This window comes from Pollachius pollachius, assembly GCF_949987615.1.
Source record: "Pollachius pollachius genome assembly, chromosome: 3".
NCBI classification, from domain to species: Eukaryota; Metazoa; Chordata; class Actinopteri; order Gadiformes; family Gadidae; genus Pollachius; species Pollachius pollachius.
Window position 1 is genome coordinate 21,507,096 of NC_136936.1, and position 144,179 is coordinate 21,651,274.

Consider the following 144,179-nt stretch of genomic DNA (forward strand, 5'->3'; position numbering starts at 1 on the left):
TCTATGGTACATTTATATTATAATGAATTAACAAAAACACAAGTGCCTGGACTGAATTCATTCCCATCTAGACACACTTTTGTTGAACAACGTTGACATTCAGTCCCCTTTAAGTTCAAAAAGTAAAGGAAAAACAAACTTTGTTCCAGCATGAATTACTTGCCTTGTACTACAAAAAATATACGTTAAAAGGAGAATTTCCAGCTGTGGGGCAGTAGGCTTTTGAAAAGTTGCATGAACACATTTTATTCAAACAATTAATACTTTCTCTCCATAGAATTTCCTCACTAAATAAAACTCCAAACATTCCTCATCCAAAGTTTTACTTTGAAGCTGGATCAACAATTTGACTAGTGACTCTAGGTTACTCATGAAAGGGGATTTGAAAAGTGTGAATCGTTTTGCACTTTTCATTTTGGAGTGTGTCAGAGTATTGGATAGACACGCACCAGATATCTGAGCTAATGGAATTTCATTTTTCAATTACCAGAAAATTGGCTTTAATTAAAATGGTTATAACATGAGTAACACCGTTTCAATTTTATCACACGGTTGATTTTTGAAACAACAGTGATGTTGGTTGGACCTGGCTGGGACTCCGTAATACCCTATTTATTTTCAATTTGCTTTGCTATTGGGTACAAAATGACCATTTCAGGGAGGACCTTGAAGGCAGACTTTAATTGTGGTTATCTATAATCCTCGTCAGAGTTCCAAAAAGACTCTGAGTGTGAAATAAGGAAAATGTTTTGGCCAGCCCCGGTTCAAAAAAGATAATTACAAACTTTGAAGGTGTATTCCTTTGCTAACATGCTATTCATATACAAATATGGATTGCATGTTTCAGTTAATGTTCAACTGGAAGTGTGTAATGTTATTCTCATTCCTTCCTAAATATAAAAATACCTTTTAAAAAAGAAAGTAATCCAATAAGCAGCACACAGCTCCAAACTACTCACTTCCCATACCAGCCTTCCTTTTCACCAATGGAAAGCTATGACATGCCATGTTTTACAGTGAACTACAGATAAAGCTGAGCATCAATCTATTTGCTGCCTTTATTCATGCCAGAAAATAAAGTATAGTAAAAGTATAGGAAAAAATAATAATAACCATATCTATTTTTTAAGCGAGATAAGGGAAATCTGACCAAATATGTAGTACGAGCAAGAAAAATCTTCTAGCAGGATGATTTTAGAGGTTTTAATTAATTTTGATGAAATGCTGTGATTCCTTAATCCGAAAACAACTACAATCTCTACAGGAGTATCCCTTCATGCATCAGACCTTAAATGGTCTGATGCAAGATTCAATGAAACTACTAATGATTTAGAAATACAAGAAATGATTTGATATATTCATCTTTAATTATTTATAGACTACTATACTACACTATACTGTTCTATGCTACACTACTCTACACACTACACTATCATACAATGCTATACTAAACTACACTACACTATACTACACTATTCACTACTTTTTACTACAGGTAAATTCATGGTTAACGCAATATTTTAAGTCAGAACCAATTATCAAACAGATATTGGTTCGAGGTTGGTGAAAATACATTATTTGATGCAAATCATGACCACATGAAATGTGTGAGTAAAACGGGTGCAAAAATGCCAGAGCACTAATTTACATAGTGGTGTGAGTTTGACTATGGTTTGCTCCAAACTCTCCCTTAGGTGCCATGTTAATTACAGGCGCCTGTGACTCATGTGACCAACATGAGGAGACCAGTGAGGGCCCAGGAACTGGAGATTAGTGTTATAGTGAAGGGGGCGATGTGGAGTTCACAGACAGTTCATACATCATTTATGGGTATGTGTGCATATAGGCTCATAATAATTTGTGTGCGCGTATATTATACATAACATACGCAAATTGTAAATAAAACCATAATAATATATTTATAATTCAGTATTAGCAATAATATGTTATACATTAGTTATAGTAGTATAATAGATAATAATAGATGTCATTAACTTGGAAAAGGTGAGGTTTGTGAATATAATAAATAGTAAAATAAAACATAGGATAAAATGATAAAATAATACTTTGAGGAACATGTAGACAGATAAAAATACAACACAATTCAATTACGTCTATAAACAGCATTTGGTCCTCTGCGGAAAAAAAAGGTTTTAGTTACTTTTTTTTTTTAAAGTTTCAAAAGATGTTTCAGAGTTCACAAGCCTGACTTACTCAGACAATGCATCCCAAGCCTTGGGGCCCAGAGGAAAAGCAGAGTTGCCACGGTATAAACTCAGCTGTCTACTCTGCAATCAGTGGATTAGGCTACGCCTCAGAAAACTACCACAATCAGGTTTGCAGAATCTCAATGTTCAGCGATTGACCCAATAACAATCTAGGCAAGGCAAGGCAATTTTATTTATATAGCACTTTTCATACACAAGGCAGACTCAAAGTGCCTCACATATAAAAATTGTCATACAATAAAATAAAATAATAGATAAGTAAAAGAAAACATATGCAAAGTAATGAGTAAAATAGAAAGTGCAATGTATTTAAGATCAGATCAACAGTCTCTCTGGTACCCACGTCGGGACTCCAACCCGACCTAAAGGAATTTGGTACCCACGTCGGGACTCCAGCCTGACCTAAAGGAACTTGGTTCTTTCTCTGGGACTCCAACCCGGATTCTATTATTTTTTTATTCTAGGACTCTAATTCTATTCAAGGACTCTAACCCAGATTCTAGGACTCTAACCCAGACACACGTCGGGACTCTAACCCAGACAGAACTCAGGCCTTTTCTCTGGGACTCCAACCCGACCTAAAGGAACTTGGTCCTTTCTCTGGGACTCCAACCCAGATTCTACGACTCTAACCCAGACATAACGTGGGTCTCAAACCGACTCATACCGGCTAAGACACGCCCCTTCCGGTAGAGCCCATGGGACCTATGAGATCGAAAAATATGAATGGGTTTCAATGGAGAGAAAGTAATTATTTTCTGGTCCCAGTCTTTATATGCCCCGGATTACACATATGTTGTTTGTGGATTTAAATGATAATTTTTCATGTCAAGAGTTTGACCGTTTATTGTGCAATTTTACAGTTAAAGGCTGTAGCAAAAACACAATGAGAAAGACTATGTCTCGTACGTGCCGTCACGCTCCCTGCGACTGGCGTGGACAAGACCGACAATCTCCCCATCGGCATTACTGAAACTCTCCACATGCCCCAACTTATAATGGTTTTCACCTCTTTCGATGCTTTTATCCTTCCCTTGGAAAAAACCTAACATTATCAAACTTCTTCACAAAAATGTTTAGTTTTCTTTGCATGAAAAAACATCATTTAAATCCACAAACAACATATGTGTAATCCGGGGCATATAAAGATTGGGACCAGAAAATAATTACTTTCTCTCAATTGAAACCTATTCATATTTTTCAATCTCATAGGTCCCATGGGCTCTACCGGAAAGGGCGTGACTTCGCCACTATTGAGTAGGTCCAGACTCCAGACTCTGCAAATGAAATGAAGTACCAGTCTGGTAGGACCAGGCTAGGGTCTCATGGTATATAAAAAAATAAATAAGCTGTAGGCAATTTAAATTGTAAAGTGAGACAACCCAAGCAACAAAGGAATTAAGATACATAAACATAATAGTTCTAGAATTATTTCTAAGGATGAGATGGTGCTTCCATTTATTCATCAAAGGCAGAAAGGAGAGCATCATATGTTTGCCCTCTTGCTACTCAACTCATTTAAATGGCTGAAACAAAACCCCATTGGATTTTTGATTAGTGTGCTTTTATCCAGAATGGCAATTTATATTCAAAAAACGTTTCAGATATTTCTATATTTCAATAAATAATATACTATTTATATGGATATAATTCATCATACAAAAATAAATCCACAATCGATGTTCATGTTTGCTTGGTCAAAAACATGCAAATTATCTCTTCTGGCGTCGTCTCCCGTGATTCGAGATTGGCAGACCCAAGCCCCGCCCTCTACTCTGTGACGTGTCGCACGTTCTCCTTCGGATCAGGAAGAGGTTTATCCTACTGTATAATCTGCAAATATAAACATCGTGTGACAGGACGACCACGCCAAAAAAATCTCAAACAAATAAATGAACCCTTTTTTTCAAAGGGGCCACTTAAAGAATAGACCTCCGGGACCAGCCTCTACTGTAGCCTGCTGGGTCTTTGGAGAGCCATCTCTGGAGGACTGAGTTCCCTGAACCGAATGACAACAGTGAGGTAAGGCTCTGGACTTGTCAGGAAGTTTCATTCATTAAATAGGATATTTGAATGCCCACGTTTCAGCTATTAAATGAGTGAACTGTTTTTTTTCCAACGGGTCCTTTTTAAGAGGGTTTGGTTCTGTCTAGCTAGGACTAGGATTGAAAAGGACACTACCCCTTACCTTAGCTTCCCATCATTGTCTTGCTAAATGAATACCACGTTGGACCTTTGAGTCGAATAATCAATGGCTGTTATATGTCTATATATCTATAAATATGAATCCTTCGATCCCGAGGTCCACAGCGTCGCGGTTCGCTGAGCACATTGGTTGGGGACGAGGGTCTCATCACTGAGCTCCGGGTCTGGTGGTCTGGTGGTCTGGTGGTCCCCTGACAAATGCCTGGCGCAGGATGGGGAAAACGCAGCAACTAGGTAACACGTTTACAACTTTTACAGCTTCTAGGGCGGCTATACCTCACTAGAAGCAAACATGTGTGTATCAGATTGACTAGATCGTGCAATAGATCATGGATGGGTGGTAGTTTATATGTGTGTTTTGTGTGGGTTGAATGTATTGACCATTGCCTACTGACTAATATTACCTGGACTGCATCTACAGTTTCTATAACAGTCTGGTCAACATTCTGATGCATAGTTGCCTTGCCTGTGAAAAGTGTATTGTTTGGATCAATATTGGTCAATATTGATATTTGGCCTCATCGAAATTGTCAATTGTTAACTGCTATTCACACTATTGACTATTAACAATTTCTCTAACTATTAACAGTAGTCAAAGTAAATTGTGACCTTGAGAGTCGCAGTTTGAGAGTCATTGTTGAAGTGATTGGGTTGGACTTGCATGAAAAAGTGGCCCAGAAACTTTCTGGTCCAGATACTTTTGGGGGAAAAAGCTAAAGTAGAAAAGTGTCATAGCAGGTTTGATGTGTTTCCTTATGTTATTTACGACACGCTCCTCTCCTTGGCTTCAGACTCATATATTGAGTGTCACATTTATTAAAGCGCCATCAGAGAGTTTAAGTCTGTTGTACTTTAAATAACTGTGTTGATGCTTTAACATTTTGAGTTCAGCAGATGTTTATTTGTTCTGTACTGTTGCGGCAGTTCACCGGGCTCTCACAGCCCAACATTTAATATACCGTGGAGCTCAATATTGCTATAATGTGAAACCCACTTTTTGATTGATTTCAACAACTGTTGTTCCATTTTTCTCAAGTGAATATGTGCTTGTGTGTAAAGTGTTATTTTTACTTTGTCCTGACCCCCCCTGTGGCACGGCAGACATGGAGGTGATGACACCACTTATCGAGAGCCCTGCCCAGGGCTCGGAGGAGAACTCGGATGAGGACCACGAACTGCTCCCTCCTCCACAGCATGAGCAGGACAACGGCCGGGGCCTCACGTAAGGGCCTCTGCATGGGCATGGTCTGATCACTTGTGGACATGGACTTTAACATGGTTACACTGTTGCCCCCTCCCGGCCGCGCCTCTGCGTGGTATTTCACGTGGAATCACTATTCATCCCTGGAGTGCATTCTGTTACCTGTTATAAGTCATCTGAGGTTTACCTCAGTTAAAGACCTGGTTTTATTGAAACCACATGATTTAAAGATGGAAAAATGAGCCTGTGCTTTCTCTTTCACAATACCAGCGTTCATTATGAATGCATACGTGGATGCAGGTCATTGCACCAGTACTCTGCCTTATTGGCCTATGCCCCTGTATCAGACCAATAAAGGTCAACACACACAGATATGAAAAGAGGTAATGCTTCCAATGAGGCACTTCCCCAGCATGCACATACATTTACAGACTCATGTTTCACTTAACCTGTATCTCTTTTGAGATGTTTTGATATCTACGCATGCTGCACGTTCCGCACTGTGTTTATGGTTGGATTGATCGTGTTATCAGTTGACTGTTTTGAAATACGGGTGACTTGTTATATAACTGGGATAGTGTGCATAGTAGCCATTTGCCAACAGAATGGATTTAGTTCAGCAGTTATGTAATTTGACCCACAAGGCCAGGATAGTGTAGGTCGTTACTGGGTGGTTTGATCCCCAATGCCCACACCTGACCCCATGAAAACGTCTTTCAATGATTGTAAACCTATAATCTTAGAGTAACCGTTTCGAATCCATTCGATCCATTCCGAATTTTTTATTATAACCGCTTCACATTATTTCATTTGCATAAATGATTGTGTGTGTATGGAAGGTTTATGTGAGATATTTAAACTCCCTTCGTTTAAAGGTAACGACTAGTGTTAATGCATGATCAGTGTGCTTACTGACTGGAAAACTCCGTCATGTTCCCCAGATTGGTTTTTCAGAGAGTTGCTAATGAGCAAAAAGTCTGAGCCAAAGGAATGTTCATGTAAAACCTAGAGATACAATTCTTCACGTGAATCAATAGAGAAGAGATAAGTTATATGATCATGAACATATGGACTACTGTTCATTCTTGGTCATTAAAACCAGGGCCCATCCACACCCAATGCTTGTGGTGCTCCGGGCACACTGGCTATCTGTGAGTTCTGGATGATTGCAGAATAGCCGGTGTTCAACCATGTCCGCAAACCTCGCCCATCCGCGGAAGGTTTAATTGAATGGATGAATGAAGTCATTCATATTCAATTCATATTGAATTGCAATTATTACAGCCAGTCTGACTCACACAGGGAAGCTTTTTTTGTCCAAGTCTGTCCCCGTTAATGCAATTGTATTTAATAATACGATTTCCAAATTTAAAAAAAGAAGGCAGTTGGAAAGACGCACACACACACACACACACACACACACACACACACACACACACACACACACACACGTCCTTTTTTATCTTTCCCTGATGAATGTTTCTTTTGTATGAACATCAGCCCAGTGCATATACTGACATACAGTAGTTGATTCATGTGGTCTTCTTGTGTTGCTCTAGGTTCAGCCAAGCACTCATCCACCTGCTGAAGGGGAACCTGGGCACGGGCCTCCTAGGCCTGCCTCTGGCCGTTCACAATGCGGGCATAATTGTAAGTGTCCATTCACAACTCCATCACACACTTATGGCTGGCGTTCTCAGAAGGAACATCTGGTGGGCAAAATTATGATTCCGCTTAATCGTTAATTACTGTTATAAATCTGCTGTACTTTCTACTCTGAATACCAAATTTCCTGTTTCGGATTAATAAAGTACATAACTGAACGAGCATGAGAATCATTGACACATGCACGCACAAACTTCCACATAGCCATCGGGATTGACAAAGGCAGCATTATTCATACTTTGGAAATCCTAATAAGACAAAACCAATGTGTAGTGTTTGGCTTTTTTGTGGAAGCATGAAAGTCTAGCATTTCATTTTCATTAGTGACTGAAATAAGTTGTTCTGTTAGTATGAACATGACACTAAAGATGACCCAACAACTATTTTTAACCTATTAAGGGAATGCATATTGTGCAATGTATCGATGACTTGCTACATTTTTCATGAACAGCCAATGTTCTCGATGAAAACTTAATTACAAATATCTGCAATGACGAAGAGCAGCAAACCATCTGCCTGAAGGTTTTGGTATTGAAAGCATCTGCAGAATTTGATAAATAAAGCATTGTAGCTACCAGCTGGTTAGTTATAGTAGTTTGCCATTGCTGCGATTCAATTGTATTGAATATTAACAATGAAACAATGACAAAGCTGTCCGTACTACTGTCTGCGATACAAAAACAGTGACCGTTAAACCAGAAGTGCAGTCCTTTTGTAAAACAAAGGCATGGACATAACTCATTGGTCACAATGTTTTCTTTGTCAATGGAATTGGTCTAATCCTGTCAAAACATTCTGATCATGTCTCAGGAGATGGATTTGATACATTTGGCACCACGCATTGCGGTTAAAAGGCACTTCCCTTACATTAGACATGTCACCATCTTGAGCAACCAGTGTGTTTGTGAGTTACAAGTCATGATGGAGAGTTTCACTGCATCATGATTTGGCATTTATCAAATGGATTAGAGAAGCTTGAAAATAACATCAATAAGAGAGATTCAATATTGAAAGTGACAAGAAGCTAGCAAGATAGACATCCTTTGCATCTGGGACCCCCTTCATATGGAGGACCAAAATAAACATAATACAAATACACAAATTTATAAGAAAAACTGAATGAATACATGTGTTCAACATTTTAATATAGCCAAATAAATATAATATATTTTCAGTTATCTCTTATATATGAAACAGCCGTTGTTATAATGCATACATGGAAGGAACAAGTAGTCAGACGCAGGACTAGCTTCTTAACTCAGGTAGCCGTCTTAATCAGGTGATCAGGTGTAACAGCCAGTACAATTAATCTATGCACTCATTTTAATAAATCAAAGGGAGCTAGTGGACTGCATCACGTAATTAGACTGAACCTTCTGCCTCATTTGCATACTTTAGACTTTTGCAAACCTCATTATTGACATTCATCATTGTAAGCATTTGCCATTAATGGCTTTCACAATTCCCTTTGGGCGAAGACAAGCAACAAGAAAATGAACTATGATTATATTAGATGTATTATAAGTAAATAATACATAATAATGGTACTGAAATAGATCAGATTCAGATTCAGATTTTATTTGTCACATACACAATACATTGCAGTGAAATGTTTACAGTCGCCCCCATGCTAAATAGACAAATAACAAACATAACAAAACAGTAAATACATTCAAGATGTCAGGGGGTTATTGCACATAGGAATAAAGGGGGTTACTTCAATAAATAAATAAGTGCAGTTGCTCAAAAGGGCTTAATCAGTGCCATTAAGATACCTAACAGCTTGGGGATAGAAACTCTTCCTGAGTCTCTCAGTCTTTGCCGCCAGTAAGCGGTATCTGTTCGCTGAGCGGAGCAGAGAGAATAGTCCGTAGCCTGGATGGCTTGGGTCTTTCAGTATGCCGGTGGTCCTGCCCTTGCACCGCTTGATATAATGTATTTCCCTAGATTAGGGAAATACATCAAGAGGACAATAACTCATTCAATTACCAGTTAAATCCGAAATTAAAAAATATATATTTTATTTACTTGTGACATGTACTCCATTATGCAGGCCTGATAGAGTTCAGGCGTGGTGCCTGAATTCAGGCTTGAGCTCGGCCATGTATGTTGTCAAGAAAAGTGAAAATAGGTGAGCGGTGCTTTTTAAAATGTCTAGTCAACACGTCAACCTACCTGACCTTTTGATTGACATGTCTGCCACCAACTAGGCGTAGTCTATATAAGGAAGTCTTACCTTTGTATGTTTGCACTGAGGATGGTCTGAATGAGACTGAAAACGTTTTGCACACCACTTTAAGTAGCACTTTTATGCAATAAAAACTTATTGTTGCATGGGCTACATGGTGTGTGAGTTCCGCTCCTTTTTTTGTTCTCAAGAAAGGCAATTCTCTATGGTCTCTTCGAATGTATGATAATTTCAGGCACAGATAAATTTCACTTCCTATCAGCCCTGCGTTATGTGACTATTACACATTTTAAACATTTATTCATTCATTTCTTTCTTTTTTTTTAAGTCCCCTTTGTTCCTCTGTAGCCTCAGACAATACTATTTGACTATCATTTTCAAACACATTCTTGACGTGATGTTTTATGCTGCCATTCGCGTTCGTAACAGCTATTAGTATACCTTGCAGTATTCATTTGAAGACTTTAGTCCCGGAAAGTCGTCCTCCACATAGTGTTACTTCTTACTTTTGCTTTGTTTCAGAGATGATTAATCATATTATCCATGCAATGCCATAATGATAAAGAAAGTCGACATTTGGTAGACGATGACTTGGATGTGGCTTGGTCAAAACGCTGGCTTGCTTGCAATCAATTGGAATGATTGTACATCAACTTCTTTCCAAACTGTATGGTGGCATTGTAAGCCGCTTATTATGTGAAACATAAAATGTCCTTATATTTTGTATGGCCCCAAGAACTTAATTAAGTCGATGTTAATATAATTATCTTTTTATTCACCAGCATTCTCAGCATTCTCATGGGGAAATCCAGTTTTTCAGTTTTTCGTGGTGAAGGCTAAAATGGAGTGCTCAGATTGTTTGGTCTAGCTCAACATGTCCAGGGGAAAAGATATGCATCTGTCATTCTTACCAGGGCCTCCCCTGTTATCTATTATGAATAGGGAATTCAGAAATCAAAGGGAGTGGAAAGATGTAACTGCCCAGCCCCTGGGGTCCAAAGAGAGACACCATTCCAATAGTTTGGGACTTGAGATTGTAGTTTCAGACTTGCAATAGTGGTTTATTTTGAAAAAACTACTGAACAAGTCGACATGAAGCTGATGCAGACGACATTGAGATGTTGGTAATTTTCCAGATTCTTTCCCCGGTAGAGAAAGGCAGATTGTGGTTGTTATGAATTATCCGACCAGATATAATCTGTTGTTAGGTCCCACTTATCTTTTGGACACAAATGTACCTCTTGTCAGTAAGTATTAACAAATGAACATTGAAGAGAGATGAGTCTGACAATTTTTACTTCATACTTACTGTTTCATGTATGGTCAAAGACTACAGAGGCTCCAAGCATCAAAAACAAATGTACACCTCTGTAGTGCAAACAATCATAATTGTAATTTATAAAAAGGAGATGAGAACACTTTGCTAGACCTTAAAAACAGGAAAAAACTGATAATAACGCTGCAAACAATATCTTTAAAAGTTGCATAAAAAACATCAGTGTGATGCAAGGCACGTTATTGTTATCCATTATCTAATTTTCCGCCTCATTTTCCACACGTAACTCCTACAGTTTTCATGATGTCTACACCAAATCAAAGCAAACACGTCTAGCCCTGTGCCATGCAGTGTGGTAACATTTAAAACCGTTGCAGAGTAATTAAATAATCACAATTTTTGTTGGATTTTGTCAAAGCAAACTGCATTAAAAATAGTTTGGTAGATGGGTTGGTTGGGGTTCAGTATGAGGAGAACATTGGATTAAAGGTCAGCTGACCTCTGACATGGTAACATGTTTCATTGTCAGAGCAATTGTTGGCTGTGCTGAGCTTAACTATTAGCTTTCTATTAGTGCAGAGTAGCCTCGCAACCATCTACCGATGAGCCTAGAAATTAACACTCTAGTTTTGTTACCATACTACACATGTTTCTTTTGCGTGTTTGTGTACATAGTGATTACCATATGTGGAAAAAAGAAGCACATGACGGAATGATAACTGAGCTACCTATCAATGCATTTGATTCACCATCCGGCCCAGATAACACTTACAGAATAACAATGAATATGGAATCGTGCTTGAATATTCAGCAGTATCATTTTTTCAAACTCTGAAGGATTTTCATTCATTATACTGTTTGGCAACACTGTTACAATATTCAAGGCAGTTCTGCGCTATGAGTTTGACTAATTGTCTAGGTTGCCAGTTCTTATTGAATATTTGTAATAAGCTGGTAAAATGAAAATTGACCTTGATGAATTATTCATGGAGCATTTTAGTCCATTGGCAGAATTATAAAGTATTCAGTGTGGGTAAATATAATTTATACTCAACAAGGTAAATGCTCTAATTTTGAAACACTCAAGTGCAGAAGGAATGCCACCGTAAACACATACACCTGCAATTAGGCATGCTGCTCACACACACCCCTCTAGCTATAGCTTTAGCTCTATAAAACTGACCACGCAGGACTGATAATGCATGCCTAAGCCAGCTCGTTCTCGGTGGCGTGCATGTGGCGTGCACAGGCATATTGACCCGGTTGAGCCCCATGAAGCGGAGCTCATGTCAACACATTGTTCGAAATTTCAAAAACCTACCTGAAGTTTGTCGTCTCATAGTTATTGTTGTCAATAGGCAAGTCTTGCAGAGTACGACATGAAAGGCACCTGTAACACATATTTTGTGACACATATTTTGCGTCATAGTTCGTGATCAAGCTGTCGGGCTTGAACAAGAAAGAGAACACAAGTTTATGCCTCTGAATGTCTTTGAATCGTGTTGTGAACTCTGACTCAATGTATTCATATTTCAGAAGTGCCAGAGGCTTGCTGTGAGCACGGCTCTCTCAAGTGTCTGAAGTAGCAGAAAGTGGTGGCAGCGACTTGAAATGATCCCTTGAAAAGATTAATAGCTTGCCGTAAAAAGCTCCCGATGTGTCGAACATGTCAGACTGTCCAGAGTTCTGGGTAGTCTTGGCATTTTTCAGCCAGGAAGGCATTTATGGAATCAAAGAAGTCGACAAACTGCTCCAAAACTTTCCTGCAGCCTAGCCACCTAACTGCTGTGTGGAGAGAGATTTCTCTGTGTGTTGAGTCTCTGTACGCTCCTGTCCCTAGCAGGGACAGAAGCTGGCGGTGGGTCTAGGCAGTTCGCTTTACTATGAAGTTAATAGCTTTTACCACCGTGGCCATAACCTCATTAAGACTAGTGCTTGGCCAATATGGCCGATATTTGGTATCACAATATTTTTTTGCCTAATGTCGATATTCGATATGACTCAATATTTATTGTATTAAAGTTTAGAAATTATCTTCCAATATAAAACTGAACCAGAGCAAATTATTTATATTATAAACCAGAAAGTTTAATAAAGCAATTATAATCGTCACAAAGAAATAAAGACCTTTTGCCTGCAGGTATTTAAAAATATAGCTATCTTTAAATATAAATAATTATATTTGATATTAATATAATCATTTATATTGTGTGTGTGTGTGTGTGTGTGTGTGTGTGTGTGTGTGTGTGTGTGTGTGTTTGAGTGAGAGTTCTCTTACCAATGGCAAGACACATCCTGCGCCCAAAACATTTTCTTTTTGCCATCTGATTTGGTTAGCTGCCTCGACAACATTGCTGCCGTTATCTGTAGCAAAGCAGATCTGATGCCCCTCGTCCAGCTTCCACAAACTTAAGGCATCATTAAGGCTTTCACAATCGTCTCTACTGTATGACCTTTGGGTGCATAGCTTGTCTGCAAGCACGTACTTTTCAGCTCCCAGTCTTCGAGGTAGCGAAGGGCCACTCGTATCTGGGATCTAAAGTTTCCATTAGCTTTCTGAATCCATAATTTTCAATGTATATAGGAATCATGTCCTTGTCCTAAAGAACGAGATAGCTCAATGGATCTCTCTCTATTTGGTGCTCATCCTCTCATAACGGGAATAGCTGAACATAGATTATATTGGTGACGTTTGTTTGGTTGAGGTTACTGGAGCAGCTAAGGGAGTCTTGCTAGCAACATTGCTAAAAACATTGCCAGCTCTCTTCTGCTTGATGCATTCATTGTACTCGATAACATGCTTTATCTTCAGGTGATTGAACAGATTTATAGTGTTGCCTGGCTTCGTCGCAACATCTTTCCGACAAGTCTTACAAACTACGGTAGTTTGTTCAGTTAATTTTGCCTGTAACTAACCATTTTTGTATGACAGACTTTACCTGTCCTTATTTGGTACTAGTTCTAGTAGTAGGTACTAGTAGTTGGCACTAACCCGCTCCTATCTTTCGCTTTCTCCGCACTGGTGGACTCTCCGCCGAAAGACTGAAGCAGGATCGCTGCAGCGGAAAATAAATGCAAGAGCAGCAACATCTCTTGTGAAAACTTTGAAGGAGTTTAGAAAATAAAATGGTTCCCCTTTCAATATTGAGCATTAATCAAATATAGATTGTTTCAAGCTTCATGATTTATGATTCGCCCAGCACTAATTAAGACCTGAATTAGACATCTTTGAACAGAGGTTTTCTTGGTGTATTACACAGTGGACTTTCATGAGGGTTTCAGTTAATCTGACTGCTCCCCTGTGTTTCCTGACAATGCAGGGGCGCCATTGCAAAGATCTTCATGATGTCAGTCCCTTGCTCCTCAAAATGTTCCACAAACACCTTGGTGATGTTCTCCCCTTTTGTTGTGTCAGAAATTGGCTTTAAACAGCAGAACTCCTCTCTCTTTAACTGCTCAGCGTTGCACTTGAAGAGTCGTCCATGTCCACGCACTTTTATCACCACCGATTCTTTTAACGCAGTTGTTTGGTGCGCCTTGATATTTTCTACCACTTCTTCGATGCATCGCTCAACAATTAGCAGCAGACATGGGAATATCTTTTATCCTTGATTTGATTGTCTTTTTGTTTAGTAGTCCTTCAAACAGAACCTCTGAGCTACAGAGAAAAGCCTCCTTAATATATTTGCCATCAGTGAATGGCTTTCCATTTCTCCCAATGAAATGAGCAATGCGATGGCTGGCTTCGGCAGCATGTTTTTTAGCAGTGGCAAATACTTTGAAAGTGTTTGAAAGCTTGATTCCTATACCCGGACATGGCACGTTTGATAGTCTGCCTGATCTTTGAAAAGTTTTTTCGTGCTCTGTGTCAAAATGCAAGAACCGTTCTGTTTACGAGGGCTGGAATAACCGAACGTCTACTCTAGATTTCATAGCTAGGGCCATCACCTAATGCAGCTGAACTTCTGAACTGCAATTAATTTGGGAATGTGAGCGGGAGGCGGCACCATCAGCAATTGACAGTTGAAGAACAGAGAGACCAACTTTTTTGCGTTCATCGCCAGTGTGTCAATGATTATGCGGCCGTATACCAATGATGGCACGACCCCTGGTCCAGACTGTCAAGAAAGTTTAATTTTCTGAAATCAGGTAACCAAATGTCTGAAAGGATACCATCTAAATTGTTCCCTGAATATTGATGTGATTGATTGTCATCGTGCGACACAAATGACTCTGTGGGTCTTGTAGGCTCAGGGCTATCTGCAGGTGCCGCAGATATTAAAATGAGAGCGTGATCGAATCCAGCTCGTGACTTTTAGTTTTTTGTGCAAGAAAAGAAAAGAATATATAATCACAGATGTTACACATTTCAAGGCAATGAGTTCGATATACCTTCCCTCCACAGCAGTCCCCAAGCTGGTAGCCAGTTCTAAAGGGGTGATGCCCCCTTCTCTGTCTCCGTCCAGTTGTTTGACAGGAGGACACACCACCACAACACACACACACACACACACACACACACACACACACACACACACACACACACACTTCAGGAATGGGATTATTGAGTTGAAGGGGCACCCTTCTGGGTGTTAATATATACAAAGATGTTGCACCTACATTCGACTGGTTATTACCTCGCACAGTGAAGAGGAAAGGAGTGCTATGAACAGTCCGAGTGTTCTGCGAAAAGGTATGCTTTGAAAACACGAGGCCATCATGAAACCGCTTGAGTCACTGACTTGAGCGGGAAATCCTATGTTTCATCCCCAGCTATCTCAGCTAAGCGTTGTTGCATCAAGAGAATTGCACATAAGTGGCAACAGATCCCAACTCTGAACAACAAAACTGTTTGCATGTTTTCTGTGAACAGAGGCTAACCCTTTTAGGTTTCTTTGTGTTCATAGCGGATGCTGAAAGACCTTGCTTGTGTTCATGTCTCGGTGTCTTTCAGGCGGGACCCATCTGTCTTGTGCTGATGGGGGTCGTGTGCGTGCACTGTATGCATATCCTGGTCCACTGCAGTCATCACTTATGCGAGAGGTAACACACACACACACACACACACACACACACACACACACACACACACACACACACACACACACACACACACTAACACACTAACACACACACACACACACACCAGTGTTCCATTTGGCTCTCTCTCTTTCTCTCTCATATGTGTTTGTTACTTTTACTGCGAGGTCATCTCTGTCTGTATTCAATGATGGATCCCTCCCGTCTTTTGGGGGCAAACTGCTAAGAGTGTCGCCAAGTACTGCTCCTTTAAAAACAAAGGGTCAGGACTGGGGAGGCTTTCCAGACATTCTTATAACTCATCTGGCTGAAACAAAAAAACTTTCCATGCACACGCTCACCTAAGGATTTGGAGCCCCACGTTTGTCGGCTAACCACTCTCCTCTTTCAACCTTTCTCTCTCCCTCTTTATCTCTCTTGCTCTCTGTCTCACAATTGTTATTTTGGCTTGACCCATTTCCACTGTGTATTTATCACCTTCCATCCTAAACGGAATAGCCTGGTGGTGGGCCTTCCATTGGGCTATGATAGGGAGATAAATGGAGAGGATACATCCCCCCCGTTCCTCCCTCTCCCTTCCCACACCATGTTTGTTTTCAAATCTATCGCAGGCCTGCCCACAGTGTCGGCTCCGGAGGAATATAACGAGACACGCTTCTCTGTATCACATTTGCATCCTATTGATGATGTTAAACGCTTTCTATCACAGGCAACCATGTTACTATGTAACTGTGTGCGTGTGTGTGAGCGTGTGTTTAAATCATCCCCCTGGTTTTTGATGTATGCATCCTCGCTCCATGTTGTATGTGCATTTGGTTTTTGCGACCTGTCTATTATGAATGAGCTCGGTAAATAGTTACTTTTTCCTCACGCACTGACAAACACACACACACACACACACACACACACACACACACACACACACACACACACACACACACACACACACACACACACACACACAGACACAGACACATACACATAGAGACACATACACACCCATATCACAACACACACACGAGCACAGAGGAATACATGTAGGATCAACTAATGTTAATAATATTAAAATAGAAAATGCATTTCCTTCAGAAACTGCGGTGAGGGCTGTAGGGCAAAGTGAGGTTGCAAATATGTTTTAATAAAGACACATAGTTTAAGGCGTACAGAAATGTTAAATGACAAGTGAATGGATCAAATGAAGGGATTTGAACTTCAATTTGAATTTGAGTCTAAATGGAGTAAACAATGTAAACATGCACACCATTTAAAAATGTTAAAATGGTTAAAATATAAAATGTATAAGATGTATAAGAAGTTAAACAAAAAGATTGAATAGCTGAACTAAATGTGAGATAATAAATATGTACTTGCCTAATGCTAATTTTTCCAGCCTAATGTTATTTAAAGTAGTCCAATTGGGCGGGGAAATTGCCCAATCTGGCAACGCTGCCTGAGCGTCGTAAGAAATAGTCCAATTGGGCAGGAAAATCGCCCTATCTGGCATCATTGCCTGCACGTCCTTACAAGCTTAGCCTCAGCGTAAATCTATGAGACCAACTGGAAACAAGCCGACATGGAACTTAAACTGTGATTTTGAAAAAAGTATAAAGGTAATCGAAATTCTGTTTTCAGATGATTGAAGATACAAGTGTGTTGATTTGTTAAAGGTCCCATGACATGCCACCAGGTGTGGTCTGATGTGCTGTTACAAGCCGTATTGGAAATCTGCCCCTTATGACATCACAGGTGTGCCTGTCCACCTAGATGTGTGACGGATAGATGAGCAACGTTTGCTACAGTCCACTGGGTAGGCTGGTAGACTGATCTATCCAGCACACATCTAGGTGGACACGCCTACCTGTGATGTCATAAGGGGCAGATTTCCAAAATGTCATGGCACCTTTAAACCTTTGAACGAGGGTTAACGATAAAATATTGACCAAGTTATGAAGTCTGAATAAGTAAGTGTCAGAGAATGGGCGGACGGATCCGCCGTCCTCCCATTGACTTCCATTGTAAAAAATAGTATTTTAAAAGTAGAATATCTTAAAAAATATAAAATATTTAAAAAATCTGAAAAGAAGTGCGCGATTCCCAGCTAACAGTGTTGGGAAAGTTCACTTTCTGCTCGAACTAGTTCAAAGTTCAGTTCACAAATTTTTAAATGAACTGTTCAGTTAAACGTTCGTAATTCAAAATTTTGAACTAAGTTCACAGTTCCAAAAATAAACTAATTCATAGTTATTTTTTTCAATATGTTGCTGTGAGCTATTATTTTTTTCCGGTATTTTGTAGCGAAACAAAGTTTCTATTGTGTTTTATTGCACATTTAGCGCATTTTGTACATCCCATTGATTTCTATTGGAAGACTCATTGCTCACTGGCCGGAAACTGAAAGGGGGGGTGTTCACGTTTGGTTGTAGTCTTTTCGCTCGGTTCTAGCCCTACTGTTGAAACGGAGAACCGAGCGAAAAGACTACAACCAAACGTAAACAACCCCCCTTCCCCTTTCCGGCCACAAGCAATGATTCTAGGAGGTATTCTAGTCCGCTGATCGAGCCAGAGAGCTAACATGGATTGTACATATTTATAATTCGAAATTCGTCCCAGCCTGTATACCACAGATACTCTAGGCTCTATTTCATATAACCGCTTTGTCTGATTACAGTTTAATTCATTTTTCACAATTTACCAGCTCTCGTTTTGAAGAATAATCACTGTGCCATTCGTTTCAATGGGAATCGTGACGGTCTATATTTTCAACATAAAGTGTCCATATTTATAATTTGAAATTCGTCCCAGCCTTTGTACCACAGATACTATAGGGTCTATAGCATATAACCACATTTTCTGAATACAGTTTAATGTAACAGTAAGCGGACAACACCGCAACTGCAAATTAACCACACGGAGATAACCATGGCCACCGGTCAAACAAATTTTCTTTTTGCAATCATTCTGCACGCGCATCTGCCGTGTTGATAAATGAATAATCCCCCTATTGAACGAAGTTAAACCGAGTGAGCGTGCCGTTCACAGACACCAGAATGAACGAGTTCACAGTAACGTTCATCAGGCAGTAATACAGTACGTTCAGTTCACGTTCGCCCAAAATATGAACGAGTTCATGAACTATCGTTCAATGAACACTTTCAGGTACAACACTGCCAGCTAGTATGAACATTTAAAGGGGTCCTATTATGCTTTTCCGTTTTTTCCTTCTCCTATTGCGCTTTACATATGTTTTTGGGTATATAAATGGTTGGCAAAGTTACAATACCACAAAATTCCCACAAGGGGGAGTAAATGACTACCCCAAATCACTATTACCGAGCTGCCTAGAAACGGCTCGTTGGGATTCTCTCCGTGGCTTTCTTTTACTTCCGGTACGAGCTGACGTAAGCATGTACTTTTGCTGGGAGTCAATGGGAGAGAGTCATCAATCACCCATTGCTGCGTTCCTGGACACTCTTGGGTCGGGGGCAATGGATCAGATTGCAAAACAGAGTTTGAGTAGAGAAGTAGATGGACAGAAAGACATATACTATTTATATATTATATATATAAATTCTATATATATTATATAAAATAAAAATAGTTGGCTTCGTTGAGAGGTGGGGGTGCACGGTAAGGCCCCGTAGCTCGTGGCCTAATAGTTTTATTCTGTTTTTCTTTTAATGGTAAATTGATTCAAATCACATAATAATATTAATAGTATATTATTGCTTTGGTTTTGTTTAGTAGGAGCTTACAGCCAAAATTACTTAATCTTCATCTGTTGTGTGCCTCACAGGTCCATAATCATACTTTAAAAATATCTACAAATATTGTATATTTTGTAGACTGTATGTGTTTAGACACACAGGCCCTAGGCCTTGATGTTGTGTCATGCAGGTTATTGATTCTGGCACTTGGCTCATTCGTCTTAGTACCTAATAAATATAATAAGACAAAATAACTACTGTGTAAAGTGACCTTGACATCACAGAGTAAAACATGACTGCATAGGACAATACAGATTCAGGAAGCAACATCTGTTTTCCAGTCATACTTTTATTGAACATTTTTTTAAATCACTGATTAGATCTACATAACAATGATTGTTATACAGTAAATAGATGGCTGAGACAACAGTGAACAGGTGAGATTTCTCGTAACTGGTATTGCTGAAGCAACATCTATTCGAGTAGGATTGTTATTTACAAAAAATGGTATCACTAATGACTTCACATAACAAACATGGTATAGTTGGCTGGTACTACACCAAACAGGTGAGGAGAATGGGGAGATTACTCGTTTTCCATTACAAGTGGACTGGTGTTACTGTTGCTATATGGTAGAGATGATCTAAACATGCAACATAGTTTACTAGAGGTTACTTATAAGGTTTTGTGGTGATAGTGGTAGGCTACTCATCGTCTGAGGATGTATTCTGAATGTATTCTGATTCTGAAGAAAGTATAAATGATATCGAAATTCCGTTTGGATATTATTGAAGATACAAGTGTGTAGATTTGTTAAATGGTTTGAACAAAGGTAAACAGTTGAAATATAATTTGAGTTACGATGTCTTAAAAAGTAGATGAGCTGTTGAAAATTGATTTGGTTACGTCTTAAACAGTTGAAGTACCAGAGGACGACTCCACCATCCCCCCATTGACTCCAATGTTAAAAAAAAATAGAATATCTTAAAGAGTATAAAATATTTAAAAAATTTGAAAAGAATTGCGCGATTCCAAGCTATTCCGACCATTTTAAAATTGGAATGGAGTCTCTAGGTGAAAAATTGAGGAAGTAGATAGGTCCCAAATTTTGTAGAGAATAATAAAGAAAAAAGAATAAAACTTAAGAAGAACAATAGTTGAGCGCTGCATGCAGCACTCACCTAATACAACTTAAAGGAGACATATTATACCACCAGGTGTGAGTGTGATTAGCCTTACATGCCGTTTCGAAAATCTGCCCCATATGACATCACTAGTGGGTGTGTCCACCTAGATCTGTGCTGGATAGATCAGTCTACCAGCCTACCCAGTGGACTGAAGTAAACGTTGCTCATCTATCCAGCACAGATCTAAGTTGACACGCCCACTAGTGATGTCATATGGGGCAGATTTTCGAAACGGCTTGTAAGGCTAATCACACTGACACCTGGTGGTATAATATGTCTCCTTTAAGATGAACAATAGTTGAGCGCTCAATGCAGCACTCACCTAACAATAGGTGAGCGCTGGAGGCAGCACTCACCTAATACAACTTAGGAAGAACAATAGTTGAGCGCTGCATGCAGCACTCACCTAACTACTTAAATATACCGACACCAAACATTATAAGAGCAGTTTATGACAATGTTAAAAATACATTTCAAATACCACATTCGCTGAAACTTCAAATCAATATTGAAAGTAATGTATCCCTCCTCCAAAATAATGGGCAACAAAACTCCATGTTTTCAATAAAGCCTACAAATCCATATTATTGTAAACAAAAACAAAAGAAGCCTCAGAATCAGTGGCGTTTTGCCAAGCAGTTTTGTTGATATTTCTGCAAGAACAAGAGATGATAGATCCGTCAATGGAGTTCAACTTTAAATTCTGGACACTAGGTCTACGATCCGATCTGGCCTCTACAATCAACACACTATCAATCAGGATGACAAGTGTAACTTGGGCCGTGGACACTCTCTCTCTTTATCTGGGCCTACACTCCCCCTATCTACCTTGTAAGTCTTTTCATTTAGCATTTTCCCTCCACTCTCTGGAAGCTGGGGAAGGGTTTTTACTGGCCTGTCACTGCGTCTCCTCCTCTCTGTTTGCTCACCTGACCTCACCTCATGTATGTGTGATTTATCACCACGTGGGGCCTTGTTGTTCAGGAAGGCTTCAAAATTGTTGCCTGGGAACCAGACAAATCTCCAAAGCTCGTGTTACATTAGCTCTTCAGATAATGTCTGACTCCCCTCCCATACAAAAAGATTTCTGTCCGGTAAGAGATAGGCCGACCAATCACAACGTTTATCTAATATAAGGCGGGATATATACGATTACGGTTCAGAAGAGCATCAACAACAACAAAGATGGCTGCCGCTGATGTAGAACGGTCTCTTTATTTTGCTATCGAGACAGCATTAAACAAAATGAATGGTATATTTTCACTTAAAGAACAAACTACACTTTGTTGAGAATATGTTTTGTCGTTGCTCAGTGCTTTGACACCCTTTTGTTGCTATGATTGGTTGTAGGCCTACCCTACAACCAATCACATCCAGAGTCCATTTGGTCTGCGCCTATTGGTGACGCCCCTTAGAAATCGAAAATTACCAGAGAGGTTCCCGACTAATTGCACTTTGCGACTCCTAAAAACACTAACAAAACCATAACCAGAAGCTACAAGTAATTTCTTGTTATATATTATATAAGTATACTACTTCTAATAATAATACTTTTCATTGTTGTCCGCTATCTCTTTGCACCCCTAATTATTGTACTTTATTTGCTCTAATGCAGGTTGAAGAGACGTTCCATGAGCTACAGCGACACCGTGGCCTTTGCTATGGAGCACAGCTCCTACCAGTGCTTCAAAAAGACCGCCGGCCTTGGCAGGTCAGTCTGTTCTCTTTTATTACCCAATACCATGCCAGCGGAGATAATTTTCTTTGTAAAAATTACACACTTGCTTATTTTTAGGAGCCTTATATATCAACAGGATATGGATCAAGATCTGGTTGGTCACATTCAACAATATGACAAGGGTACTGAATTGACATTCTGCCAATACTGTTTCCCTAATGCAGTAAGGAGCTTATGTTCAAGGCCATAGTGTGACGTTATAAGGCGCATCTTCTGTATCCATCTTTGATTTAATTATGTTGCAAATTTCTCCCTCTCTGTATTCATTGTCATTACTAAAGCACCAAATCGAATCACATAATATATTGTTTTGATTCTTCAAAGGGTAATAGTTTTCGCGCACATGTTACGCACGCTCAACCTCTAGTTGTAATTAACAGGGGTAATTTTTCAATGGAAAGTGTGGTATACTATGCATGCAAATCAATTATTAAATAGCTTTTACTGTTATTCAGGGCTGATAGGTGCATTGACATTTTAAAATGCAAGGCAACTACTATTGGTGAGTTGAAAATAACAATCATCATTGAGATTAAACATCTCTTCCAGTGTCCTGGCCAAGAAAGGCAGTAGTAGCCTAGTCACACATTGCATACACACAAAACATAAGAAAACTAAAGAAACTAAAACAGTCGGCAGGGGGGAGGGGGGATATCATTATCGCAAGACATTTCGGGAGGCTCAAGGAGGAGAGTGTAGTCTTGTTAATGTGTAGTCTTGTGGTGGACTCTATAGACATAATACACCATAGCCTACTGTGTTATTGACATGTTTTTGTTGTGTTATAGGGACAGTGTCTCTTTAAGATCACGTCACGTGTTTGTTGATATGCCGCTCGGCGCAATGTTTGAATGTAACGTTTTTTATATGCCAAAATGAACGACCTGCCGTTGCTTGTTGAGGTGAGAAATTGTCTCTTCCCTTATTTTATTCCAATTTAAATAGTCTATAGACAGAGCGTCTTACCTGGGAGAGTTTGTTGACGGCGGAGCCGTTATGTTTAAAAACATAACGGCTTATCTGGGCGAGTGTCGCTGCGGTGTGTGCGTGTGCGTGTGCATTCTTACCTGCGCGTGTGCCAATGGCGGAGCCGTTAAACGTCTTACCTGTGTGTGTGTGTGTGTGTGCGTGTGTGTGCGCGCGTGTGTGTGCGCTTCTGTGTATGTGTCACTGCCTTTGTTTCGAGGTGCGGTGTATGCACGTGCTTGTGTGTGTGTGTGTGTGTGCGCATGTGTGTGCTTTTCCGTGTATGTACGTTCGCATGTGGGTGCTTGCGGTCTATATATGCGTTCATGCTTGGCACATGCGCACTTGATTAACTTGAGTATGCGGTGCGACAGGCCTGCTATTTTAGTAGTACGATTATTTCCCTTTCATGTCACTCAGGGATTCACACAATCCCATGTTTGTCTTTCTTTCTGCAAGATAAATTGGCCATCGTATGTTTCAGTTTTCACAGTACATTTGGGAACTCTCAACATGCAGTTTGCACAACCTAAAGTCATGATGATTCAGCCGTAATAGTATAGAGATTATTTAGAGTATAATCTAGGACTTGAATTTGCTATTTACGCATAAATAACGAGCAGATCCAAGATGGACCTGGAGGGATGCATGTACAATCAGGTCTGCTTGACCAGGAACTGTTGTTTGTAAGATGTTTTTGCTGTACCACAACAGCTTCACTAATGATAACTAGCAAACAGTTCCCTCGCATTGCTATGGCAAACAATTATTTTGTTTCTTCCGGCCTTATTTCTGCTTGTTTCTGAACTGTGCGTGTGTTTGTGTGTTTTTTCGTGTGTGTCTCCAGGCATGTAGTCAACTTCTTCCTGGTGCTGACACAGCTGGGCTTCTGCAGCACATACATCGTTTTCCTGGCGGAGAACATCAAGCAGGTGGGGGATTATACATTCTGAGCACGGGCATGCTTTCAATGGGCTGGGGAAAACATTTTGAACCAGAGAGTAGCAACAGTTAATGGGGTGAAGGTTTTGCACTTCAATCACATTTTTCTAAAGCTAAATTGATCATTAATAATACATAGGATATTCAGCACAACCAGCACTTCGAGAGGAGGCACACTTTCTGCGCAATTCTAGAAAACATGATGACAAACAATAGGCACACACACTTGATGGCCACCAATTATGAATAAATTACCAACGTTCCCCATTCACTGTTCTTATAGTATGGTCTCCCCGTCCCGCTAATGTTAGAAATGGCCTAGAACAGAAGATGTTAAAGAAAAAAGTGAGCAGCTTCCATATCCACTGGTTCACTGTAGATGCATACAAGGTTGTCTTTGAATGTAGTTGCTCTTTCTACTCCGCATGCTGGGGTTAATGTCGGCTTCAACACAAGCTCCACTGGCACGATGATTCCTCCAAATGTTTGCTTTCAGAGAGCTTTTTGCATGCCTCAGAGAAAAAACTTCTGGATGGTATAAACAGGATGGTATTGAAAAAAGGCAGATGGAAAAGATAAAAAATCGATCTGTAGGGTGAGGTGGAAAAAGTAAAGAATGAAAAAGTGGTATTGTAAAGAGCAACCCATTATGAAGTATTTAATCAAACATAATAGACCAAATCTGTGAGCTTTGATTATTTATTGTTATATTGTTTTAGCCAAGAGTTTAGGGCACATGAAAGCACTGCTCCAACAGTCTGAACTGAGCAAGGAATGAGTGAAGTTGTGCTATTGATAGGCCTTTGGCTTAGAGTGCAGCTGCAACTCTCGGCCCCTAGAAGGCAGTAGAGTCATGTCAACGCAAGACTTTGGCCCAAGCCAGTAACAAAGCACTCTACTTCCACTACCTCTCTCGCTCTCTCTTGCTTATATATATATTTATATATATATATATATATATATAAACACACTGAATACATATAAAATACAAATGCTAATTTCTAATGAGAATTTTCAGTCACCCCCTCCCGAATCTTTTGAAATATTTCCCTATCTGCATCCGATTGCATCTCTTCCTTATCCTGTTTCATAGATAAGGCTCCCCCTATTTACATATTCCATATGGGCACAAATGGATGGAGCTATCTTGAATATATCAGAATGCAAACCCTAAAAGGGACCTCAAAGCCTAATTAATCAGAAGATTTGAAAAGTTATGAATTACATAATGATAATGTTCTCTTTCCCTCCAGTCGGATGCTTTTCTGGATGGATCTTCTGCTTGCCATCTTTCATCCTATGGGCGCTGTTAAAACAACATTTTGTGAACAGTGCGGCTGTTCATCTAGTGCAATCGATAATTATTTTTTGGGAAATGTAGTTCAGTTAGTTTGAAATAGTAATAAAAACAAAACATGCCAAAACATAAAGCAGTTCATCATGGACTTGTAGCTGTGTGGTAAAAAGTAATGTGGTTTTCCAAACGTATGCACACACAGGAATCAACACTCTTCATTCAACATGCCTATCTATAGACTTATGATAATGTGATTTATTTTATAATTGTTTATGCTCATAGTTCAGAAGGGTTTATTTGTGAAAAGTTGAGCAAAGCCTCTTATCGCCACATTGCAAAATATACAGTGGTCTGGCTGCTAAGTAGTGATATCTGACGGCTTGCCCCCTTGTTCATCAGGACTTTGACCTGTACACAATACAGACAGAAAACAAAGCAAAGCAACACAAATGTCAACATTGTATATGCTTTCCAACTGCCTTAATTCCGATTAAATTCCCCAGAGAAAAATATCTATAGACCGGTGTACAGGAGTCTGCCTAAAACGGATTGTCTAACAATCAAACAATCATCTTTCTTTTATGACCGTGTTCCTATACATCGCACCTCAGTCAGACAGAGAATGCTTTGAAGGTTGAGGGATCGAGAGCACACCTCCTCTACTTTGGCGTCCAGCAGAAGCAGAGACTTGGTCTCTCTCTGTAAACCTGGAGGTGACCTTGTGCATCTCCGGTATCTCCTCCTCTCACCTCTGAACACTTCATAATTCAGGTGGAAACGTGCCATTAATATCTTTCATTCTAATGGCTCATTCCCACACAGGTGTCACAGCGGTCATCCCGGTCACTGCAGGGGTTTGCTTATGTCTGTTCCAGCCTGTTTATTACCAGTATTTAATGCGTAATCCTCCTTAGGGGATTATATGTTTATATAGATCAGTGTTCATTATTTAATATAACTAGTCCTAAGGTGACTCAAGGAGAGCATTGGGGCTGTTTTGATGAAGTCCACCTGACATTTTGTGTGTGTTTTTTGTCTGGCCTTATTGCCAACACAAGTCCCTCCTCCCTCAACCTATTTGTTATGGTTTGACGACAGAGAGAGACTGAGCGAGAGAGTTCCTATTGGGTTTGAAAAGGCCACCAGAGCTCCCAAGCATAACACCCACCTGGGTATTACCTCTCGTTATTGCCACAATGTTTCTTTGGATAGGCAGTATGAAACATGTGAATGTGAGAAAGGATGGATGTTAGTCAGTCGACCACTTTATAATCTGCTCCCCATTGAGGCTGCTTAGCTTTGCACTGATTTTCTCATTAGTCCTCATTTTAGTGAGTCAGGAAGCTAACGGATCACTTACTAGATGATCGCATTGACCTGTAAAGAAACCCCAGAAAAGAACCAAACTCAAATTCAAATCCCTCCTCCTCCGCTGCAGTGACATTGATATAAAGTTTTTCTGATCATTATTTCTCCTTGACGCTTATCTCTTCTCGCTCATGGCAGAGGGCTATGCTTATCAACTTGCAATAGTCCAATTCACTCCCAGCTGCGTGTTAATGATAAGCCACCCACCACACTTCTCAAAGTTGTCGTTCTTCACTGTGTGCAGATTTTGGATCTGCGATGGCAGTCGGTTTAGTGCGCTCTGTACTCACAGCATTTGATGCAGTTTGCTGATATACCCTGGTTAAATGAAAACTGTTTTAAAGACTTATTTGCTGTGCAAGATAATGCACTGTCCCCATTATGATAATAGCAGAAAGAGATTTCAGGGTTCGAGGATGTGAGAACAGTATTCAACTGGTGAATAGCAAAAATAAACAATAACAGCGGGCCAGCATACACAGCACATTTCATTTCAGTTCTTTAGTTAGTGATCCGATTCTTTAAATATATTCTCTCTTGTTTATGTCACGCTTTGCTTCGACTGCCGGTTGTCGTTGCACGAATCCTGATGTGTCATTGATCCAGTGACGCATCGGTCCTCTACTCCGGTGTGCGACTGCATTTTGTTGTGATGTAGCCTTCCGTCGTATGTACCACTGACCCTCTCTGGCCAGCACCTCCATCAGCCCAATCGGTGTGTGTCTGCCTTCTCTCCAGGTGGTGGAGGGATACCAGGAGAACAGCACGCTGGCCAGCACCTTTCCCCTGGCCCTGACCAACGTCACGGCCACGCCGGTGCCCAGCGCCCAGTTGGTGGCTGACCCGACGGGGGCTGCTCCCGCGGGGGGCTGGGACCTGGACCTGCGCCTCTACATGCTCTTCTCCCTGCCCTTCCTCATCGTTCTGGTCTTCCTGAAGGAGCTGCGCAACATGGCCGTGCTGTGCTTCTTAGCCAACGTGTGCATGGCCGTCAGCGTGGTGATCATCTTCCTCTACATCCTGAGCGTGAGTGTGTAATAATACAACAGAATGTTTGCATTAATGAGTAAAAGGTCAGTGTCAAATAAAATGCTGACGCTTTTATCTCTTTGCATCACAACCCAATGAGTAAAAGGCCAGTGTCAAACTAAAAGCTCTTGCATCACAACGCATTTGTCATGCATGCATCGATCAGACTCGTCTGTAACACCAATGTGTTGAACCCCAGCTCTTAATCTGTCTTTAACCACTCTTTTAACGAATGCATAGATCAAACAGACTAAAAAACGGATTAAACAGTAATCAGTAAATCTTCTCTGAAATCGATCAGGACAATACCCACGTCCAGATGTCCAACAGGAAATAAGCAAATAAATAAAACAAACAAACTCAAGAGATAGACCCTACTATTTCTTTCCCAAAGCCATCTACCCTCAAAACAAAACTATGTGCCCATGGTGTCTTCCGGTTCTCTTTCTGCTTATAAAGGACAGGCAGAAAGTTATCTGTGTTACCGTAGACTCACTCAGTCACTTATTCCTTCCCTCTGATGACCTGGGAGAATATTTTTCTATATTTGCGAATACAATCCCACACATTCACCCCCTCACTCTTCATTCACCCACTGACTGCATTCACCCCCTCACTCTACAAAGTTTCGAAAGTTGTCCTCATTAGCAAATAATAATTGTATTAATTTACATGTACTTACACATTCCATGTGTTTTTTGGAATTGAAATTGATGATTGGTCAGACAGCTGTCATATTTATAAATAACGGGAGATTAGAGAATTAGATCATTTTTACCAACATTTTAGTGCACTTCAATAATGGTTAAACACCACAGATCACAGCAATGCCATTTATAGATGGAGAAACAAAAATAACAATTACAAAAACATTTCAAGAAGTCATTTTAAGAATAATGTTAAAAGAATTTGTAAAAACAACTTCTTTCATGTTATCGTCCAATGCGATATATAATGTACTATCACCCACAAAAGTGCAAGATCTTAATAAAAGTAAACAGTGATGTACTTTATTTTACTACTACTACAACTTTAATACATTGCATCACATATCTATGTAAATTAATATATTTAACTGGAATCGGCGTGCAAACAAAAACAACCTACCGACAGATAGGCATTAATTGAACTTTTGCTGAACTCCTGTTGTCACGAGAACCAGCCAATGTCAGGCATCAAACCCGTAAGCTCACAGGAGAGCGTAGCTGAAACAAAGTGATAAAGAAATATATATTCCACTGACTTTTCTTCTTTGGATGACTGTCAGTCATCGTCTCACTGTTTTTAGCCCCCTGCTGCATTATCTATGTCACTAGGCTGCGGCAGATCAAACCACCTTTTACCATGCATTAATGCTGACAACTGCCAAACTAATTGTTTCCCCTTTTTACTGATTGATTTAAAAGGCAACACAATTATGACAAAACTTTGTAACCTAGTTATGCTGCTGTTGAAAGTAGGCGTAATTGGACATTTCTCCCCCCAGCATATCAACATGCTCACTAGAAATTGTGTCACCTCTGATGTGAAGAGATGATAGTAACAGAACCACACACCTTTCATTGCAGGTTCTTGCAACAGACCTTCTACTTAATATTGGGCCTCTCTCAATTCCAAGTATGCCACATTTGAACTTGTGTACTCTGTAGTTTGTACTTGGCGAGGTCTACTCAGGAGGAAGCAGCACCGTCGTTCTGTCATTTGAACAGCTGCATTATGGATGACGTCACCATCTGAGCTTTTCTCATTCGCCGTTGAGTCTGGTTTCGCAACGGAATATGCATTCTGGGATACTTTGCTGTCCCAAGTCCACACAAGTCACCTCTCATCTTTAATAAAATGGGTGGAGCATGAACCGATCCGGGCATTGGGAGTGTGATTGGCTAGAAGCAGAGAATGGAACAGTACTTGGGCTGCGACTGATGATGTTTCACTACTCCACAAGAACAGTACAGACGCTGATTGAGGAAGGGCCACGGTTCCATGAATGTCTTTGCATCGTTATTTTCTCCTTGTTATCGACATGTGGAATGTCACAGGGATGTCGCTACAGATGTTAGGCGTCACAGTCCTTTCGATCAGCAGTCAAACTGCCCTAGCATCATCTACTTATACAACATTGAAAATACAACATTGCTCAAGGGTTTGGTATAGGAGGCATTTAAGAATTCTGCAGCGCTATAGAACCACCTAAATTATCCTTACTTGCCTTTTAAATCTGCGTCTGGATCCTTGATAATGATATTGGTTGTCTTGAACCTATGAGTCCATCCTGGAGTCTGTCTCTGCCCTCACCACATGTTTGAACAATGAAAACGATGGTGTCTTAGCCATTGTTGGCAGAACAAATGACACAGGATTCACAGAAAGTATCCCTGAACAACCTTGCCGTCTCCACTTTTAGAATACCCCTAGGATTGATGTGTGTTATCATGAATATTGATAGATACCACTTTCATCTACATCCATCTCTACTAGCCAGCAAGTTCTGTATTGAGCTTATCACTGTTCTGTGTTAGTGTGTGTGTGTGTGTGTGTGTGTGTGTGTGTGTGTGTGTGTGTGCGCGTGTATGTGTGTGTATGTACGTGTATAGATATGTGCAAGTTCAAGCTTGTTTCCTTTGTTATTCTGAAAGCAATTGTATAGTACTATTTATCTACCGTGAGTGCAAACAATTGCATCGCATTGCTTACTCACGATCAACATGAAAGATGATGCTGTTACAATGGTAGCAAAGTGAGAAGTATGCAAAAAAAAAGCAATTCAACAAGACAATAAAATATGATGTTTTCATCTCACCCTGTGATAAAAGGATAATCGCTTTAAAGAATGTCACAACTCCCTTGGTTCTTTTCTTGAATGTGGCAGAGCAAGCATGACTTCAAACTCCATTGAATATCTGCCAAGGTCTTCCTAAGAGTAAAGACAATTACCAACGTAGATCTGTAAGAAAAATGATCATGGAAGATCTAGAATGAGAATGACCAGCATCGATCTAGAATGACAATGACTTGAATCACTATTACAATGCATATCTAAAGCTAAATTACTAATGCTCATCAAATATCCCAGCCATCATTATCGTTACACAGCATCTTGCTGTGTAGCTCTTTGTTGTTGAGAATTCCTTGTTCTTTGTTTTTGTGTCGTGTCAGGTTTGAAGGAGTCAGAGGTTGAGAGGTTAGTAGTTCTAGTTGTGCATTTCAGTTGGTAGATTTAGCTCAGGGAGTTTCAAAGTTGTTTCCATATTGTACAGTTCTAGGGCCCAGGGTACATCCACAGCTCCGCAAAGATATGGTCTCGGAAAGGGGACAATTCCTGTTCTACTTTGCACAAACTTTGGTTTTATCTGAATAATTTGCGTACATGGTGTGTCTGGATATGGCTGTGATAAATGTGATAAATGATAAATGTGTCTATGCCAGCAAAGTGCTTCAACACATTTTGGTCCAACTTTTTGTGTTTGGGTAAGCACAGGCGAGAACGAGGTTGGCCATGTTTAGAATACAAGTTAAGTTGGGCATGGCTACTGTGGACCGGGGTAGGGGTGGGGTGGCCTGATACCTTATACGGTCACCGTCAAACTCTCTAATTGATTAATTGATTCATATTTGTCTGTGTGTGTCTCTGTTCTCTCTCTTTCTCTCTGTCTGTGTCTAGGTCTCTCCCTCTCACTTCTTTCTTATCTTGCCCTAGATTTGTTCATATCCTCCTTAGTGTCCTAAACTTCTCCAAATTAGTACCCATGGCTTCTCCACATTCATCATCATCGACATTCTCTTAAACTTCCCCTTTACCTGTTGCTTTGAAGAGGAGGGGATTGAGCGGTGGGGATATTGGGTTATGCAGGTGACTGATGTGTTTCTCCTCTCCTTCTCCTGTCCCACCCTGTTCTGTCTATCCCCGGTTGGCTTTTTTTTCGCTCTGTGATTATTTCAAGTTTTCTTTGTCTTTTGGTCTATAGGATTTCGGAGACGCCCGGCACATCCCCCTGACGGCGCCTGTGGGCAGATTCCCTTTTTTCTTTGGAACGGCCATTTTCGCCTTTGAAGGGATTGGAGTGGTGAGTCCCGTCTCCAGAGTCAGCCTCATGATGTTTAACCAGTTGTTGTATCATACTTTCTGAAGTCTGGCTCGTTCCGCATTGCAGAACCCAACCAGACATGTCGCCGTGCGTTTGGTTGCACAAGCTCACTCGTCGCATGCGCAATATTCCGTGAGCATGCTAGCTTGCTAATGCTAGCAAGGCTATTGAGGGAGCACACAAGTGTCAAGTCCGTGGGCTGCTTTGAAGCGGACTAATGATTGATTGAATAATGAGGCCGATTGTTTTTCTTTCATTGCGAGTTATTGCGCCCCTTGTCGTCAAAGGAGTACTTTACATTTTTGAGACCTGCTTAGGCCATTTTCTATACTTGACAACTCAGAGTTGCTCACCTACGAAATGGTGGAACATTTTTTTTCCCCATTGACTTCCATTATAAAAATAGTTGGGTGACCACCTGCACCAATGGAGTTTGAAATAACCAGACCATAACTCGGCCATATGTCATCCACTTACGGTCTCGCATGATTAAGGACCATGTATACCAAATATTTGGTCATTTTGGTTTACAGGTCAGTTTTCCAGATCTGCGGGTCAGTCCTAAACTTTTAAGGTACAGCAAAATCTATCAAGACGGAACTTAATGGTCTTTCAGAAAAAACGATTCAGCATGTCAAATAAGGCTTGAATACCAAGTTTCAGAAATGTTGGCAAACAGGGCGGGGGGTGTGACCATGAGTAATAGCGCCCCCCTGTGGTCAGAGCGCTGCAAACGACTCTGGAGACCTTACTTTCGGTTTATATATATGTATTTCATTTGACAACTCTCAGGCGTTCACGATTAGAGTGGTCGATTTTAGAGTTTATGCCCCACTCAATTCCCATGTTAGATAAAAATATTAGAAAGATTTATTGTAAAAGAAGTATACACAATATTTTAAGTGAATGAATAGGGAACTGCAGTGCTATATGCACAATTATTTGGCTTTGATTTGGTGATGATACCTCCAAAACTGTAGGAGGAGATAATTAGTGCAAATCAGGCGGAGGAATAATAATAAGGGATATTCTAACAATAGTGTGGCTTGCTTTGCAACCACACTACTAACCAATGTGTGTGTGCAAGTTGCAGCTCCTATGATCCCACAGATCTCCAAAACGTCTAGTTACACTGAAGGATGAAACACAGCTCAGATTTTAAAAAGTGATTCAGATCTAAGATGCTATGATAAGCTCCGTGGGTACTAGGGAGGAGAGTATGTTTGTGTGTATGCGTGTCCTCAATGAAAACAAGATATGAGAGAGAGGGAGAGAGAGGGAGAGAGGGAGATGGCCGTGGGCAGGATGATGTATGGCTTGTTCCCTTGCATATTGACTGAGGGGCACAGGAGTTCTCACTCACCGCCCCTACACAATTAATCAAGCCTCAGATGGCCATCACTGTGCTGACCCATCTAGACGTGACCCAAGCAAAGCCTACCCTGGTCCTGGATCGCACCATCTCTCTGTCAGGAGAGAGATAGAGAGGGAGAGGGAGAGAGAGAGAGAGAGGGCGAGGAGGACAGAGGGAGAGAAAGGGAAGGACAGAGAGGAGGGGGAGAAGATGAATATAAAAAGAGGTTAGCCAAGTTAAGATAAGTTGAGATAACTTTCTTCTTACAAGTTGTGGCTGTGCTGCATCACTGAGGCCCATACCACCACCCCACACCCACCCACATCATCCCTTCTCCTGCTTACCACCCCCCCCCCCATCCAAACCAGGGGAATGATCCACGACCCCATGCGACTCCTCGCTCACGCTGACAGAATCATTATCCAGCAGGCGTTTGCGTGGCCATCAGCACACCAATCCCCGGGCGGATAAGCCACGAGGAGCATGCCGTGTAGAGGTACATATCACCCTAGCCCCCCCCCCCCACAACCTCATCTGACGGAGGGGATTTCTCTCCCGGGGTTGGCGAGACGCTCCCGCGAGTCGCAGTGGGTTCATATCTCACAAGGAACCTGAGGCGATAAAGACGTCCTCCGATCCTCCCATGCTCGCATTCAGCATTCACAAAATATGAGATGAGGTCACACATCATTGATCCATGTTGGGAAAAATGGGGTCAATTTCCCATGAATGGCTCCTTTCTTATTGGGACACTCCATCAGGAATATAAACATGGTGATAAAAGCCGCCCCAAGTAAAAGTAGAGAATGGAATCAGGAGGAACAACTTTGTGTCCTCTTGTTGATGGTTCAACAATGGTAACAAGGAATCTTTCGCACCACAACCGACACAAGCTGTCAACTAACAGTATTCAGAACTCCCATTAGGGGCATCTTGTTAGCAGGCTGCAGTGCATGACATGCCACGCCAGGCCCCGTTTCACCTTCAGGATCTCCCCTCTTCTTGCGTTAATTGCCACAGTCTGGCCTGCAAGTTGTTCGTTTGGCACCGGAGGCCAGTTGTCGAAGTCTGTGGGCTTGTTGTAATGCGTTTGTCTCAACCTTTTTAATTCCCGTGTTTTCCCTCTGTCCATCGGCTCTCACGAGGGTAGAGAAATGTGTCGTTGCGCTCAGATAATGCAGAGTCTTTGCTGGCAAACCTCACCCCTCTTCCCAGCTCTTCCATGATACTTTAGTTCTGCTGTGAATCTTTCTCAAAACCTGTGTCTCTGCATTAACGTCAAAAGCTTTGTTTGCTTGAGGCAGCAGATGTAACAGACTCTTAGAACTAGTTTTGCTATATCTAATGCTGGGTGTGTGTGTGTGTGTGTGGGGGGTGGCTTAGGCAAGGTGAACTACAGAAAACGAGTGTTAAAAGCAAAGAAGATGATTAGGGAAGAACTTTGGGAATGCTAATTTTTTTTTAAACAGAGACCCATTTCGCCCTTTTCAGAAGGTTATTTGTATATTTAATACTTGGGCTCCTTTTGTGTTGGGGTGGGGCGGGGGGGATCAGAGTGAAAATTTGCATGACTTTAATATTCTCCCCTCTCAGAAGTCTTTGCCTGGCAGCTTGAAAAGGAAGGCGGCCCCGTTCATTTTGGACAGTCACTTTAACCAAACATCAAGAGTGGAAGATGAGTTGGCAGAGGGCTGATCTCTAGCTCCTTCTTTTCTCAGAGGAAGGGTCTTTTTTCAACCTCAACAAAAAAATGCATTTTGATTCCGTCTTTGACACAATTTATTTAAACCTTGTGATTTGTCCAGGTTTGAAGGCAATAGGTCCTTAATAGTTCACTTATTCTGACTTGTGTTTGTGTATTATAAATGTGGGTATTTATGAATGTGTGTGACACATTCGCATAGGTACACATAACATAGGACTCAAAACTCACCTGTTCAGAGTTCATCTCGACTCTGCATAGAAACCAATGCACAGCCACCATTGAATGTTGTACGTCCTGGCACTTGTACATTGCACTTATTCAAGGTACTTAACTGTGTAGCATCTACAGTAGCTGCTATCGCTGCTTTACACGGGGAATGAGTTAGCCTAGCGATTGTAATACTTGCACTTGGTTCTAAGAACGTCTTTACTGTACCGACAGCGATATATTGTTTCACTTCTTATGACAAATGTACTTATTGTAACAAATGCACTTATTGTAAGTCGCTTTGGATAAAAGCGTCTGCTAAATGCCCTAAATGTAAATGTAATTAGGTATATATATTCCACATGTGATCCACTGGAATTTGAGGTTTTCAGAGGTTGAGTGCCTTTTAATATTCAGTTTGGTGAGTTGCAGATTTGGCTTCGTTAGCCTTTCTAGCCATCCCCTCTCTCTGAACAGCTGTGCTGACCTGGGGTGAATTGGGATGCGTGGGGTGTTGTGTGGAGGCGGGTGTGCGCTGGTGCGATTTCTTTTTCACCCTGGTCTCGTGTTTTGATCAGATTTTCAAAGCTGCACGTGCATATCGATTCCGGCATGTTGTCATTTTCTCCTAGTTCAACACCTTGACCAACGTGTCCATGTTCACTCACCCCTCCTGCAGCGAGAGAGAGAAAGACAAACAAGGAAAAACTTAATCCAACAACCTGCAGGCAGACTTTCATGACGATTTCATAGTTATAAAATGCAAATGGGTGAGCCGTTGTTGCCATATTGCCCTATCTGAAGTCATGATGATACACATCTGGGAGAAAGCCTGCAATAGCAGTATCAACCAGGTCTATTATTGTTAGTAGTAGTACACCTGTGTATGTACATACACGGGTCTGCAGAACCAGTGGAACCAAGGGGAATGGGGTTAAGGGATGGGCTCTAGTACCAGATGGGATATCAAATGGGTTCTGACTCAAATGGGTCAGGACCTCTCAACCTTTACGTGTGGAACCAGCCGTAATGATTTTTCTGTCTGAATGACGAATCACATTCGTTGTGGTGTGGGATATTTCTTATGATAAGCCTCACAAATTGGAAATCATCTTAATTAGGTCATTATCATTTGTGTAAAGGTCTTTGGACATTTTGACCCACCTTTCAGTAGCAGGCCATTGACGAGGGACATGCAACATCTCAGTTGTGAGCTGGGTCATCGATATACCCAGGAAACATGAAGAGATGATACAAAACTATGAGTAAAGTAGTAGAACGAACATTTCTGCTGCAGCCCATTGCAAATAAACAAATAAATGAAATAGTTGAGTCTATGAAATAGACTTGACATTGCTATTGTCCTACTGGCAATAGCGGGAAGCCTTCTTTAATAAGATAGAGACACTATTTGAGGGTTTGGCTTTTCTTAAGAGAAAGCCCTGTTGCCTTGTTTATTTATTTATAACTCTATAAGTGCTCCAGAGAAAAGGATTAAGGGATGAGGTTTTGCACCATACCCGCCTTGGCTTGCATTCCTAATCTTCATATTGTCCCACATAGTGTCACTCTAAATTCACAAATCCAAGTCTTTGGAATTCTAACATTGGCAACATCTTGCTTATATTCATCTTTCACCTTTGCCTTGGCAATATCCAGTGCAGTGTTTTGCCTCTGTGACTAGGGAAGCAAGATGTGAAACTTGGAGTTAATAGAACCTTTAACTTTGTTTTTCTCATCAACTTGTAATGGAGAGTTAATTAATTGGAAGCGAGTCCCAGAGTAGTGCAGTAATGAGTGTAGTCTCTTATTCAATGCATTGGATGCTTTCATGCTCTCCATTCCAATGGTGATTGCTGTGTTGGTCCTGTTGAGGTTCTTTACAGATTAATACTTTACGATGATTGAGTCTTCTGCACCTCGTATCACATATGTGCATCTTTCCAAAGCAATACCATTAAACAATTGTGACAGTATTTCTCACTATTGAGAGCAGCCTTGCACGCTCACTGATTTACTTCCACCTTGTTTCAAAGTGCTTGCTCTTTTCGTTCAATCTTTTAAGATGTTGTCTTTTTCTCACTACATTTATCTCACATATCTTACGTTCCCCATCTCCACTTTCCTCTACCTGTGTTTGCTTTGCTCTGGCCCTGCGCAGTGCATGGAAGTCTTACAAACAGGAAATTAGTTTGTCTGCATGCCTGTATATATTCCCATGACAGGGGTTCTGTGATCAACCACGTATGCAATACGTCATCATAATCTTTCCATTTCATGAAATTTGCAAGACAGTATGCCCAATGGAAAAATCTAATTTTACTTTAATTATATTTACTAATATTGTATAGAATAAGGAAAGAAAGGAAAGGGAAGCATGTTAGGAAAAGCACTTATTTATTTGTTTGTGCTCAACATGGTCATACGTGTTTATTGCAAGGCATTACACATGCCGAGGGCCATTTCATAAACGTGAGGAGCATGTGTTGTGTTGTCATCGGTACGCAGTTGGGCCTTGTAAGAAGGACTTGCTGCGGAGCACACTATCTTGCAGTCCTGTCTCCTGTGTGTGTGCGCCAGGACCACTCGTTCACCAATCAATGTCTGTCTATGGCGGCGCCTGGCGGCACCTGGGGCCGCATGTCAGCTCGTTAACTCTGCCACCTGTTGAGTGCCAGCCTCACACACACACACACACACACACACACACACACACACACACACACACACACACACACACACACACACACACACACACACACACACACACACACACAGGCACTCCACGCACAGCTCTTAGTCCCTCCCCTTCTCCCTCCCTCTCTCTTTCCCTCTCGCATTATGGTGAAAATTACTTTGAAATGTAAAACGAAAATCCACAAGACTTAAACAATATACTAATAAATAAATAATAAAACCTAAGTACACTACAATAATTTAACTGTAACCCATAATAATTCTAATAAATAATAGCAAAAAAATAAAGTGCAAACTTCTATATGCTAAATGATAAAAATATAAGTAAAGATATATGGTATAACACTAGCAGTGCTTTCTTAATTTATGGTAGTATAAAAGCTAGGAATACATAATGTTGAATGAATACGTAACTGGAATACGAGACTGAATTCACATGTATTTAAAACGAGTCATGAACGAAGGAACGTACCATGTCAATAACAATGCTATACACTATATGAAACATTAAACATACACACACACAGAATATATGACACAACTTGTATTAACAATATAAACATTATAAAAATTATAAAGGTTATAAGATGCAAGAAACGCGTTAAACTATTGGGTTGGAACCATTGCGAAAAGTTTGCAGTGCTTTATGGGATGAGTAGTTCCTTCCATCTTCACAAAAAAGAATGTACACAGTCTTGTACCTTTTGCCTTTTCTTCCATTTCCAAATATTTTTTAGCCCTGAATCAAACGTTGTGGTCACGACTACCTTGACAAAATATTGGCTTGGTTCCAGGCTTGAAACTCTTAATATAACAATTTTACGAAAAGTCAATGGAGAAAATGAATGGGAAATTTACTTATGGGACTAGAGCTATTAAAAAGGGAGCGGTCACTGCTGCACTTTATTGACCAGTGCCGAGTTACCAAAAGTTAGAAGGCTTATCGCACAGAGAAACAAGCGGCGGGAGTCACAGAGAGGGAACTGAGATCTCAAAAAACACGTTCCTAGCGATCATTGAGAGAAGGAGCGGACCACCAGAACATAAATATTTCAATCGGCAGCCCGGGCATGGCACCGGAAAGTGCATTGAAAGTTGGTCCGGTAGGTCGCTAAAGAACCGGTGCCATAATGGTACCACGATTGGGTACCAAACCCAATGCAGCACAGGACAATTACTTTGAAATGAATATTGAAACTGGGAGCCTTAAATAAATTACACTAATGTGGAGATCATTTTATGTTGCTCCAGTCAGAATCAATCTAAACCCTCCATGCTCTTTAATATTCTAAATCAAAGCACTCAAAGCAACTCCAGTTTTTCGACCGAAAAGCACATCACGTCTCTGCAGGCAGGAAATGTTTTTTAATTAAAAATCATAGATCTTTCACTTATACATTCATTCGCTGTAATCCCATTCAAATGCAAGACTCGTATCTACTCAGAAGGTTTTAAGGTTAATGAAAATTGAAAAAATGTTAATAAAAACTTGATTACAATCTGTAATGTGACAGCTCGTTCCTTGAGAATTATGCCAGCATTATCACTATGCTATAGAGTTGTTCTTTGTTTAAATTATTTCTTTAGGTTCTTGTAAATTGTTAAGTCACATCGTTAGTTATAACTTTGGTAGCAATAGGGTTTTTTGGAAGGATTCGTCATTGTGGGGAGACATTTTTGAGTTTGAAACTGCCACAGCGTTTTTCATGCAAGACGTCTCCCTCACCCACAAACCCAACACTCCTGATACATAATATGCTTCAACCAATCCAGGTTTCTATTTTAAAACCTATTAAAGTTTGAACCGATAGGATTTTCTGGTGGAATTAACCTTGACCATTCAGAGGTACAGAAAAAATAGGACTATTTTACCCCCTTTCAGTATTGTTATGTATTCTCTTTCAGCTACTTGTCCCGGTACAATGCTCCATCTTTTGTGGAGTTTAACTGAATCTGGGAGTATTTGCTAGGGATTTAATTAGTTGTCATGGAATAATATTATATTATCAGTCCGTTTTACAATGAGGAAATGTGACATGAATTCAAACATTGTAAACTATGATCAATAAGCACATTAACACTCAAATTAAAAAACACAAATCCCCCCCCCCCACACACCCACACCCACGCACACACACACACACACACACACACGTACGCACGCACACTTATATTATACCGAGCTGTTGTATTAAGGCGATGTTGGGTGACGTCACTTCTGACTTTGACAAACTATTGGCTTGGTACAAAGTTTGAAACTCTTAATATAACAATTTTAAAAAAGTCAATGGAGAAAATGAATGGGAAATTTACACACACGCACACGCACACTATTCTATCGAGGTGTTGTATTAAAGCGATGTTGGGTGTCACTTCTGTTGGTATTTGAAGCGAGATCCCAAACAAACAGAGCCAGCTCGCCCATTCTTTCCTTGTTTCGTGCATCCAGTAAGAACGAGCGCAAAACCCCAGAACAACCAACCCTTGTTGTTGATTGGTTGAAATACTATTTATTTTGGTTTTGAGTGGTTTATTTTGCCAGATTGGTATTTCGGTAAATCTAATTGAGCTATTTTAATAGAAAACTACGAAAGACCGGAACTTGTTGACTGTGACAGGGATGTGTCAGTGTTGCTAGCTGTTTTTTAACAGCTAACTAATATCTTACTCGTATGATCATCAACATAGAATCTATGCCGTTTTTGCCAAATTCCCCAAAACACAACGTGAACGTTCCACTCTGTTGCGAATGCAGGTGGCTTCTCTTTGTGCCGAGGCACGCAGACATCCCGACCAAGGGGCACCGGTGGTGTCGTGTGTGTGGACATGTCTGGGCAGCGGTCGGCTCGAGAAAGTTTAGCCTTTCGCCCACTTGTAGTATAACGTCAGATTGTGTGTGGATTGTGAAGCTCTGTCTGAGCAGCAGAGTTTATTTGCCCTGCACATTGGAGTGGGGGTTAGGCTTCCCGGACACCTATAGTATAACGTTACTTATGTGGCGCATTTCCTATACTAATTTTGGTCGTTGTTCTAGTCGTAACTATGGGGATAACATTCCGCCCCCTTTCCTAAAACTCTCAAGCCAGAAAGCATTTTCTTAAATGTCATTTCAAATTCCAGGTAAAACAGTTGGTTCACTGGCTCGTTAAACTATTTCTGCTTATCCAATTTTCATAGTTAATATACTCTCTGCCTTCCACCGTTTGTCTCTGCTTCCTGGCTGGCTACCTCTTATTAACAACTCAGTTTGTCGTGGTCCAGTGCCGCCTCTGGTAATAATCTTCCCATTGTTTAAAAGCAGGGTAGCGGAAGCGTCCCGTTGGTTAGTGTGACAAAGTTGTCCTTGTGTAGCTGATGCCTGTATTGCTCACGGTTTACCCTTCAGAAGAGGTGAATTAATTCAAACTGCTGGTGGCTCCGGATTCACATGCCTGCATACTTCAAAGTAGCATGAGGGCCGTCCGCTCTGCACCAATCTGCCGTTGAATGTCGAATCAAAAGTAAATGAGAGGAGCAGAAGCGTGGATAAGGCTTAACTCTGTGTTACATGAAAGCACAGCAGTTGTTGTGAAGGAGGTGATGTTGATGGTGTAGGACCTAACCTTCAAAAGACAGCTGTTCATAATGACCGTTTTTTTTTTACATAAATCAAAGTCAAATCACAGGGAAAACAGTAAACATATATATTTTTACCCGAGATGGTACTGTTCCTACTCTTTCTTTTGCATGTCAGGACTGGCCTGCAGCATGGTCTGGAAAGATGTGGGCATCTCCTCAACTCACAGGGATAAATGGGGTTCTTTAGCCTCTGCCGGCCGGTTAGAGAGGTGTCCCTTGAGATCCATTAGAGTGAAACAGCACAGATTTACCTCAACTAAGCCTGGCTGTTGGCCAGTAACAGGGATGTACTCTCTCGCCTTACTCTGAATCCCAAAGCCGTAGAGGAAGACGTAAGGCCTTTAAACCCCCTCAAGCGCATCTCCTCAAGAAGTTCTCCACTCCATCACGACGATGTCCAGCCTGGGTCATGATGGCTCTGCAGGAATAGCCTGTCAAGATAAATTCCTTGTGGAAAATAGTTGATCAAAATGAGTCACAAGTGAAAGCAGCTATCTGTCAATGGGGAGTTTTTTATTTATAAAAAACATAATAGAAAACCAGGTGGGGAAGTCCATGTTGATATGCTGCTCAACATGTTTGACCTTATTATATACAACTGAACTTAATCGTTACTTAAGCTTGATATTGGGGGTTGAAATGAGTGCCTGTTTGACTAGTAGCTTAGCTGTTGATAGCTACCCCTGACACTTGCATTCTTGCATTGTTTCACTTTTGTGAGTACATAAATAGTATTTAGCTGCAGCCCTGATTAACATATTAACTATTATTCAGCTTTGAATGATGTACAGCCAAATCAAGAAAACGATGACGGATGACGAAATCTAGCAAAATATCGGGCAGATTCTTTGCCCCAATTGTGTGACCCAACATGGTCCCTTGGAGGTGTTTTCTGCATTGTTTGACCATAGATTAAGCTTGGAAATGAGACAATAGGCAAGATGAAGAGGCTGAAATATGTTCGGGAACCAATAATGGTATAGGCCTCCAAATGCCCATTCCCCTACCAGTCTGCTTCTTGAGAGCAACTGTTCGAGACAGATGACAAAAATATCATCAAACATCTTCTTTTTCCCTTTTACAAAAGGCCTATACAGCAGGAATTCTACATCTTTCCGAATGAACAATTATATCATTATTATTAATATATATTCTGCGACCCGACCTCGGATAAGCGGTTGAAGATGACTGACTAATTATATGATACTATTAGACTAGTGCTGACTTTGCAACTGTAGAGACTTTTTCAAATCTGTGGGGAAGTTGGATGTTTAAGGACTCTTTTGATCACAATATCATAGAGCGACCGTGAATTTCTGCTGTCAGATATGCAGCAACCCATGTTGCGTTTTTCTGTGTTATTTTGCGTTTGACCCCAGCCTCCTCGGAGTGAGGCTTTTGATGCCGGAGAACTATCACCAGGTGCACCAAATTAACGAGTACTTTATATATTTAGTATGTTCAGCGGCCTATGTCAACAGTGCCTGTATGTCAACTTAAATCTACCTACATTAGTGACAGCAGCTACTTCCTATGCTTAGACCACATTGTTCAACATTAAAGTATTTTATAAACACAGAATAGAAGCAAAAGAGAAGAATATAGGCATAGAAGAAGAAAGAAAAATGGCTAAACTAAAACCATAAACAAGAAAATTAAACAAAACACTATCACATTGTGTAGTTTAAACTACATCCAATATAGTTTCAAATGCATCACTGTTAAAACCAAGTGTTAAATGAAACTTCACTGCAAGGTCTGGTAGGTTCTTCACAGACTTCCTTCAAACAATTGCAATGGTCATGGCTCGAGGTTTGGATGTGGGTGTTTGCTGATGCTAAAAGCGCGTCACTATGCAGCAGTTTGTAAAACTAGAATAAAGAGTCAAACACTCACACAGCAAGAAGCCAATCAGCACAGTCTCCAATAAGAACACAAGTATGTATTTTCTGTTTTTGGTAACATTGACTATTTTTTATTTATTTTTAATTTACCAATGAAAATGACCAAATTACATACATCTTTTACACATTCTTAGACTACAGCTAAAATAAAACAACACATAAAGCAAAGTTGCTCCATGTTGGGGTTTTATGTTTGATTGTATGACTGTGCCGTTGTTGAAGTAAGCTGATACTAAAGAAGTCTAGGAATTGGTTTGTCAGTCCTCTAACAGATCTTCTACAAAGGTAAAACAATACCCCTATTGCATTACTGGATTAGCAGTGTCCTCATCTCCATGTCATTCTAAAATGAACTGTGCTACATTTTTTAACAGGCATGAGTTCCTTAGAAACGCCCCTAAACCTCTGGGCTCCGGGGCTGTTTAAGGTGTGAATGTGAATAGCTCGAGAGTACACTGGACCTTAAGAGGGCTCTGGAACTGGGATGCAATGAGACAGTGGGGACACTGCCATCAGAGCCCCTTTCACACTCCCAATTACATCTCCCCCCTGCCCTTGAGCACAAGTTTCATGAGCTATTGTCATGACTTTTACATGAGAAGAACAATTAAAAGGAGGCAGTGGCCGGCAGTGGCCGGCAGTGGCGACGGCTTTCTCTGTAGCCGTTGGTCCCAGGCTTGCTGATCCCCATCCCCCCAGGGACAGACCTTCACTGTGGGTTAGCTGTGGGATGAATAATGCTGCTGGTCCACTCTCCAGAGGTCTGTACATGAGATATACTTGCAGCCACGTTCCTGTTATCGTTCTTGCGGGGGAGCCACAGCACCAATGCAATTATAAATTACTCGTCGTAAATTCTGTACGTTGCACTTTCCTGTGAAACTTACTGATGAAATATTTAAGAAATGTCATTATTCTACGGACTCTGTTCTATAGTACTAACCTTCCTTTTGGTACCCAATTTTCCCTCCACTGGACTATCCAGGCAATCCAATATGTCTCTAGTAATGTTTATTTATGGACTTGTTAATGCACATATCAATACTGTCCGAAGTGCACTAACTCAACACATGCTGTATATCTGTCCAGGTGCTGCCCTTGGAGAACCAGATGAGGGATCCCAAGCGCTTCCCCATGGCCCTGAACATCGGCATGGGCATCGTGACCGTCCTCTACGTGACCTTGGGGACACTGGGCTACCTCCACTTTGGCGACAGCATTAAAGGCAGCATCACTCTCAACCTGCCCCACGATGCCTGGTAAGCGTCCCAGCGCACACCGCCCCCCCCCCCCCCCCCACCCACCGGTAGCTTATCCAAGGAACTTTTCGATGAGCTCCACTTCACCATCTGCCGTTTTAATCTTACGCGATTGATTGTACCACGTTGTGATTGATTGCGGTTGTCATTTATCCACACATACGTCTTTCTGATTAAATTTGAGCTCGGTGTCTGACTTTCCACGTAAACGGTGGCATGATCCGGAAGAGGCACTGACTTAAACCAATCAGAAAACGTGATTGTAAAACCTATATTTAGTGTTGGAGCTGTAGTTGGACACAAGTGTTGGGTTGATTCTCAACCGGGTGAAAGCGTCTGACATTTCATTGTTGGAATAACTGCATCTATAATATCTCTGTCATGCCACATTTGGACACCAATCCTTAAACAGCCGGGTACACTTCACAGCAGCTTGACCAGCAATCCCAATTCACACTCATTTTCATTCCACATCACACAGATCATTCACTCTAGTCTATATGGATCCTACAGCCTTTTTTGAAGAGTTGCCTTTTTCCTTCGATCTGTGGTGTATATCATTTTGTGGCATCTAGAGGAAAGGTTACAAATTGCAAACTGAATCCTGTGTTTCTGTCAGTCTTTGCCTACCAGTTTGTGAACATTCAACTTCACTGTTTGTGCAAGGTATGTGTGGATCTGTGGAGCTTCGTCTTTGCAGCTTTTATGTTTCCTGGTCACTGAGCACGAAAAAGCAGAGGGTGGGTTAAGTTTCCCAGGCACTTAAAGAGCAAGCGAACCCACACACCTTTTTTCTGCTCTGACGTTTGTGAAGTGCCTTTTTCCGAGGCACTAGGAAGTCACGATCGAGGGACACTGGCGGTGAGGTGTGTGTTGATGTTTAGAGCTCTGTCTAGGCAGTAGTTGACTGCGGCGTCCAAAAGAAATAGAGAGAGAGGGTTAGGCCTCCTGGAAGTCTTTAGTGTAACGTTGCATTTTATATTCAAATCACTCATTACATCGCTCATATATAACAAAGGAACTAAAAAGGTATTACAATAAACGTCACCATAGTGATAACCTTTCCTCCTAGAACTCTCCCAACACATTTGTTTTTTAATCTCATACTGTTTGAATTCCAGCTGAAAAAGTGGAATTCAGTGGAACACTCACACAATTAGGTATAGCGTTACTGTGTGTGTGTGTGTGTGTGTGTGTGTGTGTGTGTGTGTGTGTGTGTGTGTGTGTGTGTGTGTGTGTGTGCAGCTCGTCTGGGAAGTATTTTATTTTGATATCTTCATCCAAAAGAGGGCATTATTTTAAATCTCATAGTGTTAAAGCTGATAGCGGGGGTGGCATTACACTTTTATTGAAAGTTGATTGAATTAAAAAGCATTCTCTCCAGAGCCGTTTATCCGCTCTGGGCTTCTGTTGCAACATGGCGGGCTATGTGGAAGATGACCCATTCCAATGTACATAAAAAGGGATTATTCTACGGTAAAGGGAAAATAATAATCCTAATTTTCATCGTATTATACAGTAATTAAAACATTCTTCTGAATATTATATTCCATTTCCGTTCTGCAAGATAACACTTAATTCCATACACTGCACGTCTCCCAGGTAGCACAGAAACAACTAACTGCTTCAGTTCACTGTTTAATTGTGGTATGTGTAAGAGTTTAATCTTCCAATTCTCCTATTTGCAGAGAGAATGGGAGGTTTGCCATTCAATAAAACATCCTGAGAGAGAGAGAGAGAGAGAGAGAGATGCGAGCAAAGTGTGTGTGGGGAGTCTTTGGTGTCTTGATTTCCCCATTCAAATATATCATATATTAAAAAGGTCTGTAAAGCCCAGCATCATGGATTCTAGGAATAGTTGAGTCCTACTTGCTGCACCAAAAATAACATACAAAAACAATGTTGACAGGCTCCCATATTGGCTCCCACTGCGCCACGAAAAACATTGGTTGGCGCAGCTGACGGATGGAGTGTGTGCACTCCTCAGGGGTGGAGGAATGTGATAATGAAAGCTAATCCGTTTCCATAATGCCAGCAGACATGTAGTGTGTATGTCAGCGTGCACCAGAGCAGGGTTAAAGAAACATTCTTCCCGTTTCAAATGATATTAGAGACGAAGCCAAATAAATCCAGCGTTCCTTGTCAGCACACAAAGTGCTTGCTCAAGATGGTTTGTTGCAGTCGTGTTTTGTTTAACATCTGAGTATTGTTATTTTTTTATTGAAACGAGGCGTTACGCTCTCATGTAGGGCTGGGTGCTAATGCTATTAACCCCTTTTAGGTTTTCAAGATTACACTGAAACGACTTCAGTTTGAGACACATTTTGTATCAAACTTAAAACAATACAAAATGGAGGTAACAATTTACAATAATTGTACAATAATGAACCATTAATTAACATCAGTTAATCAAGTAATTAGCATTACAATCAACTCAAAGTTAATTAAAAGGTAACTTATGTTCTAGAAATCATTTGTTTTTCATGTTAACTAAGGCATTTATGTGTACAGAAATGAATACAGTTAGGATAAGGGTTAACCCTCGACCTAAACTACTAACCCTAACTCGCACACTAACCCTGATGCTAATTTTATGTAATAATATTTATCAATGCATTAACTAATGTCAATGAATGGTTAATTAATTGAACCTTATTGTAAGGTATAAAAAAAAATATTACATTTATTAAATTGGAAAAGTTGTAATCTGATCTGTTATATATAATATAATATATATCCTGTGTTTCTAAACTCTTGATCTCTCATCTCTCTTCTTTATCGAAGAAATGCCCACATTCACCATGCAAAGTCACATTAGGCTGTATTCAATTATGCATCCATGTTGATGATGGAGGATTAAATACCACCCTAATGGCTAAAGGTTGTTTGTGCTTATTGGGTAAATCACCTGGCACGAATCCAATTAGGCAGAGAAGAGACATCTCTAGAGAATTTCCCACCGTAATGGATGACCCTGCAGATGTCATTAGCTCCCGATCCACAGTAAAAGCTTGGGCTTGCCACCAAATACAAAAACATGCGTAATGCAATAATGCACGTGCGGGTGGCGACAAGACCGGTTGCATTTACTGTACGGATCTGCAGTCTCTTTCAAGGCCAACACCAAAACGGTCATTAAAGCGCATATCTGCATTACTGTATCTTTATTCAGAGCTGAAGGACCACCCAGCTTCCTGGCTGGGTGCCCAGCTGTGGAGCCAGTGGGCAGGGAGAATGTTTTGTTTTGTTGGGTGCGAGGGTAGGACCCTGTTGTCCTAACCCAGCTCCTGCCTCCTCCTTGCTCTACTTTAACACAAAGTGCACTATAAATCAACCCCTAGGACTGCCACTAGCTGCCAGAGGGCCGCCCCAGCCCGTAGCATGTATTAATGTAGTGCATGGATCATACTGCCAGTCCCCATAGATAACCAACTTCAAGTCTCCACTCCTGCTGAAACGAGGCATCTTATAAGTGACTGCCGAGGTTTTATGGTTTCCTACGGACGGCGTGGCATGCGTACGGCAGTGTTCATGTGAGTAGGAGCCCCCTAAAACACTATCACCAGAGAGTAATGATGGCCCCAGGGGCCCTGGAAGACGGTCAATAACGTCATTCAAGACCATCTCTCAAAGGGAAGCGGCAGACAGCCGTGCTACCGTGTGGTTACCGTGTACACACGCTGCACACATCACGTCGGCTCGCTCGACTCCTCGCCGTCTTCTCTTCTGCTTTCTTTTGCATAATCAGTCTAGCATTCATGGATTACACAATGCTACTGTATATTATTTTCCATAAGCAGCCATACACCCATAGAGAGCTTTAGTTATTACCTTTTTGCATAACTCTATTTGTTTCTTGATTGGCTATTAAATCGTTCTTTCAGGCTTCTCTCTCGCTCTCCTGCGCTCGCTCTCGCTCTCCTGCTCTCGCTCTCTGGCTCTCTCTCTGGCTCTCTCTCTCGCTCTCTCGCTCTCTGGCTCTCTCTCTGGCTCTCTCTCGGCCATTGCTTATTAGCAGCCCATCCTCCTGTGCCTGCCATTGGGCAGCATGGGGAGGTTCAAGGAGTCATTGCAGTGGAACGGCCCTCCTGGTCATAACAGCCGTGTGAACTCTCGTTCATCTCTCTGCATTGGTCCTTGGTGCTCTGTGGTTGCCAGGCTGCGGTTTATAGAGTAGGCCGACACTTGCATGTCTCAATAGATAAACTGGCCGACTAAGCGTAGGTCCTGTTTGGTATGGTGCATAGCGTCAGCTTGATGAAGAATCAATACTATGATGGAATGGCCCAATAACAAGATGGGGATCTTCTTATGGGAAGCCAATAATGATTTGTTTAATGTGACAGCGAGACTGTACATTGATTGTGTGGATGGGTAGTAGTTCGGGCACCCCTTCTGATTTAATGGGATGTGATGTGTCCACTTTAACAAAAGACAAAACATCGCCAAGAACAGTAGGATTTCTCCTCCCAGTCAACATGTATATTTGTCATCGAGCATGTATACAAGAATGCAGTCACTTTGAACCACTTAACGTCGTGCTATTAGCTGTGGGGTGATGCAGGGTGATCTATGCCAGGGTGAGATATAACACAACCAACTAAATCCCATTGTATTCTAGATAAGCCTCTACCACGCCGGTAAGATCAGCTGCCGGTTTAATTTTTTGCTTCCCAAATATTTCCATTGGAAGTTAAATTCAATGCTTACATTTGAGGGTATTTAACAGGCTTTCATCCAGTACAGTACATTTGTCAAAAGAAAGAGAAAAACAATATAGCGCTTTCGGTACAGTAAGGATTCTGCCAAGCACTTACAATTGCTGGGTTTATAAGTGTATTCCACACATTCAACGAAGATACGTATGATAAGATACTAAACAATGGCAAGTACTATTTTTAAGTGCCAGGACATACAAACATACAATATGCTCTCCTTGACAACCAACACTACATCACTGGCCAAGAAGTCCCAGCGGCGCCTCTACTTCCTAGGCAAGCTGAAGAGGACAAGAGCCCCCCCATCCATCAGGTGCTCCTTCTACAGAGGCACCATTGAGAACATCACTGTCTGGTATGGGAGCTGCACTGCATCCAACTGCAAGAACCTTCAGCGCGCAGTGAAGGCTGCTGGTTGGATCATCGGTGTCCCACTCCCCTTCCTCCTGTGCATCTATGGAACCCGTCTCACCCGCAAAGCAACCAGCATTTTGGGTGACCCCAGCCATCCCTCACACAGACTCTTCAGCCTCCTGCCATCTGGGAGATGGTACCACAGCCTCTGTGCCGGCTCCACCAGACGTGAAAACAACTTTTTCCACCAGGCTGTCAGGAAGCTCAACTCTCTCCCCTCTCTCCCTTCCCTCCCCTCTGCTCCCAAAAACTCTGAACTCTGAAACCCCTCCCATTTGCACCCAAGAATCCTGGACCCTTTTCTTATTTTACTTTATTGTATATACTATATACCGCTTTGTTTTAACGATTTGTTTTGGCTACATTTGCATTATTCAGAATTATTTTGCACTATTAAGAATTGATTTGTACCTAATCTTATCCTTTTCTACTTATTGAGCCATGGTTCAGAGACAAATGCAAGACTATTCGTCTATTTGTCTTGCACTTATTTTGGAATTGACAATAAATCTAACAAAAAAGAAAAAGCTCAGCACTAGAATAATACAATTTTGGTAAGCCAGGTTCTTCTCCGAGTAACTCTCCGATAAGGAAAGGTAAACTAAAGCAGTGGTTTGCTTTTTTTAACACAGTCTTGCATCTTCTTCCAACTGCTCCTTTAATGGATGCAACCTATAATAACTGCTTTCTTAACATGGCTATTTGACCTAGACCCTTTAAGTTCTGGTAACCGTTCCAGAAACCACATTCGGATGATCTTCAGCACGTATTTTACAACATAATGAAAAGTAAACTCATTATGAAACCTTGATCCAGATTGAGATCATGGTCGGTGGTGCTTGTTCTTAGTTAACTCTACCCCGGCGTGTCCAGAGTCATGTTCTTCTTCAAACCACTTCTCAAGAAGCGGTGCCCGGGGTGTTGCTGCCGAGCCCGGCCGCCTCGTTTTGTCTGCTGGCTGTGCTTTCAGAAGCCCTGTGCTGCCTCTCCACCTTCATAGGAGCAGCTGTACCAGCAGAAGCGTACAAAAAGAATATACATCAGTCACACCAAACCACATGCATTTCAAAGATATAAAAAAAAGAACACAGACACCTCAAAAGTTCTACTTCTTTAAATGTTCTCCCCCAGTACAGTAGAGTGTGGGTGAGAACAAGGCGCCTTCCCTTCACCCTGTAGCCGTCCTGCAGGGTCTGCCCTCTTACTGTCAGCCGCGCAGAACGTCAGGGTTAATAGACTCGGCCGAGATGGCAGCCTTCTGAACTAAGAACTGCCGTTTGGTGGGAGGAGCAACTACAAAAATCAACAAGAAGGAACCCAATGTCCGTATGGGAAAACACTGCTCTATATTTACAAGCAAAATTCAAAGAAGTGCCTAAAATGTTATGCAATCTGAAAGACATTGTCAAGGGTTCTTTACATAAGTTAGCAATACACTTATTTGATGGGTAACATTTGCAATGTGCTAAAAATAGAAAGACTGGCCTATATGCATTGGTGTGCCGGTGAAGCTTTACAATGCCTGGGGATTGCTGCTCCTTAAGATGGATTTGCCTCCTGCAGGCCTTCACCTTGCATCACAACATCCTCTGGTCAAATTAGACTGGGGTGCTGTGGTAGATTGGTGTTTTCAAATGATCTCATCCCTAATCACTCGTTCGCCTCTGCCTCCCTCCCCAGGACCAATCAGCTGGTGAAGATCCTGTACTCGTTTGGCGTGTTCGTCAGCTTCGCCATCCAGTTCTTCGTGCCGGCGGAGATCCTGCTGCCCCCGCTGTGCGCCCGCCTGCCAGAGTCCTGGAGGGGCGTCTGTGAGATGCTGCTCCGAGGCCTGCTCGTCTGCCTGACATGTGCGTACACCTTCCCCATTTCTTAGTTTAACTCTGTCCTCACTCACAGCTTTAATATTCTCTTTAAAGGGGTTTTATTCCTCTTCGTCTTTTTCTTTTTTCTCCTTTTTTTTTAAACCACTGACACTTTCATCTAAAGTGTCCGAAATGCATCGACGAGGTCTTTTTGAGGAGCGAACCCATGCCCTAGCCTCTAGGTGGTTCTCTCCTCCTCTTTCTCGCGCTTCTTTCCCACTCTCTCGCTCTCTTGTTTCTTTTTTAATGAAGCTGAGGAGGTATGGTGAATACAAATCTCTGTGTGACGTCCGACTCAGGCCTATCTGCTCAAACAGTCTTCTGCTGTTCCTGTCAATCTGAGGGCACGGGGCTGGGGGGATATGGATCCGTGGTTCTCCCCCGCAGAGTCCCAACACCACCGAGCTGATAGCTTTGCTAATGAGCACACATCAATGTCTGTGTTTTTTAAAATCTTCATGAAAGTATTTAGATTCGTGAATTATTTTGTAGGTTGTGGTTTTCACCGTTTCATCAACATTTCATCATGTTTCCTGAAAAATGAATTCATTATGTAACTCGTACATATTAGCTGTGCAGTGGCACATTGTGCCATGGAGAACAGGGTTTGAGGCACAATATCAGGCCAAAGATGTTTTTCAAATAGCTACTCCCCTAAAACACTATAAACAATAGTATTGAATTATCGCTAAACCATGCAAGGCAGTCATCCGTCTTGTGGCTATGTCACACAGAGATAGGCAATATTTTTGCAGGCAGACCCCATTGGTAATGTTGAGTAAGCTGTCCACGATTGCCACAAAGTCACTTAACATATAGGACTCTGGAAAACCAGCTTGTGGTTTGCCTGTAGCCCTTTTTACAAAATCCAACCGTTTTTGAGGAAGGTAGGGGGTGTGCTGTCGCCTGCAAGATGGAAGCAAGGAAGCAAGCAAACAAGGAAGGAGGGCTGGAGGTTGTGGAAGTTTGTCACTCTACTGTTAATCATTTCACTATTTGAAGCTCCCAATATTTCGAAGGCGCTAGCTGGGACCAAGCTTTTCCTGCTTGAAGCCCATGCTCCTGTTTATTTGTTTACACATACGTTTCCTTTCTCTTCTGTTCTTGTTGTTCTTTCTTTACCTTGCGTCACTTTTTTTCCCTTCCTTATGCTTCTCCAGTGATGGGAAATGTTTTAATTGGATAATGGTGCAGTAGGCTAATGGAAATGAAGCTCATGAATTGCATGACTGAGTAAAAAGGGCACAGCACATTAGCACTCCATGCATCTCCCTCGCTCTCCCTGTCTCTCTCTCTTGCTCACTTCGGGGTGCCCAAGACGATGTGGAAGAGCCCCCCGGAGAGGTCTGTGTGTTAGGCAGACACGGCTGTGGCATACCAAATGTGGGTGGGCAGCGAGGGCTTCGGTGCTATAGTGCAGCTAGCAGGTTCTCTAGCTGCACCCACCAACAGCCCTGTGTAGTTTGAGTCTCAGACAGGTGAGGACCTATAGTGAAAGAAACATTTTTTTATTGCTTTCTATTCGATGCAGGCCAACTGATTCTCTCCCCCTTCCCAAACTACTCCATACTCCATCAAATCATTCTCAAATCAGTGAAAAAATGTAATCAGTTGATCAATACCCCCCAACAGTAGAGGGGTTGAGATGATGAACAATAGTAATTGGATTCCTTGGAACCATCTTGTGCGTCCCGAGACGTTCCAAAGCTTTAGCAATGATGGATGGATTTACATTGTGGGAGCAAAACAGTGCCAGATCTGAGGTGATGGGATTTGTTTTGTCCTTAAAACCCATCTTTTGGATGAATTGAATTGGTCGCTGAACCATACCACCCACAAGGCGATATGAAAATAAATATTAGTCTACCTGACTTTAATCGTGCGTTGCCTTATTAATGAGGTTCTTAAGCAGAGCGAGCCTCCGAGGGACTGTAATGTTGGAAAATATCCCCCACCAACCGCATGCTTATAAACTGTCTACCAACTTGTCCTCTGAATCCCTCAGTCATCCTTGGCTTTCATTCCTCTACTTTCTAATGAAAGGCATCTGTCTGTGCTCAGACAAACCACACGAGGAAGTGACTCTAAGCGAAGCTAAGTCTGGGGGAATTGTCATAATGGAGTTTGTGCTGATGAATGCATTTCCTGGATAGCACGACCCCTTCCTGCCCGTGCCTGGTTTCAACACCTGTGTATCATCTCCCTCTCTTGCAAACAGTGAGGCCGTTATCTATTATATACCTTTATATTTATAATCAATCACCCAACTTTTAATCAATCAACTTTTATTTCTAGACTCATGGTCCAATACAAACACATACCAATACAAACAACAGCACATACCCAAACAACAACAAGACAATTAAAAAAGGTAATGATACCAGTGTTTCCACTGTTTCTCAACAGTGCATGGAATGTGTAATAATGTAATAATAATGTAATAATGAAATAATGCTATCTTATTCATAGCCTGTTTTGGTGAATTGGTCTCTTTTCCTTTCGTAAGCAGTGAGGTGATTTCTATAATGGAAGTTGAATTATCACTGCAGTATTCATGCCATTACGTAGTGTAATTTAATACCTGTGCAGTGCGCTTTCAAAGCCTGCTTGTTGTGAACGGGCTGATTGCTTTGGCCTCCGTTATTGCTGCTTACAGCTTCGAAAGCGCTCATCGAAACAACCTCCAACTTGGGTCCTCAGCAATATGCACGCAATATAGAAGTGTGAAGTCGGTATTGATAGTGACAATAATGAAAGGACAGACGTACTTACAGACAGACAAACAGAGATTCCTCTAATTAAAGTGGATAGTGAGAAAAAGCTATTTGTTTGTGCTGTGTTTCAAAGTCGTTCCGTATCTGGGTCTCAGGGCGATTCTTATGTTGCGTTTGGCTCCCCGGTCGGCAGGCCGAGCGGACGAGTCCCTTCGAAAGAGTGTTAATGCACATTCTGCGGCCCCCTCTGTGCTGAATGTGCTTCACAAACGCCTTTGTGCAAGGGTGGCATTCAATTATTGGCCCATAGTTGTGTATGTATGTAATTTAATGACATCTGGAAGTGTGTGCATACAATTTTGGAGTTGTGTTTGACTCAACCGCACATACACACACGCACGCACACGCGCAGCTGCACACGTGCAACCACACACACACACACACACACACACACACACACACACACACACACACACACACACACACACACACACACACACACACACACACACACACACACACACACACAACCTGCTGTCTCCCCTTACTTTATTTTCATGGAGGAAAGTAATCACAGTAACGGCGTCCCACTGGTGAAATGAGGCTTCCCAGTGCTCATTAACCGCTTTTTTAAACAAGGTTCCTGAAAAACAACCTGAGGATGAGGGATGTTGTTTACACTCCCCACCGCTCCCAACCAAGCTGCAATATGGCCAGAGCTTGTCCCCCATTAACCCCGGCCCTCTCCCTGCAACACATCTGAAAGGTGTGTGTTTCTAGTCAAACGGGCTAAGCGGCCGCAGGACGCCTGGTCAGGGATTAAGTGCTCCATTTGAATACTGAACTCCCTCACACTTTCATTCTTTGTCTTTTTGTCGTTCCCCATCCTTTCCCATTATGTCCATAAACACTGATGTAACCATACTGAGGTTAAACCAATGGGGTGGTTGTGATACTAATTTACTTTACGTACTATAATAATTATGGTGTGGCACTGTTGGCTACTTGCCTGGATATTATTTTCTCTGTTGTCAATAGCATTGACCTAATTTGTAGTTTAGAATTTTATTTGAATTTGAGAGATACCATAAGGTCATTGATTTTTTTGCCATTGTTTTCAGTTTTAACTTATTAAACACTACCATTCAAAAGTTTGGGGTCACTTAAAAATGTCCTTATTAACATTAAATGAATCAGAAATAGTCTAGGCATTGTTAATGTGGTAGATGACTATTCTACCTGGAAACGGCTGATTTTGAATGGAATATCTATATAGGTGTACAGAGGCCCATTTCCAGCAACCATCGCTCCTTGCAATTATATGAAAACTCTTAATTAAAGTGTGTGTTTTCATGTAAAACATGAAATTGTGGGTGAATGGACTGAAAGATAATTTCTGATATATTGCATGATAAAGCCCAGATAAAATCTCAGGAACAGATATCTAAACCCTCTGGCCTTCCTTCTGTGCCCATTCATGAATGATAGGAGCTGCATCTTTATTTTATGCATGGTCAATTAGCACCCAGCAAGAAATCCATGTCTGCCGCTTGGTCTTTATGGTGGCTCATCAAGGAAATACACCCCCGGGTAGCTCAGCTACCTGGGGTTTACGTGCAGTTCAACATCCTCATGATGGTGGAATGGAGGACTGCTGTGCGAATTTGGAGATGCACAAGTCAGTAGAAGGAATTTGGCCTTAAGGAATACAAATAAATGCACATTTTACAGTCTAACCGGCAATGTAGAAATGGACCTTGGTTAAAATGGGCTTGGGGTCTGTATGGTGTATTAAGTGATTCTCACTGGCGATGTTTCTGTACCTCTTTTACATCTGTAGACCAATATCCTAAAGAGACCATTTAATTTCAGCTAAAGAGTTTGGATTGACGGCAACGTGGCCCCTGGCTGTGAGGCCCATTTGATTGCTTGAGTGTGTGGGGCCCTTTTCTTCACTCACAAAATCGACTTTGTTCTCTTAGTGCACCTGCTCTCTTCCTGCTGTCATCTGTCTGTTGCCAGTTCATCATGACACCACTTGACCCGGCCTACCGTGTTAGTGTTCAAACAGCAGAGAAAGGGTCCATTTGTGTGTTTAAGCGGCCGGTTTGTGTGGTTTCTTGGCTGCATGCTATGGCCAGCAGCATCTTTAGGGTACGTTTACCTGTTCAACATGCTTTTCTAATAGTTCAACTGGTACATGGTTACAACCTCACCTCCTTCTACGGCTGAATGTCAGGTTTAAAATTTTAACCAATTATAGCAGAGCATGTTTCCACTCTTCATCACACGGCGCACAGCCAGCGAGCGGCTTGTTATGTCACTTTTTTTCTTTTTTTTCCTTACCTATCCAATCTTTGAGATTCATCCTACATGTCTTCCCAGCGCTTGATATCCGTTTTTCCTTGCCATATTACCACTTTAGGAGACACTCTGCACGCAATTTCACGCTGTCTCCTGCAACTCCCAGCCCATGTTGGATGATTAAATACTGCTGGCTCTTAAGCACAGTTGGCTACAGTTGTATCTTGCTTTGCATGTCAGTGTTTGTGTGTGTGTTGTGTCAGCAGCAGGCCTACAGTATTTAGAACTCCACAACATTGCACACAAAAAAGCATTCATACAATATGCATATTTTAGATTTTCTTGACCCCTTGACAAACCTAGCAGTTGAATGTCATTGTTTTTGCCTTCCCTGCAGCTCCTCAATTGCTGGGAACACGCCGAGGGTCCTTCCCCTTGATTTCATGAAGTCTAATCCTGTTTATTGAAATTAACCGTTGGTGTCGCTGTAGTAAAATGGTGGTTGCGGTTGTGCAGCTCGGAGACCACAGGAAATTAGAGCTTAAAGTTTCTGAGTTTACTGTTTGAGCAGAGGTTCAGTGTCAGAAGTAGATGTTATTATGTCACAATATTCATATTCATTCATCATTTTGACAATATAGATATTTTACAATATTTTTCAGCTGTCATAAAACATTTATTTTGACGTACAAAGTCACTATGGAAAGGGTTAGATATTGATATAAATAGACAGCATAATAATATCTCTGGCCAGATGAGCCACTGGCTTCAGCACAGATATATGTATATCATGGGAATATAAAGTTCCCATGGCAACAGGGGTTAATGGCTGCTCTTGTGTGAAGTAAACGCAACATTTTCAACTTTCTGCTAAGATATATGCGCCTTTTTTGCAACGAAAATGCGGGGATTATGAAATCATGCAAGCCCTGCTTACTTTGCGTGGAAATCTGCAATTTATGCGGTGAAAGTGCGGCATATTTGAAAAAATGCGGCCCCGCATGAATATGCGGACTTTGGCTGATTATGCGTTGAATTAAGCGATCGCATAGTCGCGTTTTTATGTAGGGACTGATCAATAGGACATATTACCTCGTCTAATACCATTGCGGACCATTGTGCAGAGTAGACGTCCTTTTGCATCAGAAACGTATCAAATAAACGTCACGAAAATGACAAACAAAATCGTCAACTATTTACATCAGCTACTACATGAGTATGCGGCCTCCTCCGATAATAATTGCACCATTTAAAAAGAACCGTGGAATCAGACCGCATCCTTACATAGCCAGTGAAGCTGAACTCCGTCCTTTTAACAACATATCCAAGTATTTGGAGGATTCAATTATAATGGAGTTTCACTTTTAAATCCAAAAGTATAATCGTGTAGCGAATGGCAATTTGCAGATCAACGGGATTATGATAAGTGGGTGTTCATGTGGAGCGTATAAGACATTCATGTTTTAGAGACCTTTGGTTTTTAGGTTGTTCCCCTGTTCGATCACTTAAAGTGTCGCAGTACAAGTAAAATTGTCTTGTAACACCGATTGCTATTGAGATGAATCATTGATACATGAAACAGATATGGATATCAGTCTATAAATGAGGTTTAGCACCATTGATGCATTAAGAGGAATGTGTTGAGAAATGTAAATAGGCTATTGCCTCCGCCATGGCCTTAAACTGATTTGTTCACAGGCTAGAGCCGTCAAAAATCGACCTTGGTGCAAACGTGTTTTTTTTCACAAAACGCTGATTGGTTCCTATGTTTACAGGCCCATTAAGCTCCATGATTAGTATTTAATAACTATAATCACACACCCTGATCGAGGCGTATGCCATATTGCCCACCCCTAGTCAGAGGTCTCTTCTGCTGGCTCCTCAGTCACTGGCTGGTCGCTGTCCATGGTGCTGGAGCGGGCAGCTGGCTGACAGTGAGCAGGCTCATTGGCACGACCTGCTCATCCACACAGAGTCGCACCAACAGACACAGTGCTGTGTCTGTGTGTGCTTAAAAGGGGTGACCGAGGGTTTGTTTGTGTGTTTAAAAGTCAGTGTCGCAGGTTCGAGGTGACTTTCTTGTCATCGCTGTGTTTTTTGTTTAACAGACTGTGTAAGGTGTTATGGGTCCTTTCTTGCACGTGTGTGTGTGTGTGTGTGTGTGTGTGTGTGTGTGTGTGTGTGTGTGTGTGTGTGTGTGTGTGTGTCTGTGCCATTTAGGAGGCTGGAGTAAAGTTTACGGCTGACCGTATTTAGTCAATGTGTGTGTGTTGGTGCACGATAGGCACAATATCATCGGCGTGTACAAGAGCATTTCCAGCAACATTTCTCTAGTCTGTGGCAGTTTACCTGTCAGCTGAAGGTATATATATATATATATGTATATATATATATATATATATATATATATATATATATATATATATATATATATATATATATATGTATATATCTTCATTCAGGATGAAGTCCTCTCATTGTCAGTGTTTCCAGGAGAGTGTAATTACTGCTCATTGTGCTAAAGAGGAGAGTGATTGCAGAGCTTAGTTGACGCCAGGCCACAGGACCAAGCGCTCTCAATCCTAAACACCATGGACATTACTGTGGCTTTATCTTATTCCATCTCTCCGTCTTGTTTCCCTTTGCCCTGCTGTTTGGAGGGAGGCTACCAGTCCAAACTAGTTCCCCCTTCCCACCTACTCTCCTCCATTCATGGAAAAAACGTAACATAATATAATCTTAGCATACCACACAACACAGGATAATGGGCCCAAAAACATTAGAACCATTATAAAATTGGTGCGTTGCTGACCAGAGTCAGAAGGCCATAAAATTGGGCTAATCATCCTGTCAAACACAATTCCTTGTTTGGTGCAAAAACTAATCTTCATTGGATGTTGGCTATATTTTCCACATTGTACTTTCATCTGTATTGATTTTGACTAAGATAACAGTGTGGTGGGTCTTAGGAGTATTAAAAGCTGGAAAATGTCACGTTATCTAATCTGGTCTTCATCTTGTTATTGCTGGTTCGGAGCCTTCAGTGAGATACTGACTTTTTTTTTTTTTTAACCAGAGCTGGAACACAAAAAGCACATTCTTCAGAGTACATGCTAGGCAGAAATGTAACAGATTACTTTAATTGATATAAAGAATCCATACTACATCTTCAATTCCGACGGAGCATGACCTCTATGATTGGCCCCCTGCTTAAAATATCAGTATTTTATACTATTGTTAAATGAGATGTGTCCATTCATGTGAAAAATGTATTGCATTGCGATAAGGCATGAAACCCTGTACATACATAACCATTAACATATAAATGATTTAACCTAGAATATGAACAGGAAAACATAATACTTTTATTGTAGTTTTGGTCTTTAAATTGTCTGTGTAAGCCACTTTCTTAGAGGCGCTGATCAGATAGATAACTTATGCTTTCATCTGAGGAATAGTTCTTTCTACTGTACACACCATGCCCATGTCTAATTATTGGGTACATCTTGATTTGGAACTGGTGTGTGTGTGTCAGGTTGGCACACGGAGCAGTGTAGGGTTGGGGATGGGGGTTAATCAAAAGTACATCGCTGCTGTAGGACATTACTGTGTTACGCAAATAATTATTCTATTAGTGTATGCTGCGCTGTCTAATCAGCTTGTTGTGATCTTGCTTGTTAGGCCCATTAGGTGCTTGCATATCCACAACATGCGTAAACCTTTGGAGCCCCAGGAAGCCCTGGGGTGCTTATATTGTAGGAATAAAGACAAGAACCTCAGAAGATGAAGCTGAGATGCTGTCCTCTTCCCAGGCTACAGCACTAGTGTGTTCAGGAAAAGGTCATGGATCATAAATTCTTGTGAGGTAGGGGGGCTACTTCTAGTCCAAGATCAGAGGTGTTGGATCGCATGGGTCTTAGGACCAACCAACATATGACCATTCAGCACTTTCTGTCCCATAAATCATGGGATCATGCATTGATCGACCCTGAGATATGCACACTATGTCCTTTCAGCACCCAATACCCCAACCCACCAACCTAAGGGCCAAAAGGTCAGGTCTATCTGCTATATCAAATGAAACCTCGCTGACCTTTTCCTCACACTTTCACGGTACCTGGTGTCATTTAGCAGAATCAATGGGGAGGCAGAGAATCGAGACCCCTGAAAAGTCTTCACCGAGCTCTTTCTGCTTTATAATCCTCCAACAATGTCTTGTAAGTTTGACTCAAGAGACAAACTTTAAGTGTACACTGTCAGTATGGAGAGATAGTTAATTTGAAGTATCATGTAAATGTAAAAGTCAGCCTCCTCAGTGTTTCGATTGCGATGCTAACGCCCACTCTGAGAGCATGTCCAAAAGTGACGTTACTCCCATAATTAAAACTACTGCTTGACAACTTTGACCCTACAGCCATGTAATTTGTGCTGGTCCCAGATCCCCCCCCCCCCCCCCCCCCGCTGATTGACTGTGCTATACCACACGACCCCAGCAGGCTTTATTACTTAATTTAATGCTCCTATTCCTTTAAATGAAAAGGGATTAAGGAAAGGATTAAGGAAAGAATAAAGGAATGCTTTTCGGATGGAGATAATTAAGGTGGTGGATTCTTGACTTGTTATTCAGACCATTGGACGTTTTCAGTTGGAGTTTGTCTCTTTGTTTTGCTAACTAGGGGTGGACGATATGGGAAGAATGAAATACTGATATTTGTTGTCATTTTGGCGATGCCGATATGTGACAATATTTTTCAGCTTTCGTTAAAAATATGTTTTTGGGCATACAAAGTGACTTGGATCAGTTAACCTAAATACAATTAACTTTTCTTTTATAAAATAAAGCAGAAACAGACATATTATGCTCACAAATATTAAATATATATTTTTTATGAAAAATAAACAGCTTTACACCTTACAATCAATTAAATGTTAAACACTAACAATTAACAAGATAGAAGATTAAAAATAACAAAATCCACCAATTCTCCAATTCTTTTTCAAAAACTGGAACAGCAATGGGGTAAGCAACATTGAGGCCCTTCTTGGACGATAAACTACCTCTCTGGATTCAGAGCCCCTCTCCCCCTCAAATCTGAAGGCGTATGGCTCAACCCAGTCATCTGGGCTGTTGTCTGTTTTTGTTCATCATTCACAGAAGGCACGCACTTTACGTAAGAAGCTATGTGTGTATGGATGTGGGTGAGATATAGGGGGAGGGACTCCCTAAAGAGCCTTAGGGAGTCGTATAAAGTTCCAATAAGGTTTCTCCGGTGTCTCTTGTCTGTTGCATCATTACGCTATGGGGAAACATCATGTTACGTAGTAGAAGTGCTGATTCCCTTCACAGACGATGCCAGAGGTTGTGAAGAAACACGTTGCTGGAAAGCAAAAACTGACGTTTGGGAATAGTAAATGTCTTTTTCCATCAGGCACATAACCAATAACAACACGCAATAGCGAGAAAAGCTGAAATAATTCAGGCAAACAAAATCACGTTGTTTTTCAGTTACTGTGCCTCCATATGCACATTTTCAATCGAGCTTGATTGAGGCTTGATTCTACCTTCAACCTCATACAGCCTACTGAGGACGAGCTTATGCTCCGCCCGTTCTCTGAAGTATCCTAAAGGATTCAGTTATAATTAAGTTACATTTTCTATCAAAGTGTAAAATAGTGTAGCAAGTGGCATTTTGCGGATGAGGGGTATTACGTGGGTGTTTATTCTTTATTACATCCATGATGGAAGACGTTGATTTTTTAGGTCATCTCCTTTTGACATCTATGGTTGGCTTACTCTTTCTGAGAAGTTGGTTTTCAAAACCAAACTGCACATTGTAATGTCATTAAAAGTAACCTATATTCACGTATCGTAGTGCAAGTAAACATTGGCTTGTAGCGCCGACTGCTAAGATAGTTCATTACTATGGAAGCAAATAACTGGACTTTGCGTTGAGAAGGCTGTTTAGTAATTAATTTCCTCATATCACATTTCCTACAACATTTGCAGTGACCATGGTGACGGCAACCTTAAAAATTGACCATGGTGCGATTTAAAATGAGTGGCGCTTTTTCACAATAAACAGAAATAACGTTGTTTGTGTACAGTCCAATCCATTACCATGATCTCTTCACAACGTTCAATTAATTAAAGTGCCAAGTAAATACAAATCTACGGGTAAAAACTTCCTTTTAATCCCTTGGCATATCAAGGCATACTCCATAATGTAAATTAACATTTCTTGGGCACGTTAATATCGATAGCATTTGATGATGTATCGCCCGTCCCTATTGCTAACATGTCATGTCCATGTCTGGTCATGTTTCAAAGAAAGGTCCAACATCCGTTCACTTCTCAGTGTCTTCCCCACCACCGAGATTACAGACAGGGCTTCGGACAAAGTAGAACAACGAAAGGCCTAAAACAGCAAGCAAAAGCACAAATACGGATGTTTAACATGAACATTCTGCAACTTTCAATATTTGTAAAGTCAACGTTGTTTTCTCTGTAATGGCTTGGATGCGATACAAATCGAAATGACAAAGAAAATATCCCGAGAAACATAGTGGGGGTTGGGGCAGCATTGAGACCAAAGGCCTACAACAACAATTTTTCCCTTAAATTGGATTTCATTGGGAGACGCCCTAAAGCTCTACCAACCCCCTATATCCAGCCCATGTGCGAGAAGGCCTGGGTCTGGATCACAAAGAGAGAGAGAGAAAGCGAGAAATTTATGATGAGATTGAAAAGCCTCCCGGGCATCCTGCAAATACATTTGCCAGTTGTGGTAACAGTTCAAACTAATTACAGATAGAAATATTACAGCCAATTGAGCCATGTCCTTCAACTGCACAGTATGTCAGTTGTCAGGGCTTTCATTACCCAGGCCTCCCATCCCAGTAGTAGCCTGCAATGAATGGTTGCAGAAGTACAAAACAAGCCCTCTGGCCATTTGCGCTGCCCTTAGATGTACAGCATATAAACAACATGCATGTTTTTGTAATGCTGCTTGCTGTTCAAAGATTCAGTGTAACCTAGCATGGCATCACAAACCAAACCAAATAAACACTGTACCTATATGCAAAAACAAATAGAAAAACAAACTGTGTGTTTATCTTCTGACATTGAAACTGACTTCAAACTGAGACATTTGAATCATACGGGCTTGTTGTAGTCGACGTGCGAGTATCGTTGTTGGTGGACAATCACATTTCAATTGGGGCAGACCCTCTTTTGTTTTGGATGTTCTTTTGTGTACCTCTGGTCAAATGAGCCTATTGGTACATGAAAAAACACAATGCCCTTTTATCTGCTGGCTGAGTCTGCAACGGAATGGTGACCCTTTGTGATTAGGGTGGATGGTAAAACAGGGCCCAGTACACAAGCAGTAAAACAATATGTACACCATCGCATTGGATCCAAGGCATTCCAACACGGGGAGAAAGACGAATGTTCTGCCATTTGAAACGGGAAATAAGCCCAATAGTTTTTGGCTCAATTAAACCATGTGTATGGACACACAACTGCCCAGCAGACTTATAATGTGTTATGCATATAAGGGCGTGTTGCACGGCCTGTTTCTTTGCGTTCGCCGCTGATGTGCAGTTTCTCTGAACAAAAATCTTCACTCAGCTCTGCTGTGTTCTCCAGGTAATGGGGTCCATTAAACTGCGGAAAACAGCAATTACTTGATCCTACACCAGCTTGGCAGAAATACGATAAGGCTGATACTGTACATACGGTACAGTCATGAGGTTTAATCTACACACTGCAACTTTTGTTTGTCTGTTTGTGTGTACGTGTGTGTGTGTGTGTGTGTGTGTGTGTGTGTGTGTTCTAAAAGTTGTATCCCCTGTCTGCTGGGCTATGTGAGTTGATTCTTGCAATAATGCGTTCTGGTTTCCTTCAGGCCGTTTTTTATTTTGTTGTCCTTGCTCAGCGCTTTTCAGCTGCGTCCTCACAGTCTTTTCTAGTTGTTTCAAGGGCTCATTTCCATCTCTTTCCTTCTTCTCTTCTGCCTTTGTTATCATGGCATTCCTCTGTCGTCATTCCAGCCTGCCTTTCATCTCTTAAAATAAACCAATCCTTGCTACGGCTTTATGTCTCCTGATTGTATGGAGCTGTTTAACACTTTATATTTCAATAATACATATTTAAATAGACAAACAAACACATCAAATAAATACATTCCCTCCCTCTAGATATTTTTCCCCTTGTTTGTTTCGCTGGGGCATGATGAATTAGACATGGCCGAAGAGCACAGGAGGAGGGCTGGAAACCACAGCCTGAATCTCCCAGTAATCCATTTAAGACCCTGGGATGCCTCAGTGGACTCACAAGCCTGAGAGTTATTGCATGCCACCTTGGATCTGACAAGCACGGCACAGCCCAACGAGGGCAGGTGCCCTGGCTACTACGCTTCCTTATTTTGAGTTGCACGTATAAATCCATAGCTGTACCAAAGGTTTATAGTGTCGATATTGATTTATAAAAATTGTATACTGATTGGGATGAGTATATTAGGGGGAGCAAGGATAAATGGTGAAGACGGTTTGATCACCCAAAGCTATATTGCCCTTAGAATATATGGTACCCAGGCACAGGCCTCTGCTTTGTTGCAACAAACCCCTTTCTTCCTCTACCCAACTTTACTTTACTTTCCTATTTCAAGCCCCAACATATGCATTGGGCTGATATTTAATGCAGACTTCAATGGTCTTTCTTAAAAGTCAGCACACAATGAAATATGTGGTATTTGAAGGTAAAAAACAGTAATCGGTAAGCCTTTCGCTATTGAAAAACAAGGATCCACATATTTTTTATTTTAGGGAGGAAGTGGCACAAAAGGACTAAAACGACAAAGGCAATAAATTCACAAACAAATGAGTTTTTCCTGTTTTTTACCCAAAAGTATAGCAACAACAACAACCTTGCAACAGCTTACTCGATAGTGCTCTTTTGTTTATGTATTTGAAACGCAGCACCTTGTAAAATAATTAAATACTGTTAAGAGCCTGGCATACATCTATCTTTCCAATCAATACACAGACGTTGACTTCCCCTTCATTTGTTAATGTTTGATGGTTCGATGAGACCCGCACATCTAAAACATTTATTCAGAAAAACTATACAATTTCCCTTAAATATTACTGAAGCCTTTTGGATCTCCATAAAAGGTTTAATTTGTGGTGCATCAACGCTATTTCCTTCCATCTCCACAACATCCTTTTAGTTTTTTTTAAGCAGGTGTTTGTCTCTGCATGTTCATGTGCTTTTGCAGAGCATGATAATGCCATGAGAGGATGACCGCCACAAAGCCTTGGTTCCACTTTCACGCTCATGTGACTTTTCCTGTGAACTTTGGGAGCAAGGCCCGTTATTTGTCTCTATTCTCTCGAATTATTCATTGGCATTACCCCGCACCCATGATTATATGTTGTCTACACCTGCGGCTTTTTGTACTACAACACAAAGACGAAGGGTGAATCTGAATGAGGGAATACTGTATCTTTGTGTGTGTGTCTGTGAGTATACTGTGTGTGTACGTGCAAACATGTGGTTTGTGTGTGTGTGTGTGTGTGTGTGTGTGTGTGTGTGTGTGTGTGTGTGTGCGTCCGGCACATGTGTGCCGTGCATGCAGGTATGTGTGGTGGCGTGTCAGAAAGCTGGGTTGATGTCATTATGTTCCCTGGATCTCCCCTGACAGGGAGTGATTAGGCCTGGCAGGGCAGCTCTATTGCATTCCCCGGGCTGGATGCCAGCCGTCGTCATGTGTCACAGCAGACACAAGCTTTCTACCCCTCCCCCCCGCACAACCAATCACTCTCATGGGACCGATTCTGTGGTCCCAACTCCCATGTTTCCAGCATCAGTTCCAGATGAGGAATCATATTTGGGGTTCATGGGAGTGTATTCGTCAGCCCAGCAGGGCACAGAGAGGAAAACTAAAATAATTCATATGATTCATTGGTTTCCTGGGCTTGTGTTTAGTCTTGCCTCGTCTAGTCCACGTTGCTAAATTTTTACTACTCAATGATCTAATGATTCTGTTCCTTAACTAAACACTAAATACATCAAATCATATTTCAACTCTAACTTGTTATTGCTCTTGCGGTGCTGGCCATCCAATAATCCAAACCACTGATTTGGGGATCTGTAGAACATGAAACGACAGGAATTTATTACAAAATAGGAATTTACAACCGGCTGAAAAGGCTTTATAACCCCAAGTCAGTGACACCAGTATTATATGTGTGTGGAGGGGGTGTAAACAGACAGACAGAGCTGTGTGTTTATGCATTTGTGTGTATATTTACATGAGACAGAAGGATGGAGTTGGGGGGGGGGGGGCAGGGCGGGCTACGGGAGCTTAATGAGCTGTGCACATAGGACAAGTTTCACACTAAGTGAAATTCTCCCTGTAGGTGCTGGATACAGCCAGCCTTGCCAAGAAGTCTCTGGGCTCTGACATGAAGCAACAGGCATTAAGAGGGTCACTAAAAAAATTGTAAAAACACTAAACACACAGTGAATGGTAATCCTCAATTTGAAAAGATTCGTAAGAACGTAAGTGAAAGCCAAAAGTCGTTCTTTAAAATAACTTTGATATTTCCAACCTAACGTGCCAGATGGTTTGTTACACAGAACCATCTGGGAAGTCGTCCTTGGAAACAGTTCAGAAAAAAGGGCAGGCTATTTAAAAAAAAATACTTGGCAGGTGATTGGATGAACAATCTGTCTATCACATAGATCCGGTAGTTCTTCATAGGATGCTGATTTGTCCAAACCTCTTGAGGTTAGGCCAGAAGCGCACTACTTGTGTAGCCTGGCAAGTTGGATCCATATGGGGTGCAATGCTATAGGGCTGTTCTCTGTGGGACATTTTAATCCACTTAGTGAACTTTCTCGACCTCTGCGGTTTTTGGTCTTTGGCGGTCTGATGGACAACTAGAGGTACAGGCATGTGACCCCCACACCCCGTCTCCAAACTCCATCCACAGCCTATTCAAATTTGGTAATCCTCCCTCCCATTCAAGTGACAAGGAAGCTAATCCCACAGTCTGACAAGAAGTCATTCATACATCGACGTAAAGCATCTTATCACTCCCCAAGTTTGAAAGATAGTCCCTCACCCCGAAAGAAAGCGAGAGTGAGGAGGAAGATATTGTGCAAGATAAAGTCGCAGACTCCAGAACCAAATGTAAATTGTGGAGCATGGGTAGCAGGAGTTGATGCTAATAGTACGGGGATAGTCACTCGCAGCCTTTTTTTATTGCCTAGCTTTTCCGCTCAGTTTATGCTGTTTAGGGGATGAGGGGGACATTAAATAGGATGAGAGCAAACAAGCCTAATTGTTCAATTGCTTCTTCAACAAACACTGATACGAATTGACACTCAGACATAATTGTGTTAATATGGAGTGACATCTCAGCGCTGCACATTGAGCTGTTCACAGAAGATCTGCTTGAAAAATGGTGGAGCGATCGAGCAGTAGACCAGGAGGTGCTCAATTATTTAATCAGGCATGGCTCTTCAAGGGGTAGGGCTTCTATGTTTCATAACCAGCCTCCCACTCTCTCCCACTGGCAATCCAACTCCTGGCGATGAGTCACGTCGAGCAATTCCCCTGGAGACTATTTTCTGCTTGATCACAGAGGAAAGCCCCCATCTGGCCCACGCAAAGCACAGAGTTACGGTCTTCTGCAGCCTCCCGGGGTTCAAGGTCAAGCTAGCAACGCTCTGTCAGGTAGTGAGGTAATCATGCAGAGGTCTCCAGGGACACAGCATAAATATATACAATGTATACTACTATTTACATGTACTGCAACTACTATATATTTACAGTGCATATACTGCATACTAAAATATGAGTGACATCAATGACTGGGATCCTTGTTGACTTTGAGGTTGTTGTGCACTTTGCTGGCCGCCTCGTTAATACTAGGTAATCCAAGAAATGAATGTCATTCAGTACATTTATTTCATCGTTTGATCATTGTTCTTGAAACCTAACATAAAAGGCATTCAAATTAGTTAAAATCTGTAATTTTATTTAACTGATTGTGCTTGATGATTTTAAGGATTTATTTTGTGAGAATGGATGCCAGAAGTTTTTAATCACTCAAATGTGTCAACATCCACAATGAAGGCTATTCCCTTAAGGAATGCCCTTATCAACAGCCCTGGTCTGGCTGGATAGATCCTGTAGGAATTCTTTCTTGGGTTGAAAGGGGGTGTGGTTGCTCTATGGTATGGATGTATCGTGGGTGTGCGAGGGCGAGGTAAAGCAAATATAATGGAGCTAAACCATGGGAACAGCTTTACTGGAGCTCCTGCCCGAGGATGAAAGGGCTCGGAGCGACAGCTGGGCCTCCCACTTTCTCTTACCATGCCATTATTGCCATGCTCACTTCAAAGCGGGCTTCCTTCAACCCCAATTCAAATTAGCCCCATTTCTGATGTTCCAACTCCTCCTACCCTTTTAAGAAGTGGCGAAAAAAGAGAAAATAAATGGGTTTGACCATGTTTGTTTAAAAGTGGAAATACAAGAGACAAATAATAAATCAACGTTTAACAACCACAGGGTGAATAATAGGGGTGAAGATGAATTCTACGTCATTCATGAACTGCAGCAGGGTCTACACGTCAATGTCTGTGGTGTATTGTCCTCTCCCTGAACATGGCTGTCTTCAGTGCTTCCTATTTAACCACCTTTGGCTGGCGTTCAGGGGTTGGTTCACGCATGACTTATGCAGTGTTGCCGTCTCAGTAGCGCTGGTAAGAGATGCACCGATACTGATCCCCGTCGTCTGTTTCTGTCTGATATTTTTCTCATGTACCAGTGAAACCTCTCCCTAAACAAGTGCAATTGATACCAGTGAAAGACAACATGGCGCTGGCCTCTGGTCAGATTAGCTGGTAGACGGAGGAAGAGCATATAGCTGGGGTGAGAATGCACCATTTTACTATACAGACACACGCAGTAAAATCTGTTTAGCCATTTAATCTATAAACACACACACAACACAGTAATGACATGGAGCTGTTACTAATTATACATTGTCAAGAGCTTAGTTACCACAGCGACTGCCGCACAGTTGAAAGACCAGAGCACAGCGTAGCGGCCCTTATCTCTCCTGTGCATATGGATACGTTGGATACGTTGGGAGTGTATCACAGTGGATTCTATGTGATTATATGTTGGGTTGAATCATTGTTAGGTGTGTATTATCCATACAGGCAATGGCATTATCCGTTTCTCCGTTCCTTAGTGCGCGAGTGAGGGTGTTTTGGCCACACTCATTTGAATAAACAGTAATCCCGCTGATTCCTTCTCCTTTGTTTAAGTGATGTTTCAATTATTCCACGGTCCTTTAGATTCTTCTTTTACGTATTAACGTGTCGACAGGGTCAGAAATATGTTTGGCTCCACTCTTAACTAGTCCAAACTAGACTGCGTGTTTATATGCCCTGCGTCTTTTCTGAAAGGCAAACTTAAAAGCATTTCCGTCAGCTCAACAAAACAACAATGACTCTCATATAGAGCAGCGCTTGTACAGTGAAAACCCTTATATAATCAGCACAAATTGATTATCATCAGATACGTAACATTGATGGGAACACACGTCAGCAACGGAATCATGTTGTATGTTTCATTTGTTACATTCAGAATGTGAAGAACATCTGATGATGATAAAACGTTTTCCAAGCGATGCTCGCTTTTGTCCCAAATCTAATGACTTGCACTTCACTGAAAACAAGTGGTATTGCTGCATCCCTAGGGCTGATGCCTTATTGAGAAGTTGCCCATTGTTAGCCCATCATAAGGGCAACTTCATGCATTTTCATCATTTGTGTTATTTTGCTATTGCCGAACATCCTTTTCTTCTGTAAAAAGCAAAGTAAGCTTGTTTGTTTATTGGAATTGGAACTTTCTGCTTTGTCAATTACATTTTTGTTATCATAGTGATAAATTATCTTGCCACAGTGTGACTAAGTGTTGACTCTTGAAATTAAATTTGGTCAGACACAAGGTTCAACCAACTGTCCGACCAATTTCATTTCAAGAGTTAAACAAGCTTTCATTTTAAGAGTTAAACAAGCTAATAACCCAACCAAGTGGGTTATTAGCTTTTCATTTTAGGGATAATTTTGATTAAATGAGCCAGAATAGCTCTCTGAATATTTTTGACAGGCATCTGATTGGTTTGCTTTATTGCTGTAAAATTGCTCTTGACTTTGTCTCTTATTGCAATGTCTTACAGTTCAATGTGTGCTAAACTACATGGGGTCATGCAGTTGGTTTTTCTCTCTGTATGTCCATTTATATATCATATTCAACTTTTGAAGCAGCCCAAAACCTGTACAATTGCATTACCACTTTTGCTAATGGTAGTATCCATTCAACCTAATTTTGTTCAACTCGTGGAAGGCGAGTGGTCCTATTGGTGGAGGTCAAAAGCGCCATTTACTTGTCCAAAGGATTAAACACCCTGTCAGAAAAGGGAGGGTGAAACTATCCTAATTGGGCGGCCCCACAATACCAAGCTGTCAGGTGAGTATACAGGAGGTGTGGGAAGGGGAGGTCTGTCCACCTGCGGTCAGGTACTATTCCCTCTTTAATAAAGCGAGGGCTGTCAGTGGCGAGCAGGGAGCCAGACTATATGTTCCCGGACTGGTTTTAAAGTGAGGCAAAGCGAGTGGAGGGGAACCTGTCTGCCAGCCGTTAAAGAACCGTCACAACACATCTGAGGGCCTGTCCATCTAACCCGCACCAATCAAAGTCAGGACACGCTGGAGTCAGCTCACACCTGAGTCCTATCAGTCTCTCTCCCCCCCCTGCACACAGCAGTGGCCTCAATCTCAGGGGCCTCTTTTGATTCTTGCCCATTAAAGATCAAATGGTGCTGTGATCATGGTACAGACAGGCAGACAGACAGACACATAGACACATGCTTATGGTAGTTCGTCGTGACTGATGATTACTTCTACTGCTTCTACTTCTGAGTCCTTTGGTGACAATCCAATACGTGGATCACTTGAAAAACACATTACAGATTGATGCACTTTTTCAGTGTTATTCGTTTGTTTTGAAATGTGCATGAAATTGGAATTCAGCTTTTCGTAATAATCAATAAGATAAAAGAGTTTTTATGCTTGCATCACCGACTTGTTATCCCACATTTCTCAGATCTCAGACAGACCATATTTATTCTACAATAAAGCCACCACCTCCATGAGGTATTTAGCCCAGGAAGACGTGAAGCAGGACCTGTAGCACTTTGGCCCTCTCCTCTCCGCTGGCAGTTTTAGTAATAGAAGCTATTTGCTACTAGAAGCTACTTATTATGTCATTCAAACTGTTTCTCCCTCTGTTTTAAGGGGCAGTAGAAGGGCTGTAAAATATCTCATAATTCTTCGGAACCTCCCGTTAACCTATAAGAGCCTTTTGTACAACTTTGCCTTATGAATAAGATTAAAGCACCTTGGTGGTTTCAAAGTTCACCTATTGAAGTCAAATTTGCTATGTAAGGTATGAATTTGATTCATGTAACAATATTTAATAGGCATCGGACATAGGCGCATGCTTATTCTTTCAATTTAAAGGTTTTCTTGTGAAATGAAGTAAAAAACTCTACGCCTGTCCTGTTTCCAAGCTGATTTCCAATGGGCCGAATGCACTTGGTCCCTGTTTTATCCATTGTACTTCAACACATTTAGGACTGAGTGCATCACTTTTAACACAGATTTCTCTGTCAATGCCACCATAACAGCTTGCAGTCCAGCAGAATCTCATCTTGAAAGACTGATGCCACTTATTGATTGTCATTGCATCCATTTAACCACAGAGAGGGCTAAGTGAGTGGTTTGTTGGGTCTTTTATTGAGTTGAAGAGGCTTGTTGTGAGAAAGTATGCAGCATAAAGGCAATACATTCTGAAAACCTTCTTGTTTGTTTGCTTTTTTCCAAAGAAATAGAAAAGTATAAAACAAATCTAGTTCGGCACACAGACATGGCCAAACCTGCACAAAACCTCGTTCCAACATGATCCCAAAAGAGCCCTCGTTTCCATCCCCTGTCCTTGGACACCCCTTTTTGGCATGCTAATGATGTGGATTTAATACGCCTTTATTTTGAATTCCAGATGCCTCAAAAGCATTCAAGGATAGCCATAAACGTAGTGGAAATCGTCTAGGTCCATGTAAAGCAGTGCAATGCCATGGACAGCAGGCTGGATGGATGACCATAGTGATCTCAATAAACACAAATGTTGTTGTGGTCCATTCAGCATAATGTGAGGCAGATTACCCTCACCATAAACAGGAATTAACTGAGCCTAGCTCATCTTTTTTCTTGACCATTTTTTCACTCTGTCTCTCTACAAACCTTTATCATGTTGTCTTTATGGAGTATGTAATGATGGTGATGTGATGGCATATGGTGGAACATATGGCATGTAAACAGCTGCCTGCTTGTGTGTGTGTGTGTGTGTGTGTGTGTTGTGTGTGTGTGTGTGTGTGTGTGTGTGTGTGTGTGTGTGTGTGTGTGTGTGTGTGTGTGTTGGTGCTCGCGTGCATATATGCAGTACGTGTGATTGAGACAGCACATGTTATTTTCCTGCTCCATGTTCTGTCGAGAACATTGTGATCCCTTGGGCTAAGGAGTCCTCTACATCTTTGTGTCTTTGTCACATTCACACCTGTATACATGTGCACACATGCACACTCCCTCACTGCCTTGGTCTGACGGCAGGTAGCGTTGAGTAATTGGGTGAGCGCTAAATCAGTAAATCGTGTTGCAAAGGGCTCTTCAAAGCCGGGCTTTGCCTCATGCTCAGCTGATATAAATTCTTGGAAAGGTAAATTACTGAAATCTTCACCCTGATTGCTTTAATGGGAATTCCATCAAGAAGAGGAGAGAGAGACATGTTGCGACCGAACCCGTGATGGGTTTGGTCAGTAATTCTGTAATGAATTACTGTTCTGCCCAGTTGAAGCATCTTTCACTTTCAGTTTTTTTTTTAAGTGCTAAAAATAGCTCTGCGGCTCAGGACCAGCATCCATTCTTTGATGGTTTTAAAATAACCTTTTGTCATCCAGGGTACCATTTGAATCAACTCAATTTAAAATTGAAGCATATGAACTAGTGGGTGTGTAAAGCAAATGTTCTTTGAAGTGGGTGATGGTATTTTCAGTATTCTATTGCCAATTCCCATTTTAGGAAAGATTCCCTTCATAAGGCAGCCTGCTGCAGAGTGCCCCGGTGCACAGGCCTGTCCCAACATATTACAGATCAACTGGCTCTGAGTGCCACCTCCTCACTGACTGCTGCTGATTTGATTGACAGATAAAGAATCCATGACTCAACTGGTGCACGTTTTTCCCCCCGGCTTTTATTTACATATACTAACATGGGGAAGGCCAAAAGGGTCACCACAACGTCTCATTGTAGACACATCAAATTCTGTATTTAAGCTTTAATAACGCCGCATTTCACGCCGCCTTTCCTCGACTCTACAACGGCGTAAAATACAACGTTTTTGTCAGCTATTTAGCGTCGTTAAATGGCGGGTTTTGATAGTCAAATTAGCTCTTCCTCTAGATTCTCACAGCCCGTAATTATGAACCTTACTCACCCAATCACTGACGGCTATTTGACACACTGTTTGACGCATTTCATAGCACATTAAATTCAACATTTTGGTAGGAGTCAAATAAGCTCCTCCTCTTGACTTTTGTAGCCGGTTATTATACACTCCTTCACCCAATCAACGACCACAGAGGTCAGGCCACACCAGTCCCTGCTGACCTTTTTGTCATTCGCCGCGGTGCAATTACCTACATTATATGAGCCGAGGCTACATATCAGCTGTTTAGTCCATGTTAAATTCAGTCATTCATTGTAAGCTAAACATTGTTTTCACTTAGTTCACCAGAACAGGTAGAAAGAGACTGCATTTATGTGAACAAATCATTCTTTAACAATTATAGGCCCTGATCATATTAGGTCAATGAAAATTGCCCTTTGGTAAACAACCACACTGAACATCAAGGAGAATAAATGTAGAAGTATAATAACACTTATCAATTCACTTTGAATCCAGTCATAGATGGCGGACATATGGATCCATACACTACTTCTTAGAGATGAAGGCAGACGAAACGTTGCGATGTAAGTGAAAATAGTGTTGAGTCTACAGTCGATTACTGAATTGAACCCGATACCCTAGGGCCTACAAAGTGTAGTGAGGTGCACAGGGGCAGTTAATTGAAAGATCAGCAATGGACTGCTGTGGTCTGACTTTGGTTATCGTTGAATGGTCAAAGACGGTTCATATTACTGGCTGCAAAAATCAAGAGGAGCTAATTTGATTTGATAAACTGTATTTACCTAGTTAATTAGCTGTCCAAATTGCAGTCTTTAACACCGTGTAGAGTTGAGGCAAAACCGCGTAAAAGACTTGTTTTACGTTGATTTAAATTAATACAATCCTACATGCCTTAGTTGTTACATAGTCTTACACACACACACACACACACATACACACACACACACACACACACACACACACACACACGGCATCCATATTTGGCTTCATTCATTCATTCATCAGGCACAAGGGCAAACACACAAACCCTGCAGAGGGTGTCATATCATGGTGATGTCACCTTCGTGTGTTTATCTTCTCCCATGTTGACCGTCTGCCCCTCACACAGAGTAATCCCTCGCTCACTTTGGATGAATGTGGCTCGGAGAATGCAATCTGAACCTGTCTGTGGTTGATTCTCCTTTTCCTAAGGTTAGTGCTTACTGAATCATGCTATTGCTCTGTTGAGTGATGGACAGCCACCCGTCATTTGACCTAGGGCTGTACGGTATGGACTAAAATGTATATCACTGTATGATTTGAGGCATTGACGGTAACGGTATTATATCAGGGTATGTTAATATTATCATCTAATTTCGATATAAATGCTTCTGAAGGGGTAAAATACTGGTTAGGCAGCAAAACTGCATAAATATAATGCAAAATATTTTCTCAACTTACATCCTTCTCTGAAAAACATTAATGTTTAATAGTATGGATTTCTTTCTCCACTTGCTCGCGTACCTTGCTGTATAGTTTTGGCATTGCAATTTGGCTGAAGTGTGTGCGGGCAGGTAAAGCGTACCTAGGATCGAGTGTTTTGACCATCTCTTTAAAGCCCTTTCTATCGACATTTTGAAAGGGAACCATGTCCTTACACAGGTAAAGAGTGACAGCGTTTGTTATCTCTTGTTATTTGGATAACCGTTCTGCTGTTGATGTTATGGGGCATAACGCGTCGGGTTCTCTGACGTCTCTGGTATTTCCACAACAAGACTCGTAGTGGGGGTTATCTCAGCCATGGTTGAGAAGGAGTTAGGGGAAAGGAACTTTGGCTTTGACTCCCTGAAGTACATAATCCGCGAAATGGAGGAGAAAGGGATTGTTGCCCGCGATTGTCTCCCGCCGGAGCCCCGCTGCCGAGGGACCACCGCCTCAGGGCACCACCGCCGCGGGGCACCACCGCCATGGGCAGAGGGGCTCCGGCGGGAGACAATCGCAGGCAACAATCCCTTTCTCCTCCATGTCGCGGTTTAGTCTACTTCAGATTGATGTGGAAGTGGAAGAACCATAGACATCGGAGAACCCGATGCAGTCGTTTGAGATTCATTCCTGGAACAACCATTACCCTCCCCTAAGGTTCTTATGCAACGGATCGTTGTTCACTACTCCAGTAATTAGGACGGACCTTAGCTACGACTTGGCAACGGGAGGTATTCTAGTCAGTCGGCTTCAACTGCGTTCCCGTTGCTATGGTTACTCATTTTTGAGACTGATACGATACGCCAGCTGATCATTAATTGGCAGGTGTCTGTATATCAGGAGTTAATGCACACCCTTCAGCCAATCAGAATCGAGTATTCCCCCAGACCGTGGTATAATATATGATATAGATATCCATGTATAATATTATATTATTTAGATATAGAGCTCCAGGACTCCCACCAGAGCACCTGGAGTGTTCTAGAATATTTACAGAACACAGCCAAAAGCTGTGTACGCCTCGCCATTGCGATACATCCACTGTAAACACAAGCGCATGGTACCGTGGCCGCAAGCTGCTCAGGGCCACACCCCCACCCTCCACCTTGACCCGCCTCAATAAAACATTGCGTTTGTGGAAAGCTCATTGTGGGACTGGCTCGTAGTGGCTGTAGTTCTGCACCAAGGCTGAATTTCTTGAACGTCTTCAAGTAGGCTACTGTATTAGGGGCCCACTAACAGCTATATAAAAGCATTCATAAAGTAGCATTCCACGGAATCTTTAACACCTGCACCTGGTTTATTGAAAAAATCTCATTCAAGTGAGCTACTACTTTTTTGTTCAGAGCAGAGAGAATATGGAAATAAATGCATCAAACTCTCAGGAAAACAAAGCAATAGAGCAGCAGGGGATGATACTCGCTACAATACATTGCAACTGATGTTTTGGAAATCCCTTTTAATCCCGCTCCGGTTCCACGATCGCACGCCTGTTTGGGAAGGTTAACGCTGAGCCCATCCAAAAGCAGGACAAAAAAGGAAGGCATGATGGCACACTCAGAGATTGCTGCTTCGCATACACAAACACAATCCGCGGCAGACCGACAAATGAAATCCTTTCAATGTCATTAGATGGCGCCTCCACAGGCAAGACAATGTTTTTTGGAAGGCTTCAAATGTTTTCGGGGTTGTGTCCTTGTTCGTGTTTAGTTACAAATGCGCCAGAAAATCAGAACCCAGAAGCTGGCATTAGGATTCCAGAGAGAAGGTACTCTGTGTGCGCTTCAGGGAGCCCCGCTCATGGATTTGGAAGCAATCAAACGCAAAAAAAAGCATCTCATTATCTGGTTGGTATTCCCCTAGTTTGGAGAGACTTCCACTTTGTAATTGCAGTGATTTATTGAGCCAGACGTGTGTTGTCAACTTTGGAGCATAAGTGGGGCCTGTTTGTCTTAGAATTCAGATATTTCTAATATGGATGTTGAAGGCATAAGCACACTCAACCTAGCTGGCTACAGCCTGCAACCACTTAGATCAGCCTCCATACGTAACGCACAGGTTGTCTTGGATATCAGCAATGTCACAGTTATAAATAGCTGTGCACTTAGTAAAATGAACATAGACTGACAGATGATGATGATGATGATGATGACCATTTACATGCAATATAATTGCAGCAAACATCAAAGTAATATATATCAACACTTGACACCTAACATAATTCCTAGCTGTAGATCATTATTTTTTGGATATTTCTGGTGCAGATAAGCAGACATTTTCTGTCTGCGTGTTTGCTTTCGCATTCATGCTTGCATGCCTATGTAAATGCAAGATGAAGCTATGGTCTCTGATTGCAAACAACTGTGGGTGGGTGGACGTGTCTGCGGGAGTGCGTGCGTGCGTGCGTGCTTACGTGCGTACGTGTGCATGCCTATCTGGGTTGGCTTGTGAATTTCACAAATGAAGGTGTTGTTACGCCATCAGCCATTAAGTCTCGGTGGATCTTACTCAGGCGCACGCACGCACGCACTCACACACACGCACTCACACACACGCACGCACACAGCTGCAGCAACTCCATAGCCATGGGTGAGCACAATGGGGAGAGCCAACAGTAATAATGTTTTACCTCATCTTTACCCCAGGTGTCTGCCTGTGTTTGAGAGTGGCTCGGCAAGAGGAGCCGTTATGTTATGCTAGATGGAATCAGATAAAGCTACAAGCTCACATAACCACTACAGAAGAATTGGATCAGTGGATGTGCTGCATTGTTTCTCGCCTTGAGTTGGATGAAAAAAATACTTTATGTTCAAGCAATAGACCGCCGATTGGGATCTGATTCCGATGATTGTTTCTGTATCCAAGCCATTAGCTATACTACATTGCCATTTATTGGAAAATTATGTATCTCTAACCACTGAAAATAGGGCAGTGCAATAATTCAATACTATCTTTTACGTCTCTGAATGGTATTGCATTGTCATGAAATGAAGATAAGGACTTATTTGATGCCCAGTTGTCTATTCTTAATGAATTACAGTGAGAAGATACACCCTTAAAATTATCAAATAAATGAGGTTTGAAATGTCAGTATAAAGTGAAAATATGTTTTCTCCAATAGCATACTTTAAACTTCTATATACTTCTGTGTAATGACCCGCAGCTAGAATGATCGGAATGGTATTTTAAATTCAAGAGAATATCTTTATAAATGTATACATATTGTGTAAAGTTCCCCATATTGTGAAAAAACTTTTTTCCATATTGCCCACAACCTACCCTGAAGGCCACTCCTTTGTATCACTACTTCAAGTGGTTCAACTATAGTTTGGCTGTAGCAAGCACACACACACACACACACACACACACACACACAGACACACACACACACACACACACACACACACACACACACACACAAACACACAAACACACGCCTCTGTGACAGACACCCATAATCCCGAAACATCTGTCAAAACTCATTTGCAAGGCACTACACATAGACAAACACTCAAGCATGCATGCAACGGAGACAGACGGCGATCAGAGGGGTAAACTTGAGTCAACCCCGCCTGATTTGGTGGCCTTTTCTCTTTTCCCGCCGCCACCTTTCCCATATGTATACATCCTTAAATACCATCTGTGTTCTTGTGCGATGACACGCCATTAGGAAGCTAAACAGATTAGGCAGAATTGTATGTATGTCTGTTGCCTGTCCTTTTAAGGGCCTGTTTTTATTTTGTACAAACGCAGGAGAGAATGAAAACAAACATAAAAACGTTTTTCTGTATGGTTTTCCTCTCCTTTTGTATGCATCGTTTGTTGTGCCTGACCCCAAAAAATTACGGCGATCAATAGCATGAGAGTACCCAGGTACGGGATGATCCACCTCCCCCCTGGGGCGAGTCTCTCTATCTAACACTTGCATATGCACCGCACAGGGTTTTCATGCCTCACTTCCTCCTCCCAATTTCTTGTTAGCCTAGAGCCATGGCATTGTCAGATAACCCAGTAGAATCTGATGACAAACGAACACTCTCATTGTTTCACCCTTCATCGCTTCCCCCTGGCCACCTCGACTCTGCCCTCATTTGTCCCTCTTCCTCCCCACCACTCCCTCCCTCCCTCCCTGCTGCTGTCCCGTCCGGTTCCATACAGTGGGAACGAGCAACGGCGGCGGGGCCCCCAAAAGGCCCCGGAAAACTCTCTTCCTTCATGTCAACCTCCTTAACCGTCACGTCTCCATGGGGAAGTGCCTGTCCATTCAATGTTTCCCCCCCCCCTCTTGTATATCTGCGTGTGACTATCCCCATCTCACCACGGCTGTCTGTACAAGTGTCTATACACATCCTTTCCTTTATGTGTCCCGCAGCCTGGCGCTGACAGGCCACTCTCTACCTCCCTGCCATCATCTTCTGCCCACCAGTTTGAGACTTGGGGCGGGGGGCGAAAGGGAGAGTGAGAAAGACATAACCGAAAGGGACAGCTGTGTGAAAGGAAAGGCCTCTGTGCGTGTTTGTGTGCGTGTCCGAAAACGTGAGTTAAATGTGATAGGTTGTGTGCGCTAGGGAGGTATGAGTTTAACCAGAGGCGCAGTGGGATGTTTAATTAAAATGGGGTGGCCTTCGACACAGGTGCAGACGCTGAAGGTTACAGAGAGAGCGCTTGTTCTCTGCCTTCTCCAGAAAACACAATCCTTGATTGCTGTGTGTGTGTGTGTGTGTGTGTGTGTCCTGGAGTGAAGTCTTTACAGCCCCTCAGTAGGTTAGGATCTTCTGCTTGGTTGTTTGATGTTGTTCTTTCACCACTAGGGGCCTCAGGGGCATGGAAAAGTAGAGAGTGACAAAAAGGACACGCAAGGTTGTTTAATAGGAGCCTGTCTGGAAGGTAAGCCTGGCTGTACAAGTCAGTAAAAAAAGCCTCCCACCAAAATGTCTCCCAGGGACCTTTTGAGAGCCTTCTGGAGACCCGACTTCATGAACACAGGACAAGGTTCCTGTAAAAACAGACAATGGGAACAGCTTGCTCCACGGTCTGATGATAAACCACAGTGCATCGTATCGGATGGATGACCTCATGTCCTCATGTCCCATGAGGTATTTTTCCTGTGGAGAAATGGCATTATACACCAAGTATCATATCACAGAACAGGAAAGGACACATCAACCTCAAACTTGAAGATGAAGATGTTTGAATGTTTTTAAGTAAATAGCCTTTCTTTTAATTTGTTAGTTTTTTACTTAAATCCACACAAAGTTTTGAGGAGAAAATATGTGTTACACATTTGTAAGTTAAGATTTTTGAACAGAAAGTCTGTGAATAACTTTCAACAAATGTATTGTCTTGTTTTACTGTGAAAACTTTGGTGTGAATTGGGGATCTACTTTCGCATTTTTATCATTCTCATCTCGTGGATACAAGCTGCTGTGGTGACGCAAATCTTTTTGCGATCAATGTTTATTAATAAATGAATTTAAATATATATATTAAAGTGTAGGGTGTATAACAAATGTCACCAGAATGATTCATTTAATTCAATTTATTTGCAATGGATTTCCTAATACAATGCACCTAACATCATCATGCTGCTGGTACTGTTGCTAGTTTCTTAATGGCTCTGGCTGATTGGATATAAGTTCTGATTGGCTATTAGAAACCTGACTTCTGATTGGTCGATACATTTATGAACTTTTTTCTCTTTAGTAGTGCCAAAATATTATTTCAGGCTTTGAGTTTGGTTTTAGTTTTGTTGTTGAGAAAGTCAGCTTTCGATTTTTCATTGAACCTAATGGATGAATGGGATTTCCTACTTGGCTGTCTTTTTCTAAAGTCCACGTTTTATAACGTTCCATGGAATGGCTTGGTAGCTATCTCTTTTCCTACACAGGGGACACTTTGCCCATTGAGAGACTGTGCTCTGTGCAGATTCTATGTTTTTCATTGGGAGCGTTAGTTCTCAGATGTGGCGGATTAAGCTATTCCGTTGGACTAGCGTAATGTCAGGGTGGGAGGTCGCCTTCTCAGTTTGCTGTGTAAATGAATGTGCCTGTGCCAATAGTATTTATTATTTATTTATTTATTTATATGCAAAACATTATATAAAGTTATGCAGTGAAAGAAACTGCATCGTTCAATACAAAACCAGGGCTTTGAGTGCTTTTGCACATCCTTGGGGAGAGAAATCAGGCTGTAATTCTTATTCTATATAGGTACACAATATGATTTTGTATGCGTGTATGCCAACTATGCCATTCATTGATGCAATGTTATTCCAGGTCTTCATGAGGAGATTGAGTAGTTCTGGGTTTTACTTATTGAAAAAATGTAGCATGCCATTGCAGTCACAGAGCAAAAGACAAGATCATCCCTGGTTAAAAGAAATACACCAAGTGGAACGGCACAAGCAAGGTCGCATCTAGTTGTAACATCACCACGCCCTCAAAGCCAGAGCAGAAGGGAGACATAAATCACACCGATACACTTTGATCTTATCAGGTCCAAGACAGCATCTGATAGGCACTCTGCTACCTGCATTTTGCCTTCCAACTTCTTTGAATTGAGTTGTTTTGTGAAGGAGCCTTGATGACAGTGTGACTATCGTACATTTCGTGCCCCGAATTATATCCCTGATGTTTTCACTCAACCTGGCCAGTCAGAGCCTCTTGTGCTTTGGGTCCTTTCAGAAACTCTTAAAGGGCACGGCTCAATAAAAACTCTGGTTGTAAAACTACATTCCCCATAACATCTCTGCAAGAACACTTATGTGTGTATGTGTATGTGTCTGCTCGGAGGAGAGAGAACTAGAGGGTATTCAACATAGACTTCAGAGATATGAGAGGATAAATGATAACAGGTTGTCACAGAGACAAAGAGCAAATTAGGCTGTGTTACAGATGAGGAGAAAGAAATTTGAGAAGCATAGCACAATAGACTAAATCAACGGCTTAGCTACCTGAGATGCATTTCCAGAGTCAGCGATAATCAAGCACATGTAAGAGATCATCAAATTTGCAAATGCCTGGCAGATACAAGGAGAAGTAGATGAGACGCTGGAGCATGGACACTGACAGGAGAAAACATAGCATGCTGATTTTACTTCCATCCTTTTTCTCCTTGTTGGCGCCCATGCCTCTGTGTAGGCTTAACTTGAAAAAGAGAAAAGAACATAAAAGTCTCTCCGTACTCCTTTAAACTTCTGTCCCTCAAGATGTGACTTAAATAGAGACACAAAAACTAGTAGTAGAGTAGCAGACATACCGCATCAACTTTGTCATGGGCCTACTGGCTGATGATTTTGATCTTGAAGAAGCATGTGCCACATTACCCTAAAAGGGGCCTCAGTGTGAACCTCAAGAGGAGATTGAAGAACAAAAAGAGAAGAAACAGAAGGCTGGCAAAGCTGGCAAGTTCCAGTGTTTAAAATGGTGGGGGCCACTAGCTTTGAGGTTTCAGATTGCAGCCAACTGAATTCCTCCCCTCACCCAACTCTTTCCCACCAGTACAATGGCCTGTGTTGGCCTGTATTGTGTACGTTTCCAGTAAAAACTTTTGAAATGATGATGCATGATGAGGGTCTCTGATAGATTTATGAATTGCATTTGGTTTTTTAGTCTCTAAAGGTCCTTGGACATTGAACACGATTGTTGCGATTTTTTTGAAAATCTTTTTGTTTGCGAAAAAGGGACTTTAATTTTAATTTCACCGCGGTCGATTACTTACAGGTTTTACAGTTGAAAAAAATCACACTTGGTATCTTTGCCCTAGTCACCATGGACACTGTACATGTTAGGGTGACAATTGTATATATAATGCCACGTGTGTGTGAAGATGAGTGGAGCTCCTTGCCAGCAGTTGATTTTTAAGATAACTAAAGTAACGAAAACACAATGATTCTTATTTTTATGGGATTATACACTAATAAGGTCATTCTATTGTATTACCTCCACTGCTTTGAGGAATGAACTAGACTTGTTTTAAGGAAGGACAAACTATCTGCTCTACTTTAACCACACCTTGAACACCCTTTTTTGGCTTTGACTGAACTGAATCTGCACACACATGATTCTGCATTCAGGTCTACTATTATTTGTAACCCTAGACCTAGTCCTTTTTTTAAAGTCCTTTCAAAGGGGTTCACAGGCCGAGATTTGACCCCCTATCCTTTAGACATCAAAGAAAGAACTCCCGAAACCCAGTAGGGAAAATAAAGAAACCTTGAGACGGATCACATTGGAGCGATCCCGCCTTCCAGGAATGAGGTGATGTGCACTAGACTTCATTTACCTAGTAGCCTTGTTGGTTGTCATGCTCATAGGTGTACTTAAGGTAGAAGTAATCGTTTTTCTACCGGCTTAACATTTATGTATAATACAGATCCATTTTGCCGCTGCCAAAAAGGCTATAAAACAAATATTAAATAATATAAAGTTACTTATAATAAGGAGGTTTATTGGTAAATGTTAGCCATGGTTTAGACAGGAGAATACTTGAAGAACAGGTCCATATTAGACATAAGAATCTGGGGGGTGGATTGGTGAGCTGGAAGGATTTATGGGAAAGATGAAACATCTAAAAGTGCATGTAAATGTCATTTTCTCCCAGTTTGTGAATTTGTTTTTTTGGATGGTCCGCCATCCGCCAGGATCCAACCAAGTCAGTATTCAAAAGTTCTTGTATAAGCCATAGACCAGCCATATTTACTTCATCAAATATAGATGGATGAATTTTTGCAAACTCAAGGATTGAGTGACAAGGATTATTAAAACTATATATATATATATATATATATATATATATATATATATCTTGGACTAAACACAACAGGGTGGTGTGAAGCGGCAAGAGGGCTCTGTTCTCCGAGCCAAGAGTCCCAGATGACGTGTTTTAGGGGTTGACCACGGCTCAACTATTGTTAATTTCCTCCGTTGCTCAAGTCCTCCTGAGGAACAGGAGCGGCGGGGCCCTATGAGCGAGAGTTCCCTTGTCCTCCTGCACATCCATTACCCGTCTGACATACGAGTTCACCAGGCAGATTGATGGGCTGAGCAGAAAGAGTTCTGGGGAGAACTCAGGCCACAGCAGGCAGGAAGACACATTGAGGAACCGATGGACTGTAAATGGACCAAACATGAATATATGAATAAATACATTAGTATTCATTCATCCTTTTTAAATATCAATATTTAAAACGTGCATAGATGTACACTTGAATTGTCTCCTGCAGCCATTTCTACATTGTTTATTGAGTGTGATTCATCATATGTAACAGGCTTACTTTGAGCATTACAAAGCTAATGCAGTCAGGGATCAGCTGTAGACAGATATGCAAACACAAACAGCCCTCAATTACTTCAGGGGGATTGCCCTTGTTGGAATGGTGTCAGACACACAAACAGCCAAACAAATCACTCCTGTCATATATATTTTTATATAGTTATATAATACAATAAATAGTTCCCTTGTACTTGTCTCTGACTTAGAGGTGAGCTGCACAAGTGAACAATCATTTTCTTGTTCAAGGTATGTTTTTTAGATTAACAACAGTCAGGAATAAATTCAATGAAGCCTAATTTATTAATTTCACAGCTTTGAAGGACTGTCCTCCCACATAAAACTGTCAAAACATTTTATTTTATTTGCTAAAAATAAAATAAAACCTAAAATGGTAAGATGGAGGTAGTTCGATGAAAGCCTCTTTACGGCTCACCTTCCATCCAATGGAAAGGTTCCATGGTCACTAAGCTTGAATGTATGCTGTCAATCAGAGATCATATGCAAGGGTTTTACTGAGGCCTTTGTATGTGAAGTAGGCTCATTCAATAATTTGGATCATATTTGAGAAAGGCTCCCTAAGGTCTGCGTATTCCGCCATCTTTCTCAGTCCGTAATGAGTGTTCAGGTCACCTATGAGCACCGCTCCATCATAACCTGTTACATTACTAGACCTGACCGTCTTTATCCATGCTACACCCGAAGGAGACGCAGGTGAGCCGTCAGTCTTTTCAACCCAAGTAAAGCAATGTCACTCAAGCCCCTACACACAATAGGATTGTCCAATTAATTAAAATATAAGAATATGACCTAGGAGTCCTACTGCCTTCTCATTGACCTCTAGTGTAATTACATTTAGTTGGCAATATATCAAACAAAGTATCAACAAAGTTAAGTATAATATTTTTTTCAGAAGAAACACACTTTGTCAATTATAGTGTGAAAGATAGTTTTAATAACACTGGCATTACATATCTGGTTAATGGACTTTAAATGTAGCCGGGGAACCAGACAAATCTACCAGCTCATGTGTTATTTGCTCTGCTATATCTGTCTTACCCTTATCCCATTCAGACAGATTCCAGCAGACCCCGCCCGGGTCGGCCTATCATAACGGATTATCTAATATGGGGTGGGATTGCTATGATGACAGTGCAGAGCCATATGGGAGAGCCATTGAGGCATTTTCATAATCAACCAAGATGGCTGCCACAGATGTGTCACATGTTGTGTTGCTCTGATTGGTTGTAGGTCTTTCAAATTGCTTCCAGAGGTATTTGGGTCCACGCCCTTTCATACATCTCCTTGGAAATCGAAAATATACTGTTTACGTTAAATTATGAAAATCCTAGTTGCATCCGTATGTAAAACTCGTTAATGTGCAATTTTGCTTGCACCCAAGCTGATGTATTATAATTCATATAATTCACAATATCTTTTTTTGAACAAAAAATACCTTCTTTTTTTTTCAAAGAACACTCCATCCGTATTATATCTTAAAAAGTTTGGTTGGCTTTAATTTCTCCCTGGCACAAGGAAAATGTGCATGCTAAATATTAAATTATTTGAATACAGGGATAAGCACAGGGAAAGTCATGTCTCATTTCTTTGGATAATTAGTTATCAAGTAATTAATTTAAAAACACATCAAGATTTATTTTTTCATTCCGGGTGACTGTAATTAAGTATTATACACCCATTGGCTCGAATTGTTTTCCATTTTCTTCAGCAGAATAAATTTGTACAGGCTTGAAAGTACTTCAAAAAAACGTTTAGTAGTCGGTGTTTGCCATATTCAAGAATTGAAAGACAAATTAACTGATGTAATAGATTGCAGTGCAGGGTATCGAGTAGTCTGAAGCCATTGAAATGACACAAAGCAATAGCATGACAAAGCTGCGCATTTCAAAGGAGCAGGCTAGCGGTAAAGCGGGCTTTCTGCACCAACAGAACCGTATATCATCATCTAAGTGGATCCGTGTGTAGGCAGAAGGAAGGGAAAATGAATCAAACACTGAGAGGCTAATAAAACAAGAGTATGACAGTTGCCCCGGGTCAGACAGCTGTTAAAACAGTCGTGGTGATCATAACAGGATGTGGAGGCTTACCATATTGCCCACATTAGAACACCATGTTGTTTCTGACTTGCATTGGTCACACATTTTAATTAATGATAGTGTTATTCTGTGCAAATCATTCATAATGACCAGTGGGATTCCTTCATTATGACCAGATACAAACACCCACATGTGCACACGCAGGCAGGCAGACACACGCGCGCACGGACGCACGCACGCACGCACGCATGCAGCACCAACACACAGAACACACACCCTCATACACACACAAAGAGACACATACTCATACTATCAGCGTTCCTTATTATTTTGGGCAGTTTATTTAATGAGAGGGAATTTGGAACAAATTTTACCATGTCCATTACACTGCTACTGCTGAAGAGATTATGTTTACTTGCCAATTGGCTTGCCAGCCACCTGTTTATATTTGTGTTTGTACGCAAGCTGCATGAGAGGACGTTTGTAAACCAAGTAAATGTGTTCTTTCTGTGTTGAAACAAAAACATAATGGTTTGCAAGAGACGGGATTAATTTTATAATGAGTCACCAAAATATAATTTAAGTGTTCTTGAACTACCTGTTTCAGCACAAATTTTAAAACTATGAGATTAAAAGAAACACGTTTTGGTCAAAGAGTTCTAGGAAGAGCGCTCCACACATCCTCACACAGCTCACCGCCGCCGGCGCGTGGAGCAGCGTAACGTTCGGATACCGGTTGGTTGCCAGAGACTGGCAAAACATTGACTTGACAAATTGTTTCTCTAAATTACTGTCTTTTTTTGATTATATATTATTAACAACACATTGTTTCAGAAGTGTTCAAATGAATCAAATCAAATCATTCTTAGCAATGGTTTGCTCACTTCTACAATATCTGTTTACTTAGCTTCAAGCCTGACCAGAAGTTTAAAAAGTTAGTCACAGAAGAGATATGCAGAGCTTTTAATATCTCAATATTGTTTAAAAAGCAGCGCACTACCAATTCTAAACGTGAGAGGCTGTAAGAACAATATCAGTGGATATCATAATTGGCCTTGTAACATTTGAATGAACAAATTTTAAGCGCTTCATTCATTTTCTTTGGAAAAATGATGAAATTGTATTTAATAGTTTTAGGAGGGGTATATTATTCTAGCATACCAACTCATTCTTTTTCATAATTCTCTCTTCTTAGGAACAGCGAGACGCTTTCTTTCAGTTTCGCTCTCCATTTATTTGACTTCTTTGTCTTGTGATCTTGCCTCCCTTCATCTATGCATGTTCCACCGCCTTCCTCCACCTGCTTTGTGTTCTGCTCCATTTCCGACCGGCGGCCGGAACATGAAGAAGACTCAAGAAGACGGCGTTTCAAACATCACAGAAGCACCTTTCTGCAAGAAGTGGGAAATACCCGGGGGGTAGAGAGGAATATAAATCATGTGGTGGAAATACCTAGTCACTGCTACGGTTTCTTCCGGCGTGGTCACTTGTCTGGAGGCGTTCTGCACACGTGACACTTCTTCTGCCACTGACGGTTCCAGGTCAGCTCGCGAGGAGAGTAGCGAGAGTAGTGCTTATGTCGGCAGCTCCGGCCTTCGTGGCATCCGTTCCTGCTTCCATGGAGCACTAGGAGCCCGGATCTCGAATTGGCAATCTTGTTTGTCCACTTAATCCCTGAAGATTGGCGTCACTGACATGTTTGTTTTTATGTCTACCTGCTGGAGTGTGGCTCAGACCATCTCAGGGACGTTCCTGCTACAATGCAGAAAATGTACGAAGATGATGTAAAACAGCATTTTTTCTCCTATAGGCAAATTAATTTTCTGTGCTTTTCGGGTACAGCACTCAAATGTAACCTCACACAAGATGAATCGATTGACCCTGAATTGCGACAAATCTATTGAAATTACAAATAGCTTTTTGTGTGATGCTTAATGCTTTTTTTTCTGTGTTGTTTGGGCCCTCTGGCAAAGTTTATACCAGTAACAGTTGTTCTTTTGTTTGCTGTGGCATGCATTTCACAATACATCCTGTTATCTGCCATATCGATTGGGCTATCCCATGGGCCTTTGCGCTGACAGCCACTCTGGGGAAGCTCACCTGGCCTAACGGGAGGACCAGGAAGGACTGTCCTGCCACGATAGCTCCACAGTGACAGCCTGCAGCCGGCCAATAACAGGTCACCACTGCAGTGTGCAGACAAGGGGTTATTGGAGGCGAAATTCAAAGTGCCCTTGTCAGTGGATTTCATCAATATCTCTCAGACAGAGACACAAGTGGTTTCCCTTTGGGAGTGGACCAGGAACCCGCCCCCCGCCCCCCCCCCCCCCCCCACACACACTGAACTTTATAAATAGACACAAAAAACTATGACTTTGTCGTTTAAGGCGCGGTCATGGAAGACAGCAGTGTACAGAGAAATAAAGTGGGGTGTGAAAAATGGAGGTTTAAAAGCGAAAGGAATGTTTTTGGTTTCCCATGTGGACAGTGTGGCTGGTTCACAATCAAATCTTAGTTTCCTAAGATTTGCCCTAAGATTTAGGGCATGTTATGTCCTGGCAACTTTTTATAGATGGGATTTCATTAGCGGAGAGGACTGTTACAGAAAGAGCTGATCTGGTGTGTGCCTCTGCGCACACACGTTCACCAGATAAACAATCGTCCCCAGATTTAGCAAAACAAGCACTATGCTAATTGAATGCCATGAATTGTTCCAAGTAGTCTCTGTGCGTCTGACACCAGTATTTTATGAAAGAAACTCCAAGGTTGGATAGATGCCACTTCACCCGGTACTGCCCTTTTATTCAGGTTTTGTGGTTTATTTAACAACATATGCTTACTTTTATGTTAAATGTAGCGGAGCCTAACACTTGCTCCCCAGTATGTGTGTTTGTGTGTGTGTGTGTGTGTGTGTGTGTGTGTGTGTTTGTGTGTGTGTGTGTGTGTGAATGTGTGTTTCAGACAGACTGCAACATCTAAACCATCTAACCCTACCAAGATTGTATATGTCTGGCATATTTATTTATGTATTTACTCCAATTGAGACACGTTTACTTAACTTTTAGGACTTATAATGATTTCTTATGATCATTGAGGCAGTGTGTCTGGGCTGACTCTCTAAAACTAGACCTTATTCTTCCGCCATGTGCCTCTAAAGCCGTGTGGCCGCTCCCTGGTGATTAAACATTAAAGCCTGTTCTGTTCCACAGCCTTTAGTCGGGCACTGAAGGGCAACAACGCTGGAGACGAGGCCAGCGGCGGAGCACCAAGCAGACGTCTAGGCATCTGGGGGGCGTGAACCGAGCAAATGAGGCCCTGCAAAGACATGCCTCCTAAACCCCTACCAGAGAGGGGAGGAAGGAGGCTCTCACCCCAGAATGCCTCTAAAAATAGTTTATTTATTGTCTGTTGGCTCTGCCTATGGTTCCTCTCTCTGTAAACTTGGTTGATCCGTGGCGAATGGAGAAGGGGATTCGAGAGGTCTCTGCAGCAGGGGGGATCATTCCTTAAAGGACACATATTATGGTGTTTTCCCAACAAGTAAACATAGTATATGAGTTCCAGAAAACATGTTGTTGAAGCTGTTTGCTGGAAATAGCTTTTAGGAAAGAAAATCTTGCCTACCGCTTTTCCCCTCTGTTTCAGTCCCTTCAGGGTGGCTGGTTCTGGTTTCTGTAGCTTTAATGCAAATGAACTGCTGCCCATTTACCAATGAGCTGTCAGACTGAACCACAGCATGGAGGAGAAGGGATTGTTGCCGTTTGCGGACTCCTGGAGAATCTATATCTATATAATATAATAATATTATATAATATATAGGTATTTATATAATATGCGTGCCTTGTGCGCCTTGGATGATATTATGAATAATAAAGACTGAGTCTGACGTCTCTGGTACTTCCACAACAAGTGAAGACTTGTTGTGGGGGTTATCTCGTCCATGGTTGAGAAGAATAGGGGGAAAGGAACTTTGGCTCTGACTCTCTGAAGTCCATATTGAACCGCGACATCGAGAAGAAAGGGATTGTACTCCGGGAACTGAGCTGCGGACTGCCGCCGAGCTCCCCGCGCTGGAGCTGCCAGACTACCGCCGAAGTTTCGGTGGCAATTCAGCTCTCAGAGTACACCCTCCAGAGCTGCCGAGCCGCAGTCTGGCGTGGGGAGCTCGGCGGCAGTCTGGCAGCTCAGCCCCGGGAATACCATCCCTTTCTCCTCCATTCTCTCCTCCTCCGGACTGCCGCCGAAGCTATGGCGGGGGGCAGCTCGGAGCTGCTCGTCCGTTGGTCCAAAAAATCTTAGCTATGCTCTGATTGGAGGGGGGTGGGGAAGTGGGAGGTAATATTCAAATGTGCCCCTACGTAGGATTAGCCTGGCTCCGCCGCTTAAGTACTTCCGCTCAATTTTCATTTCCCTTCAGTACTACGTCTGGGTCTGTGGTATATTCTTTGGTTTTCTCCGTCCAAATTTTCTGCGTCCAATCAGCAAACAGAGGGAGTGGCTGAGAACAATGACGTTAAAGTCAGCTCTCGTTGACGGGACATCTTCACGCACAGTGTTTGGTTTGTTTACAGCCTGCGCGCAACGTAATTCCCGGCCAAACGTTAGCGATTGGTTATGGCAGATCCAGAGTGGCACTGGGCCGATCCAATAGTTTTAAACTTCAACAGACACCAGCCTTCAAGTGAGTTAACGTTTGTTAATTGAGTGGGTCCAGAAACTTTGTGCAAATGAAATGAAGTAGGAGAGTCTGGTAGGACCAGGCTAACGTAGGGGGGGCGCCGAAACTGACTCGCTCGTTTGGTGACTGTATGCGTGTGGGAGCACCAGAGACTCAAAACAACACCCCAAATCCCCACCCCATAAATAGAGGATATACAGGAGATGCTTCTTTTCAGTTGTTTGCATTAAGGTCCTACGCAATGACTGATGTAGTATTTGGACTTGACCCAGTTGAAAGATGAGCTACGCTATCAATTTGTAGATTATAATAATATGCTATTCTGGACGATTCAGGATAGTTGTAAAAGTTGTAAAAAAAAAAAAATTCTAAAAATACAGGTTACAATTTACTAGCGATGGTGATGTCTGGTTGAGAATAGAATATAAAATATATTTGAATCAATTATTAATAAAAGACCAATCAGGAGGGTAAATCTTGTCCTCAGTGGTCTAACTAGTAATCTTAAAAAAAATTAAGCAAAGCAATACTTTTCTTTTCTTTCTTTGCTATAATATCTTACTACTATAATAGCAGGCCTGTCGCACCAGTTACTCAAGTTGGGCATGTGGCAATCAGCCTGCAGCTCACACACACACACGCACGCGCACGTCAAGACAAAGGCAGCGACATATACACGGAAGCGCACACACACGGAAGCGCACAAACACACATGCACGTGCACACACCGCACGTCAAGACAAAGGCAGCGACACACTCGCCGAGGTAAGACGTTATGTTTTTAAACATAACGGCTCCGCCATCGACACACGCGCAGGTTAGAACACACACACACGCGCATGCACCGCAGCGACACTCCCCCTTAAACATAACGGCTCTGCCATCGACACACGCGCAGGTTAGAACACACACACACGCGCACACACCGCAGCGCCACTCGCACAGGTAAGACGTTTTTTTTTTATAAACACAACGGCTCTGCCATCGACACACGCGCAGGTAAGTGTCTATTTAAATGAAATTACTCTTTCAAATTCAGGTACTGATGCGAGGTATCCGCATCCTCCGTCTGTGGGGAGCTTGAGCCTTCAGTCTCCAACGCAGCTCAGTCTAATGACCTAGAGAGAGAAAGCGTCATGCATCCGGCAATTGTCTTCTGGCAGAAGTGGGCTCTGCATACCCTTCAACCACTCACCCATCAGTGCTGTCCTCTTCCCCCTCTCAGTGGTTCACTTGTTCCATCGCTTTTTTGGTTCTCTGCAGGGAAATCATTATATTACCTGCCAGCCTCGTGAGATAGGAGGTCACGGGGTCCAATAATACAGTAATTAGCCCAATAAGTGGCTAATTAGAGGGGCTGGGAAATAGAGTGGAGATCCACTCTGTCTGCAGGCACTAGTTTCTGCCCACCAGAAAAGCCTGAGGAAGAAAATTGTATTAAATGTGTTAAATGGATGTTAGTTGCCTGTAAACAATTGCATTATCTTTGAGCTGTTATTCAGAGATGTAATTGGGATGGTTTTGACGGGGCTGGGGAAACTTTACAGCAAAACTATACTACGCTTCTCTATGCGTATTATTGCAGTGAACAAAAACAGCTTTGTATCTACTACCTGTCACTCTTTGCAAAATAACTTGGATCTTTAGGAATACGAGCAGAAAGAACTGCTATATGTTTGACTTTATAGGTATATGTCATTCACAGTCTAGTGGGACAGATGTGTTATGCAGAGATTAAAATAGGTACCTTGTCAAAAGGAAGGAAGTGTCGAGGCCGGTCGCTAATTGAGGCTGAGGGATCCCAGTTTAAAAGGCAGACTAACAGCTGTAGTTACAAATCTATTCAGGGTTATCCTCGATTTTTGAAGGACCTTAACCATGGACCCGAGGGTGGGGTCTCTAACGGATAGGTCAAGGGATAGGAGAGAAAACACATTATGTACTCTTCTTAATCAAATGTGCTTTCCACTTGCAGGTGTGTCCAGCTTTTAGGTAGTTTCCCATTGATTGAAACACTGCATGCTGTCACCCTCTCCAGCTTAGATAAGTGTCTAATGATGCTGTTAACCATGGCCAACCAGCACCATGAGGCTAAAGGTTAGCGCTAACTCAAGGAGGCAGGTGTAGAGCGCATCTCATTGAAGGAGGAATTAGACTAATTACAGTTTTCACCGGCCATTGACACGTACATGATGCCATGTTGTACACGTACAGTTAACACACAAGCACATACCCCAAGTTCTAATCAGTTATTTTATTATATTTAATGACTAATATAGCTTTTTAATAGAATAATTAATAAAACATTGAAAAGTAAAAATAATTTTCTGATCTAGACAAGTCTTCCTTATTATTGTATGAGGCACCTGCACTCCTACCACAATAACAATTTGAATTAAATTACAATAAGGGCATTTAGCAGACACTTTTATCCAAAGCTACTTACATCGGTTAATACACACATTGACACACCGACGGCAGAGTCAACCATGCAAGGCGACAACCAGCTCGTCAGGAGCAGTTAGGGTTAAGTGTCTTAATCAGGGACACATCAACACTCAGCTAGGAGGAGCTGGGGATCGAACTAGCAACTTTCGATTACAAGACAACTGCTCTACCTCCTGAGCTAAGCCGACCCCTTGAATTCAACAAATCAAACTTAAATCTTAATGGCACTATCAATTCACCATGACTAATGGCATCTGGTTGAGAGACCTCCATACTATGGTGGTACTTCTGTTGAATCCCAATACTGTGTAACCCCCCCGCCAAGTAGCCCATCCGGTAGTACCTCTCCCCTCTGGCTGTCATTTCCTAGCCTCCCCTGCACCGACAGGTCCATCCCTCTCTGTGATGTTACTGGAGGAGTGCTCAGCCTTTGTATTCAGAGCCCTGGACCACACTGGGGGTGGAGATGTCAGCGCAGGGCACACACTGACACAACGCGTGTGCGTGTATGGAAGATCTAGATAGATTGCCGTTCAGACAGCAAAGGTGTGCCACACGATCTGAGCCAATCCATGGTGCAGGAGTGTTCTAGGTCTTGGTGTTTTTCAGGCTTCTGATGCCATGCCCTCGGTGTCCTTCTATCCAAAGGAGCATGTCCTCTTTATCACGCGGCACATGTCGCCGGGAAGATACATTTATACACAATTAGAGTGGAAAATGCTTTTTCTGCTGATGCAGCAAAAATGTCATCTCCAGGAACAGCAATGTCAGATGATTTTGTTTTAAATATTTATTCTGGGCGGCATAACAAGAGCGTCCTAGCTGCTAATCTCTCCCTCACTAACCCATTATGCTGAACAAATAAGTATGTGGATAAATATTCATGCCAATGCACACACCCACCAAACACCGAAACATTAACGCACGCTCGCATTCACAACAATAGATACGGCACAATGCAATCAGTTAAGCCAGTGATCCCAAGTGTGTTCCAGTCTGACTGCACTTTTAGTTCTGAGGCTGGGATGCTGTCTCTTCTCTATGCCTACAGAATATCTGAGGAGGCTCAGCCTCACTGGCTGTGTGCTCCTCAGTGTTTTCCAAGCACTCACACAATTGTTGTGTGTGTTAGTTTTTGGTTGTGCTGTTGTAGTGCATGCACTTTCTGCTCAAAGAAAGCCATTTTTAAAGTGTGTCTCCATTAATGTCACCAAGCAAAAAAGGGTCCCTGTTAGCCTATAGGTTGTTTTTACTCACAGTAGCTTCTTTTGTCTTGCTTGGTTTTGATGTTGATTCTACCGAAGTGTTTTGAAGAGCCAGGAAAAGGAAAGGCCTGACGCCCTTTTGTTTTTCGCTGGTGGATTTAACTGCTGTTGTTTGATGTGTCCGGTTGGTCTCAGCCTGATTTGTTCTCACGATCACATTTATGTTTTCCATTTATGAGAAACTCTTGCATCGGATAAACTTCTTTGTGCTTCCATTTCTCTTGGGAATTCAGAAAGCTTCAAAGTTAGCATATAGGGTGCTATTTATTAAATATATGAAGCAATGTGGAGAACTTTTTATTAAAACCTTTTCCCCATTAACAAAAAAAATAAAGGCTGATATTCTCTCTTCCCTCTCCTCCCTTTGAATTCACTGAATTGATTGATGTTGCTCATGAATACAATTATCCATGATCTGCTTTTGCTAGGCATAATACATTACTCTAGCTTCACAATGTAAGCGTTGAGAATGATAAATCAGTTTATATTTATTTAAGTTATATCTAATAAACGCATCCATTCTTATTATTCATCTCTGATCATTGGTACTGGAGCCTATTGCAGTTGGAAAGGAACAGCAACTATGGAGTGCCAGTGTGCTGAATGGTAGACTAACTCAACATTTGCACCAAAGGGCAGCTCAGCCAATCTCACTTCACTTTGTATTGTGAAGTGAGAGTTAACCAGAGTAGGAGGAGGAAAACCCTCGGGTTACCAGAATAGCATATCATTCCATGCAGAAAGAATCCTGGACAGGTTCCTGAGCAGAATCAAAGAGAGTTCAGTTTATTACAACTGAACCCTTCAAGGCAAACACCCATTTTCACATGCTCAGAAACCTTCCCTCTTACCTTTTATGTTACACTAGTTTGCTTGCTTATTGGTGGCACACACAACACATAGGGATTTGATTTCTGCCAGGTAAACCCTCAAGTGACTATCCAGCCACTAAGATATCATTCCCACTCTGGTCAGTCCTGCTCAGAGTGTCATATAGTTATAGTGTCACGCTCTGGATGAGGCATCCACCGAATTGATTTGTGTTGCTCCTACGGTGGAAAGTAAGTGTGTTGTTATTTCTTCCAATTTCAGGGATTGGAGTTGTTTAAGAGAGGTAAATCATGTTTAAACAGTTTAAACTACAATGACTGAAACCGTGTCACGAAAAACCTTGATTGACTGACACATTACACATTTTAATCCTGGAGATTTGCAGAGGATTTGAGCATGAAGCTCTCATTCACGGAGGGGCCTCAAATCGGTCCCAGTAAAGATTATGGCAGACAGTGTCGACCGACACCCACTTTAATAGGTTTCTGACCAAAAAGTTTGAACATAAGATTACTGCAAATGCATATCCTCAGATGGCTTTAAAAGTTGTCCAAATTTTCAGTATTAAAGTCATTCCGCAGATATCACTCGTATTAATAAGCAGAGCGTAACTTGGACAGGGGCATATTAATTAGAATATTTATGCACCATCAGTAATTTCTCTGATACAAACTTTCTTCTCTAAATCTTTAAGTCTCTTGCTGCCGAAAACAGCTATAGTTAGATCAATGGCTGCACTATTTTTCCGTCAAACAGAACTCCCTGTGTGCCTTTTTCCGGAATTAAAATTGCCCATATTGATCAGTGCTCATATGTGTCTATTTACCCAACCACCTCATTAGTGGCGCCACTTTTAATTGGGCCTGGAAGCAAAAGCAGTGTCCAGGTCACCGCAGTGTTTGTTCTCTTGTCTCCCTGTGGGATCAGGGAGGCTTCTCTCCTCCTGGCCCCGTGATGAGAATCACAGCGGGTTAGTATGTTCTTCTACAACACTGTAAATTAGCCGGGCTGCAGCTAATTATCTTAAATGAAAAGGGAACACGTGTTGCCCTCCTCAGAACCCTTTTCTTAGTGTTATTAAACGCTGCTTTTGAGATGGTATTTATAGAGGCTGAAATAGAGCAGAGATCTGTGTTTTGTTCTTGTTCTTCCCTTTTTACCCCGAGGGGCTATGGTCCGAAGGAGCTTAAGACTAATCGGGGGAAATTACAAGGGACACAAACAGACCTGACACCATCAATAGTCAATAGAGCCGCTTCCCTTCAGTACAAGTCCCGTAAAAACACTTTCTTGGAACTATTTTTAACTCCACATCTAAATGTCATTGATCATCCTGCGCATACTGGGTAGGCGTGGGAAATGGAAGATGAAGGCTCTGTCAGACACACCTGACAAGCTGAAGTATTGGAGCAAGGTATTTTGAGCGATGGAACGGCTGTTCAAGTGAGTACCTGGGAAATGTCAAGGCGGTATCAGAGACCCTGGCAGAAGGGAAGATGAGCGCTGATGGTTGGGTAAAAGGGGAAAAAAAGAGAAAACTCATCTTGATGCAAGAGATCACAGCACTTGGCAGAGTATCTTTGTCAGTACTCATCAAAATAGAAACAGGGAGAATTGAGAGTCAACACGCTAAGCCAAAAAACACCTACAATATTTTCCCTCCTTTCATCTTAGTCTGCAATCCACTCAGTAGTAACAGCCTGTGGCTAGCATGAATGATGTTGCTCCTCCGCTTGCAACCCTGCTTTTTGTTGCTTAATTGGACTTCTCAGAATAAGCAGAGTTAATGGTTGGCCAGTTGGGGTTCCAGAGGAAGATTTTGCCCAAGGCCCCTTTACAGGGCGGTGGAGGCAGCAAACATGCTTTTGGAATTTATTAATTATAGTAACTTGTTTATCCTGTATGCTTTCAAGCCCCCAAATAACTTGCTGCTGTTTGTATGGAATAGTATATTCTGTGCAATATATGACTGTTATGATCCTCAACGGTTTATATAATCTACTGTATATTCATTCACTACATTATATATGTTGGTTAATTAATTCAACAATGTTGAAGAAGGTAATTGAGTTGAATAATTATAAAATTGTTTAAAGTTTATAATCATACAAATATAGACTACATCATTATGCCCCTGTATATTGTTATGTGTGCTACCAATGTAATAGGATAAACAATAGGAATATATGTGAATGCTCACAGTATTCTTGATCCTTACCGCTCTACAGTCAAAGGGAGCAAACAAAGGGGATGTTAAGTACCAGTTGTGTATTCCCTGTCTAACCCTAAACCTACTGCAGTGCCTTGGCTGGCCAATCACAAGAATGAAATTGATGCACTTGCTTTCGTCTTTTGTCTGCCCTTTGAGTCATAAGGCTTGCAGACGTTAATGAGTCAAGACATAAGTGGGCGGAAAGCGATCTCCGAGGGCCCACCCATCCACCCACCAACCAACCCAGCCCTCAACCCACCCACCTACCGCCTCCCTGAGGCAGGGAGCCATGGGCTAACCAATGCGCTCAGTTATTTAGACCACTGGCCCGTAAGTGAGACGCCGTGCCTGTGCTGCGCTGTGCTGCGCTGGGACACACAGTCAAACAGAGGACGAGTGACGCGCACACACCAGCGTGCGTTCTGCCCAGCCAATCAGCCAGTTAACGGGCCCGGCAGACCCGCCAAAAGGTTTAATTCACTCACGCAAAGGGCTCGCTTTCCAAGGAGTTATCAAAGCATAATAACATTAATCCCCCCTGGCCTATTGTCATCGCTTCCATGGCCGTGAGGACTTGACACGCTTGCATGTGTTGTTTGCTGCGGTTGAGCGTTTACTCCATTTGCGATTCCCTCGGTTTGAAAATGTCTGGTTTCTTGCCTAAAAGCACACTTGGCTTGTGCATAACACTGTGTTGCAGCGAGACGGGAGATTGATATAACCGCTTCTGATTACCCTTAAAGAGCACCTATTATGCTTTTTTGATTTTTATGACCTATAAACGTTGTTATAATGATTTATAGTCATGTTTAACCATACTAAAGTGTCAAATAATGACGTACATGCATTTAGACATATTCAATGCTGACCGTCTGGGGTTGCTGTGCAGAGCGCTAAACACTAGGGACGCCGGTCGCGATTCACTTGTTAAAATTTCTAGAAGGTCTAGAAGGTAACCAATCACAACGGAGTGGGGTTGCCAGGAGGGGGGCGAGGGGGCGGAGAAGGACAAAGCCGATTGTAGACAGAGAATGCTGAAAGCGCCCAGATCAGAGGAAGAGTTTCCCGGAAAACTGCATAGTTTTTTGTGCTGTGATTCGTGTCAGGTTGCTCTATAGGAGTCATTAATAAGAAATTAAGACCAGAAAAATTGTATAATAGGAGATCTTTAAGTGCTTCTGTTGTGATCCAGTAATCCAGACTTCGACGATGATGTAGCTCTCGCCGAGTTTAACAAGGATTAGTTATCACTTCGTTCAGACGTTCTCTTCCCCTACAGCGTGTCCTGAGGTGAGGTAGATGATGACTAACAGACTTCTGTGGCCTCTGTGTGCGCTGCTGACAGCCAATGTCATTGAGGGAGGACAGATCCTTAGGAGGAAGAGGCGGTAGGCATAGGCGCTCTTGGCATTCTTTGTTGTTGTGTACTGGAAACCTTATGTCAACCCTTCTAACCAGTCCACCTATGAACCCCTCCCGCTATGACCCCCTCCCACTTACATGCACACCCATGCAAACCGCTGTGAGCTTGGCTTCTGTGGCAGAGAAAAGCCATTAAGATGGAGGAGTGTCGTCGGACCAACTCCCCGGGGTCATGGTCTGTATTCATGAGGGGCTCCTTGTGGAAATTTTCATTTTCACGTCTCCCTGTTGGGAGATTAAGCGACCGCGGCCGACCCTGCTGTGCCATTATAAACCTCTGTGTGTCTCTCCTGTGAGTGGTAGATCCCATCTTATGTCATGCGACGTCAAGTGTTTTGGTTTATCACGGATTCCATCTGATGTGAAAAGTTAATATTTTGAAAAGCCATGGCCCACAAGCAAGAAGGTTGATTGATAACTAGATGAAAGTGAAAGGCAAAAATATTAAAATATAGTTTTGTATATATATAATAGACCTATATGTGTAACAGACAGAAAGACAGACAAAGTTGACTGAATTTTCAGGCATTGTTCATCGTTAAAATGTGTTTATACTGACAATGAAACACAATGTTTCCACTAACTAACTCCATAATGTTTAATTGGCATGGATCAAGGTTGGTTACCTTCCGGAAGAGCATGTTGCAGCATTACCATACATGGAAAATCCGGATAGTTCTACATAGATAAATCACGGAAATTTGAACAAGTGAATGGCGACCGCCGTCCCTAGTGTTTAGCGCTCTGCACAGCCACCCCAGACGGTCAGCAGGGAATACGTCTAAATGCCTGTACGTCATTATTTGACAATTTAATATGGTTGAACATGACTATATATCATAACCACGTTTATAGGTCATAAAAGTTGAAAAAGCATAATATGTGCTCTTTAAATAACGCAAATAACTCGTAACATACTAGCAGGTAGAAAACAGAAATAATATAAATATAAAATAGTAAAGTACCTGAAATCAGTTTTCCTCAAAAGCTTTTTTTCCTGTCTGCACTCCATATGAACCTCATTATCTCAGAAAATTATTCCAACGCAGGTTTATTATTTTTTTCCATACCAATCAAACAGGTCCCTGGGTGATTCAGTTTGGACCTAGGAAGACATCGGTTTTGTTTCGCCCCCCTTCTCTCCTTTTACTTTATTTTCCTATCATCTGTCTGGACTCGGGCCCTTTATGGATTTTCTTGCTAAGTACAAGGCGTGCTCAGTAGTAACGTTAGGCGGCAGAATGGATGTAAATCTCGGTCCTCACTTCCATTCATCTTCCTTTTGCGCCAAAGATTCTGTCCGGACACGCACAAGTAGATTTAATAAAATTTTAATACAAGAGTGTAGGAAAGTACATTAATATTCAGGTATGAGTGTGTATTGATTGGCCCAGCATTATCTGCAATATAGGTATTGCATCAAACGGCTCATGCTTTTTCTGCTGTATTCAGGTCTGTCCTGCAAAAGAAATGCTTAACCTCATCGTGACCTCCTGAGAGAATAAAATGAGTTAAATAAAAGAGCGATAAGGGCACCCTGTCCTCCACCCACTGCCCTTCCCTGAGCCCCATCTGGCAACTCTGTGTGTGTGTGTGTGTGTCTGTGTGACTGTGTGTCTGTGTGTGTGACTACCTGCCCATGTGCGCGTCTGTGTGTTTGTGTCTGTGTGTATATATGTGTGTTAGTGTGTGAAGGTGGACTTGGATGATGCAGTGTGCGTGATCCATATCAGTTTCTGCCCGCGAGAGACGGACATGAATGAGGTGTGTGAGACAGGACCTAGCCATACGGGTAAATGGAGTGGGTGTTGGCAGGCATTTTGCTCATGGTAATCCATTCAACTACACAAGTACCCTTTTCATTATCACTATAACCCCCTCTGTAGGGGCAATATGTTGGGTTGTGTAATACCCGGTTTTCTCTGTCTGGCGGTCATTACCATCTGATGGACGAGTCCGCGGCCCCTGTGGCCAGCTGCTGATCCCAATAGCTGTAAGTTCTTGTTATTGCTTGTTATCCCCCCACCTCCAAAACACACCCTTCCTCGGGTGTGCCTTGCGCTACCAGGCTGTCATTAATCTTTCCCTAACCGGCTACAGCTAAGAAGGAGCCCTGTCGAAATGCATGCACGGAAACTAATGCACCCCAGGTGGCTTCACTCATCGTCGCTGGCCTGTGTGTGTGCGTGTGGGTGTGCGTGTGGGTGGGTGGGGGTAGGTGGGTGTGTTGGGGTAAGTGTGACAAAGCTAAAACTCTAGCTGGAAGCTGAATTGGACATGGATCCTGATGCCGACGCAGCATCTCTTCTGTCCTGCAAGCAACACATTTTCTTTGTTTACACAGCCGGACGAAAGTGTACGGGCTTTTTTACATCCAAAGTTGTATTGCTGTCTACTTGTCCATGTTGGACCAATAATTTAACCAATAGTAAGATGTTGCCGACACCACTTAAAGTTGCAATACGTAAAATGTCAACTACCTCAAAGCTTAAAATCCCCTGACCGTATCTGCAGCCAATGCTAATCAATTAAAAAAAAAAAAAACCTTAAATCCCATCCTATAAACTGATATATTCTACTAAAAATCAAGTCAGGTCAGCCTGTTACTTACATATGTTTTTTGGCGTTTCAGTGAGGATTTCAGTATTGTCGCCTACAGCAGTAAGCAATGAGCAGGCTATTTGTGATGTGGGCCTGTGTCGTCGCCTGATTGTGATCACTCATGACCCCCCGAGCGGTACAACATGCCAAAAAGGCCCTTCTCTCTTCTTCTGCAAAATTGCTAGTTTTTCTGCAAACAGCCCGTTGGCAATTTGCAAATGTCCACACACAATTAGTTAAAAGGGCATTGACTTTCTAAATAAGAGAGAAGCACGTTACTTGTCTCTCCAGTGGCAGACGTTTAATCTCCTGGTAATCTAGTCCGCCCTTCTCCCCCCGTGGCGGTGCTCATCAAACACACAAGCGTGGGACTAACAGGAGCAAACTAACAGGCTGGTTATTAACAAGGGCTTACTGCGGCTCTTGGTGTGTGTGCAAGACTCCTAATAGCATAATTCAGCTTGTGATGGAATGCTAATTTGATGACACAATCGCACTGGGGGCACCAGAGGAATGGATTGGACTGGCTCAGAGCAAAGCCCAGGCAACAGTGACGTCTGGCTGGCCAAGGGCAACAGGGAAGGGGATTGGGAGCTTACACAAGCAGTTCATGTGAGAGACCATACAACTGCAGAACTGTGGAAGACTGGTTCAGTGGCATCTGAATGCCTTGTATGGGGAGCCCTTTACAAAACAAGCTGCTGTGAAGCAGGGCCCAGCCCGGACACCTGGATCCATCGCGCACCACCATCTGGACCTGCAGGGATGAGCCGCCTCCTAAAGGCTTCACCAAGCCAACAAGTCCATTTGGCTTTGTTAATTTCATGCTCAGTTCAACTCACTCTGTCTCTGTCTCCTTCTCGTTCTCTTTTTTTGTCTCTCGCTAGCTCTTTCTCTCTCTCGCTCTCTCTCGCGCTCTCCCTCTCTCGCTCTCCTTCCCTATCTCTCTCTCTCTCTCTCTCTCTCTCTCTCTCTCTCTCTCTCTCTCTCTCTCTCTCTCGCTCTCTCGCTCTCTCTACTTAAAAAGTACATTTAGTCAGTGAATGCCTTCAAAGAGCCCGTGCATTGGGTGTGTTGTTCAGGCTGATGTACATGGTGCTGTAATGGGCCTGACTCCAAAGCCACACGTGCAGAATGTTAACACGTTTCTCCCCCATGTGAGGCTCGGTTCACCTCGGAGGTGGCCAGTAGTCTAGCGACTCTTTCAGGGAGTTAGCCGACTGAGGTCTGATCTCTGCAGACAACCTAATAGCATTCCTTCTTTAACGGGAAACAAAGAGTAATTTGGGCTGACACACACTGAGCAACCAAGGTGATTCTGGGATTTACACAGCAGCTTCTTATCCTTATCCCGTCACTGACTCCAGCAGGCCCCTTTATCTACCATAGCGCCTCTTCGTGGTATTGTCTTCATTTCCAGATAACCATTCCATCTCTCTCTACCGCCCACCTCCACCTACCTCCCCGGCACACACTCTCACAGACGCCTCCACTTAAAAGTCCACATGCACACACAGCTGCCCACTCACAACACAAGCACACCCCGCAATGTCCCCGAGTTCCAGGGGTGTTGAAATGACGAGAGAAGGGGTGATGACTTTTGGAATTGGTGATAATGGGGTATTCGGATACACAGAGAAACGTTGTCTAGATCGTGTTGTGTTTTCCTTATGGGTCTGGCGGTGGCAGGTCTCATTATTTGTCGTTTTTAGAACGGTACCAAAGTCGTCGGAGTCTAATGGGGAATGAATTTTTATTTCGCCCAGCATTGAAATGTATCACTTCTTTCTCCTTTGTCCCCCATCCCGACCCAACCTCAAGGGCTGTCGGCAGGGCCCCCACGTTGTCTTGTCCTGTTATAGGACGGGCGGGGCTTTAAGTTAGCTGCACAGGGGTCACCGGGTCAACAACAGCAGGATTGTGTGGCGGTTGCCTCGCTGCACGACAGATTGCTTCTCCAACCCCGGGGGCCAGGGGCTTCAACCAAGCCAAATGTTTACCATTCTTTCCATGAGGGCCCCACCTCCCATCGCTCACCACCGCAGAGCCCGGACATGTCAGACATGTCCGGGCCGCGACCCCCTCTTATTTGAAATCCATCCCTTTCTTTCTTTTTCTTTTTCCACCAAGTGATGGAGGCGGACGTCAACAGATATTTCAATTTCCTAACCACATGAGATGTTGCGGCATTCCACAGAGAGCTGCCTTCAGCACGAACCCTGAACATGAGCTGGTGCGGTGTGATGATGTGGGGGCTGGGAGCGGGCTTCAGTGTTAGGGCCTTTAGACAGCACAGCCGCCGGAGCCATGATGAGCGGGGAATTTGATTGTCCCCGGGGCGTCTGGATGTTTGTGCCGGGTCTGGAGTGGACGCCCCCATGCTCACCCACTCCTCCTATAACATAACACTTGCTGCTCTCCCCGATCAGTGTTCGGCGCCGTTAGCACATAGTTTCCATACAAATGCTGGCTGGACAGGCTGAGTGTGAACTCAGACACCAGACCCTGTGTGGGAGTTCCTCCCAGCCGAAGATCCGTCTCCACGACAAAGTCGTTTTAGTACAAAGCTCAATCAACCGTTGTTGATCGTCTGAGGGTCTGGTTGAACTTTTTTTCTAAACTTTGGATGCAGCAAATTTTCAAATAATGTCTTAAAGTGATTAAGGTAACAGAATTCAAATATTTATTCCAAATAATGTTATTAAAGGGTATCAAGTTGTGCAATGAGCATTGAGAAAGTATGTTCCATTAAATCAATTCATTTAATAATTTCAGTATTTTGGTTTCCTTCTATTCCTTCAAGTTGTTTTAATCGGTACAGTCTATTTCCCCTTACTTGGAGAAACCAGACCAATGCAGATTTTTGAAGAAAGTCCCCAACAATAGTTGCATCACACTCTTCGATAAAGTGTTGTTTACTTATATTGTTACATCGTTTATCACATTTTTATTTCTTACCTAAGGAGAGGATTCTTTACTGTGACAAAGTAGAGGAATAACTTGACAATTACTTGGTGTACCTTTTTAAATTCTAATGTATTCTAATGATTACTCCATTACTTTGGGGCATAACACACACTTCAAAATCTGTATGTGACACATTTGTTAGTAGAGTGTTAAGCTAGGCTTAATTTGGACATCTATGTTTTCAACACTTTTGAGTGATGACTGTTTAAAGCTTTGAAGTGATTTCAGCGGTTGAGAGCTGAAAAGAGGTCTAAAGCGTTCTTAAGATGCAGGTGGAGAGGTTTCTTAAATGCAGGATAAACAAAATGGCTTTCAAACAACTCAGATAAAGCCCGGATGTGCTGGGAATTTAGATTCTGATTGACAGCATGCTAGGACTGTATTGGAAGAATACTGGGGGGCAAATCTGTCTCATCCCCAACTGACTAATTTCCATCGTTAAACCAAAAATGTGCTGAAATACATAATTTATATGCTACATATTCGATTGCTTCACCTAGCTTCAAAGCAGTGTGTTGTCAAAGTGTTTCCCACAATACAATAAACTGCAGCATTATGAATTTGACAGTTAAAGCTAGGGTAGGCCGTTTGTGTCATAAGTATATTTTTGTAATTTGTGTTGATATTCTCCACCTGTAATGAGACAGTCCAGCCATCCAAGCTGATGAGACCAGATGTTATTTTAAGATTTTATTTTTCATTCAGTTCTTTTTTTCACTGATCTTGGTTTCTGCCTCACCTTCTAGCTCCTCAGTGTGCATAGTAAAGTTCTCCTCTCTCTCTCCTTGTGTGTGTGTGTGTGTGCGTGCGTGTGCGTGCGTGCGTGCGTGCGTGCGTGCGTGCGTGCGTGTGTGTGCGTGCGTGTGTGTGTTTGTGCGTGTGTGTGTGCGTGTGTGTCTGTGTGTGTGTGCGCGCCCCCCCGCAGTGTCCTGGGCGGTGCTCATCCCTCGCCTGGACCTGGTCATCTCCCTGGTGGGCGCGGTGAGCAGCAGCGCCCTGGCCCTCATCTTCCCGCCGCTCATAGAGCTGGTCACCTACTCGGACCGCCGGCAGGTGTCCCGCCCCATGCTGGCCAAGAACCTGCTCATCGCCTCGGTGGGCTTCATTGGCTTCCTGACCGGCACCTACGTCACCGTGGCCGAGATCGTGTCCCCCAGCGGGGGCCCGGGGCTGGCCGGGGAGGAGCAGCAGGCCCTGGCCGCCCTGGCCGCCGTCACCCAGGCCTTCAACCTGACGGATGGCATCCGGTGACCGGGGGGAGCGGGGGATTGCTGCTCGCCGCTCTACCTCTGAGGGCCCCGGAGCGATGAGGTCCACGGGGGCGGTGAACCCTCGACCCAACCATTCCTTTTTTCACGCCCTTATCCTCACTTCAAACCGCCGGACTCCCCTCCACTCCGCCCGGCTTCTCTGTGGTGTCCTCCAGCCGCTGCAGCCCCATAGAGGCGAGTCATTCCCAAAGCCAGGTACCCCCCCCCTCGCCTCCCCCCCCCATTGACCCTTAGCCACACAGCAAGACTAAGGACAATCAGGCGTTCCCTCTGGGTCCTGGTTTGAGATTGACCGTGGGGCTTTGTTCGGGAAGCCCAGTCCCATGATTATTGCAGTAGGAGACTCTGGCATCGGGTTACACTGGGGACCAAGGATACCGCTGATGGGGAACAAGTCCTTCGGTTGGGACAAAGGGACCCGCGAAAATGACAACTATACACGTCAGTCTGCAATGGAGCAATGTGCAAAGAAAATGATGAAGAGATTATTTCTTATTAGAAGATGAAGAATGGTACATGTTAACGCAGAGTAATTAACACACGTTCACAACTAGACACCAACACAGAGGCAATACTAATAAAAAGTATTATGGAGCATAATAATGGTCAGCATTTGAATGCATTGCTTGTAGTAATCAGATTTGGGAGCATGTGTGACATTTCCAAAAGCCTTTTTTAAGCCAATCCAATATCCCACGTTTGATATGAAAAGGAGGCAAAATGTTCGCATACCAAGTCATTTGGTTACCATATGAAGGTTTGAATATACCTCAAAATCCCAAAGGGCGAACCGTTTTACAGCCCAAATTCAAGTGGAGATATTTAAATGCAATCTTCTCCCCATCAAAGCATTGTCAAGACCAATCTGTTGCATGTGGCACAAGGCACACTCAACAATATCTTCCCGTTTAGCTTTAATAAATGAAGGCGGTATATTTGGTTTGTGCAGGTGTATAATCTAGACTATTTTCTCACATCAACCTTTTTCCCCCTTGACAACCTACAGCCACCCTAGCTTGCTGCAAAAAAATGCAAAACAAAACATAGCAACAGTGTAATAGCTGCTCTCAGAAGGAAGAGGCACTTTTCTTCTTGGTTTGCACTGTTACAGATGCTCCTTTGTGTATGTGAGTTTGTTTCTTTCACACATAAAGTTTTTAATCAGAGAAACAGGTGCCGGAGCAGGTGCGCTGTGCAAGGGAGAACGGATGGAGAAAGGAGTCTGAAAGCATCCAATAACTGGTAAACCGATGATGCAAGTCCATAATGTCAGCCTTTTCCACGTTCTGCTGCGCAAATTCATTCCAATGACTCACTAGGTTAAGTGTACTGTAGGTTGAATAAATAAAATCTTCAAGGGCCACAAAAAGCGCTGGCTGCTGAGGAGATGTAGTGGAGCCATGTCTGGGGATATATATCGCTCTAGAGTCTAGAGGAAGTGCTTGAGAAAAGGCCGCTGAGCATTTGCTTTCTAAAATGAAACTTATTTATTTAACCTCACTCAAGTCCTCCACAAATCCGTGTTCATGAATTATGTTACGATCTTTCTTGCCATTCATTTCCCCGAGAAACATGCATGGAGATTTGTTGTCAGCCGACGATACGAGTGTTCAATGCCAGAGCTGTGAGAGATAGTGGCAACATTGATCGTGTTTGTGAAATAATAGTGACAGAGCGATAGCGTTTCCTCCTTCCATGCATCATGCTGCTGTTCACCAGGGTGCTCCATGTGATAGAGTTCTCCGCGCGATAGAGTTCTCCACGCCGCGGCCCTGAAGTGCAGTGTCCCAAAGGCTATTCATGGATAATACGGGACATGCATTAATTTCCTTCTAAGGTTCAATGTGGCCAATAAAAAACATACACACAGCGGTGAATTTATGATGCAATTTTCCGGTACCCTTCCAGCGACTAATCAAACTCCCGTCCCATAACCCTCATCAGTAGTTTCACCGACCTTTGTTTGAGACCCGCAATCAGACCCTCAAACTATAGATACCCAAAACGGTATCGTCATCATTTGTTTGCAGTGAATTCCTAACCTGATGCGTCCGTGTCATTTTGAGCCGTGGCTCGCTCCGCTGTGGGGAGCTGGGCACAGCGTCATGCATGCAAACGAGCTATGATGTTCATTTGAAGGTATTCCGAGAACCAGTGTTAATGACAGCCTTCTAATAGTTTTGACCTGTACTGATTTGTAATTTGCACATTGTGTTTTTTTCCCTTTGACACAATTGATTTCATATGTTTCACATATTTGATGTGTGTGTGTGTGTGTGTGTGTGTGTTGTGCCTTACTGTTTACACATGACTGAAGAGATTATAGGTAAAGTTAAGAATCAAATTCATGAATTGATATGTACAGCGCTGTACCACATGATAGTTCACTGCTTCACTGGTGCAAACTGAAGAAGTTTCTTACAGACGCAAGTTTGACAAACCGAGATTATTCCTTGGCTTTTGCAGAAGGAACGTTCATCTTCATGGCAGTAGTTGGGGAAACAACTCTATCTACCTGTATCATTCCCTGGCAAAGATGCCATGACAACTGTTATTTTCTCTGATTTGGGTTTTGTGAAATATTATTTATCCAAGCTATAACTCATTATGTTGTCATTAGGATTTAAGTAAATTAATTAAAAAATATATATATTACTGAAATACACTGTGAATTTTATTTCCGTGCATCTTTTTCTTCAAAAATAGGATGTCATTATTTTCTAAACATTAAAACTTGGATTGTGTATAGAGCCCAAGATCCGAATCGTCTTCATAAACTAGAATGATGTACTGTTACTGCTGTACTTCTAGTTTATGTAATGCACCATTACGGATTATTAATCCCTACGAACAGAGGTATTTAAATTGGCAAACAACAAAACCTACCTATCAACTGCAGGTAAATAAAGTTGTCCATGAGCCTAAACAAGCCACATCTTGTTTGCTTCACTAACATTTAGTATGAAAGGGTTGTGCCCTGGTAGAATCGGGCTGTACCTGTTCATGTTGACATATAGGACATGAAACCAATGGTCTAGCACACGATGACAGCAGCTTTCCCTTTACGTGTTTGTTACGTAATCCTCTATATTTGATTTTGTATTTAAGCATGTTCAAGATTTCAAGAGCAAAACATGAGAAAAACGTTCTACGTATTTTATATTTTACTATTTCCTCAACTCCTGGAGAAGTCTCTGAACCAATGGAAACCCACCGGGGGGCGCGCGGCGGAGGCGGAGGCCGTTTAAAGCTCCGTGTGAAAGCAGGCGTGTTAGGGAAATGTAACAGTGGGGGGGGAGGGGGTCGACATCTAATTCGTATAGACCCGGCAGCAGGGTTGCTCAGTTGTTCGGTATGCTGTGTAATATTATTCCACAGATTCATCTGCAGGAACGATTGGTCTCAGGTGCAGAAGTTCAAACGCCCCCGTGACCTCCCTGCAGAACCTTTTGACATGGTGACCGCTGGACACGACTTTGTACATCAACTGTTGTATCTGTCTCGCCATCTTGGTACATTTTCACCCAAGAATACATTTTTGAAACATTTTGGACGTGGCACATTGTCGAAACAGTCAGTGCGCCTCAATGAATATAATTGCTATCATGTCAGAATGGGTATGTTTAATTAATAGGCTGCTTGTTTCCACAAGAAACCATTGTGTGAAGAAACTATATTTTGGAATCTGAGCGATAAGGTCATCCTTTGTGTATTGCATTCATGTTTTATTAATCCTTTCAACCATGTGCTTCAGTTTTATAGGTCAGAGAGGTAAGACACGGTTGCTTTCTTTTAAAGTTAACTTTAAGGTCAACAAAATAAAAACATTTAATGGTATTTTTAATAAATAAATATATTTTGAAATAAAATAATACAAATTCTAAAAGAATTTGTATTTACATGATTTACCTGCAAGGATAGACTGAGTTGCAAAATCAGCACGGATCAGTATGGATTATTATAAAATTGGGAACAGAACATAATAAACTTCCTTAACAACATGAGGAAGAACTAAAGACAACATGTACCTCATTAATCTCAGATGGGAAGTGTATGTGTCACAGCAGTGTACAGGACAGTAATAGAACTAAAGGGATATGAAAAAATATATTTTTAAAATGAAGCCTGTCACTTGATGAAAACTGAATGAATAGCTGAATCCATCCATTACTGAGACGCTGTACCCCTATATGGCCACAGGGGGCAGGAACAGCACAGTCCCAGAGCAGAGACTTTGGCAAGCACACATTTTGATTAATGTTAATGTTATACTTCCAAACGTGTCATGAGAAGATACCAAGGGAAGATTAAAAAGACACTTCATCAGCATTTTCTGAAGATAGTTAAAAAACTTTGAGAGTCTATCTTTTAAGGTGACATTTATCTACTGCTTGCCTCCTCTGGAAATTAAAATCAAACTATTATAGTGATGTCCGTTGAATTCCCTATGCGGGAGGGCAGGAGGAACAATATCGGTTGCGATGCTGTTTGATCTTAGCCGCTGTCAATCAGACAAATACAAGCTACTCCCAGTAAAATAGACCTTTTTAACTAAAACAGACCGCTCATTTGTCTGATGCAAAAAAAGAGAACAAAAAAATGTAATCCAAGATTTTTTTCAGTCTCTGAATCTGCAAAGATTTTGTTACAACTCTCTGTGTAGGTTAAGGCTAACTTGCAGCTCTGTCCTGGGCCATGGAGCCTGCCAAACAGCTGGGGGGCATAAAACTGATCTGGCAACTCTTATTAAGTCCAAATCTGCATGTATCCTGCGTGGCTCCAACCAAAGCTTTGAGCGATTACCAAGGATTACTCAGTGGATATTTCCTCTCTAACCCTATTGGCAGCAGATATTATAGAACTGCTTATGACTCCTACAGGTGAGGGCAAAACAGTTCCACGCTGAAGACATGGAACGGATTAGTCAGGACTGTATCAGTCCAATCAATCCATTGTATATCTTTGAGGAATACTTTTGCACTGACCTTTTACTGTTAACAATTGTATAGAGCTATATAACTGTCTGAGAAAATGGTAGTGTTCCGTTTCTATGATGCGGAATGAATCAATAATGTGAGTAGCCGAGGGCTTTTAATCACAAATACTGCTGGCTGTTTTGTTTCACATGGAGCGGCACATGAACTCTCACTCACCCAGTTATAGCCAATAACATCTCAATTGCATAACGCCCCCCCCCCCCCCCCCCCCAAACACACACACACACACACACACACACACACCCCAATCACATGCATTAACACGTTCAAGGAGATCAGTGTGTGTTTCTCACTGTGCTGTCGTGGGCCATCTCCTGCAGACGTCAATCTACATGAGGGGCCGATGCGTGTTCTTTTTTCCATAATAAAGATGTATCATCTACCCCAGATGGTGTCCAGAGAGCGAGAGCCATGTGATTGTGAGTCTTCGACCTTGGGCTTTCACTCGCCGATCACACCATCGATCGTGGCTTTGGTGAATCGACTTTCATAATGGATCCGTCGATCACTAAATCCCTGTTCTCCCGAGAGCAGTCTCGTTTGCCAGACCCCCCTTTGACTGACATCATTGGAGCCAAGACTTCTCAAGGTGAATTTGAGTTGCATGCAGTTGCCTTGCTACTTATTGTATGATCAGCATTTTGCAAGTTGCTGTTGACTGCATGCTTTTAAAGGGAAGCGTGCTTGCCTTTTTCTTTCCCAGTTGGCATCGTTATGCCAGCTCATTCATATGGATGCTCATGCTCTGCCAGCAGAAAGGCCGCATCTCTGACCTCCCAAAATGGACCCCTGCTAGTGCGAGCAAGCGAGAGTCAGAGGATGGGTTGCGTGTGAGTTGGAGAAAGGGAACGTGGCATGAGTCAATTGCAGCAAATAAATAAATGAGATGCTTAAAACAGAGTTGTTGAGGGAATTACGCAAACCTAACCATTCAATTATTAACTTATTAAGCAAAATTTAGTTTTTGAAGTCATTGCTGAACACATCAAAACCTGCAAATAAATAAGAACCGTTATTAACAACTGACGATCAAATTAGAGCAGAGGTCGTATGACTGTTCCGCTGGGGCCCATTGCCCTCAGGGAGCAAGGTTCGACTCTGTCACCTCCACCCTGTCGGGATAATCTTACCTGATCTAGCCTTAGACTCATTCATACGTAGAGATGGTGCTCCGCCGGTGACATGAGCTGCTGCACACCACCGTAGAGAGGAACCACAACTCTACCTCCACATGCACACCCACGTGCCAAACTGATCCGTGAGTCAAAGTGAGGACCAGAAGTTAACAGGGGAGCATCTCCGGTGGAGGAGGATTGAGAATGTATAATACTGGTCTGTTGTCAGTTCCTTCATTCATAACATCATTACTTTCTCTCTCTGCCATATGTTGTAGAATGATTTGTAGACATTTTGATCCTCTTTAGTTCTCTTTGTGGCTGCCTTTTATTTTTATTTTGGCACTTTTTTATTCTGTCTCGTCAAAATAAAATCCTGTTTTCGAGAATGTTTTTTCACGTGTGGGCGTGTCTAAAAAACCTGACGCCTTTACGACCAATTCAATTATATTTGCAAAATATCTAACGCCAAGCACAAGCGAGCCAGAAAGTCAATTAGGCAGCTAGTCCTTCAACCCAATTGGATTGCTTACAATTTCTAGTTGATCTTTGGATGTTAGATCTGTGGACTGCAGTAATGTCGCAATGCACAACCCAGGTCATTTAGTAATGTTAAACACCAACAACTGTAAGTACAAGAAGCAATGGCATCAACTTCGAAAATTCACAACACAACAACTTGGTTTACAGCTCACAAATAGGGGACTTAATCAGGTTAGGAAGAAGTTATGCAGAAGACCAAGAGACTTGTTGGAAATAATGATGAAAATGTAATATTACACAAAGGGGAAATACATGTGATTTAATTAATTGCACATGGGTGTTAGACAATATGTAGTGTTTAGTCTGTGTTATTGCTTTAAGCTTAATTGTTAAACATTGGAGTCTACCTAAAGGGATTACAATATAATAGGATTGTTGTATTCAAAGTGAACAGCCCAGAGCTAAAAAAAACAAAACAATGGGGTAAATGATTAGGCTTTCAAATAACATATCCTAATAATATTAGGTTTTTGCCAAGAGTGCCTTATCTTAGTATAAAAACAATTGAGATAATTATGATTCACTATGAGCCTGTAGTTGTTATGTCAACATCATAACAATGATATGATCAATTTATATATCAAGCACTTAATGAGATAATTGTGTGTTCTTTTTTGCAAAAAGGTTTTGTATATTCAAATATATTCATAATCAGAGACTCATTAACATGTGTTTTCATCCATTTGTTAATTTGGATATTTATGGATTATAGTCATTAATCATTAATTATAATGAGGCTATCATCGAACATTTCATGGTTGTAATTCCCTTGTGACGACCCCTTTCTGTCTAGTGGGATACATGCAGCTTAACCACAGGCAACTAAATAGGGTTTAATTGGAAATGTATGGACACAAACCCAGAAGGTAATTACAACAATATTGGCTGTAGCATACTACTTTCCGAGTAAATACAAAAAGAAAAAGTTCAGAACATTCAATATATATCACATGGTAATTATAAATTCATGACTGTATAATTGTTAATAGATGAGGTTCAACATGGGTTGATCTTAATGAATAATGGCTTGGATGTGTCAGATAGCTGAAATGATTTCAGAATAAATGTATATTATACACTGATGAAAATGCATTCAAAAACATATTTCAATTTTTTTAGGACACCCTATTTATATCAATATGTGGAAATACATTTCCAGCAATAACAAAGAGCAGAGTTCCTTGGGTCGCTGTCTAGCTAGCTTTTCTGAAGTCCACCTTTCTGGCAGCTCATGTGCGTGTGCACAAAGTCCTCTGCCCTTGGGGTTTCCAAAACCTTCTCAGACCGTGGCCTGAGATGATGGAAACGCGATTACCACTGTCCTCACACTGTGTTAAATGGCCCCTTCACCATCTCACAAATATCCCACATGACATCTTCCAGGGCTGCTTTGACCATGGTTTGATGATGTGTGTAGTTGACCACTAGATGGATGGTTTCATGGCAGATTATTGTGATGGATTGTTCACTATGGATGGTATGGTATCTTGGCAGGGAATTAGTCATCTTTTATCGGCAGTTCACTACTCAATGTTGTTTGCTTCCGTCCAATAATTTCTCCTATATTTAGAAAATCCACTTGTCTTGCTAATAGATTACATTTAATCCATCGTGCTTTTTCATTTAAATTAAATGCTACTTGTAATAATATATTAATATCAGGATCATTGAATATGTTAATTTAAACCACTCACTTCTTTTAATAACCTTTGAGACCGGCATTCTACTTCTGTTTCTCAACTATTATACTTCTTAATGATTTGCTCAAACCATCGTCATGCTACACCCTGACTGATGTATTTTGTCATATTTGCAAGGGAGAGTAAATTCTCTCAATATTACTTTTATCAATCGCCCACTATATTCTCATGACTTACATGAGGTATGTGAGCCCACCACCATTATTAAAATTGAAATCTATAGAATTAAGACACATGAGCAAAGGCCACAGGTTGTGGGTTAGGGACGGGGGTAGGCTGGTTGTGCAGGCGGTCTTCCTAATGCATTAGATATTTTATTGGATCTTTGCAACATTTCGCTAGAGAGAACTTTCGCTTTCAGAACATAGTTTTGGCAGTGTGGGGCTGGATCGCTGCCATGGCTGAAGGACTCAGACGAGGTCAAGTGAGCTTTAGAGAGAGGTCAGCTGGGGATGTGTGGATCTAGATGAGCACCCCATCCAGGCAGCTCTGAGACCCAGCCCTCGCTCTCATGGGGACTTTGAGGGTGGAAAGAACACTGCGGTTATTATATTAAAGGATTTGTTCTTTAAACCGAGACCAAATCATTCAAAAAGTCGTACAGATGGATCAAAGCTGGTATGAACTTTTCTGAGGAAGTAGTTCACCATAGTTTGCTGAAGGTGATCTGTGCAATGTTTGAAAAGGTTGGATTCAATTTCTATTATTTATATTTTATTATCATTATTATAAATGTTCCCTTGTCGGTCTGTATGGGAATCTAAATACCACGGTTTCCCCCTAAGTGCTTCATCGTTTTCTTAAATGGAACCAAATCCCTACAATGTTGCCCTGCATGTTCAACTGAATATCTTCCATCTCGTGAGATCTGGGACTGGTATGCATGCCGCAGTGGTAATGTTGAAATAACAGAAGTAAATGTCCGAGATGCATGAAAATGTATAACTCATAAATCATTTAAAAGGGGCAACTAGGGAGTTGCATGAGATTGCATGAATGAAATATAAGACATGACCAGAATAATAACCGCAAGTAATGCATGCACATGCTTCATGGCAAACCATGCCTTTCAGTTTTTGCATGCTCGCTATGCATCCTGATAGAATCTCATCAAAGATGAAACACAAACACGCACTTGCACAAACAAACACACACACAGTTAACACACACACAAACATGCACACGCACACACACACACACACACACACACACACACACACCCACACACACACACACACACACACACACACACACACAAATTGTCTCTATTTCCCCGTAGTATGATTGGGGGAGCTTTAGGCTAGTGCTATGACAGACAAGCAGCCAGTTTCGGTCTGATAAGCAGCCCAGATCGACACAGTCTCTTCCCAACAACTGCACAGTAGAGCAGCTATTTGTTGGCTATGCTCACCAGAAAACTTGTGCAGGAGGAATATGGACCTATATGACCATATAGGTCCATATTCCTTCTGGACAGGCTGGTAGTTCCTTAGCCTGAAGCAGTCCATGAGCAGTGCCTCCATGTACCAACCTATGATGCATTTGGTTTTGGTGCCGTGCAGTTCTACCCAATAAAGCATCTCTTGTTGCCCATTACTATTGAGGGTGTTCTACCACTAGGCCTGGTGAAGTCAAAGTCTGTATCTTTGGCTGCTCCTATCTACTGGCTGAACGCAGGTGTGTTTGTGTTCCCATTTGGCATTACTGTAAGCACTGGCACATGTCTCCGTGAAGAATTTCTGTTTTTCTAAACTGTGCTTGTGAATGTTTATGGTGGATATTAAAACACCCAATCCAAGAGACACCTTGCATTCAGTGTGCCCACGCTCACACGCTCTCACTCTCACTGGTCTGGGATTGCATGCTTTCAGGCTCTCTGATGGAAAACTGGTTTGCTTGCTCATCAGGCAACCCCTCTGCAGGACAGTGGGCCACAGACACCCATCGCAGTCACACACACGGGCCTCATGCCATACTCTGGATACAGCAGCCAGAGAACGAGAGAGAGAGAACAAGAGGGAGAGAACGAGTGAGAGAGAGAACGAGAGAGAGGGAGAGGCAGAGAAACACACACGGTGAGGGAGAGATAGAGACGGAAAGGGATCAAGAGAGCCAGGGAGAGTACGATAGAGCAGGAGGATTAAAGATCAGCCTGTACAAAAATAAAGAGACCGACAACTAGGGGTTGAAGGTGCATAGGATTGGTTCTTTAAAAAGCCAGTCGAGAGAAGGATGGGAAAATGGAAGAAAGAAGCTTGGCGAGGTGAAACGAGAGAGATATATGAACGGAGAGATGAGGGGAAGCTGGCCATTAGGAGGAGAGAGAGATGGAGAGCAGGGGGGAGACAGAGAGAGGGAGGTGTAACTGTCAGCGTTCATGTCAGTCTTTGTCTTGTTTGTGTGGGTTGCTCGTCATTAAATAATGAGCCGAACTGTGGTTATTGTGGTGGGACACAACAAACTTGTTGTGTTTCCCGCTGTGCGTTTTGTTACACACTCCGTCTCGTGCGCTTCATTTCTTGCATGTTTAACTGAAGACCAAAGTTAAGTTATAAGAAAGTGAAGAAAACTTTTCTCCCTTCAGTATAGCAGCCGATAAGGTATGTTGCCAATGGTAATACACATTATATTTGTTCTTACGCCTACCTTCCTGTATTTAATCTTTCACATGCCACTCATATGTAAAGTTTGATATTTTAGGAGATTCGATTTGACGGATGTATTTATATGTTTTTGGTTGAATGAATCTTTAATGGTTGCGGTAAACTGTTTGTGAGTGTATGGTCATAATGGTCAATTAGCATTAATTTTCAAGGAAGGTGATGATTCTGTGTGGTGAAAAACAGAATAAGCCAGCAGTAGTTAGAGAGCGGTGTTGCTTGGGGTTACTGGAGGGAGCTACAGGAGGCAGGGCTGGCAAGTGACTGGAACGTGAGGATATTAATAGATTTTCTTGGTGCTAAATTTAGCCCCTGCCACACGTTTCAAGACAGGCGACTGGGTAAGCCGTGAGAGGCAGCAGAACACAATGTTGGGCTGTTTTTAGTAAGAGAGACTGCAGGGGAACAACAAGCCATCACATAGTCTGAAGTATTAAGATATTATTAGAGTGGTGGAATTGTCGTTTGCACAGACCATCAGATTATCATCTGTAATAAGAACCAGATGTGATATCATAACTAGCCAATCATGTTAGATCTATCACAACTAACCCATTATGTTCAACCTAGGGTATATATTGACAGTTTTATAATGGCAACCCATATATCATATATAGGGGGTGGTTATTAATCTATTGGTATGTTCTTAGGTCACATTTTTTTCGAAGGGCCCCTATTTTATCACCAGGTGTGGGTGTGATAAGGCTTGTAATGGCTAATCCCACTCACGCATTGTGGTAAAATAGGGGCCCTTTAAAAGATCTCTGAGCACTGGTCAAAGCACAATACAAATTATTTTGAGGGTCATGCAGAATGTTTTGCACAGTGCTAGACCAGCAATAGTTGCAGCCAGTGCTCCATCAATATGTTTACATATCTTGGAAAACGGCTGAGTTATTTTTAGCTTGAGGAATCACCCTGAAAAATGGACTATTTCCAGACATTTTCTTGCAGATATAATGCAACCGATGTGTTTCCAAGACAACCGTTGATATAAAATCGCCACGAGCGGAATAAGTCGCTCCCACTTGTTCATAAAATATGGAACAGAGCCCACCGCTCAGCAGGTCATTGACGACGCTGTAATGTTTCTGCTGCTATTCATCAGAGAACACAATCATTCATCTATTTAAAATTGTTGGCCGTCTAGACGGCACGGTTTTGAATCGCATACCCTAGATCAATCCCACCAGGCGGTTTGCATTGAGATGAATGCTGCTGTCAGTCTACTCATGAGCCAGGGGGGGCGAAGATGGAAAAATAAAAAGTCTATGTGGGGTGTGTGGGTACAGGGCTGCTCCAGAAACACTGTGACTCAGCGTTTTCTCAGTATCATGACAGAGCCCACCGGGTCGACCCCAAACGGAGAGCGTGTGATAACGGGCCAACGCTAAACCCCTGGATGGAACTCACTGCACCCCACCCCACCCACAAATACACAGAATACATGCAATCCACCCCCCCAGCCTATTTTATGTATGTCGAAATGTGTTGTCACAATTCAATGCAAGAGCCCTGCGATGATATTTGGCTGCAGATAAAACATAGCTATTTTTCGAAAAGAGATTTAGTGAGTGACTGGGCTTTGCCAAATTCATGTTTGCTCGGAAAAGTCTCTTTCTCTCTCTCTCTCTCTCTCTCTCTCTCTCTCTCTCTTTCTCTCTATCTATGTCTCTGTCTGTCCCCACTATCTCTGTGCATTATACAATCCTGAGGGAGTTCAAGACACTTTTCAAGATCCATTGCTCAAACACATACATAGCAGGCACACACTCAAGCATGAACAAAAAAAACACCCGTATCTCTCTGTTGCGTGGTGTCGGATCTGATTTTCTCTCTTTTCTTATTGGCTTACTGCTGTATTGCGTTCAATTCACCCTAGCATAACATGTTGGGGTTTAACTGAATGAACAAATATGTGGGGATTGTGCACTCCCCTCAGCTGAGAATGATTATTTCTCATGGGCCCCTTTAGTGTTCATTGTGGTCCTATCGTACCATACACCAGATCGTCTGTGCATTTCGATTGTATATTTGGGTCATCTTGTAAATGTTATTGCCTGCAAACACAATCATCAAAGAAACCCCTGCTGGCTGTGCAACAGTTCTTTAAGACCGAACACCTGTGGATCAAAGCAATGCATTTCTGCTCCGAAGCTCATGGTTACTAACATAAATGCAATGAAGCTCCTTACTTAGCTTCGTTATTTCCCCGATATATATATGTTTTGCTTTTATTCGTTTTTATTGGTTTTGAAGCAATTAATGGGATTATTGTGGGGCCAAACATAAACTTCAAAGGTTGTAGCTACAGAAAAGGTAACTAAGGGAAATGTAATTTAAAAGAGATGCAAATGAAAAACGAATAATGCATCTACATTTGGCAGGTGTCAGATGAATAGTGTTCTGCAAACTTTAAGTCGTTATCCCTTGACCAGATATTTCCCCTATCTTTCTCATTCTCACCTTTTCTCATTGAGATTACAAATCTCTTCTACAATAAATCATTGCCAACGACAGGGCAAAAAAGACATCAATGACACATATATAGACAGCATATACAAAATGGGTTTAACAATTAAAGAATAGATGATAATATCATATAAAGGTGTTCTATTTTTATGATAATATCCTGGATTGACACATACACATAGGAGACAACAAAGTACCGATACAGGAACAGAAGGATAAAGCAAGGTTGCAGAGGTCTGCAGAAATGAACGAGAGCCCAGAGGCCTTGTTGAACAGGGACACTCTCCAATGTTTCTAAAGTGTCCAAAAATGCAGCGTTGCAGATCTTTGCCAGGAGAAAGTTCTCCCTGCCGGGAGGGGGGTTCCCCGCTGAGGGCTATGTCCCCAATCGTCCGTAGGGTGGTGCCTGTCTGAAGACCACAGATTCTGTGATGGGTTGTGGGAGTGAAGAACATCTGATTGGTCCTGGGGGGCAAGGGCATGGAGGGCTTTGTAGGTAAGAAAAGGAGGCATGGTGGTTTGATGTGCTGCCAGGACAAGGTGTGGGTGGGAACCCTGGCAGACAAGTTCTGCACATATTGGAGCCTATCCAGGGCTTTGCTGAAGACTCCGGACGGGACTCGGCAGTAATCCAGATGGGAGGGGATAAGGCATGGATGATGGTCTCAGCCACAGAGTCTGAGGGCGATGGCCGGATTGTTGAGATGTTTTGAGGTGGTAGAAAAAAGGATTTGGTGATGGATTTGATGTGACACTGAAATGAGAGGGTAGGTTCAGAATAACACCCAGGTTGCAATTCAGGCCTTAGCAGCCACTTCAGTGAATGAAGTGCGGAGACATTCACCAATCAAGTTTTCTGCAGTTTCAACAGTTTTCTGTAAAGCCTTTGAAGTGGCAAAGGCTGAGTATTTAAATATGCTTGAACCCAATTCTGTCTGACTGCAGAAAACAGACATTAGGAGAAAGCCTTGCAAGTGTTGGCAGAAGGAACACACACAACAAGAAATGCAACATGACAATTGTTGTGTTGTCTTGTTATTGAGAAAAAAGTCAATGGGTGGGACTGAGTGGCAGTCCAACATTTAAAGCAGTGCTGAAATTTTAAGATGGATGCTTTCGACCGGTCCCAAACATCAGCAGTATCGTTAGCATTTTCTCAAAAAATGTTTTTATTAAAAATGTTTTGTGTTGAGTGATCGATCCACAATTAAATATCTAAAGATGACCAGACCTATGTACCACTTATATATGTTGTGGGGTTGTGTACTATACCAATTGTTCCCAACAATGTTCAAAGAAAGAGAAATCCATGATATTTATTTACTTACTAGGATGTGCTACTCTGAGAAGTGGCTCATACCAGCCACTACGCTCTAGCAGAGTTTCCCACTCGTACACTTCACTTGTGCAGGTCATTATTTTATCTGCCCGAGAGAACGACGACATTTGCGATACATGGTGTGTTCCATAATTATTTTTAACTTTTTAATTAATAATCTTATTTCCTTGTTGCGCTGCCACCACAGCATCTGTAAAGAGAATATAATCAATCCGGAACCCACAAACCAATATTCAAAAATGCCAAAACCATAACCCTTAAAGAGTACTCCTACGTGTGTAGCCGTTTTGTAGCCACCAATGTACACATTTCAGAAGACACTTTATTCCATTTTATATACAGTCTATATTAAGTTTAACCTGTATTATTATCTCTTTGTCTCTGTCTATGTGTGTTACACCCTGCCCGGAGATCCACTGGCAACAACAGTTCTTGACCTGTGTTTTACTGTGGTAGAGCTAGCGGGATACACTTCTAAAAAGCTCTTAGAACCTTTTTAAGGTGAGAGGTTGGCTACCACTTAGTAGAATCTAATTATGTGGGGAGTACTCTTATGTGGGCGGCACATTATAAAGTCAAAACAACGTTCAAAATGCTCTTTTTGTTGGAGTGTCTTGACCACTACTCCGCATAACATTATCTGAAGCTATTTGAAGTTTATTTTACATGCAAAAATATCATTAGAATGAAATAACATAACATGAATAAACGTGACTTGACAGAATGTCAACAAAGGACATAATTTGTTACTGATTTGATTTAGAGACCCCTAGCATCAGGAATTACGTATCATACCTTTAAGGCATAATACTACCGGACAGGAGCTAGCTTAAACATCGGGGAGATGGTTCCAAATAAGCTGTTTAAAACCACTATTTAAGTTTTAATATCCTAAAATATAAATATATACATGTTCGAATGGAAAGACTCGATCAGCATCTAAGCAGAATTACTCGTACTAACCATGATAACGCCGAGAAGTGCGACCCCTTGATGTTTCCAAACTTCCCCAGCGTTTGCTACATCATTGTATCACATGTCAGCCGAGCAGAACAGAGTCTGATGTCCCTGTAGCGCTTCACAGAGCCTCAGTGTGCTGAGAAGGTTTAATCCAGAACTGTTGTCAGGTCGCATTCATCTCTGGCTGCATAACAGATCGCTGCCAAGGCCTGCTGTCTGCTTCTGAAACAGTAATGGATACCCAGGGCCCAGGCTTGGTTAAGTGCTGACTAGAGTTTGGCGGTAATGATTGACAAATCCGGTGTAGCTCATGCCCTACTTCCCTTGATAACTCATCCTCGACCTATCACAACACAACACAACACACACCTTTTTATCCATCAGTGTTATGTTCCAAAAATGGTTATGGTCTTGAGACAGAAATGGTTGCCGGAGGATGTGGCAGCCCAGGTTTTTTATATTTTAGTTCAGATTTATTAGAATCGAAAACACCAGGGATGTTCAGTGTTGGGCCGCAAAACAGCTATCTTCTTGGTAGACTGCAAAGAGACATAAATCCTGGTCAATGTCTATTGTTGTCTTATGTTTTCAACAAGTACCAGGAGACACATTTGCTTTGGAATATCAGGATAATTAATGCATGAGTCAAAATAAGCTCCAGACAGTCAGTGATTGGCCAAGTAAGAGACACACCTTACTTATCAATCACCCTAGACTCCAACAAACCACAATCATTTTCTTTATGTCGTTATTCAAACTTTTTTTTTAAAAGGTATCTTTCCATAATTGTGTGCCTTGTAGTAGAAACATGACAATTAGCTGTTTCCCCACAGCAAACAAACCTCAATGTTTACGTAATGTAAATGAAGGCCAACTATGGGATGTGACAGAGACCCTTGTGTGATGGAGCTCCCAATCCTTCGATAGCTGGTAAGTACACACACACACACACACACACACACACACACACACACACACACACACACACACATCTCTCCTTCATCCTGCTAGGGCTTAAGTGATGTGATACAACACTCAGACGTGTCCATAGCACCAAACAAACCTCAACCAGCAGCATCCTGGTGGTGTGGAAAGGGCTGCTTTAGTTTGCGGAGTCCATCCACGTACGGAGTGAGGGGTCTAGACCAGGTCAAGGAGAAGCAGATCTTCTGTTTCAGCCTCCTCAAGGCCTGGAAGGAGATGCCTCTGAGGAACACATCCCTGCATCCTTTCTGAAGGGGGGTCATGGAAGACCAGAATGGATAAAGGGAGGTGGACTTGGGTGACCTGAACAGGGGGGCCCTGAGTGAAAAGCCGGAGGTCTTTGCAGTTGCCCCTGACATCTTTCAACAGCAACCTTCTGTGGCATGTCCTCAATATTGAGCGGAATAATTTACAACTGTTGGAAGGAAGAGATGAACCACCAGCAAACCGTCTGATAGTGAATAGAGCTGCGCCGTCATCATCATTGTCCCAAGGAAGGATTGCTCCTTGCACCTATATGCATCGACAGGAGAAAGCTCTCTGCAATCTCCCAGTGTGACATCTATCCTACATGCCTCGCATTGACCACTGGTTGGAAGAAAATGGTCTTATCTCAACTACATCCCTACTTTGGACCTCTGTGAGGGGTACCAGCGGGGGTCTCTGGAGGAGGTGTCTTTCAAAATCATGAATGATGTCAATCTTTGGTGGCGCCCCAGTGGCTCACCGGGTAGAGCAGGTTTTATTAAGGCCTAGTCGTGATTGCAGCGACCTGGGTTTGATTCCTGTCCGTGGTCCTTTGCTGCATGTCTCCCCTCTATCTCCCATACATTCCTGTATCTCACTCTATCATAAAATGCAAAAATAAATCTTAAAAAAAAAAATACGCCAATCGTTGAGTCACTGATACAAGTTGACCTTCCTGGAGCCCCAGCCATCCTCCACCTGATGGCTGAAGATCTGGCTCATGCAGTACAGGTCAAATACATACAGCTCAGAATATTAGGTAACTTTATGTACAGCAATTAACTGTTGTTTCGTATCTATGCATAGACAATGGGACACAACATTTCAGTAACCACTACTGCCAACTGAAAATAACTTATTCAAAGTAAAGCATTGGAAAACCCTTTCATTTTGAGGTAGCCACCAGCTGCTAAAATATTTAACTAAATGCTCATCAATGTGCAAATGCGATGCAACTGTTTTTTATATGTCGGCCTACAGTACCTTGCTACATGATATTTTAATTTTTTAACATCGTAGCTGCATGTTCTTTTCCTGGTTGTAATTTAACTCCGTTAAAGTATACAGCTTTTGGCCTTATAATACATAACCATTTTAATGGCAAATAATCCTAATAGATGTTTCAATATAGAATGCCACGATGGTGCAAACTATAATATTTAATTTCATGATACAATAAGTATCCTTTTAAGTGATTTTTATTCTAAACTACCAAATAGCTTACACATTATTTCTATAAGCTACCCTATCAGATGTTTGTATACAATAATTACAGAGTCCTGTAGCAGGTTGTATTAATTTACATTTCATGCTTTACTCATAGTGACTTTTTCTAGTGCTATTCTCTATAGTCCCTTTGATTTGCATTTCTCTTTCCTTTTTGTATTCTGTGGGTGTTCTGTGTAAATTCTCCGTTGATTTTCTAATTCAGTTATCTATTATCTGTTTGTCTAACGCCTTTGTCTGCAGTGACGACAAGGCGCAAATCATCACACTGCACAATCCTATTAGACTATGGTTGGATGATTAAAAACGTTGTCATTTAATTAAATTTAATTTAATTTGAAGTTTCTTTAGGTGTTATCTGGATAGAACTCGGTGTTGATAATGAATTATCTTTTGACACCAGTTTATGCAGTACCATCATCACTCCACAACAATAAACCATTATTTACAGCATCACATAAATAACGTTCCATTATTTGTTTGGTGTAGGCAGTATACAGTTAAAATATAACAAATTGACCATTGGTTTTGAACAATTAAAAGGACTGTTGCACGTTAACAATAGAAGATTGATAATTAAACACCCAGCCCAAATTATTATCTTGAAAACCAACACAGGCCCAGCACTAGCGTAGTACTTCCTTTTCTTCCTTCAGTTTCTCCTTTTCTATTGAAACATGTACATTCCATTTTGCACCCCAGAATAAAGAAAACACGATTGCTTTTTTTTTTCAATTTTCTTTTTTCATCCTAAAGAGAACCTAGGGATTTTATTTGTGCTAGTGTTATGTTCATTTGTATAATGACATGCAATGAATACAAAATTGGTTTAATGATAATGCATATTTAAAATATGCTGCTGGCATTCAAATTAATATGCTCGGCAAGGTCAGGCTGTGCGATGTTTTGATGTTCGGGTAAATTATATTGCAGGGATTTTGTGAAATAGAGAGCTGTGATGTTGCAATGCAATTAATTCTTACATACTAGAATATGTGTTATGGAGAGGTTGACATACCCCGGTAGCCTTTAAAACATTTCCGCTCAAAAGTGTGCCTTCTCATTGTGAAGTACCCAACACAGCATTTGGGTTGAAATAAAAAATGAAAAGGATAATTGATTTATTATTCGTGATCTTCCGTTGGCTGGAGCAGCAGGAGCTTGGATTAAAGATGCATTCAGTGCATTTGAAATGGCCCTCGAGATTTCACCATAGCACTTGTTTCAGGGTGAAGTGGAGGGATTACGATTCGGTGAATGATTCACGTTTTAGCGTTGCCTCCAGCAAACTGAGACTGGCTGAGTCTTTGCCTTCATTCTTCTATTTCCCTTGTCAAATCCCATATTTATATATATTTCACATAGTCTTTAGAGCCACAAAAGGAGAATGTTTGGTTACTGAACACTGTATATATAGGACCTTGCTGTTCTGCTTGTTGTCTGCAATCGATGTGGGTCTTTGTCCTCAGGAAGCTCGATAAACTAACAACAAACAGGTCTATGAGACAAGGCCCCGGGCCATGAAACGCAACACTTTGGATGAACCATAGTGCACAAGTAGCAGGAAATGGTTACACACTCCAAAGGGCTCTGCTTGAGGAGCAACAACACTGTTAATTACAAATACAGTAAATGCTAGTTCTGCACTGTATAATGATCTGATTGCATTTGAATAACTTAACAATTTAGTGGATTAGAAGACAAGGCCAATTTTTTGTTATTTAAGTAGCCCAAGGCTCTGTATATATCTATATATATTTCAAAACACATTATTCCTGATTATATTTTCATTTCGATAATTTGTGCAAATAATTTGTAAGTATTACATAATGTATCCTATTGTATCTTTGTTTCTTTAGACGACTGATAAAAAAAGAGATGTTAAAATGCTAAAAACTCAATTGACGCATTTTTTTTGAAAAAGTTGCAGTACATTCAAACTGACATCCTTCTGCTCTTCTGAGTTCAGAAAGAGATCTAAAATTAATTACATCTCTGCCTTATTGTCACTTTCCTCCTTTCTGATTGCAATCGCATTATTTTAGTACAGATCTTTACATCTGACTAGTTTGTATTGTATTGCCCAGGGAAGGCAATACATGTAACATTCAACAGTATATTCTTGACATAATGTTCAAAGTATGTGGCCTGTACTTTTAGGTTCTAAAGGGCCCTACATCCACATAAGAGCCCTATGGTAGAACGATTAATTGGTTAGGCCCTAGATTGTTAGTTAAGAGCAGTACTTTGTTAGCTGGGTTATGTACTCTGATCTACAAAGATGTGAGATACTTGAACCTCTTGCCTAATGCTATGGGTGCTGTGAGGATTCAGCTCCACAACGCTGCTTAAACTAATTATAGGGTTATTAGCACACTTGGGTGGCTATTGCACTGCACTGGGGCTAGTGCTTTGTCCCCATTCTGGAGTTGTCTATGCGTCATGTGAGTTGTGTTCATGTTGTCAGTATTTTGTTTATTTGTGCTTCTTTATCTCCGGCCTTGGCTCTCCCTGTCATTGTGTTCCAGTAATATTCCTGAAATGAGCTGAAATTATAACATGTAATCATTTTAAGTAAGTTTGTCATCGTAAATGTAGCCTCCCTTAAAGGGCCAAAGATCGACACATGTCAATGGCGGATAAATAGGCAGAGAGGGAGGGGATGGAGGAAACATGAGTCAAGGATAATATATCGTGTCCATAACCCAAATTAGCAAGTCCAACTAGCCTTGTTTTATTGGGCTGCAGGATGCTGTGAACTCCAGCTCTACAGCATGGTGGCATGCACAGCGCCTCACAGGGCACCAGCTGAGACACCAGGGGCGAGACCTTATGTGGTTCCCTGTCATTTTTTGCTTTCACAGAACTCCAGTATTACGGGGGAATAATGTAAATGCTGTCAATGTAAGGAGCAGGAAAAACTGATGAAATGGCCCTCCACAATATTTAAACTTTCCTAAACTGTTGTTACATTAATCTTTAATTAATCCGGCCCAAAACAACCTTTGGCCTCTGCTTTCTTGCACACAAAATCATGGCAAAGTCTATCATTTTATGGGGGGATGTTTTTGTTATATTTTTTTAGCATTTTTTACATTAATTGGAATAATGCCATGTCAACTCCCAGCTGTAATCAATTCTGTCTATTCAATGTGTGGTTACAGTCTCAGGGGAGAAATCATGCCTTTTGTACTTGAGAAACAAAAGTACTGGGGCCGCCTTGATTTATATTGCTCACACAAATAATTTAGTCTGGCATTTTTTACAAAACATTTCCCCCTTGTTTAGCGCAAGACCACAAGTCTTTTCAAAGACTAGCTATATGAAAATCAACATAAAAGGGGAAACATTACACAACAAAATTACAAATATATTGTTTAATGAAGTGTAATCCTACCTGAATACATGTTTTAACGTGTCAATATAAACAAATAACCTTATCCCATTCAACGCATAGCAATGGATGACGCAAATCCAAATTAGCAGTTGCTTGTCTGCCTTTATGAACGTTAGTTTTCCTGCAGAAAAAAACCATTAAGGATCAACCTCGTTCATTCATCTAAGAATCTGTTTACAACACGCCATTGACTGAGGGAAAAAAACACCCATCACCAGCACGTGTTTCACACCGACTCAAACGCGCACTCAAATCATCCTTTGCTCATTTCAAAGTTGCTCCTGTTCAAAGGTGCGAGGGGGAGGGTTGAGAGGGAGGGGGGAGGGAGATCAGAGGGAGGAAGGCATTGCTTGGGAGTTATTTGTTGAACGCATTCCCCCACTCTCTGCTACAATTATTTTTTTATTCATGCTGGTGGCGGGGGGCGGGGGGTCTAGGCAGGCACAGGGGATTAGGAATGAATTGTGCTCAGCTGATTTGCTGCAGCCTGCCCAATGAAAGCGAAGACCAAGAGCAACTGGGATTAGGAATAGGAAATGAAGTGTCTCTGTGTGTGTGTGTATGTGTGTGTGTGTGTGTGTGTGTGTGTGTGTGTGTGTGTGTGTACGTGTGTCTGTGTGTGTGTGTTTGCGTGTGTGTGTGTGTGAGAGAGTTAAGGGGGGCATCAGCCTTGATGTTATCATAGAACACACACAGACAAACATGTGCATATAGTGTGCACACACACCCACACACACTATACATGCCCGAACCAGCACATGGCTCTGCCTATGAGATGCTTTTAATGAATCACATCAGTATGCACACACATTATTATGCCACGCATAAACATGCCTGCGTTTGTAGAGCAACAAAACAAGAGAAACAATTAATACTCACACACACACACACACACACACACACACAGACACACACACACACACACACACACACACACATACATGCATACATGCATATGTTCAAGGTGAAAGGAATTAATGCGTATGTACACATACTAATCGTTAGGTTGACAGTATATACGTTTATATTCTATACATGAAAGCAAAACATAGATAAATAGAACCCATGTGAATATGAACATATATTTACAGATGGAAACGGACTGACCACAGACATAGAGGATGCTTGACGGTTGCCCCCAGCCATAATCTGCAGTACACCAACCGTGCACCGGGATTATCCTGGCAGTCTCTCACTCTCTCCCCCGCCCTCACTCTCACTCTCTCTCTCTCTCTCTCTCTCTCTCTCGCCTACTTTCTCCCTCTCTCTGCCTTCCCTCCGTCCCTCTATCTCTCGCAGACACTTAAGCCCCTGCTACAGGACCTTTGGGGGGCACAGCATTAAACCACATCCAATCCTGGATCAAGGATTCAGTGACGCACGCACTAAACGCACACCAGTTTGCTGACACACACACACACACACACACACACACACACACACACACACACACACACACACACACATACACACCTTTAAACTTGCTTGTATGAATGCAAATATTGTTTATTAGCAGCAAATGAATGCATTTTAGCATGCAGCAACGGTGAAGAGATTCAGTTGTTGACACGAATCATTAAAACATAGAAGAATTATGTTCCAAGGGAATTTGGTGTCAGACTGGATGGTTTGAGTGTCTCAGTGTCTCTAGATCCAATACAGCAGCATGGAGATGGGAGGAGACCCACTGATGAATGTGAATGTTCACTGGAACAATCTGCAGCAGATGCATAATGCAATCATGTTACCAAGAACCACCATCTCAGAGGATTGCTTCCAATCACACACAAACACACACACACACACACACACACACACACACACACACACACACACACACACACACACACACACACACACACACATACACACACACACACACACAGACACACACACTCACAAGCAAACTTACCTAGACATGCATAAATACATAGATACATACTTAAATACACACGTACATACATACATACATACATACATACATACATACATACATACATACATACATACATACATACATACATACATACAAACATACATACATACATACATACAAAAATATATATACAAACACCCCCACACAGATTTTAGCAGTAGTGCAGTATATGTACACACAAAGTTCCTTAATAGCTCTATGCCTTATACTGAAAAATAGGACCTCAAAACCAAATGAGTGCACATCATCCTTCTGGGTCTGATTTCTAAGACGTCATTTGTTTATGTATTCCTTCTGATGCCCTCAACATGAGATACAGAGGGTGGAGTTGAAATGGACAAGAATGGCAGTGACTTCTTAAAGGCAAGGAAACCGATGGACTGCAACACATTAGGATGACACTGCGGCAATTCCCGCAACTGCCTTTTATTCTTCAGCTGATTTGGAGGCAGGCTCAACTGACAGGACAGGACAACGTGATGTTGGGAGTTACATTTTGTTGCAGATTGAATTTCGGTATGTGTGTGTTCACGTTCAGACACACACACACACACACACACACACAAACACACACACACACACACACACACACACACACACATACACAATAGGGCCTATGCTCATTCATCAAACAACACGTGCACACATGTACACTTTCTCTGTGGAGAAAAAATAAGTACAATCATGATCAAGTCATGTGACATTTTTCCACCAGTGAGGTGGTTACTGAATATTATATGATCTCTGAGGGGGAATGATATTAAGTTTAATTATTGGGATAGATGTAAATGTATGATATTGTTATGGCCACAATAAAAAAGCTCATTGTTCTGTGCTCATTACGTCTGCGTTTTTTAGAACAATATACTGACTGCATTGGCTTTCAATCAGGATTTCTAATGCAATGTTGACCAGCAAGCCCCTGGTCGATATCTATCGGTTGGGGCATGGGTGACACCAGGTCAAATGCTTGGTCCTTACTTGGCCCTTCATGCCATCGGAGAGGCGCCATAACTTTTTCTTACCCTCTTAATTTTGGTTGGGTATTGGCACAGTGCATCTGTGAATCTCCCCAAGTCATTTGGTCATGTATTCTATCTAAATGTTAGCGAAACTTAGTGCCTCCAAATGTGGGGCTGGGGTGACTACAAATGTGGGGCTGTTGGGCTTGGATTGCCAAGCGAACATGCCCTACCCCAACGGCGGTTGCACATATCATCTACCATTTTGAACTTTTTCAAATAAAATGCCTTTATTTTTTAAATTGTCTCCACCACCATCTCTCTGACCCCTTGGACTCAACCCATTGCACCTCCCGCACATCTAAATGGTGGTGGACCCTTCGAGCGCAATGATCTCAGTTCGAGCCAAAAACATCCAGCTGTCAGAACCGGCCGACTGCGAGCCACAATAGGGCTCTAATAGGCCATTAGTGGCTGTCGCCCCATCCTCTTTCACTTCACAGTCACATAGCTGCGCCACACAGACATCTTTTCATGCATGCCCCATATTCACCCTGACAGCTCTCGCCTAATTTGGCTCCTGTGCGGAGCGGTGTGTAATATTCATGGGCCTGTGCACAATGGGGGGCGCAGTGCAGTTCCAGGTAATGTCCAAAGAAAAAAGTAACTTTATATTATTCATCATTTGAATGTATTTTCTTTTCGTATGGAGTCCATCTATCAAGCCATTCATCTGTATGGCTAGTTCAATGTCAAACTTTTTTAACAGTTGCTTTTGTTGTATTTAAAACTGTTTGAGATACTATGTGTTAGCACGATGAATGAAACTGATCTCTTATAACTCCCACTAACTTTCTTGTTTGAAAGAAGCTTAAGGAAGATAATCTGGCAGATCCAGATTAATGTTGTATTACATGTTATTATACTTAATACAACGACAGCGAAACATCAGTGACTCTAATACATTCTGCTATCAGGAAGCATGAATGGATAATGTTTGATTAAGTTATATTAGTCTCTAATAGGTTTGCGTTTGTTCTTAGTATAAACACAATGGCAGACAGCTAAAATCATTATAGTCGTTATAATACAACAATGAGTCCAGTGACCAGTGACTAGGAACAATGCAAGTCACAAAACACAGAGGACAGACGGACAGACAGATATTGTCATTCTCCCTGCCTTTCTCTCCTGCCATTCGGAGAGAGAGCTTCAGATTCACCTTATTAATTCTCAGATTCGGAGAGAGGGATTCAGATTCAGTTTATTAGTCCTGAAATAAATTGTTTGTCGCATTGCCCTGCTCAAGATGGAACATAACAAGAAAAGAGAATAGAAAATAAAATGTATCAAAGTAAACCATATAAACCCAAATTGGAATAAACACATAAATATACACCAAAATGTACCTAAAATAAAAATACACATGGAACTATAAAGACACCACACTGTCACAGCATCCAGTCGAGTGAGCTCTGCTTTGCTGTTTTGTTCCGCTATTTGGAGGTTAGGGTTAGGGTTAGTTGTTGGCACCCTGGCGAACCCTGCTCCTCTACCTATGGTACAGCACCCCTGGATCCACCCTTCGTATATCTTACTACTATAATAGCAGGCCTGTCGCACCAGTTACTCAAGTTAGTTATGTGCGCATGTGCCTAGCAGCCTGCAGCTCACACACACACACAGCACGCGCAAACGCATACATACACCCTGAGCACGCACATACACACACCGCACACGCAAATGCGCAAGAACATACACGGTAACGCGCACACACACCCACCCACACACACACCCACACACACACACATGCAAGCGCACATACCGCACCAGACAAAGGCAGCGGGCCCTATTTCAACGGTCTGAAACGCAAGTGAGAAGCGCAAAACAAGAGTAGCTTTGTGGGTGGGGCTCTACCGCTGTTGCTATTATACCTGCAGATAAATAACTCTTGCACCCGACCAGGGGTGTAGCCAGGACATTATCACCGTGGTGGCCAGCTCAGGCCAGACCTTTGACCAGGGGTGGCCGTGGCCCCCTCTGGCCCCCCCTGGCCCCCATGTGGCTACGCCCCTGCACCCGACGTAAGGTGCAATACACCAATGAGAGTGCCAGCTCCCATCCCCTTTAAGAGCCATGAGCGCATTTGAACCTGACGAGTTGATATTTTGACAGCGTGTTTACAGTCGCCGATGAGACTGATGCATGACCACATGGTTTTCAAACTCCAAATGGCTCAGTTTATGGCCAAATAATATGCCCTGATTCACACATGGAATAATAAACAACTTAACACACATATGATATGCGGTCCTTTGGCTGCAACTGTGGGTCTTTTTAATGATATGCGGCAATACATTAACACATATCTTTTCTTCAGTATTGTATAGCCTACATTATCGTTATCGACCTGTGTTCCTAATATGCATGTGTCCCCCCGTTAATGTACATTGCCATTATGTGTTCCGTGTTTAGTTTGCATAAGAAAACAATGGCGGATTTAAGAATTTTGACTGTGTCTGTCTGTCCCATAGACAGTAAGGAGGTCTGTTCATGATAACCTAAAATGACCTGATTCTGACTGACCTGGCAACCCTACACCTGTTGTTAATGTAATGCTCGATGTTGCTGAGAGGGCAAAAAGCAAGATACATGACGTTTGATTCAGCGTAGGCGCTGGTTTGACTGATCCTAAACTGGCAACCAGGATGATTACGATACAGAACATGACGAAGCTAAACGAAGCTCGCTACCTTTGGATTGAAAGGGGATCGGGTTGAAATTGAAAGCTGTGGATTTTTTAAGCTTTAAGACTGTGTTTTTTTGTTTTCTTTTTTATCTATTTTTATTTATATTATTTTCTTATATATTATTAATTTATTCATTATTCATAGCATTTTCTTCCTCGTTAATTGTTTTGTTGATTTTTTTGGGATTTGAATACGTAATTCAAGCTTGATCTAGAAGGTGAAGGAAGTAGAGGAGACAATAAGATAGATGATGTTGTAGAGAATGAGACAATCATTACTGTATCTTTCTTTCAATTATTACAAATTAGTTTTATGTATGTATTTTACTATTGAGCCTTGTTTTTGCACTTTTGGCTAATTTAACTGAAGTTATAATTGTGTGGCATTGTTTTTGTTGCGGAATTTATTATTATCTTGATGTCTTCTAAAAGATAAATACAACTACAAATACAAAATACAAATTTTAACTTTCACCTCTTTTAAATGTGAAAGGAAAAAGCAGTTCAAAGGTTCAAGACTCCAGCAACTTTATTGAAGATGTTTTAATACTAAAAGTTTTAAGCAGCCTAGTGGACAAAACAGTTAGTGCTGCATTAAAATTTACAAGGCAGTCAAACAGTAAAGTAAAAGTAGAAATGTGGTAAGTGTGTTAGCTTTACTTTGACTGTTTCAGTGAGTATGCTTAATCAGTAGTAAAATAATTGCTGCTAATCATGTTCAAAGAGGTACGGATAAAAACCGTAACGGTTATGAATGTATACAGTTGCTTGTATCCTGCTTGGGGCCCCCAGGTGTACAGGGCCGGTCCTGCATAAAAGTTATGGGCTTGTACACCATGTCTGTGTCAAGAAAATATGTGTTTGCTGTACAATGTTTGCAGATGCATTGATTTAAATACAACTTATTATCGCTGTATCAGCTGTTCTTTCCCAAATAACTTAACCAACGTTAACGTTACCCTTAAACAAGATTTTGTTTTGGAAGGCTGGGATATAGCCTACTTTTCTCTAGTTTATCATTGTTATTATTATTTTAACGCGTGGCATAGCCTACTACAGTGTTCATTCATGCAGCCCCTATGGAAAAAATATTGCAGTTCCGACCTGCCATGGTATGTCAAAATACCAACTACACTATCCGCTACTGCACTTAGACCAGGTATTTGTCGGTCAGTTGCGCAACTGCTTTATCGATCTGTAAGATAGCACCATGTATCATTTGCGCCGGAGCACGCCTCTGCTTTACGCTGACACGCCTCTCAGGGTGCAAGTTTAGTGGCGCAGGTTTGCTGCAGGGGAAAATCGGCTTTGCGCCGTGTGCAAACTAGCAAAGATACATGCGTCGGTGCAGGAAGTCAATTGCGCTGGATGCAAGATATGGCCCAGCGACACATACACGGAAATGCACACACACACACACACACACACACACACACACACACACACACACACACACACACACACACACGGCAAGTCAAGACAAAGGCAGTGACACACTCGCCAAGTTAAGAAGTTTTGTTTTCAAACCTAACGGCTCCGCCATCGACACACACGCAGGTAAGAACACACACGCAGGCGCACACACCGCAGCGACACTCGCCGAGGTAAGACGTTATGTTTTAAACATAACGGCTCCGCCATCGACACACGCGCCCAGGTAAGAACACACACGCACACACCGCAGCGACACACTCGCCCAGGTAAGACGTTGGGCCCTATTTTAACGGTCTGAAACGCAAGTGAGAAGCGCCAAGTGCAAGTAGCTTTGTGGGCAGTTCTATTTTACCGGCGCAAAAATGACTCTTGAAGCAGACCCTAATTACCCGTAGGTGTGGTTTGGGCGTAACGTGCAATAAACCAATGAGAGTGCCAGCTCCCATCCCCTTTAAGAGCCATGAGCGCATTTGAATCTGACACACATATGATATGCGGTAACTATGGTTCTATTTAATGATATATGCAATACATTATAAACATCGTTTCTTATCAGTATTGTATGCATTATCGCTATCGACTTGTGTTTCTAATATGCATGTGTCCCCCCGTTAATATACATTGCCATGGACTGTATTATGCTTTACGTGTTTAGTTTGCGTGTGTTGAAACAGATGGACTATGGATTATTTTACACATACACACACGCGCGCCGGCATTCATTCATTCTTTTTAACACACTCGCGGTAAAACAATGTTTTCTCACGATCAAATATTCATCAATCCTAAAAGTTATGGGCATGTACACGATGTCTGTGTCAAGAAAATATGTGTTTGCTGTACGGTGTTTGCAGATGCATTGACTTAAAGGTACAACTTATTACCTCTGTATCAGCTGTTTTTTCCCAAATAATTTAGCAAGAATGTGTGGCTAGGTAGATGAGAGAAGCAAAGTGTATGCGTGAGGTGCAAAAGCAACATTATGCATGCGCCCTTAAAATAGCATTTGAACAACGCGCCCCAGACTTTAAACCAGGTATTTCCAGGTTTGTGGCGCAAGTGATTTTTGAAACTGCAAAATAGCACCAGGGAACGTTTGCGCCAGAACACGCCTCCTCCTTTCGCCGAACAGCCCCTTGGGGCGCAAGATCTTTCCCTAATTTACCGACGCATGGCGCAGGAGGGAAAAGAACGCTCTGCGCCAGTTGCAAACTAGCAATGACACATGCGCCAGTGAGAAAGTCAATTGCGCCGGATGCAAGAAAGGGTGTGAATGTGTGAATGAGAAGTAGAAAGTCAGTATTTCTAACACCACTTCAGTGGGCGTGTTGATGACGCTTCTGCATGTCATTGAGTGGCCCCCTAAATGATACTCAGCCTGTTGCCTTTTGTTCGCTGAATGGTTAAATTTTTTTTAAATGTTGGCACTGCTTTTATGAGTAATTTGTGGTGAAAGAATGTTAAACGTTGGAACATTATAGGCAAAATGTTATTATATTATGTGCTCAGAAATTTGTTGCATTATCAACTGGGGTTTCCACATTATTGCTCTGGGCTTAATTACAACTAGAGGCGCAAAAACTATAGTGTATACTATACTGCATTCTGCGCTAGTTAGTATAGCAAAGAGGTAGTAGTCTACTACACAGAACCAAATAGGTCACCAATTGACAATGGAGAATGGACGTGGAAGGAAAGGATAATTAAAGCCTCATGCATGTGCGCATATGGAAGGAGCGCCACCCGCCTCTGAATGAGGAGCATGCTTATACGAGCCACTATTTTTAGCCACGCCATCTATATTTCACCCGCCCCGGATAAACCCTTTAGCCCCTCCCTGCTACCTGTCCCCCCCCCCCCCCCCCCCCCCCCCCCCCCCCCCACGTCACACACGGCTGGCAGTGATGTCGGAAGGATTGCTCCAATTAGAGGGTCGACCGAGGAATATATCAGGTTAATAACTTCATGCCCAGGAATAATGAGATGAATTATGCAAAATCTGCAGAGGTGGGGCTCCCGATCACGAGAGAGAGAGAGAGAGAGAGAGAGAGAGAGAGAGAGAGAGAGAGAGAGAGAGAGAGAGAGAGAGAGAGAGAGAGAGAGAGAGTTTGCCCATTTCTCTGTAACCTTGGCGTTGAAATGGCAACACAACAGGTGTTGTTGTTTATAACAGAGTTTAAAATCTCAGCTTTTGACTGGCATATTGCAGAGGAGATGTAGGTATACAGTGACACAAACCAGGTCAACAGAGAAGGAATGAAGCGTAGTTAAAGGCTTAAACTTGGTTTGAACACTAGTGGGTCCCTGCCCCAAAGCTGGCCCAGAAAATGGTCAACTCATAAACTAGACCTGTTTTGCAATGAAAGACAATCTTGAAAGAGCTTGTCCTGTTTTGCTTTTGCCTAAATGCATTTTTGTAAGCCTGTTAAACACCTTGGCCAGGGACAAACTAGACAGAAAGCATTCCCTATACTGCATTCATTTCATTGTGTGTGTGTGAGTGTGTCGGTGTGTGAGTGTTTTTGTGTTGAGGGGGGGTCAACCATATCAATGATATGGCAGAGTCACAGCCAGGCACCTTCATAGGACACCAGAGACAGATAGACACACATGATCACATCAACCTCCCTGAGGCAAGATAAAGGTGTGTTTTTGTGTGTGTGTGTGTGTGTGTGTGTGTGTGTGGATGTAAAGGTTGATGACCGGTGAACCTTTTGTGCATTTTGCAGTGTTGGCAGGAAGAACAGATGACACCTGGGAAGCCTTTTTTCTGGTGTGTATGTTCTTGTGTGTGTTTGTGTGTGTGTCTTTGTCATGTGCGCACGTGGTTGATTGAATGAGCAATCACACAGTGAGACCTTTTCAAGGATGTTGTATGAGCACGGCCATGACTCCTGAAGGACAAGGACTACTGGACTGCACCTCTTCCTACAGCCCTAAGCAGTGGGCCGTTCCATCACCACTGTCGTTCATCAGCACCACCAAGGTACTGTATGGAGCAAAGTGTCCAATATAGGGGAAAATGAATTGAACAAATGTACAAATGATATTGAACTGTCCTCCCCCCCCCTTCTATGCTACCCTTGCCTTTGATGGGGCACAACACATCATTCCCTGGAGAGATTTTCTTACTTTTCTTCCGTTGTAAGGTAAGGCAGGGTAAGCTGTCTTTACTTTACTTTAATATCGGAGAGTCTTATACCAGGCGTCCTCAGTGCCTGCTCCCAACCGTCAGAGAAGGTGGCTCCCTCCCATGGTTTCTTGCTTTTCCCACTGGATGTCTTTTACCGAATTAAGGCCATAAGTTGTCAAGGCTGATTAGGATGAGGGACTGTGATGCCCCGCCAAACTCTAATTGTGATAAAAGGCAGTAGAAATCACCTTGACTTGACTCCAGGCAAATGCAAAGGGATTATCTGCCACTTCACATGTTCATCTTCCTTGTTTGGGCCATGTGAGTGAATGGCATTTTGCATGATGGGTTGTAATTGTTGATCAGCATCAGAATGTGGAGTAGTGGGGGTGGGGTTGGGAATTTTTTCTGTTCAGCAGACTGTTCACACACTCATAACCGTTCCTCCTGCCTGCTCCTCATTAACCTAGTGAACGCCAGCAGCAACACACACACACACACACCAGCACACACATAGGCATGCACACATGCATACAGGCCCAGACACACACACACACACATACAGACACTAACTTCCTCAGGCACACACACACACACACACACACACACACACACACACACACACACACACACACACACACACACACACACACACATATATATATATATATATATATATATATATATATATATATATATTTATTTATTCATTCATTCATTCATTCATTACATTGCATTGCATTTATTAATAGACATAGAAAGACACAATATAGAAACTATAGATAGAGATTTGATGCATTTCATCATGGTCCAAGATGCAGTCTGAATGGATGAGTGTGGAGCTCGTTCCACCTTTGTGGAGCCAAGACAGCAAACAATCAAGACTTTGCTGAGCGGATGCTGAGGTTACCAAGTATCAAGGGAGAGCCATTTGGCAGTTTTTGAGCATATTATACCCGCTAGGGCGTACCAGCCAGACTGCAGCATTCTGGATGAGCTGAAGAGGACGAATGGCACATGCAGGCAGACCAGCCAGAAGGGAGTTGCAGTGGTCAAGGCGTGAGATGACAAGAGCCTGGACCAGAACCTTGGTGGCCTTCTGGGCGAGGAACGGACGTATCCTCCTGATGTTGTACAGAATGAATCTGCAGTGGGTGATCGCTGTTGGCAGCGGATGACAGTTGATCACCCAATGTCACACTGCCGTCCGAGGCTCGTCCTTAAGTACATCAAGGACTTCATCCCTGCAGGCCTTAGACTCTCATCAGTTTGCCTACAGAGGGAACCGTTCCACAGAGGACGCAGTCTCCATAGCACTTCATGGTGCACTGACCCACCTGGAGCATCCAAACACCTATGTCAGGATGCTATTCGTTGACCTCACCTCAGCGTTTAACACTGTTATCCCGGACAAGCTGACACTGAAGCTGCACAACCTGATGTTGTCCGCATCGCTGTGTTATTGGATAGGTGACTTTCTAACCAACAGGTCTCAGGTGGTGAGAATAGGGGATCACACATCATCCTCTCTGATCCTGAACACAGGCACGCCGCAGAGTTGTGTGCTCAGTCAAGCCCTCTACACCCTCTTTACCCACGACTGTTCTGCCACCTACCCAACAAACATGGTCGTGAAGTTTGCGGACGACACCACCATGGTGGGTCTCATCTCGGACAACCATGAGACTCACTACAGAGAGGAGATCCAGCACCTGACAGGATGGTGTTCAGAGAACAATCTGCTGCTCAAGAACAGCAAGGCCAAGGAGGTCATCGTGGATTACAGGATGTCCAGGAATACGCTCCTCTCCTCATACACGGGAAGGAAGTGGACCGTGTCAACAACATCAAATTCCTGGGCATCCACATATCCTCTGACCTGACCTAGTCTCTGAACACCTCACATCTGGTGAAGATGGCCCAACAAAAACTTTTTTTCCTCAGGAAACTCAAAAGGGTTGGACTCTCCTCTCGCCTGCTCCTGAACTTTTACAGGTCCACAATAGAGAGCATCCTCTGTCTCAGCGTGACGGTGTGGTATGGCAGCTGCACGGCAAAGGAAAGAAAGGATCTGGCCAGGGTGGTGAAAACGGCTCAGAGAAGATTGGGGAGTCCACTCCCAAATCTGGACTCACCATACACAGCCGTCTCCAGAAGAAGGCCAGGTGTATCGCATCTGACCCCACCCAACCGGGGTACAGACTGTTTGTACCTCTGCCATCTAGGAAGAGGTACAGATATCTAAATACCAAAACAAACAGACTAAAGAACAGCTTCTTCCCCAGAGCTGTGAAAGAGGTTATCCCCCCACTACAAACTCATTACCTCCCCCAACCACACTGAGAACCCACAACCACAAACGATGTGGTCTGTGCAATGCACCTTATATACATTAATATGTCTCCCTCTGCAAACATGCTGCTTTTGCACTTTGAACTGTATTTGTGTGTGTGTGTGTGTGTGTGTGTGTGTGTGTGTGTGTGTGTATGTGTGTGTGTGTGTGTGTGTGTGTGTGTGTGTGTGTGTAGGTGAGAGGTGAGAGAGTGAGCGAGCGGACGTGGACAGATGGTGTGTGTGTGTGTGAATGAGTGAAAGTGAATATATATGCATGTGCATAATATTTGCACACAGTATTTTATTATGTATATTTTTTATATCTTGTTGTTTTTACTGTTCAACCTAAGCTGGAGCCGTCTGCATAAATTCTGTTGTGTGCAAAACACACAATGACAACAAAGAATTCTTGAATCTTGAATCTTCAGAGAGTCAAGGCTAAAGTTCCTTTCCCCCAATTCTTCTCAACCATAACCAAGATAACCCCCACTACGAGTAGTGTACCAGAGACGTCAGACGCAGTCTTCATAAAATCATCCGATGCACACATAGCTTTTGGTGGTGATATTAGATATAATATTATATAAACACCTATACATTATATAATATTATTATTATTATTATTATTATTATTATTATTATTTTCATTATTATTATTATAATTATATTATATTATATTATATAGATATAGAGCTCCAGGAGTCCGCAAACAGCAAGAATCACTTCTCCTCTATGCTGTGGTTCAGTCTGACAGCTCATTGGTCAATGGGCAGCAGCTCATTTGCATTAAAGCTACAGACACCAGAAACAGATTATTCTTAAGGGACTGAAACAGAGGGGAATTGCGGTAGATGAGATTATTTTTCCTTAAAGCTATTTCCAACAAACAGCTTCAAAAACATGGAACTGGAACTCGTATACTATGTTTACTTGATGTGAAAACACCTTAATATGTCTCCTTTAAAATTAAATGTTAGAAGAGAGTCAATTAGCTAAATATTTACATCAAATGAGTTGATACTTGTTTGACCATGAACATTAACATTATAACATATGGGTATGTGTTTGTGCAAACCATGTTAACAAACCAACACACTAGATTACACCCTAGTAACAAGCTGCAGAGTAATTCAAGTAGAATTTAGTGTTTCTGTATATGTGTGTGTGTGTGTGTGTGTGTGTGTGTGTGTGTGTGTGTGTAAAAACAAAAACAAAAAGAGGGAATAGAGTAAGAGGGGAAGGGTTGATGACAATGGTTCCACCAGATTTAATTAGAGCGGGTGTGAGCCAACGGTCAGCGACACCAGGGGAGCGATGAGGGGGCCTGTTCTGTTAATTGAATGTAAGGGTTATACATGACAGCCAGTACGAGAGTGGGATGTGAGCGAGAAAGAGAGAGAGAGAGAGAGAGAGAGAGAGAGAGGAAGAGAGATACCCCACAAAAGTTTAATTAAATAACAGCCTTACTTGTTGTTCTGTAAACGTCATCTACAGAGCAACTTAAAATTGGATGAGCTAAGAACCGATGTGGGAAGGTCAGCACAGGGCACCAGGCACATATTCGGTTAACATAATGAACCTCCTTCAAGAGTAAGAAGGGGTCTTCAAAGTAATAATGTCTGCCTGGTGGCATAGCCGGAGCTAATCTGAGGCAGATGCACTGGTGAATGACCCAGGATCAATGTTAAACTTTTAAGATTCAAGACCTTTATCAAAACAAACACATTCACAAACTCACACACAACTCGAGCTGACAGCTACAGTGATGTCCATCTTGTTAAAATCCCCTCCAGGGTTTGGTCCGGTCTGAAAGAGAAGGCCTTCACCACATCTAAGCCGTACCCATCCAACCCAAAACATCTAACCCGTGACCTGGAGCTCCCACAGGGGGTCTGCTGAATGTCAATGGCCACCTCACACTTTTTAACACTTTCAATTAGAACTTAGGAAACTCTGAGTCCTGGATGGTGGGGCAGAATGGGGGATGGATGGGGTTTGCAACCGATACCTTCCAACTACACTCTGCTCTATTGAACGCTTCTGAAAGTGAATGCACAGACTTACATCCTCCGGGGATAACTCTTGAGACGTTTCATCTTCTTCAGACTTTCATCTCAGGATATTGGTGAAAACACTGCAAATGTGTCTTTTATGCGTATGTTATTTGAACAAGGGGTCAAGCTTTTCAGTTCACTACCGCCCTGAGGAGTTTAAACGACACATATACATAGCGAACATCTGTTGTGATGCAATGTCATACTGTGTTCACATTTAGGAATCGTTTTTTGTTTAAGTGTCAGATATAAAAGGTTACATAAAAATAGCAATATGTTCCATAGATCTAAGCCAAATAATCACAATTCGGCAAAAAAAACTCCCCTTTAAAGGGGCTGTAGGTATGATTTGAGAGCTATAATTTGATTGTAACTTGTTTGAAATGGAATTGCCATCTGCCAGCTGTTAGTGGGTGGAATGCACTGTGAACTGTTTAGAGTTGACTGAGCCTGCCTCTGTATGACCGCACCCGGCTCATTTCTGAACAAGCAGGGCATGACTTCAGTGCTTGGTTCTGGGAAAACATCTTGCCTTCAATCACATTGTGCCTGAAATGCGACACTTCTCAATGGTGGAAAACGTAGCAAGGCAAGGAGCGGAGAGGGAGGGGAGACTGCTTTTTTTTCTTTTCTTTTTTATCTGTCCATCCATTAAACCATCTTCTGATACCTCTTCTGAAAAATATCTGTTTATTTTTTGAACTAATACACCCAGGAAACGCTATGTAATTCCAGCCCAGGCGCTGTGCAGCCTCCCTCCAGAATTTCAGCAATAGCATTGTCGATTTTCTGGATCTGATATTGGGTTAAACCTAAATGAATCGTAATTTTTTAATTGCTATCCATTCGTTGTGATACACAGTCTCTGTTAGGCCTTTTGGAGTATATTTAATGCAACATTCAGCTATCATGAAACTGAAATACTGCAGATTCTTTATTCACTTTATTCCATCTACCAATTGAGACTTTG

The 144,179-nt window shown here is 42.1% G+C and overlaps 1 protein-coding gene across 1 annotated transcript; it reads left to right on the plus strand.

The window, feature by feature from the left end:
• Window positions 1–4,068: 4,068 nt before the first annotated feature.
• Window positions 4,069–109,617, plus strand: slc36a4 (solute carrier family 36 member 4). The gene is made up of 12 exons (XM_079732891.1): window positions 4,069–4,250; window positions 4,531–4,667; window positions 5,535–5,655; window positions 7,194–7,284; window positions 15,718–15,806; window positions 22,310–22,405; window positions 24,246–24,330; window positions 27,744–28,031; window positions 32,000–32,098; window positions 44,694–44,863; window positions 51,676–51,845; window positions 106,622–109,617. The coding sequence occupies exons 2-12, from the start codon at window positions 4,646–4,648 to the stop codon at window positions 106,945–106,947; spliced, it is 1,557 nt and encodes a 518-aa protein (XP_079589017.1). The 5' UTR covers window positions 4,069–4,250; window positions 4,531–4,645; the 3' UTR covers window positions 106,948–109,617.
• Window positions 109,618–144,179: the final 34,562 nt, after the last annotated feature.

Coding starts and splice junctions, on each gene's coding strand:
- slc36a4 (XM_079732891.1), top strand. CDS start 4,646: ATGGGGAAAACGCAGCAACTAG. Junction 32,099..44,693: donor CCTTTGAAGGGATTGGAGTG/GTGAGTCCCGTC, acceptor ATATCTGTCCAG/GTGCTGCCCTTGGAGAACCA. Junction 44,864..51,675: donor AACCTGCCCCACGATGCCTG/GTAAGCGTCCCA, acceptor CTCCCTCCCCAG/GACCAATCAGCTGGTGAAGA.